This window comes from Cupressus sempervirens, chromosome 11 (assembly GCF_028749045.1).
Source record: "Cupressus sempervirens isolate cs-2001-9-10 chromosome 11, ASM2874904v1, whole genome shotgun sequence".
Taxonomy (NCBI): Eukaryota; Viridiplantae; Streptophyta; class Pinopsida; order Cupressales; family Cupressaceae; genus Cupressus; species Cupressus sempervirens.
In genome coordinates this window covers 31,746,729-31,876,938 of record NC_143128.1, presented here as the reverse complement: position 1 = coordinate 31,876,938, position 130,210 = coordinate 31,746,729, and the positions used below count along the sequence as shown (strand labels likewise).

The 130,210-nt window shown below is 34.2% G+C and overlaps 1 protein-coding gene and 3 pseudogenes across 1 annotated transcript; 3 read left to right on the top strand and 1 right to left on the bottom strand.

The window, feature by feature from the left end:
* Positions 1-9,526: 9,526 nt before the first annotated feature.
* On the top strand, positions 9,527-65,147 carry LOC149528093 (uncharacterized; annotated as a pseudogene).
* Positions 65,148-94,213: 29,066 nt separating this feature from the next.
* Positions 94,214-95,752, top strand: LOC149528092 (aquaporin NIP1-2-like; annotated as a pseudogene).
* Positions 95,753-111,172: 15,420 nt separating this feature from the next.
* Positions 111,173-112,645, top strand: LOC149528091 (aquaporin NIP1-2-like; annotated as a pseudogene).
* An 11,147-nt stretch (positions 112,646-123,792) lies between these two features.
* LOC149528090 (aquaporin NIP1-4-like) lies at positions 123,793-126,036 on the bottom strand. Its single transcript, XM_089808008.1, has 5 exons — positions 125,830-126,036; positions 125,356-125,577; positions 124,359-124,556; positions 124,209-124,270; positions 123,793-123,946 (listed from the first exon to the last, which is right to left on the bottom strand). Exons 1-5 carry the CDS (start codon positions 126,034-126,036, stop codon positions 123,793-123,795), a joined length of 843 nt encoding a protein of 280 aa, XP_089664134.1.
* Between the last annotated feature and the right edge of the window lie 4,174 nt (positions 126,037-130,210).

The following is a 130,210-nucleotide window of genomic DNA, read 5'->3' as shown; positions in this document are numbered from 1 at the left end:
AATTTATCATATCCTCCCTTGCTAAGAGGGAGTGTTAAAGTAATAACTTTGGTTGGATATGATATCAATATATGGAACATACATATATGTGTATGTTTGATTTACTTCAGCTACTTATACCTCATGCTATTTGATACTTTATGATAATGCCCTAATTAAGCTATATATACATGATGGCTCCTAATTTAATAGATATTTCAACTACTAGGTAGCCAAGACAAATATGCATCTAAGGGAAGCTATCTCCTATGATGAACATAGTTTGTTTAGAACCCAAGCCATCTATAAGGCTGAACTCCTTCTTTAGGCTCTACAAAACCTAGGTGTGTAGACTTCATATTTGTTTATATGGTGCAAGTTGCCAAAACATACATCTAAATCTAGACAAAGCAGATGAAATCCCAATCTTCTATGCTTATGCAAATGACAAAGGTATGATTCAAATTGTAACATGACCTATGATATTGACAAGCTAAGTGCATATTATCGTTTTCAACTCTACAACATGAAAGGGAAATGGATTTTGATTAATTGGTTGATATTAGTAAAACCTAAATATGAAACAACAATATACTTGCAGATCCTAAGAATTATTAGTGTCCTATCCATTGGGTATTCCACAAATCACAACATACATCAGGTATTGGTGATCTATCCATTTAATTTATAAATCAGACATCTATGTTCACTCTAAACCTCATACTCATCAAATATCCTTCTCATGAAATTTATAACCATTTCAAGATGTATCAAGAATTTACATGGTTCTTTGAACCAAAGGCAAAACACATCATGACATAGAACCCAAAATGAATTGTAACTAGATATATAATCTTTGATCACAAACCACAAAAAGGTTACAAACAATAGAGATAGGAGACAAGAATCAAAATCAAACAAAGGAACTTGTTGCTCTTTGTATTTATTTATTTGAAGAAAATACATTCAAAATGTGAGGAAATGGCTCATTAAACACAAAATAAATCATAACTATACACTATAGTTTATTATTTTATGTTCATAGAGATAGAAATTTTGAGAAAGTGGTGGAATCAAAGCTATGAAACTTCTCCAAAAGTCTGCAACCAACCCTGTACAATGAAAGAAGAAATACAAATATAAAAGGAAGGAATCCTAGATCTAATCTAGAATCAACGTGTGTCCACTTGAATCTCCCTCCATTTCTATTGCAAAGCCTCTTTATTGTCTTTAGAACTAAAAACCAGATCAAATCCCATCATTGTGCCTAGCAAACTCACAAATACCTTTCAAGAATTATGAGAAAATGCCCTTTCCTAATAAACTATTAGATTTGGTATAAAACTTCTACCAAGATCCACATTGAATTACTCTAGATGAAAAATAATATCACTACAAAGATCCTCTCCAAATTTGGTGGATACCCATCTAACTATTTGGCCACAAATTGATTCTGAACTTCCCATACCAAAATGTAGTTCAATAAGGAGAATCTCAGGGAAAAAAACTAGTATAGCTTTTACCAGTAATACCTATGTGAAAAATTAATGTCATGTCTAGAAAGTGGACTTCAAGAGCTTTCTAACAATATATAATAGTCCTATATTTTCTTCTCAAACATGCCCTAGACAAAAATTTTAATTTCTTGATCCAAATTGTTCAACAGACCCTTTATTTCTTGCAAATATTTTAATTTTACCATAAATTTGAAACTTTATAATAAAAATTGGTTTCATTTAAAATGATTTTCATGCTCATTCAAATGGAAAACCATATATTTTATTCTTACTTTTTACCACTTTGAAATTTCCCTCACTTTCAAATTCAAATCAAACTTGGTTGACCAACCTTGACACATGGTAGCATGCAATTAGTCTCTTCTATCCAATCACCAATCCTGTCACCATCCCTCTGAGTAGTTTTCCACTTCATTTCCATGTGTCACCACCTAATTGGCCCATGAATAGCCACCTCACCTCTAACACACTACCACATGTTAGCCTCCTATTCATCATAACATTATTGCATTAGTTAACTAGTGAGAAACTTTCCATAGTGAAATGACAATAGCTATTAATCCTTACCACATGGCACAATCTGGTGTGTCCATTTGAAATCCACTATGTTAGCATCATCCACCATGTGTCATATTGTCTCTTTTTTGCATACACAGTCAGCAATTTGCCACATCATCATGACATAGTGATGTTGTGACACATGGCACCTTGATCCACCATGTCATCATCCTCCACCATGTGTCATATTGTCTCTTTTTTGTATACATAGTAAGCAATCTTCCATGTCATCGTGATATAGTGACACTACAACACATGGCACCTTGATCCACCTCAACACCTTATTTTTGTACCACATCACCAATGCCACCTCAACACCCCTACCATGTGGTTGTGTGTCACTTTTTCGTGTGCTAACTCATCCTCTGCCACCTCACTTGTGACAATGCAACATCATGCCATGTATCATTGTTGCCCAGTCAACACCTCAGGATGTGTATCACTTGTCAAGATCTTATTGGATTGAATTTCCTCATCATTACTTGCATCATCAGCCACCTCAATCAAAATTTTCCTTTGACCTATTGAACAGGCCTAGGTCCCATGCCTAAGAGTTAGACCTTGATCATTAAGCATATTGCTTTAGACACTATAGTGTTGCACACTTTGGATTATAAACACATGAAAAGTTTACTCCACAAGGAATATAGGAAAAATGATAGTTAGATTCCTCACTAAATAATTATTTTTCATGCCATTCCAATCTATTCTCCTTCATTAATAGACAAGTGATTTTCTCCCAATTGATGATGACCTAAAAGTCTCATCAATGTTTGACAATAGGGAATGTATGTGTTGGGATATGAAGCCAAACAATCATATATCTTTTCATTATCCCTCTTGACTCTTTGTATTTGTAGTGTTCTACATAATGGTTGTGTTCAGCTCATGTAATGTATTGGTTCATTAATAGTAAGTCCCTACTAGAGTGTACATGTAGCCAAGTTTTGTCGAACCATGATAAATCTGTGTTATTTTGTATTTCATCTTCTTTGATTAAATTTATTTGCTTGTTATTATATTTACAATTAGTATCAAAGATGAGGTCAAGTTGAGCAAAGATGGAAGAAGATGAGATTGATTCTATCATCGATAAATTTCTTGGTGATCTAGAAAGATAAGTTGTGTATTTGAAAGTTGTAAAGAAATGTCATGTACACTGGTGGGATGGTTGGAAAAATGAGGAAGATTCACCTGAAGAAAAGGAGGATTATGTTGAAGAAGAAGACGATGGTAGGCTTATTCCTTTTCCTAGTATTGATACACAGCTATGACATATACTCTCTACAAGAAGAGATGGTCTTGTGGGATGAGTTACAAACTTATTGTCCCCAAGCAAAAGGTAAAAGTGACTTCTTTTTGGAACAAAGAAGGTTCACTAAATGTGTCTACTGTGGATTTTTCCTCCCCTATTGAGGGGGGTGAAATTTGAAAATTGGGATCAAGGAATTAATAATTGGTAGTGGATGGATGAACTTGACAAAGATGTAATTGAAGCATGTGATGCCAAGATTTGGACATATGAAAAAGAGGCTACCTCATCAAGTTCAATTATCAATCTGCAATCACAAAAACCAAATGTTAGAGCTATGTCCTTGCTAGTCAAGAAGTTTGAGGATCCTTCAATGGAAAACCATTACTTGGAAAAGAAGTGCCAGAAAAAGCCTCAAGATAAAGAGGTGATTAAATAGTCATTTAAGAAATCAAATGATAGAAATAATGTTATTAGATTTAAAAGTGAAATGAGGAATAATGATGAGTTGTTTAGCAGCAATACTGTGGAGGTCTTAGTGATGGTGAATTATTCTCCATCATACTAGAATAAAACTAAGGTGTTTGGGCTTCCAACATATTCTTCTCTTGATAAAGAGAGGGAAAAGTGTTGTGAAAAGTATTTGAAATGCCAAGTGCTAAATCAAGGCTTTTTTAAGTCACATGGTGATCTCAACTCTTGTAAGGCAAGACACAGTGGTCAAGGTTTTTTCCTAGACTATCATCACACCTGTAATCCTAAACCTCTGCATATTGAATATGTTCTAAGATAGCCAACTAAGAGCACAAATTTGACTCCTTTGGCAAGTCCTAATTCCCAACAAACTTTACCTATCACTACCAAGGAAGTGGTAACTGAGATAACTAGTTTTGGAAAAGGTTATGTCTGAGTTTTTTTGGAAGAGAATTCAAAGAATTTATGGGTGGTTAAGGAAGAAGCTTTTGTGGATGATAGTAGTAAGAAATTTAGGAGTTCCATTAATGTAGTTGAAAAAGTAGTACTAACACCCCAAGTAGTGGTTTGTGTGAAAGTGGATATGCGAGATGACTATTGGTGTGTGAGGGAATATTTTCTTTAGCCTAGTTTGTGTGAATCCATCCTTTAAAAAATAGAAATATTTGCATAGTCTAGTTTGGGTGCAATAATAGGTGGCTCAAACTTGTCGCACAGATTTCACAAATAATACATATATTATTTGGAACATGGTGTTGGGTGTTACCAGTAGATAACAAACCCCTTTGTAAGTTCTCAAGTCAAAGGTGGGTGATTTATATAGATAAGCATACAGTGGATGCAAGAAGATGTCCCAAGTGATCCTACTATCAATGCTAACACTTTAGAAGATGACAAAGTCCATATCAATGATGATGTTCAACCAAATCCTTGTGGTAGTGCAAAAACTAAAGGTTTTATTATGGGTGACTTAGTTTGGGATAAGTCTTATCTTTAAAATGGTTTGTCTAGAAAAATCATCAATGGCACATTGAGTAGTGCGGCTTCTTACCAATCGTAAGAGAAATGGATTTTTAAGTGAGTCATATCTTCAACCCAAGGGTTGATACCTTGACATCTCTAGACAAATTTAAAAGGGTTGTTCTTAGATATCTACAAATAAACTATGGATTTTTTGTTGGTGTAGCTGATGAGTATATACCCTTAGAAATAAAGGACTTTGGTCATGTAGAGAAAGAGAACCTGGATATATATTTGATTGGTCAAGGATTTATATCTCTTTCTTAGTGAAAGAGAGATCCAAAAAGTAGGTAAATAATTGTGAGAAAGGTCTACAACATAGAGATATGAGTAGTAAATTGTAGTATGGAAGAGAATATAATTCATGGATAGATTTTTTCAAGTTTGATAAAATATGGAGAAAAATCATTAGAAGTGTGCTGGAGAAAAGTCTAGCAACTTTGAGACCTTCTCAAGGTGTCATCATTCTCTGAGATTTGAAAGAAGCAGGGGATGCCATGGTGCATGGTTGTTCCAGTTGGACTTCATGGGGAAGATTGTTGGGATATGAAGCCCAACAGTCATATGTATTTTTGTTCTCCCTCTTGACTCTTTGTATTCGTAGAGTTCTATTTAATGGTTGTGTGTAGCCCATGTAATGTATTGGTTATTAATTTAGGAATTTCCTGCTAGAGTGTGGATGTAGGCAAGTTTTGTCAAACCACAATAAATCTGTGTTATTGTGTGTTTTGTCTTCTTTGATTCAATTTATTTCCTTTTTTTATATTTATAGTATGTGCATGTGTCCTTCACATTTTGTTCAACTTTGATTAATGAAGTTACTATAAAAGGCTAAAGGTTCATGGATTAGATTTGATGTCTTTTATCACTCCCCCATATGCAAGGACATGACTGATTTTGAAGAAGACTTGGCAAGGAAAACAAACAGCCATGGCATTGGAGGAATTTGATAATACATATTTTTTCATTGATCAACTCTCACTCATAACACCTCCTACAGGCCACTTATGAGGCCCCCATAAAGATCAGTTGCACATTGTATTTTAGGAGCATCAACTCAAAATTCTAGGATCAATAGTGCATACTCACAACACCTTGTTTATGAAACTAGAATGACAATCAAAGAGTTGAACAATCAAAGGCCCCACTAGCTATTTCAAGAATGTTGAAGAGCATGTGTAATCAAGAGCATCTTCATAAACAATCCCTTCAATTCTTTGCATGATTGTGATTCTTACCAAGCACACATGTTTTCTAACAAATTTGATCAAAACTTCAAAGGTTGAATAAGCATATTGACTAGAGTAGCTTGAACCACTTTGGAAAATGGTTCAAATATTGTATTTGCTTCATTGGTCTTTTGAGTTAAAACTAAAAAATTTACAACTTGGCAAATGTTTAACTTACAATTTCCATTTAGATTTGTAAACCATTTCAATATAAAAGAACTTATACAACATTGACCATGAGAAGGTTTAATAACAATACCAAAAAGAATGGAAATAATGAATTGATGATATGTCCATACTAAAATCATTATAATTATTCAAATCATTATAATTGCATTTGTTGAATATTTCAATTCCCCACTCTCCCATCAAGTTAATGAAATCAATTAGACTCTGAAGTAGGTCTGGATAAATCTCTTTTCTATTCACACAATTAATTCCTTAAATCCATTGAATGGACCCTCTAGACTAACTAAAATGGATCCGGGGCCCTAATTTTTCATCCAAAACACATTTTTAAAAAAAAAATCTACAAACTGACAAGTGTGTGCTAGGAGCTTCTAAAACTAGCTTTAAAACTAACAAAATCAAACAACCAGGCCTTTAGATCTTACAATCATGCTCTTTATCATCCATGCAAATTTATTACTCATGACAAAAAGCAAGTCAAAATTTATTAACTGACAAAATTTCTCTTTTCAAATTGCTCCTGCAAACATGTTAGAAACTAAAAGTCCATTCAGTTTTGTCTTTGAAAATAGGTCATATGGTTACTTGAGGACATGAAACTTAGGTCGTTGGTAAATTGTCATAGAGATAGTATAAGTCTATGATTTAGGCTCATGAGCAATAAATGGACAGATTTGGCAAGCCTTCAAAGTTGGGTACTTAGAATTACAAGACTAGGCCAACTATCAAAATAGAGATTCTTGTATATGGAATGGATATGGGAAAGTGTACAAATGGACTCATCAAGACTTGCAAGTTGGCACACCTAAAGTATAATCCATTTGGTATCATATATCATGGATTTAAAGTTGTAACATCTTGAACAAGGTTACTAGTCAATCTGCACTTTTAGTTACCAGTAAAATTCTTAAAATTACATTTGGAATCACATTTGAAAACTAGTCAAATGGATTTTCATAGGCTCAAATCTAGAGCATAGCATGTCTATGACCCATAAAATATAATGCAAAAATAATGTTCCAATTGGATCAACTTAGTCAAAGATATAACTAGTCAAACAGGGCTTCCCAAAATTCTAAATAATATGCATCAGCATGACATGAACAATAAACAACAAACTTTAAGGGATTTGAAATCTAGTCAAAACATATCAAAACAATTTTAAATATGAAACATAGGCTCTCTAATATGCATATTAAACACTCCCAAAGTGACGAGTCATGAAACTTAACCGGGTGCAAGATATTGAGTTACAAACTAGGCTTCTTGTCATTGTTTGACACTTAGGCACAAATGCAGATTTGATTCAAATACTCAAAATGACACTTCACAAGATGAATCAAAATGAAAATTTATCATCATAGGATGCATGTATATACTGAATGAAAGGTGTTAAACATATGAAACACTTCCTAGGTCTCAAAATGAACGTTAGGTACATACGCATGAAAAGTGTTCATATAGGGGCTTGATTAGACTTAGTTTTAGAATGGTACTCAAAACTAGTGCTTCTATTTTGAGCCCCAATAGAATGTATTCTGATAGACTACATTAAAGTTATGTCCCAGAGTGTGCAAGAGGTTTTGATACTTGTCTTAATGGACTACATTAAGTTGTTGTCCTGGTGTGTGTGTGTGTGTGTGTGTGTGTGTGTGTGTGTGTGTGCGTGTGTGCATCTGTGCATGCATGCGTATGTTATATAGTGTTAATAAATTATGATTATTAAGCATAGAGAAATGCTTCCTCTCATATTTAAAATTCTTTCAAATTTGCATATGGAACACACCAATATATGATGGTAGTGGTATTACATTTGTAGAAATGATTCTTCTTATTCATCACATTCTCTTTCTTAACATTTTTGCTTGCCTTCACGATTTAATAAATAAATAAAAATTACACAAATAAATTACCTAAATTATGGCTTCAATATCTCCTTTGAATTCATCATTGACTTCTTTGAAAATAACCTATCTTCTTTTCTTAACTTTTCAACACAACTTCCTTTCTTTCTTCAACGAAATCTACAAGACATCAATTTTCTTTTCCAAATTTCTCTCAAACACCTTTTCTCAAATCATACGTGCTCAAAATATGTTTTCATGCTTTCATCTTCTTCCAAAAAAATTAGGCATAATCTCATGAACCATCTTCACACCCCAATATCTTCATCCACTCTGATAATTTCTTGCCCTAGATATTTATATACACCTCTTATACCAATAGTAGAATCTGATAACACAAAGAAAACACAGAATTTTACACACTAAAATATTTTATTCATTGCCCTCAATACACATTGTGTTACATAGTCAATGCAGGTTGCATTTAAAAAAAACAAACTACATTCTTTTATAGCGCTTGTAGCTCTTTTACATCAATTTAATGCACCATTAATAATAATTGTAGTGATTGTTAACATGCATAACAATACTTATCTCAAACATTATATTAAAATCAAATTCCCACTTTGACTGCTCCACATGATATTTAAATGTTGAGTGACAAATTATAATTTGCATTTAAATGTAGTGGTGAGAACTAAACGATGAATAGGGCCAACTTATCAAAAATTTCAGCTCTTCGATCGTGAAGACATTGATGGAAATATCTATATAAAAGCTCTCCACATATTGATATCGTTCTATACATACAAGTAGACAACTATAAAGCTCTAAGATCTGAAGTTTCTTACTCCTAATAAGGAGTACTACATAGATTGTCACCATACAAAATCAATGGAGGTCACCCTTTTCACTGCCTATCTATGACCTCAAGAAGAATGGAGCCTTTCCTCAAACTAGGAAGACTACTGAAATGAACAATTTTTTCCGAGAGGCCACAATCTTCAAAAAATGTATAGCTAGTAAATATAAATATTTAGATTCATTTATATATGTTTTTCATAGTTGCCAAATGTAATCATACTATCATTTCTAGACAGGTTGTAGCTGAATTGGTGGCAACTTTTATCTCGCTATTAGTTGGGTGTGGAGGAATCAGGGTGGAAATATGGGATAATGTGTTAGGTCAACTTGGTGTTTATTTTGTGTTTGGACTGACTATAATGGCACTTGCCCACACTGTGGGACATGTCCCTCGTCCTCACATTAATCTTGCAGTTAGTATTGCTTTTTCATAAGGGAAAACTTTCTCTAAAGGAGGTGAAGTAATTCAACATAACATGTAATCAAAGTATTTAGATTGAATTGGATTTTAAATGACCCCTTATATGTTTAATTCATCATGTGACTAATGCCAATATCGATATTTTATTTTTATGCTTTTGGAATTGTCGGCTACTCATTTATGTTATATCTCAGGTTGTGAGTGCCACATTAGTTGCAACCGCTCTTGATATTATTATCACAAAAGTCTCGATTAACGTTTCTCTCAATGTTCCTGCTAGACATCCAATGGAATAATTGTCACCTTCATATTCTATTTTGTAAAATTTGGAATAGCCATAGACCCTAAAACCACTAAGTTCGACAATTTATCACAAATTTACTTATCTATATCGTATATGATTTAAAATTATATCATCTAGTAGCATATTTTAATTGTGATAAGACAAAGGAGTTAAGCATATGTTAATGATACATCAGTATTAATTATTGAACATTAAAGGATCTTTTAAATAGAAAACAATAATATGTGGCCATTGAATTGGATAGTAAATGGAGAAAATTTAGTTATTTATCATGTTTTACAAAATAAGCAGTTCATAATTAACTCATTAAAAGGGTTTCCTGTTACAATAACTAACAAGTGAGAGAGTATGTATGAAATTGGTAAACAAATGTTTTCATTTATATTTTGGCAAAGTTCATTAGTTATCTTGGGGCATGTGCTAGTAGCTCACAATTTTGAAGGTCTTTAGGTGTATATTCATGAGCCTATGTTTGGTGCAATTTGCAGACCTTGGTTCTATAAGGGGATTTGCATAGAAGAATAGATCAATGTTTCATAATTCTTCTATTGTAGAGGGTTGGTCATTATACGTCCAATATGGTACAATTTTTATTTCTACTTATATAAGAATAAATAAAGGTTTTAGTAGTTCTTCTCAAATTGGTCTTCATAACAAGGTGGTACCATAGGCTATTGTTCGTATTTCTATACAAGAATAGATAAAATCTTTCATAGTTCTTCTAATGAAAAGATGGTCATCATTGCAAGGTGATATGCTAGGTTACAATTTGTATTTCTATATAAGAACAAATAAAGAAAGTTTGATGATCATTATGTCAAGGTGGTGTGGTAGTTTGCAGACTCTATTTTACATTTGATATATTTTAAAAATAAAGTTATCAGTTGTGTAAGAATTTGGTATAGCTCTGATATCATGTAAGAATTTGCCTAAGGCAATAATTCAATGCCAAGATCAAGAAGCTCAGTAGATAGCACAAGAGAGACAAATAGTGATCAAATGAGAATGGATATCAAATGATTGAATGAATATATCATGGAAGTGTCATGTATATAAGGCAACTGATATGACTAGGAGTCAGCGAAGAGATAAACATCACAACTAAGCACATGTCCACCAAGAGTGGATTATCCTCCATTGAGCATAGGAGTTTGTGTGATGATGAGAGGATAAGTTTACATAGGTTTATCTCATAAAGAGATGTTGTAGATACCATGTGCTCAAATAAGTTGCTAACTCATGTGTTGTCAACAAGAAAACTCATATGTCTATGCATATTCCTAAGTAAACTTAAGTAAAGTGTAATAATAATTAATTATTTACACTAAAAAATTGTTTCCTTGGTATTTAGCAGACCTAAGTTTCAATATTTTTAATCAAAATGAGCAAAGGAATATCAAACTTCAAGCCCAAAAATGCCAAGGGTTTATGAAATTTTTTTGTTGGCCTCATGAGATTTTTTTGTTGGCCTCATAATTCCAAATCACCTAGCTCATCATAAACTCTTCATACACTTTGAATTTTTCAAATAAAAGTTTAGAGTCAAAGGTTATGATGTTTTGAAGTTTGTTTATTATTTGAGGATTATAAGATTTTAAAAATGCAAAAATTAAGATCATAACTTGTGGAAGAGCTCAGGTTAGAAAGTTAATGGTCATCCTTTTATTTGTATGATTAAACATTCCCTCTCTATCCCTAAACCTCTTTGCACTCTCTCTCTCTCTCCCTAAAACACAACTTTTAAATTAAAAAAAATGTTAGGAAGTTGGAGTTGGGAAATTATGAAATTTCTCAAAAATGCATACCCTAATCCTAACAATTCAAACTTCAACTCTTGGTTACCTTGGGGAACTACAGTTGTTAAATTACTTGGATAGAAATTTTGGAGAGTTGGTATAAATAAAAGATCTTGAATAGTGGATCCATAGTTTCATCCTCTGAACAGAAGGTAACACCCATTACAAGAATTCTTGGTCATATTAAATAATTGTGATAATGAGATATGTACAATGTACTTGTGAAAAGATTCATCAAAGTGGCAGATGTTAAGGTATCCCTATATTTCTCTCCCCTAATATACTGTCAAAGCAATGTGAAAGGAATATCATCAATATTCTTACACAATAGTTTGGGGATATGGTTTTAAAATGCATTGTTAGTTAGAATGAGATTGTCTAGAATGTTCTAGATGGGAGAAAATTAGTTCCTAAACTAATTCTCTACTATCCATATCTATAGTTGGACTGCATTAGTAGTTGTTGACTCCACTAAAATAGCTATTAGTTACAAACTAATTCCACACATTTCCTAATCAACTGATGGACTATATCTCCATCTTCTCATACAACCATCCATGTGTAGAGTCTGTTAGGATAGAATAAATAATTTAGTCTTATCACTTCACTTTCTAGAAGTTGTAAATGCCCTCTATAAATAGAGACAATTAATTTCTCACACAATTGAATACAAAAAAATTCTCTTCCAAGTAGAAATTATTCTTCTCTTATGTTTTTATGATATATTGTATTATATTTCATTTTTTTACATGGTATCAGAGAAAAGGTTCAACTATAAATAGATTCCTCAAGTTATTTGTTTATAGGGATTCTATATTGTTGGAGTAATAATTTTTTGCATTTTCTTTTTGGCTAACATGGGCTTTACAAATGAGGTGTTTCCTATATTTGATGGAAAGAGGTTTGCATTGGAAGATTAGAGTCACCAATGCTTTAAGGGAAAAGATTTTATGGAAGATTGCGAGTAAGGATATGAAAGAACCCCAAACTAATAGATAAAAAGAGTTTTGGAAGAGCCAATTAGATCAAGCTAGAGATATTATTGGTAAAGTTGTAAGCCACAATCTCAATAGAAGGTTTATTGATGTTGATGATCCTATAGAGTTGTGGGAGAATTTAGAAAAATATTATAAAGATGTAGATATTTCTAGTGCATTTAGTATAGAAGCAAGATTGGTGAGCCTACATCCATCTTGTTTTTGAAAAAATGACTGATTATTTCAATGAAGTTACTTTTTTAAATGCTCAATTGAAGAAAATAGGTGTTAAGTATGCAAAGAAATGTTTTCAGTTGATTGTAATGGTTGAAACTAATCTCCCTTAGCCATACAAGGTATTAAAGGAATCAAGGAAAAGAGTTATTCAACTAAATGCCAATGCTCCACAACAAATATTTGATCAATTTTGTAAGTCTATTTTAGATGGAGATCATCTTATTAAAAAAGGGTCACATATTAAGAAAAATTATGCCAAGGATATAGTAAATTTTAAAACAATGAAGGTTCTAACCATATTTTCTAGAAATGATTGTGTAGAACAAGAAGCTAGAAGAAAACCCAATATTTGTAGGTACTATGGTGGTAAAAATCACATGGAGAAATTTTATTTGAAAAGGAAGGACAATGAAAGACAACACTTCAAGTGTAATATTGAGGGGTTACTGAGCTTTAGATTCTATAAAAGAGTGCATTTTAGATTTAAGTGCATCATTTCAAATGAATGGAGGTAGATATTTGCTTATTAATTTTCATGAAGGAAATAATTCAAATCAATAAATTACTATTGGAAATAAAATGAAACTTTTGGTTCTAGGGATAGGAACTGTTAATGTAACAAATGGGTCTTTGAAAAATGTTTGATTGGTTGAAGGATTAGGGGTGAATCTTATTTCAGTATACAAATGAGTTCTAGCTGAATATGAATTTTTTGTTAGTGTTGATCAAGTTACTATTAAAGATAAACAAGACCCAAGCAATATAATTTCTATTGGTAGAGTTGATCATGAAGAGAGTCTATTAAAATTTGTGGGATTTGTTGATGATGAATTTATACACTCTCATGCTTATATTACTCAATATGATTACATGTCAAGAATTTGGCATGCTATGCTTGGACATATAAATTATAGAAAATTACAAGATATGGTTAAAATGGATATGGTTAGAGGACTAAGATAAAATTCACCATTAGGAGTTTGTGAATGATGTGTGCTAGGTAAACATCATAGAGATCCTTTTGACTTAGGTAAAGCATGGAAAGATAATCACCCATTACAATTCATTCATAGTGATTTATGTGAACTAGACCATCCTTCACTTTCAGGTTCTAGGTATCTTCTCACTTTTATTGATGATTATAGTAGGAGGGTATGGGTTAATCTCATTGAAAGAAAGACTAAAGTGCTACTTTTATCAAAAAATTAAGTCATCAATTGAGAATCAAAGTGGGAAAAGAATTAAAAGATTAAGAATTGATAATGGGGGTGAATATTGTAATTATGCATTTGAGTCTTTCTATAAAATTTGTGGCACTAAAGTACAAAGAACAAGTCCTTATAGTCCTCAACAAAATGGGGTGGCTAAAAGAATGAATAGAACTCTTTTAGAAATGGATTGTCATAAGTTGCACTTTACAAGTTTGCCTAATAAATTTTGGAGTTTGGCCATTTCTTGTTTTGTATATATTGTGAATAGAGTTCCCACCAAAGTGCTCACAAATATAACCCCCGAAGAAGCTTGGACTGGTAGAAAGTCCCACATTTGTTACATTAAAGTATTTGGATGTTTTTCTTAGGCACATATTCTTGATCAAAAGAGGAAAAAGGTTGAACCAAATATTTACAAGTGTTTTTGTATGGGTTATAGTGAAAAATCAAAGGCTTATAGATTATATGATTTCACAAAAAAAAAAAGGTATTTATTACTAGAGATGTAATGTTCGATGAATGTTTACAACTTACAACCACCACTCTCCTTTCACACCAATAAATCCTTCTTGGATTATAAAAAGAAGTGAAGACTACATTGATAAGGATGAAGAATGCATTGTTGATACTAATGAAACAGCTAATGCTTGTGATCAACCATTATCTAAAGGTAGTGATGATGAATAAGGTGTTATTACAGCTAGACAAAGGAAAAGGAGAGTTGAAGAAATATATGGGAAGGGCTCAAAGATACAAGGAATGAGTGGTTATGATCTCATGGAAAAAGAATTACAAGTAAATGACTAAAATCATACAAAGAAATTGGAGGAAAGAAAGAATGGGAGCAAGCCATGAATGAAGAATATATTGCATTAATGGAGAATAAAACTTGGGAACTTGTACCCCAACCAAAAGGTAAGAATGTTATTGGATGCAACTAGGTTTACAAAACAAAATTTAGATCAAATGGTGATATAGAAAAATTCAAGGCTTGATTGGTTGCTAAAGGATATAATAAAAAAGAGGACCTTGATCATGAAGAAATATTTTCTCATGTCATTAAAATGAATATAGTTAGATTTATTCTATCTTTGGCTGCAAGTTGTTGGAGGCATGTTTATCAAATGGATGTCAAAAATACTTTCTTAAATGGAGACCTAAATGAAGAAATATATATGGATCAATCGTTGGGTTTTGTAGATCAACAACATCCTAATCATGTTTGTAGATTAAAGAAGTCACTTTATGGACTTAAGAAAGCACCAAGAACATGGAATGAGAAGATTGATAGGTATTTTCAACTTCATAAGTCAAAAAGAAAAAAAATCAGACCCAAATCTTTATGTGAAGAAAATACAAAATGAAATTATTGTGGGTGCAGCTTATGTTAATGATCTACTCATAGTTGGACCAAATATTGGGCTAAGAAATGACTTAAAATCATATGTCAAAGGGACATTCTTTATGAGTGGTTTGGGCTAATGAGTTAGTAGGCTTCATGGTGGGCTATTTATCTCTTAAACAAAATATGCTTTGGATCTTTTAGAGAAATTTAAAATGTTAGAATGCAAGATAGCGCCTACTCCTTTCCAATTTGGAGTTAATCTTACTAAGGAATGTATCTCCACGAAAGGAGATCCTACATTATATAGATAACTTGTTGGTAGCTTAGTTTATCTAATTCATTCTAGAAAAGATATTTCTTTTGCGGTAAATATGGTATCTAGCTTTATGTAGGAACCCAAAAAAAGTCATTGGATGGCTACAAAGAGGATTTTGTGATATATTCATGGTAGTGTTTACTATGGCATACATTATAGCTAGAAGTCCACAACTTATTTTATTGGATTTACATATTCAAACTAGAGTGACGATATTGATGATAGAAAATCTATTGGGGCCTATGCTTTTCATCTTGGATCAGCTCAATTACATGGAGCAAAAAAAAGAAATCAACTACATCACTATCTTTATGTGGAGTGGAATATAGAACAACAAAGGAAGCAGGAAACGAGGTAGTTTAGATTCAACATCTTTTCTTTTAGATTGAGTTTGCACAAAGTTCAGCTACTACTTTGTATTGTGACAATAAAAATGCTACGTACATTACAAATAATCATATTTTCCATGCTAAAACAAAGCGCATTCAGATTGATGTTCACTATATCAAGGATCTTGTTCAAGAAAATATTGTTAACCTCCAAATTTCTCCAAGTGAAGATCAAACATGTGATATATTTACTAAGAGTATTCTTGATGCTAAATTTTTGAAGTTATGAGATATGTTGGGCATGATTGAGGACAAAATTAAGGGGTGATAGTAATATAATGGTCTCCTCCTTTTTTGTATTCTTCTAGCCAATCGTAGGGGGGATGTTAGAAAGAATAATATTGTCTAGAATGTTCTAGATGGAAGAAAATTAGTTCTTAAACTAATTCTCTACTATCCACATTTGTAGTAGTGGTTGTTTACTTCGCTAAAATAGCTATTAGTTACAAACTAATTCCACACATTTTCTAATAAATTGGTAGATTATATTTCCATCTTTTCATGCAACTTTCTGTGTAGAGTCAAAAGAATTTAATTTAGTCATATCACTTCATATTCTAGGAGTTGTAAATGCCCTCTATAAATAGAGGCAATTCCCCAATATAATTACTCACACATTTCAATAAAAATATTTTATCTTCCAATATATTGTACAAATAATTCTTCTCTTATGTTGATTTGATATATTATTTTATATTTCATTTTTCTACACGCATGGCCTTACAAAATGAGCAATCGACAACAATTGGAGAAGCTTTGTAAATGCCTCAATCCATACACTTCTCAAGTTTTTGTTTTCTTTTCGAGAAGTTATAAAGATATGGCACTTTCACCGGGTGATAGAATGCTTTGCAGAGTTAATTCGATGGAGTAAAATGATTGAACCATTCAAGTACTCAAAAACTTCATGAGATTTTGGATCATACAGATTGATGATTGCACTTTATAAGCCACATTACAAATGTGAATGATGTAAATGCTTGGTCCAGGAAGAATCTTTTGATAGTCACAATGCTATGATAATGAATTGTTTGATGAAATGCCTCATGCGATGTTACTAACTATAGAAATGAATTAGAAAGATTAGAATAAGGTACGTGCAGTTGGAAGAAAGACACAAAATAATGAACAGAGAGGTACAAAGAACTCTATTAGTTTTTTTGGAAGACACATACAACCACCTTGGCTACCGAGATATGTTATGGTACCAACAAGGCACGTGAGTTGGCAAGCCCTACCATCTATATAATCTACCATCAAATTTCAATCTCTATGTCTCAAAATCCTAAGAATGAAAGACTGCACAACTACGACATGTGCGAAGGCCATGGCAAGATGCTCAAGAGAATGGCATCTCAAAGAGTGCAATCATTTTAAGATGTGCATATGATAGTGAAACATTTGACAAAATACTTCTTCGGGATGTCATCTAATTAGTGATGATTGATAGGAATGTATAGTGGAAAATTGAATAGTTGACATATGATCATTAATCAGGGGCTCATGACCTGGATGATCATCTTGGTGTAGCTTTCCTATCATCTTATGTTGTTCTTAATTACAAAGTGGTTGCAGCAACCAAAACATCTTTTAATGAAGGGGCATCTCTATTCACAACTAATCGACGTCACTTTCCAATGGCATCAACCCCTCCTTTATGGAAGGAAAATGGTTCGTGTATACATATACATGTAAAGTGTAAAATTAGAGGAAAATGAAATGGGGTGTTGAAATAATATTGTAGTTGCAACAAGGTGCAAGAAGGAGAGCTGCCTAATGTGATCTAATTCTACAATATGCATGAGACATCAATTATCGAACCATGCTATAAATGGCGGAAGTTTTCTATTGCTTAATGTTTATTCATGCTGAATATGAAAGGATTAATAGATGTGCACCCTAATGATGTGTGGTATCATGCTTTACACTTTGTGGAAGGGAAGGACTTTTTGATTGAATGGAAGGTGCATAATATGGAATGGTGTCACAATTGTGGAAAGCAAGCTTCCAAGTATGTGCAGTCAAAGACTTGGATGTCGCATACTTGTGTTCTCAAGTAAATACGATTGGCTATAGTGAAGTCGACTTGGCCATCTTCTGAGGTCAATCTACATAAACTCCATACAAGACAACCAAATATTTGACTGAGTACTAAAGAATCTGCTTTGGGCCAAGTCGATCTTAGGAAGCTTTGATAGACGTTTGCACAATATGTGGGAACAAAGAAAGAATAGTGACTTGTTCGACAATATACCTCAGTATGGGATGTGTGTGATCTACACATAAAGTGTTCATAAAATTCTGAAATTCTCTAATAAATATGTGTGCAAGATGCTCGATAGCAATAGAAGATTGCATATGAAGTGTGACAAAATCTCATTGTTCCAAAGTTGCATCATCTCTTAAAAGTCAAGAAGAGATAGTTGGGTGTAATGACCAAAGGTTAAAAAAATATTGGTCGTTTTGAAGTGAAATTTGGTGGCAAAGCATGTAATGTGCTGGACAAAATGGCTTTATTGCAAGACTAATTTCCTCTTTTATTTGAATTCAATGGAAGACTCCCATCACATTCTGGTTGAAAGGCTCATAATATTATTTTACAACGGCTTTATTTTCAAAAACGGATAAAATAGAAAATTAAAAAAATATAAGAATTTTTTTTGTTCTTTTTCTATTGCAATTGATTTTTTTAATAAAATTGAAGCATTTATTCCATGAGAATTGTGAGAGAATTAACAAATAATATTCTTTGTAGAAGTTACACAATTAATATTAATGAAGAAAAGATGATCAAATAATTTTTTCTCATTCTATAAGTAAATTCACCACCATGTACCTTCTTTCTTTTTTTCTTAATTTTTAAACCAATATCTTATACTTTGATAATTTGCAACAACTCATATGTACGGAAGACACTGGAACTAATAAAACCATGTATTGTCAAGCAAATTAAAAACCAACGGTAATTTCACATTTCTCACTATCAATAACTTTGATAATGACATTACATTCGCACATAGTGTCATTAAAAAATTTAAGTTCATTCAGAGCAATCTGGACACTAAACAATCTCTAAAACTTGATTACAAATAAAATCTCATAATAATGTAGAAGAGATTTTATAAAAAGTGAAAAAAATGAACTATCTTTTCATAAGATTGCAAAGAAAAAACTAACAGTTATGACTTTGAGGTTAACTAAAACTCCTGAGAAGATGTTTAAGTATTATAATTTAAGATTAGAAAAGCCCATTGAGGAATATAATGTCCTCATAAAACTAAAACATACATACATACATACATACATACATACATACATATATATATATATATAATACTTTAGTACATTTGGCATTGTTGAAATATTTAATGTAGATAGTTGTTTGCTCTTGGAGCCAAATGCCTACCTACCACTCTGATGGCCTACAACAGTCAAAAATATTGAATGCAGTAGGTGAGTTCAACTTTGAAAAGAGAGGGGAAATATTTTTGCCAAGAGACAAAAGGAATGAATATGGTTCATTCAATCAATTAAGGAGGTGCAGAAGAGTAGAGAGAAGGATTGAATCAGTTGCAGAGTAGAGAAGGAAGTTGATCAGAAAATCAAGTTAGAAGTCAAAAGATAGAAGGAAGTTTCAGTTTCGTGTTTGCAGTTGCACATGTTGGATCCTTTTGGTTATTCTGTAAGTTTATATTGATTCGACCTGTGAAGCAGTGATTGCTCTAGGCATTGTTGTATATAGTCATTAGAGCTATAAGTTTTAAGTTTTAAGTTCTAAGTTTAATTAGTTTAAAGATTTTAGAGTTTTCTAGTTGAAGCCAATGCTCCTAGATTTTGTAATAGTTTTTATTGTATTTGAATAGAAAGAAAGCAAGCAAGCAGGCATACTTGGACATCTATTGTTCTTATTCTATTTATCATTGCATAGTATTTTGCATTTGAGAAGTTCATAGTTGAAATCTTCATCCTTTGGCTCTCTGTCTTTTAATGACAATCTAGTATATTGCTCACTTGATCTAGTCTTTGACCAAGTTTTATTTCTACAATTTGTGCCGAGCTCACTTGGCATACCTTATTGTCAATCATCATCTTGCAATGATGACTGAGCTCACTCAACATCCACATTTTCAAGCTCACTCAACATACATTATTGTTGAGTTTCCCTTTTGTGTTGAGTTCACTCAGTTTCTTCTTGTGCTGAGCTCACTCAGCACCTACTACCTATCACTTGGCATCCATTAGTGCCGAGTAAAACTGTCACCTGGCACCTTCTTGTGCCAAGAAATTTTTTTAGGGTTGTGATTTATTTTTCACATGGTATCAAAGCTTTGAGGCCTCGCATCCATAATGAGTTAGCGAAATTATTTTTCTAGGATATTTGACATGGCAGGAGATGCAGGAAAGATATGGTAGTAGCCACCATCCTTTAATGGAAAAAATTATGATACATGGGCAAAGAAAATAAAAACCATAATGGTAGCTAATGACTTGTGGGAGTTTTTGGTCAATGGCTTCAATGATGTGACAGACCCAACTCAGTATGCTATCCTTACCAACAATCAAAAGACTCAACTAAAAGAGTCAAGGAGAAAGGATACTAAGGCATTGAGTCTGATTATGGCATTAAGGATAGAAATAATTTTTTTCAAGATTGCAATAACAAATCATGCAAAGAGATCATGAGGCATCCTTGATAAGAACTTCAAGGGGATTGATAAAGTTAGAGTAGTGAAGCTATAGATGATCAAAAGAGAGTTTGAGAACCTTCAGATGAGGGACAATGAACCTATTGCAGAGTTTAGCTCATGAATCTCCACTTTGATAAACTAACTCAAATCAAATAAAGAAGATTATGATGAGCAAAGGATTGTAGAAAAGATATTGAGGAGTTTACCTTAGAAATATGACAACCTTGTGATGACCATAAAGGAAGCAAAGGACCTCACCACATTGACCATGGATGCTCAAGTTGATGGGAACTCTTCAAACCCATGACCATTAGATAAATAGATTAGCAACAACTTCCCAAGAGTAGTCCTTAAAGGCTCAATAGAATTCAAGAGGCAAGGGGAGAGGAGGAAATGGCTCTAATAGAGGCTTAAGAAGTAGAGGTCGTAAAAGGAATAGTCAAAGGAATGCTGGTGCATAAATTCCAGGATGAGTAAGCAATCAAGAGGGAGAAAGCACCTCTCAAAACAACTCTAGAGGAGGTAAGAAGAATTACAACTCCAACAAGAACAATGTTGAATGCTACTACTGTCATAAGTATGGTCATTGTGCAAGTGAATGCTGGAAGAAGTAGGGTGATCAGTCAAAATAGAATGGTAACGTGGCTGATGTGAATATGGAAAATGCAAACAATCCCACAACCTTCATCATGTGTAACATTAGTGAAGAAGGAAGCCCTGAGGTATGGTTCCTAAACAACGGTTGTAGCAACCACATGAGTGATAATAAAAGTTTATTCTCTTTCATTGATAAGACTTTTAAGTCTTAAATTAAGATGAGAAATAATGGAACCATTCCCATAGTGGGAAAAGGATCTATCATGGTTTGCACTAAGCAATGTGAGAAGAAAAATATACAAAATGTGTATTTTGCCCCTAGTATGAAGCATAGCTTGATGAGTGTTGGACAACTCATTCAAAATGGATACAAGGTGCTAATGCAAAATGACAAATGTGTCATTTATGAGAAGGATGGGAGTAATAGATTACTTATAGTAGTCCAAATGACAAAGAACTAGATGTACCTATTGAGGATAGAGACATTTTTCTCTTCTCAAGTTAGTGTTGCACCTTCTAAGCATGCATGTATGACAATACATCAACAATCAACTCTTAGGAGCATGATTGAAGACCCCTCTAAGCTTTGGCATCTCATGTATGGACATCTTGGCTTTGCTGGTTTAAATCTATTATCCAAAAAAAGAATGGTAGATGGTTTTCCAACCATAGTAGATTCTTATGACAAGTGTGAGGCTTGTATTTTGGGTAAGAAACATAGGCTTTGTTAGGATAAACCACGGACAGAAATAAAAAACTACATGTAAATATAACCAATAACTAAAAAATAATAGATCACATAGAAATGAACACAAGGCACCAAGATTTAACATGGTTCACCCAATCCCTGGGCTACGTCCACCAAACAACAAGTCCGATCTTATTACAATCCAGTGATTACAACCTGATTACAATCTGTAATCCTTTACAGCTCAATACCGCCACAAGAACCAATTTCGCATCACAACATAATGAAAATACCTAACCCTAAACCCTTTTATACAAGTATTAAACTAATTTAGGGTTATAACATGTCGTCCATATGTCAGTCATAATATGTCAGCTACCATGTCGGCCACGGCCCAAAAAAAAATTTTGGGCCGATGCCCCGAACCCCACTATTTATGAAGTACGTACAGTACTTTCCTAATCAATCACCATAATCTAACAATCTCCCATTTGGGGACTGATCAGGCTCCACACTAAACAACAATCTCCCACTTGGAGACTAATCATGTACCAATACCACTACCACATGGGGTTCCCACTGGATTAAACCACTCTGGACTCTGTTGTTCTTTTATTCATGGTCAGTCTAAAAGACCAACCGAAGCTGAAGAGGAGTTCAACTTCTCCCTTGTTACAACCTTTGTCAACATATTTGTTGGATTGTCATTGGTATGTATCTTCTCTAGCTTTAACTATCCATCCTCCAAAACTGACCGAATGAAATGGTACTGCAACTATATGTGTTTGGTCTTAGAATGCAGAGCTGAATTCTTAACAAGATGAATGACACTCTGACTATCTGTGAACAAATAATTATCCTTCTGAGGATGTCCCAATTCTTCCAAGAAGAACTGAAGCCATATCATCTCCTTGGCTGCCTCAGTATCAACAACATGCTCTGCCTCTGTAGTGGATAGAGCATTAATCTTCTATAACCTAGAAACCCAACTCACGACTGCCCCACCAACAGTAAAGACATAACCTATAGTACTCTGCCTAGTATCAATATCCCCAACCAAATCTGAGTCAACATAGCCCTGTAAATCAGTAGTAGAGCACCCAAAGTGTAAACACTTATTGGATGTTCCTCTCAAATAATGGAGAATCCACTTGACAGCATTCCAATGCTCAAATCCTGGATGACTCATATACCTGCTAACGATTCTCACTGCATGTGCAATATCTGGCCTAGTGCATACCATAGCATACATCAAGCTTCCTACAGCTAAAGCATAAGGTACCTTGGACATCTTATCCTCCTCTTCCTGTGTCTTGGGACACATTTCCTTAGTCAATTTCAAATGACTAGGTAAAGGTGTGCTGACAGCTTTAGCATTCTTCATAGAGAAACGTTGCAACACCTTCTCAACATAATCAGCTTGAGATAGCGTCAATGTTTTGTTCTTCCTATCTCTGCAAATCTTCATACCAAGGATTTTTTTTGCTGCCCCCAAATCCTTCATAGCAAATGCATTTGCTAACTAGCATTTGAGCCCCTTAATATGATCCATGTTAGACCCAGCTACAAGCATATTATCAACATATAGACATAAAATAATGTAGCTATCATCATCCAACCTCTTAAAATAAACACAATAATCTGAATGACACCTGTTATAGCCATGCTCATGCATAAAACTATCAAATTTCAGATACCATTTTCGAGGTGCTTGCTTTAAGCCATATAAACTTTTCTTCAATTTGCACACTAAGTTTTACCTTTGATCTCAAAACCCTGTGGCTGAGCCATATATATTTCTTCATCCAAATCACCATGGAGAAAGGTTGTTTTAACATCCATCTGCTCTAAATGAAAATCTTTAGTAGCCACAAGATTGAAAACAGTACGAATAGAAGTCATTTTAACAACAGGAGAAAATATCTCATCAAAATCAATTCCCTTTTTCTGTGCAAATCCTTTTACAACTAACCTAGCCTTAAATCTTTTCTTACCTCCTTCCTCTTCTTTCAAGTTGTAAACCCACTTATTCTGTAAAGCCTTTTTACCTACAAGCAACTTGCACAAATCTCATGTCTTATTTTTTAGCAAAGAGTCCATTTCATCTTTCATTGTAGACTCCCATTGAATCTTAGTATCCACCTACACAGGTTCATCATAACTTTCAGGTTCACCAACATCAGTAAGTAAAATAGAATACAAAGAGGGAAAAAACCTTTGTGGAGGTCTAATTTGCCTCATTGACCATCTAACATTCACTAGTGTGTGTGATATTTGTTGTTTCCATTGTTGTACATCATGAGGAATGGCTGAAACATCAGCTTTTGGAGTATCATCCAGCACTACATAATCATCTTCTTTCTTCTCATGTTGCTACAATAGATCTTTGTACAACACTTTCTCATTGAATATGACATCCTGACTTCTAACAATTTTAAGATTTTCAAAATTCCAAAGCCTATAACCAAATTCATTAATGCTATATCCAACAAAGACACATTGCTTTGATTTAGCTTCTAGCTTGGTTCTATTTTCAGAGTCTATATGAGAAAAAGCTTCACAATCGAAGATCTTGAGAAAAGAATAACTCACCTTCTTACCAGTCCATGCTTCCTCTGGAATACCACAACCCAAAGGAGTAGAGGGACCTCTATTAATCAAATATACCGCAGTATTAACAGCCTCCACCCACATGTGTAAAGGCAACCCAACATGCAACCTCATGCTCCTTGAGCGCTCCATTATAGTCTTGTTCATGTGTTCAACCACTCCATTTTCCTGTGGAGTCCTTGGAATAGTTTTCTATCTACGAATACCATAAGTGGAGCAATAATCTTCAAATTCATGACTGCAATACTCACCACCATTATTAGATCTGAGACATTTTAATTTCTTACCAGTCTCATTTTCAACCAAGCATTTCCATTTCTTAAAAGTTTGAAATACATCAGATTTCTGTCTAAGGAAATAAACCCATACTTTTCTAGTTGCATCATCAATAAATGTAACATAATAATGAGAGCCACCAAGGGAAGATACCTGAGCTGGTCTCCATACATCTATATGCACAAGCTCTAATTTCTCCTTTTTGTTTTCCTTCCCAATCTTTACAAAACTCACTCTCTTTTGTTTTCCATACACACAACTTTCACAGAAATCCATATTCACACATTTCAGACCTGGTAAAACTTTCTTTGAATGAAGTACTTTCATACCTTTCTCACTCATGTGCCCAAGTCTATTGTGCCATAGCGCTGTATCAAAATCTACAGCAACTATTTGTTCTCCCTACTCAACTGCAGTAATTGTTCCTGAACATTCATTTTTCTCTGAAATAATCAAAGTAGAAGGAACAATATGACTTGTACAAAGATATAAGGTGCCTACTTTCACACCTTTTGCTACTACAAGGGAACCTTTTGAAACCTTCCAATTTTTATCATTAAAAGTAACTACACAACCCTCATCACCGAGTTGCCCAGCTGAAATTAAATTTCTACTTAGGCTTGGAACATGTCTTACCTCATGTAGTAGCCAATGATTCCCATTCTGCAACTTAATCTTAATTTTTTCGTTTCCAACAATCTGACAGGGTTCATTATCCCCCAAATAAACAAGCCCAAAATCCCCTTGGACATAATCAATGAAATAACCTCTATGAGGTGTAGCATGAAATGAAGCACCAGAATCTAAAACCCATGAATGATCAACACTCTCTAAAGACAAAAGCAAAGCATCCTCTTCAGATTTGTTACTTACCACATTTGCCTCCTTGTCTCTATCTGATTTATCTCCTGCATTTTTCTTTTGATTCTAGCAATCTTTCTTTTTATGCCTTGATTTCCCATAGTACCAGCAATTATTTGGTCCTCTCGATTGAGACCTCCTCCCCTTTGACTTTCCTCTTGATTTCTCACGATTTCTAGAGTTATTTCCTCTCTCAGTTGTTTTGCCCTTGCTTTGTGCATTCAAAGCACTTCCTGATGTAGATCCACCTGAGGATTTTCTATGAGTTTCCTCACTTAAAATAACACTAATCACATCATCATATTTTAGGGTACTAGATCCAGGAACAGAATTACTCACAGCCATTACCAAGCCATTCCAGCTTTCAGGTAAAGAACACAAAATCAAGAGAGCCCTAATTTCTTCATCAAAATTGATACCCACAAAAGATAATTGACTAGTAATAGTATTAAACTCATTTAAATGATCTACAACAGATCCACCTTTTGCCATTTTCATATTAAATAAATGCTTCATGAGAAATACCTTGTTTGAAATAGAGGGCTTTTCATACAGTTTCACTAGAGTTTTCATCAAATCTTCTGTCGTCTTTGCTTTTGTAATATTAAATGCCACCAATGGTGCTAAGTATAAACGAATGCTTTCGAGTGCCTTTCTGTCCAAAAGATCCCATTCAGCCTCTGACATAGTTCCCTGATTCTTGGCTTTGCCTTCCAATGGCTTCCATAAATCCTTCTGATATAGATAGTCTTCCATTTGCATCTTCCATAACTGGAAGTTCTGCCCATTAAACCTGTCAACCCTCAGCTTACCCTCATCTGCCATCAATCCCACTCAACCATGAGACTTTCTTGCAAAGGATAACTAAAAGAAAACTTCTCTCTGATACCACTTGTTAGGATAAACCACAGACATAAATAAAAAACTACATGCAAATATAACCAATAACTAAAAAATAATAGATCACACAGAAATGAACACAAGGCACCAAGATTTAACGTGGTTCACCCAATCCTTGGGCTACATCCACCAAACAGCAAGTCCAATCTTATTACAATCTAGTGATTACAACCTGATTACAATCTGTAATCCATTACAGCTCAATATCACCACAAGAACCAATTTCGCATCGCAACATAATGAAAATACCTAACCCTAAACCCTTTTATACAAGTATTAAACTGCTTTAGAGTTATAACATGTTGGCCATATGTCGGCCATAATATGTTAGCTACCATCGTCTTTATAGTTTGTGCCAAGCTCACTTGGCATACCTTGTTGTTGAGCATCATCTTGCAGTGGTGACCTAGCTCACTCAGCATCCACACTACCAAGCTCACTCAACATACACGATTGCCGAGTTGACCTTGTTTGCCGAGTTCACTTGGTTTTTTTTTCTGCTGAGCTCACTCGGCATCCATTGGTATCGAGCAAAACTGTCACTCGACACCCTCTTGTGCGGAGCAAAATTTTTAGAGTTGTGATTTATTTTTCATAGACATCTGTAACTCTAACTATATTAAACTTAAATTGGTTATTACAAACAACTTTGTACTCTCAAATTTAATAATAATGTTTTTTTCCTTATACTCCTCCTATAAACCATTATGAATTATATATTGTTTAAGTGGACAAATAAATTGGCCAACTCCAACGTATTATAAAGCAAGAGAAATATTACAGTTTGACAAACAAGGGGATCAAGGGGAAAAAATGAATATTATTTAAATTTTAAGCAATAAATTGTTGCACATATTTGGGGTCATTACTATAAGATTGAAGAGCCTAAATGTATATAGACTATGTAATCATTCAACGATTTTTTGCTCTATGAATTGCTTTATATTAATAATAAAAATTATAATTAAAAACATAACCAAATAAATGCAGATGACAACGATGGGGTTTTGTGACTATTTGTGAGCTCCCTCGTTCTGCACAGGGCTATAAATTTCTAATTCATATATATTTTATATTTATTTTTATTGATCACATACCACTTAATGACATATTATAATTTATTTGGAATCTTCTTTGAAATAAGATATATGAAATTGGAAAAAAATATGAGTAGTTTGATCAATATTATTTAAACAGATACTATAAAATATGTATGAAATATGTGTGTCTTTATGTATGAAACAGCAATAAGAAATGAAGATAATTAAGTTAAAATTAAAATTATATAAGAATATTTCAAATAAATGTAAACCTTCGCAATAAATTATAATTAATATATTAATATTTTTATATATATTTCTGTGAATAATTATTTATATATATATATATATTTTAAATATATATCTTTAGTATTTTATTAATAAAAAAAGACTATTCATAAAAACGATATTATTAGAATAATAGAGCAGATTACAATATTTTTCACCAACAACAGATACACCTTACACCTTTGACGTTGTTTACAATAAAAACAAATATGGAAGCGGCATGTTCAATGATTGAATACTAGAAAATCAACGGATGGTCACTTGACTGTAGTGAAAGTAGAAGATCTCATATTCGCCAACGTATATAAACATTAAAAAACCTACTGTAGATCCCTATTCTTCTTAATCTTATTTTTCTCTACCCTATTTTGACGTTAATCTGCCATGATTATTCCTCTTACCCTGGTTAGAACTACTATTTCAAACTCAATTTATAGATTGTTATTTATCTCTTTTTGGATTGTCGTCCAGTTGATGTCTATTATAGCCATATCTATAATGGTGTTATTTCTAATGCCTAGGTAGCTTCAAACCCCTTGGAAATAATCAATATCAAGGAGATATCCAAAAGTAACGGTAATTCCAGTGTGAATACATCGATAGAAATATCTGACAGTGACCAACAAGAAAATACCACTAATGGGCATCCAATTGTATCGCTGGTGGTGGAAATCATTATCACCTTCATACTCTGGTTTGTTATATTTGGAACAGCCACAGATCCTAAAGCAGTAAGTCTGACAGTTTACCATGATAACATTTGATTGAATATTATATAATCTAGTTACATATTCTCACTGCGGGGAGAAACGTGTTGTTTAAAAAGAGGACTTGGGTGTATGTTGTAGCAATTTTTGGACATTAAAGTAGATTTTAAAAATAAAACCCAATTATATGTGACCATTGAATTGGATAGTAACATGGTGAAATTTTAATTATTCATCGTTTTATGTTCAAAATAAACCGTTCATAATTAGCTAGCTATAAGGGTTTTCCACCATAATAACAAATAACTAGCAAGTGATGTTTTACTCTGCAGCCGAGTGGGATGGTAGGGATTGCTGTGGGTGGTATAGTCGGTTGTAATGCTTTATTCGCAGGGTATGTATAAAACTGGTAAACAAGTGTTTTCAATTATATTTTGGTTGACTGCAGTGGTTTTAAATGAAATGAGTGGTAAGTTGAGTGTGTTTTCTATTCAGGCCGCTCTCAGGATGTTCCATGAACCCAGCAAGATCATTGGGGCCTGCACTGATAGCACTCAATTTGAAGGACTTTGGGTGTATATTCTTGGACCGGTGTTTGGTGCTGTTAGTGGAGCTTGGTTCTATGAGGGCATTTGCATACAAGAATTGATAAATATTTCCCAGTTCTTTTTTCGTGGAGGGTTGTGCACTATAGAAGTTTGTATTTCTATATATAAATAAATAAAGGTTTTCTTATTCTTTTCATTAAGGGTACGTTTAGTTCGTGGAATTTAAAAAATTCGGATTTCTACAAACCTTGGTTTAGCCAAATCAAGGTTTTGCATATCTTCATTCCGATTTTTGGGATTTAACTGAAACTGTTTGTTTCACTCGGAAGATGCGTGTGAAGTGCATAAGTGCATAAGCTTGGAGTTGAAGGCAAATTTCAAAAAGTAGTACAATCTATTGTTTTTACACTCCTTAAAAAAAGCCAATTCCTGTCATCTTCCACCAACCAAACGGTAATAGAATTAGGTTGCTCACTGTATCTTGTATATAATTATTAAAAATAAAATTATGAATAATGTAGATTTGAAGTCATTAATCTTGTTAGCACTTTTCCGTAGGGATTGCTAGCCTTAACACTGTTTTAACCAATCTTCATCAATTACATACTACTATCAACACCGTTTTTGAGCTTTTTTTCTTTCTTTTGTAAGGTTCTTCACTCTTTAAAATAATCACAATTTATACTTCAATTTATTTTTATTTAACATAGTAAAACTAAATTAATTCAAGATCAAAGATAATTCTCATTTATAGATATAAATTTTATATTTTAAACAATATTTTTGTTGTACAATTAATTTAATAAATAAAAATTACAATATAATGACTCTTATCAGACTACAATCAAGCATGTGATTTAAATGGTGATTGTAACTAACTAGAATATTAGAATTAGATTAACCATAAGTTTGAATTTAAAATGTTACTAAATAAATTTAATTATTTTGATCAATATAATGATCACAATTGAAACTAATGACAATTTATAATTATTTATATTTTTAAATTAAAAGTATAATTTCATAAGAAAAAATATTAAAACTATTCATTTCCTAAAATATATTTTATAACTATTATTAAAGTAAATTTATATAAACAATTAATTACACAATTAAAGATACATGTTTCTATTACAATATTGTGTGGCACTTGTTTTTTAATACAAGGTTGATCGTTTTGGTAATGCATATCATAAATTCTATGTAGTAGTTTTATAATTTTGTTGGTAAACAGATTTGTCACTTGAAAATGGCCCGACGGAGTGTATGTGGAAAACTATTCATAACAGTTGGATAAACCCTTGATATGCGACCTTCCTCTGCATTTAGAGGGGTAGCTCCCTCATATGATATAATTTTGAAATTTTTCAAATAAAGATGAACTTAAATTTTAAAAGATTAAGAGAAAGCCATTGATGACGAATGCACTAGATGACTTCAAAGCTTTCCTAGACTAACTTAAACTACTAATTACAAAATCAAGATCTACACTTGAGAATTATCACTAGCACAATATTGATCCAAAGATTCATAAACATCGGCACAATACCATGAAAATGCTCACTGCAAAGAGAATCAATATTTCTAACAATTTATATTCAAAATAAGAGAACTCAAATTGCAGGTTTCTTTATTTTCTTACACCTAGAACATGAGAGAAATTTTTTATTACAAAGACAAAATTTGTACACACTTTCCAAATATTATCTTTTGATCAAAATTTTAGCATAGTGTTCCCTTTTTCTAAAGTCCAAAAAGCCCCTTACAAAGCCAAAAATGACTTCTTATATAAGCATAGAGGTTAAGAACTACTCCTTTATAGTTAATAACTACCTCCAAAATACATAATTTTGGAGAGGTTAATTAACCTTGCAAAAATTAACCTATACAAGGAAAGCAGCAAAAACATAAGTTAAGCTAGAATTAATAAGAATGCATACATATCCAATCAATCGTCTTGTAGCTATGAATTATATCTATCTGGACATGATTGACTTATCCCAGAAAGTCCTATAAGCATTAAGGATGATCACCATTGAATCATAATTGGGAATGAACACATTCTCCATCTTGAGTGTTTTTATAAGGTATTTATCTTAGATCTCTTTTGACTCTTGTTGATAGGCTGAAATGTTGCAATCTTCTAGAGTGACTATGACCAAACTAAGCTTCATCATAGTTTCAATGTTTGATGCTCGATTCTCTATTTCTGCATGAATTTTGATACTGAAGGAATCAAGAAAAAATTGGCAATCGATGTGTTGAAGATCATTTACTACTGATCCACCTATGATAATAGAGACTAGTTCATCTGTAACTTTCATTTTTAATTGTTCATATGAGGTTGTTAGTATTTGAAATTTAGGGATCCCTTTGTTGATATTTATCATCTTCTAGTTAATACTTTTACTCCAGATACATGTCTGGTTCCCATTTGGATCAGCAATAATTCTCCTAAGAATCAGGATGTTTGTATCTAATTTAGACATTTCTTGTAGTTCATTAGCTACTTTTTTCCAGGTGACTTTCTACTCTTTTCTACTTTCTAACTCTTTAGACATCTCTTATATTTTTTTAGTGGATTTTTCATATATTTCCTTCACTCCAATTATGAGTTTTGAAGCATTTTCTATCATTCTATTTATCCAAAATTCAATCATCATACTATGTGACTTGTGTTTGTTTACTCTTTAAAAAACAACATGATCAAGGATACCATCAGGGCCTTCTAAGGCTAGTGAAGTAACTATTGCCTTTTTATTAGAAGAATTGCTAACTGAATTGATGTTAGACACCAGCATTTGAACTTGTTCTTTGAATTACTCCTTGGATCTTTTCTCTTTCTTTGCTCTTTGTAACATTTGGCCCGCTATCAATTAGAAATTCTAAAAATCTCTTTCCACAGTAGATGGAACAAGATCAACCTTATCTAGAATGAAATCTAACTTAGATGCTTCATAAACATTCTTCTCAATTATGGGCTTTTCTATTTCTATGCATAGATTGCCTAAATTTTTAACAACAGCCAACCTAGACACCACTTTAGTCTTTTTCACTTTAGGAGGCTTCTAGAGGATGCTAGAGATTACAACAAATGGAGGCAGGATCATGTTAGAAATTTTACAAACAAGGAAGGTGAACTTCTAGGGGGGGTGAATCAGTAGTTCAAACTTTGACTTATAAAAATTTCACCAATCATTCATCACATGCATTAATAAGTAAGATGAAATAATATGTAATGTAAATACATCTAGAAATATGTAAGCATTCACACACATAACATCAGATATTATTACCCAGAAACCCTCCAAGTGAGAAGGTAAAACTGGGGTGGGAATTACACCCACATATCTTCACTATTGTAGCAATAAAGTGTATCCAATTAAGGTTACAATGGTTTGACCATGAATCATGGTCTTCCCTATGAAAGGCCTACCCTATTAAAGGCTTAAAAAGACTTTTAGGTCTCACTTTGTTAGAGTATTTCAACACCCTATTAGAAGTGTGCCTAGTTAGAGGACTTCAACTTACAATTAAGTAAGCACCCTATTAAAGGATTTCATACAACCTATTAGGACTACTCTATTAAGAGATTTAACTGAAATCACCTATTAGAATGTCTTACCATAAATCATGTGATTGGTACTTGCTTGCCTAATAACATATCACCTCTACATAATGTACAATTGATCCTTCATGATCTAATGTATCAATTTTGTCTCCTTCTCTATCCTCTATTCTTCTCTAAATGATTTTACAATTCACTATTACTTCAAAGTCACCTTGAATGTTTTGTGCAAACTATCTGGTTCACTTTTACAAGTCACTCTTTGACTTCTCTTCTTAGCTCAGACTGATTTAAGAATCTATTCTCCTTAAGAAGACTCTGGTGGCTTAGGGTTAAGTATGAATCTATAGCTGAGATTCATCCATGTTGCCACTTAAACATTCCCAATTTCTAATTGGCTACATGTAATTGCATAGGAAATCCATATATAAATTTTTACTTATCTCCAAAAGATCACAATCTATCCTTAAGTTGGCATAAAAACGGTTTACATAGTTGTTTGTGCCATTACAAACAAATATGTCAAAAAATGTGTTACTTAGTATATGAAGTCACTGATGCTCAACATGCACTGTATTTCTACTTCTGACTTGGCACCTACACTACTCAGCATCCATTATTTACTTAGCTCCTAAATCACTTGGCATGGCCTATCTACTCAACACTTGAGTGACTTAACACATGAGTGACTCAGCACTCATTGTAACTTGACATGGTCTAATATTTACATGTTGTGCTCGACATGTATTACTAGTTTGGCATGAACTAAGTAAATGGTTTAAGTGTGTTGACACTCAATTGTCAAAACCAATCTAAGATCAACAATCACCCCCTTTGACATGAGTGTCAAAAATACTTGACTATCATGTTATTAATCTTAATCTTCTTGAGCATAACATATCCATGACTCGGCTTATATACAAAACTTCAAATTTTCAAAATTTTGCAATAACCTATATACCTCAAAATTGATAACTCCCCCTGAGTTAATATATCTATTTTGTATCCAAAATTTGTGCTCCTTTCTGAGTAAGTGTGTCTCTACTGACACTTTTTTACTTCAAATGCATTGTATCTAATACACTTTCATCTGATATGCCCTATCTTGGCTGAGTTACTAATGTATCAGTAACTCTTTTCTTTCTTTATTCTCCCTTTGTATTGCTCCCCCTTTGTTTATCTCTCCCACTTTTACTCATCTCTCCCCTTTGTTTACTCTTGCCCCTTTGTTTTCATCTCTCCCCTTTTTTTGACACTTAAGTCAAATGGGCTATACAAATATAGTATGTTTGTCCAAAAATGATTTGTGGACTTCCAGTATTATTTTGAGAGTTGCATCCTAGTTGTCACATGCAACATCCAATGACTTGATTTGGATTACAAGCTCAGCTGCAAGATGCACTAGGTCATCTAAAGTAGAAAGATTGGTGTCTTTCTTCAATAAAGTCTCGTCATAACCTAGCTCCTCATATAGCATCTCCATATGGGGGGTGAGGGACACCTATATACATGTCAATTTGGCTCTTATGCTAGCCTCTTTTTCTATTAATACAACTAATTGACTTTGTGACTAAAGTAATGTATTAGAATGCTTCTCACTCTGAGCTAGGTTCTAAGGTAGTTGAGTACTTGATATGTTTAGGTTTCTCTCCAGGCTCAGACTATAATGTCTTGTCTCTTGGGTAAAGAATGTAGGATCATATAATTTGGTGTACAATGAGAATATATTCTCAAATACCTTTTTCACATCCTCAACCTTTATTGCCAATGCAACTTGAGTGAGTGCTATATCACCGAATATTTTCTCATTTACCTTGCTCTGGAATTTATTTTAAGACCACTCTAAGAGTTAGCATTAGTATCAATGTCTTCATTATTGACCTTTTCCACTATATCTAATAGTTATTCTAGTAGTGGCTTGGTCTCTTTAGGAGTTGGCAGGCTAAATGCATCTAAAAAGATGTATTTTATGTCTTGGAGTTCTTTTTTCTGCTTGTGTTCTCTCCTAAGTATTTCTTGATTCTTTTTCTTCTCTAAGGCTTACTGCAATATTCCTATTTGGTCTATTGTCATTGTATCATAATCAAATTTGGGTATAACAATTTCTTCATCAAGAGAGATATCTCCATAATGAATTACTTTTTCAACTTTTGAAGAGCTAGAGCCTGGCATTAAGATTTTCAATGGTATAACTTATATGCTCATCTTCTAAAGAGTTTGTGTAGAAGGAGTTCTAGATTTTGGTAGGGTTACCAATGCTTGGATGGCCTCTTGTTCCTTCACTTTTGCTATTTTCTCACTCTCTTCAGATTTTCTCTTGTCTATCACAATGACATGGCTAGCACCTTGTCCTTGTGCTTTAGGTACAGATGAATCTATCTATCCTATTTTCTCTGTTGTTATCCCTATTTATTCTTTTGTAGTCTGCTTCTACTCAACTATTTCAATTTTGATACTTGTATCAACCTTAGTAGATGTATCTACTATTGTTTGAGTCAAAGGTTGTACTTGAGTAACTGAAGGGATGACATAAGGTGGTTCTTGTGGATTCACCTTTTCCTTGTAACATCAGTTACTAACTTTTGGAGTTCATCTATATTGACCAAAACAAGATTATCATATATCTTAGCTTGTAGTGTTGATTGGTCCAGTATCTTTTTCAAGTCTTCTATAGTGAGGGGATTGATGTTCTATGCTACGCTGAAAATAAGAGACATCCTTAACAACAATAGTTTCATATCACACTACATGATCCATCATCAGGATGAGAGAGCAAGAGATGTCAAACAAAGTAAGTAGCAGATTTAGCAAAGACTCACCAAATAAAGGAGAACAAGGAAAAAAGGAATGCACAAACCCCAAAGCTGAACCACATAATAATAAATATAAAAATAAAAACAAAACAAAACAATTGGGGTGAATGACTAAACAAAAGGACATCACACAAGAATAAGGTAAACATGAATATAAAAATAAAAATAAGATAACCAAGAATATAAATACCTATATAAGTTTTATATATATATATATATATATATATATATATATATATATATATATATATATATATATATATAAACTTATCCATGCATATATGTAATACACCTAATACCTCTAATACATATAAATAAGAAATTATTATATTTAAAATATATACTTTATATATATATATATATATATCACGTTAAAAAATATATGTCCATACCACATATATATATATAAATTCGTATATATTTGTAATATAGACATATATATGTTACGTAGATATATATATACATTCATATATATATGTAATATGTGTATTACATATATATATTAAATATATATTATAAATATAATATATGCTTATTTATATGTATTAGGTGTATTACATATATATATATATATTATATATTATAAATATAATATATGCTTATTTATATGTATTAGGTGTATTGCATATATAAGTATATATCATAAACATATCTTTATTTATTTGTTATATAGATAAGTAGATTAGTAGATAAGTACATATATTTATATATATAAAGTTAACATATAAGTCTATGCTACATATATATAATAAATTCTTATATATATATATGTAATATGAACATATATATATTACGTGTGTATATATATATATATATATATATATATATATATATATATAATATGCTTATTTATATGTAATACGTGTATTACGTATATATATTAAGTATATATTATAAATATAATAATTGCTTATTTATATGTATTAGAGGTATTAGGTGTATTACATATATGCATGGATAAGCTTTTATATATATATAAAACTTATATAGGTATTTATATTCTTGGTTATCTTATTTTTTATTTTTATATTCTTGTTTACCTTATTCTTGTGTGATGTCCTTCTGTTTAGTCATTCACCCTAATTGTTTTGTTTTATTTTTATTTTTATTTTTATTATTATGTGCTTCAGCTTCAGGGTTTGTGCATTCCTTTTTTTCCTATTCTCCTTTATTTGGTGAGTCTTTGCTAAATCTGCTACTTACTTTGTTTGACATCTCTTGCTCTCTCATCTTGATGATGGATCATGTAGTGTGATTCAAAACATTGATGGTAAAAATCTCCACACAATCTAATCTAGAAACTGATTTACATAACTATGATGGATTGTGGAAATCTGATCGCATTAACAATAGTTTCAGTAGACTTGACTGTGCCATGGGGAGGATAGACACTCGACACTTGTGTGTCCAGCACACTCTATTCATCTTGCTGCTACTCAGCTATTATCGTGTCAACATCTTGCTTTTTTGTCCCTTACCCAATTGCATTTTCTTCTTCCTTATCATCTTCTTTTTCATCTTCATCCTTATCATCATCCTTATCTTCTAGTGGGTCAACTTCTTCTGGTTTCATAGTGGTCAACCCATAGATAAGTTTCCATATTTGGGTTGATTTCTTGACCACATCTTCAATATTATTCTGAAGGATGCTAAAGGCTCTATATTTTGGTGTGAATTTGGCTACATGTTTCTTCATAGCCTTAGCAATCTATCCCTTTTTTAATTCGAGCATCCCTTGGGCTAATGTTGATTCCTTTTCTTTTTTTTTCTTCATAATTTAAACAGTAATGCCATTTTTTCTCAACAATATCATATAAACCTTTTGGTATTGTGTTGGAAAATTCTAGTAGAGTGTTCTTAAATTTAGACATCATGGCATATAAAGCCTCTTCCACTTGATTTCTCTCTTCTCTTCCAAGTTTATCAAAATCAATACTTTTCAAACTAGATAAATCTGTATTGCTTTTAACATTTTCACATACATTTTCAATATCAGATAGTGGATTGTGACTTATGACTTTGAATTGATTATTCTCATCTGATTTTGTCCTTTCTTCATCTAAATCTAGCTATGCCACATATTTTCTTCTTTGTCTTTTTGACTGCTATCCACCTTGTTCTATTTTCTTTGTCTTTTCCTTAGCCTTTGTGTGGTTTCTTGTGCATTGGCTTTAGTGGTAGGTGTGCTCAGCTTGGCTTGGCTTGATTTGATAGTCTTCTTTGACCTTGCCACTAGTTGTGCCTTAGCCTTTATCTTCTTTGGCTTGGTAGCAGTAGTTGCTTCCTTGGCTTCTTCTCCCTCAGCAACTTCAATTTCCTCCTCTTCCTTATCTTCTCCAATGACTTGGGTTAATGCAAGAGATGCTTTAGTTTTTTCTTGTTTTTCCTCTTCATCCTCTTCCTCATATGCATCTTCACCAAATTTAGCTTTAAGCTTCTTAACAAGCGTATCCTTCTTCTTGAGTGTGGAGAAATTTTTCAACTCCATGGTAATCTTTGATCTCATTATTTCATAGTTTCCAAAAATCTTAATAGTTTTATCAATTTCCTCTACTAGAAGTGTAGTGATGGTTGTTGAAGCTTCATCTACATTAACCTCATATCCAAGTGGCCTTAACCATCTTACCCTTGGTATAGCATCCTGCACATATGTGTAATCAGCATCAACAAGGAAACATATGTCATTATAATGTTTCTCAACTAAGGAAACATGTATCCTCATTCTTTCCTTCATTGATTTCTTAAAATCTTCAAAATAACTTGTCATCAATGTCTCAAAGTTTTCTCCCATATTTTCAATAAACTCATTTATCTGCACTGCGATTGACTATTTGTCTTCCATCCTACAGTACCAAAAGAGGGAAATGTACTCTGCACATAAAAGAATATGCAAACTAGAATTGAACCAAACTTGCATTGAGCACACTTGGTCTTTCTAATAGCTCCAAGATTTTCCATCAATTGTTGTAACTATAGCTCTGCCAAACCATAAGTAAGATCTTTCTTCACAATCTTATAGGGTGCTACAACATCCATAGCAATATAGGGTACACTATTCAATCAACTAGATTGATATAATTTATGAGAAATTATCCTTACAACAAAGTTTAATAGTGGATCAATGATGGTATCTATAGTCATACCTCTTTTATTCCAAACTGCTCTAGTGCTCTTCTCTATCACTTCCTTGGGGTCACTTTTAAGTGTCTTTGGCCGATCTGGGGTTGGATAACTAGTTACTCTATAAATTATTCTCTTGGTGATCTTAATAGGTCCTCCTTCTAGCCATAAAGAACCGTCATGTATTCTTATTAGAGCAATTATAATCCATTTAGTTTTGAATACACTAGGAAAATCTAGGGTATGCATTAAACCCCTTTTCTAAACAATTTTGTATTCCTCCTTCAGAACACCATTTTCACATAACCTATCATATGCTTCTTTGATTTCTATGTCCCCAATGCTACCAATTTTACAATTATAACATCTTGCACCATTATTACATTTGGTGGGATCATGGATAATGACCCAGAAGGATCTTGTTTATAAGCTATGTCAGGAATGACCTTAAATATGGGTTGCTTTAACTTGTTATTGACAAGATGAACATTCAAAACTTCCTTCCCTTCTACATTTTTTTAACTAGATGCCATTTGTCAAACCAAGGTTTATACAAAGTAAAATTGTGTAGCTTGGCTTGTGATAAATACTAATGAGGCTAATTATTGCCTATATTTCATGATACTTTAAAACACTTTGTTAATACTCTATTTTATTTTCATCCAAACATTTGTGAACTTATGGTTACTTAAACTAGTGACTAACGCATGGGTAGATAGTATTTCATCTTTTGCCAATATCATATATATAATGTATTATTTCATATAATCATCAGAATGTGTGTCCTAATATTAATTTAATTAGATAATGCTTATTTGCAAATATCTCTACATTATAACTAACCTATTAGTAATGAAGTTGAAGATGATTGGAAGAATTCAAAGATGAACATTGGAGATAGTCAATAGCATTCAAGGAGAAGGAAGTTGAGGTTTAGCCATGGTAGAAAATTCATAACGGTACCAAAGGACATGGCTGTGAGTATGGAGGATCCATGAAGACTTGCTATATTCTCTGTGTTTATTGCTATGTCAAAGTGGTTGTCTAGACTTTATTATTCCTGCCTTGAGCCATTATCTTATATTCCCACCTTGAGCTATTATCTTTCTGTCTTTCTCTCCTATAGATTTATAGCTAGGTTGTTTACTTTTCTATTTCAGAATAAATTTTGATCTTCTATTTATAGGGATTAGACCAAGTGTGTTAGTTTAGTTAGAAGGAGAAAGTTTATGACAAGAAACTGTTAACTTTTGTAGTGAGTTTTTTTTACAGTTCTATGTATGTTTCCATGTAATGAATTATTGAAACATAATGCAATAGTTCTTGGTTTATATTCTATGCTAGTATATTAGCAAAATCTAACCAAGGGGACCCACTTGGGAGGTGGATTAGATTAGAGTGGTGTAGATTTTTTTTTCCTTAACATCCTTAGTTTTGCAAAGTAGAAGTTGTAAGTTCCTTCCTATAGCATCATACTTTGTGAATGTTCCTGCAGCATCTATAAGCATAGTTATAGTAGATGAACTGAGTTGGAATAGATGTTAGCATTTCATTACATTTCCAATATTTGTTCCAATTAAGTGTGTTAGTTTCCTGCAACACTAGTGTAGATTCTTTCCTTGCATTTTAGTTTCGTGTAGCATAAGCATAATGACTCATTAAGAGACCAAGTGCACATACTGTGCTGACCATTTCAAGTATATGTCCCTGGGTTGACAAGATTAAATACACCTCATGGTGGGGAAAATAATCCTTAGATTGAATACACTATTCCTAAGTATGGAGTTGAGCATGATTATTATACACCTATTGTGAGGCAGACCATTTTTGGCATTGTTGATGAGGATGGTGTCAAGCTAGGAGCACTTTTGAGTCATAGTTCTTAGTTAAATTTTTTTAGAAATTTGTAGTCCTCAAAATTTCTTCACCAGCATGAAGAATTCAATTGCATGCATCGAAGAGGAAGACGCTGAGATGAATATGGAAAATTTCTTCCATGGGAGTTTGTTAATTTGAATGAAGAAATTGAAGAAGAATTTGAGTTACCTTTTGAAGATGCAAGCCCTATTTTTCCTACTGAATCATCCTCAAGAGCAGAACCTATAGATACAAGTGGTCTTCAACCTTTTGCTGAAATTTTGGTCAGTTTCCTTGATAACACTACTCTAAATCCACCAGTTGTTAATAACCCAGTACCCAATGTTCCTTTTCAACAACAACCTCAAAATCTAATACCTCTAGTAATGGCACAACCTACTTTTCCATTCCCTCTTCCAAGTCTTGTAACCAATGCTAGTCTCAAAAAAATACCTCCAACTACTCTCCCAAAGTTCTATGGCCTTTCAATTGAAGACCCTGATACTTTCTTGTTTAAGTTTAACAGACCCTATCATAGTTTTGACTACAACACAAATTCCCATAAGCTCAAATTATTTCTAGCAACATTAAAAATGTCAACTTTACAATGGTTCATGGGCTGAGGAGCCAATGAAATGGGAACTTGGGATTAAATGCAAACTCTATTTTTGGATAAATGTAAGGAGTATTGCAAACCATCTAGTTCAAGAGGAGATGATGTTTTCAAGATATCAAAAAAGGAGGAAGAAACATTGGAAGTCTATGTTTCACATTTCTTGTATACACTGTAGAAGAACCCTCAGCATGTGTTGTATGAGGATTCACATAATCTAGTCTTTGTGAGAGATGTGAATGATAATATCTAGAAGCATTGGACCTGATGGTTGGTGGTGATGTATATCAAGCTTCCTACGATTACCTCAAGAAGATCTATCAAAACTATTCAAGGTCAACTATTAAGAAAGCCCACGGGCCTCACTCCATAGTCACTAAAGGAATCAATCAAGGCATTTCAAAGCTTGATATATCTAACCTTTTATTTGATTTCAAGCAGGATATTATTAATGATATTGCTACACATCTTGACACAATGACTAGGAAGAAGAAGCATGCAGAAGCCAAATTACAACTAGTTGAATATTGCCCTCATTGTCGAAAGCAAAAGAAGTATTGCCAATGCAAACTGGTTGCAAGTATGGAGACCCAACATCTTCCAACTGAGTACCTTAAGATAGATGGAGATGATGAACAAGTATTTTTTGTTGGTCAATGATAGCCATAGGCCCAACATCAAGGTATGCCTCAGGACCCTTTGTAAAATTCAAATTCATATGGTAATCAAGGGTAAAACCATAATCCCCAGGGTCCTCTACAATATCATAAACCTAATTGGAATAATGTTGGACAAAACTATCTGCAACAACCCCAATGGCCTCAGAATTCCTAATCATCCTAGCCCAACCAACAAAATAACTAATGGAAAAACTAGTAGAACTATTGGTAAAACCAACAAAACCAATGGCAACCACCCCAAGGGAGTTGGCAGTCTACAAGCCAATGGAGGGGACCTCAATAGTAGTCTAACCAAAATACTAGTACTCCACAATTACCACCTCCAGTTCAACAACCTGCTCTAATGCCACCACTTGCAAATCCTGGACCTCAAAAGTAGACATAGTTACCTACACAACCTCAGCCAAATCCAAATAGTCAATAGCCACAACAACCCATGCATATTACTAATGCTCAACAATATCCTACTTATGCTCTAAGTGTTGCAGATATACATCTGAGATCTGGTAGAACTTTACCAACACCTAAACAACCTCTTATAACTGAAATACCAGATACTCCTATAGCATCAAAAACCCCAGTCTCTAAAGAGGTTGACCGAACTAATGTTACTATCTCAACCCAAGCTCAATCAACAGTGGAATCTCCCTTCCCAAAAAATCTTATACAAAGTAAAACTGTACAAACAAAGGAACAACCTTTTGATATTGTTGATCAGTTGAAGAACATGCATGTCCAAATACCCTTGTTCCAAGCTATTAAAGATGTTCTAATCCAGGTATTCCAGTTGTGGATGTGAGCATAAATGGTTAGTATGTTAAAAATACTTTAATACATCTTGGTGTTGCTATAAATGTCATGACCAACCACACCATGAAGAAGTTGAAAATAGAAGGATTAAGGGTTACTCCAAAAATTATGCAACTCATAGATAGTTCTACTATCACCCCTGATGGGATGATAGAAAACATAGTTGTAACCTTAGATTCTCTAGAGTATCCTACAAACTTCATGATTTTGTCCCCCAAAGTTAACCTATCCAGTTACCCTATCATTCTAGGTCGACCATGGTTAGCTACAGTAGATGCAAATATAAGTTGTAGGTTAGGGAATATGACCATATCCAATGGATAGGAAACAAAGAAATTTGACTTATATCCTCCAAGACAACCATTACTAGATCTAATCACATCTATTTGGCCAAATTTAGGAGATGAAGAAGAGTTAAATTCTATAGCACAGCTCATGATGTTACATAGACAATCCTTTCTAAAGATGCAAGAGGAAGATTTAGTACTTCAGAGTATTCTTACTAATAGTTGTGTGGTAGAAAAGGATGTATCTGAAAGTTTTGTGTTGGAATTAACCACATATGAGGACTGTGATGAGAATTGTACTCTTCTCAAAGAACCTGATATTCTTCATCAACTCTTACCATGTGAATTAGAAGCAAGTTCAATCTTTGAAGCTGCTATGATAGAGTCTACTACTACTGTTGAGTTGTCCAAAGGTCATAATCTTCATGTTAACCCCATATTAATGCCCACACAAATGGAACAGTTAACAAAGTTGATTCAAAGGCATGAGAAGGCCTTTGCATGGGACTATAGTGATATGAAAGGGTTGAGTCCTACATTGTACACTAATAGGATATACATCAATGAAGGGTGTCTACCACTCTGTCAAGCTGAGAGAAGGATAAATCCAAGTCTTAGAGAAATAGTTAAAACTAAATTACAAAAACTGCTTGATGTTGGTTTTATTTCACCTATATCTGATAGTAAATGGGTGTCACCCCTGGTCATAGTGCCCAAAAAGGGAGGAAAATGGAGAATTTGTGTAGATTATAGAGAATTAAACAAGGCCACAAAAAAGGATCACTTTTCTTTACCATTTATAAATCAAGTTCTAGACACTCTAGCTAGAAAGAAGTATTTATCTTTTCTAGATGGGTATAGTGATTACAATCAAATCAGTATTTCTCCTGAAGACCAAGAAAAAACCATGTTCACATGCCCATGGGGTACTTTTGCATACTCTATTTTACCATTTGGTCTATGTAATTCTCTTGCAAAATTCCAACGAGCTATTATTAGCATCTTTGCTAATATATCACATGATTGTATGGAAATATATATGGATGATTTGACAACATTTGGAGTCCCATTTGAGGAAGCAATGATGAATCTTGAAAAAGTGTTGATAAGGTGTCAAGAACATAATTTGGCACTTAATAGTGAAAAAAAATTTATGCTTATGCAGGAAGGTGTGGTGCTTGGTCATTTCATATTAGCTGCAGGAATACAAGTGGATCCAGCTAAGATAGAGGTAATTCAAACATTGCCCATACCTACAAAACTGAAAGATGTCAAATCTTTTCTAGGTCATGCTAGATATTATAGACATTTCATAAGATATTTCAGCAAAATAGATAGTCCCTTGTATAAATTACTAACCAAGGAAGCTAAATTTAGTTGGACAACCAAATGTAATGAAGTCTTCCTATAGCTTAAGGAACTTCTCACTATAGCCCCAGTTTTACAAGGCCTTGACTAGAATTTTCCTTTTCACTTATATACAGATGCTTCTGACTATGCCATAGGTGCAGTTCTAGGACAACAATCTCAAAATATTGAACATGCAATATATTATATTAGTAAGATCCTTCATGGACCAAAATTAAACTACACAGTGACTAAAAAAGAACTGTTAGTAGTAGTTTGTGCCTTGAACAAATTATGGCACTACATCACTAGCTATCCCATATTTGTTCGTATTGATAATGCAGCAATCAAATATCTCATTAACAAACCTGCTATATCAGGCAGGTTAGAAAGATGGTTACTATTATTGCAAGAATTTGATATAACCATCATTGATAAGCTTGGAAAAGCCAATGTGCTAGCTAAATATTTATCAATAATTCATCATGATGAGAGTGACACTACTCTAGTAGATGATACATTTCCAAATGAGAATTTATTTTATATTGTTGTTCAAACTCCATGGTATGCAGATATTGCTAATTAAATTGCAGCTAATAAAATGCCAAAACATTTTTCTTACAAGGAAAAGAAGTTTCTTGTAGAGAAAAGTTTCCATTTCTCCTAGATAGATAATCTCTTGTTTTATACTAGACTTGATCAAGTTATGAGAAGATGTATTAGAGAAGATGAGACATATGATATTCTACATGCATATCATAATGAACCATGTAGAGGGCACTTTTCAACCAAAAAAAACAGCCTTGAAATTTTTTTAAATGGGTTACTACTAGCTTACACTTCACAAAGATGCAGTTGTACACTTGATTTGTGTCACACTCTAAACCATTCTATCCAAACAATTCCATGAGTTGGAATGCTTAGATGCCGGCTTAGAGCTCCCTATCCACGGAGTGCAAGGAGTTAGTATTTTAGCATGAAAGGCTCTCAGCTAAGCCTTAGAAATGTACTTCTTGCTAGTAAACCATGCAACGGGAGGTTCTTTGAGACAAGAGCAAGAGTGCAAATAACTTCAAGGAATCCCTCAAGAACGCAATGCAAGTATGGAAACTAAGCTAAGATGATAATGCAAAATATAGCTATGCTAAGCATGTATGAGATTGTTACAAAACCAAATATTTAAACTATGTGAGATTATTGCAAGAAATCAAAGTTAAACTAAAATGCAACTATGCTAAGAATACCATATGATCTTATGCTAATATGATGGAATGAGAGAATGAGACAAGAAATGAGAAGTTTTCCACAAAGCTCCCAAGAAATCTATTAGAAAACCTCCAGCATGACAATATTCAAATGAGGGATTGATCATTTGAGGGGGAAAGCTCTCTCCCTTTTAAAGATGTACGGACGGTAGAGATCAAGATGAAGATGGTGGATGATCAACGGTTGAATTCAAAAATAGGAGTGATCCATGTGCACACACAAGTCAACCAATAGAATATAAGTTGACTTGTCACATAAGACAAAAGTCTCACAAGCCTTTTCTTTTAATTGTAAAATAGAAAAAGGACTTTATGTGTGCACTTTAAGTGGGTTAGAAGAATGGGGTGTTTTATTTAATTAAAAGGGGACATGTTCTTTTAATCAAATAATGAACTTAGGATAGCATAGTCAAACTATAGGTTATAATCAAATAAATTGATTATTAGCAATTTGGTCTAGGTAAATGATTAAATTAATTTAGCCAAAATACTAAGAAGGGGGCTAATAGTCTAGATGACCATTTTTAGGTGATTTCATTTGCCCCTCTTTGACTAATGCATGATCGATCTAGGAACACATTATGTCAAAGAAAATCAAAGCCAAGTAGGTGATGATAGATATAGATATCTGATTTCAAAAAATGAAATGCAAAAATAGATAGCAAGTCCTGAATGCATAGCCTAATATTAGTAGTACCGAACATTAGGAAGATGATGTTAGGATCCAAAAAGAATTCTAACATCTAGCAAAGCGAATAGATCAAGAGCAAGTGATAAGGTCAAATAAATTCTCCTAAGAAATAGATAGCTGTAACAATCAGCAATAGAGTATTTTTACCCCCTTGGGATTGAAATCGAAATGAGGTAAGAGGAAGCAAAAAGTAGCTAGACATGAGAAAATTGAGATATAGAAATGTCTGATATGATAGATAAATGATTTAGAACCCAAGAATGACTATAAGAAATTGATAAAATGCCTCAGTTTGACTAGAGTTGACCTTGAAGGATATAGCATAAAAATTAGGTCAAATCTAGTAGAGAGATGATTTAGATGTAAAAAGGTGAATATAAGGAGATATGAAGCATAGAAATGATGAAGTCATGAAGAAATGACAATGCCCCAGTGATGATTCAAAGATTAGACCTCAAACGGTCAGCTAACTGCTCAGAAGAAGGTAAAATTTTAAAATTCAATTTTGACCATCAAGATGAACTCGAATTTTGATTTCGATCCCAAAAATGGATCCAGGACATCGAAATTAGCTAGGGGTGCAATTTTTGTGCAATTTCGAGGAGTTTAAAAATTAGGTCAAAATGAGGTTGGAGGCTATAAAAGGGGTCCAAGTGTCATTTTCACTATTCATTTGTCTTTTTTTGATTTGAGAGATTTTGTGTGGCCCACATAACATCATGGCTCAAGCAAACATTCCTCTTCATCAACACCATTTCGAGCACAGTCGGTCGCACAACTGGCCAGAGCGATATGGGGTGCTGGTAAGTGACTACCTTTTTGTTGCTTTTTCAAAAATTTTGTGAGTTTTTCGCACATTTTTAAGTTTTTTTGAAAAAAAGTCATGCGATACTTTTAAAGTATCGCACGGGCTCAGAAATACTATTGTGCGACACTTTTTTTTGAAAAAAGTGTTGCACCATTCAAAAAAATGTGTCGCGCGGGCCATACCCAAATGTCGCACGACATAGTGCGAAATGTCACACGACATAAAAATGTCGCACTCCTGTTTAGAAAAGTGTCGCGCGACACTGTTTTAAAAAATGTGTAGCACTCTTTTTGTAAAAAATGTCGCACAACTAGTTTTGTTATTTTTCTGAATGCTTTGTTTCGTCATGTGACTATTACTAATGATTGCTTGTTTTACCTGGACAGGAGGTATTCTTGGCATTACAGATTAGAGCTCCCAAGGTGGTTGGTTTGCATGTTGTGCAGCATTTGAGCAATTTGGAGTAGATTGCGATAGTGGCTATGGGTTTGCGCTGGGTTGTACGGATGCCCCATATTTAGGCAAACCACAATTTGTTTTTTGCGCTGGCAGAGAGGTGGCATAGCGAGCATAACACCTTTCACTTATCGACTGGTGAGGCGTCGATTACTTTGGAGGACATATATCGCATTCTGTGAGTGCCATGCCACAGCGATCTGGTAAGTTACTTGGTTAGTATTTTGTTGATTTAGCCATTTCAATGGTGGATGCCAGGTGTACTAATGTTAAGTTTGGTGATGGCATAGGTGCACTATGATACGACCCCAACAGAGGGGAGAGCGCGAGTGCAGGAGCTTTTCCAGGATGTGACCATTCTAGACCGTCACCTAAGTTGGGAGAGATTGATGACTGAGTATGGATATTTTTATCCTTTGCCCAGCTTGTTATGCTCTTTGGTAGCCCAGGCCCTGGTGACAGACCAAGGTCAGAAGGGATTTCCACTAGGATGGGGTCGACTAGTATATGATCTGATCTCCCGACCACATAGGATGGCATGGGGGCCTGCGATACTAGCAAAGATGTACCATGAGATTCATGAGATAGTATACCATGAGGGTGGGTCATGGGTATGCGGAGCAGTGTTAGCACAGATATGGGCTTGGGAGCACATCGTTGTGATCCGACCACGGGTGCAGCCACGAGAGTGCAACCAGTTGTACATTTTTTGCTATAGAGGTTTCATCCCATAGAGGCATAGTGGAGATGTGACCTATTACCAATGCCTATTTGATGAGTTGACAGAATTCACATTGCGACCATACCGGGAGTGTCAGTGGTGGTCAGATTCATGGGAGTTAGACTACATGCATTATAGCAGACCGCTAGTGGGTCGGAGCATAGACATTGTGGAGCAGTTTGTGATCAGTCATGTATGGCAAAAGTTTGCAAAGTGACAGGTGGTGTCAATGGAGACCACTACCTATGCCCGGATGTGCATAGATGAGGGATTGGGATGGCTACCGATGCTGGACTATCATACAGTAGTTCGGGATACTGTAGCACTAGTGGCGACTCCCTAGGATTATCGCCCAGATGTGGTAGATGTAGGGGTTGATCCAGGGTATCTTTATGAGATGTAGAGACACTCGTTCCCCTAGTTCACACATCTAAATGCATCACCTGCAGGAGTGGGAGGTGGAGGTGGTGGAGGGGGAGGTGGAGGAGGAGGAGGCAGAGGGAGAGGGAGAGGGGGTAGGCAGATGGAGGGGGAGAGTTCCCGAGCAGGACGAAGAAGGATGCGAGTGTAGGCGATGCAGGCGCCAGAGGAGTCCTCAGAGTTTGATGGTGATGATGGTGGAGAGGAGGAGGTGCCCTTGAGGAGACAGCGAGCGGTGAGGGTAGAGGCACCTATAGAGCAGCCAATAGGAGGAGAGGAGCAGGGTGCGAGGATCCGTGCCTTGGAGGCAGAGATGCACGCAGCTCGGGTCACCATTGCAGTACGGGATCAGCAGCTGATGGATGAGCGAGCATGAGCAGATGAGCTACATCGAGAGCAGGATACTACGAGGCAAGAGGCAGGGCATCATGGTGCCCGAGCTGCATACTATTATGCTACCTATAGGAGTGTGGTACCACCATGACAGGGTCTTCCTGATTATTCAGAGCGAGCGAGCAGATTAGAGGGTGCAATGTAGGCACCGAATAGGAGACAAGCTCCTCCACCAGGGCCAGTACCAGCTATAGAGGGTGGCAGTCAGACATGACATTGTGTTTTGATTTGTACCTTATGTATTTTTGAGACATATATCTAGATTTTGGATCTCACATTTGTATATGTACCATGACACATTTGATATATATATGAGATACTGGGTTTATCGATATTCTTGTGTATTTGTCTTAAAATGTATGTTTCAGCTTTCATGTGATGTTTCATTTTTTTGTTTTCAGCTCATGTATGTGTAGATGCTTTCATATGGGTCATATAGACTTAAATGTTTTTGTGAAAATGTGACACTTGGATAGATCGTATGTGATGATTTTTGGATTAACCCCTTTTGATGACAGGTTAGCAAAGAAATGTAGTGAAAGATTAAGAAGGTGAAAAGACAAGTAGAAACGAAAGATAAAAGCAGCTAGTTGATATGTCCATAAAAAAATGAAAAGAGAGAGAGTTCTTCCCACATGTAGGAATGTGCAACTAGAAAAAATGACATGAACCTAAAATGCAAGCTACTATGCAAAGTGGTTTACCAGCAAGAAACTCATAACATTTAGACTCTTAATTTCATCATTGAATGTTTATTAGGGACATCATGAGATCATACAACCATCACTAGTATAACTATGAGGATATGAATATGATCAATATTAAATAGGTATGTGGAAATCCAATCTAAGCATCAGAGACATGTAAGTCAAGATAACTACGCGATTAGATTCCCTAAGTTTAATTTAGCAAGATTACACCTGTATCAAGACATAAGCACTAGGATAAACCCCAAGTGCAGTCTTGCAAAATAGTCAAGGATGATACATTTGTAAGTCAAAATGTTGAATAGGTCAAGCATAAATGCTTACAACACTTTAGACAAACAAAGTATACCCACAAGTAGAAATCAAGAAAACATGTCCCATGCCCCCAGTCTTCTAGTCAACGACATCCTCGAAAGACTATTAGGGAGGGAACACATGGCAAAGAAATCATCATAGACAGCACACAAATTAGATAAAGATCAGCATAGCTCAGTCGTTTAAGTGTTAAAGTGTGTGTGTGTAAGTCACTTGGCCATTTCTTCAAGACTTGATTTTGATAGTGAGAAATATCGCGACATCGGAGACCATAGGTACACTATCTGTAAAGTGTTGAAAAACACTTGATGTCACAGTGGGTAGGGGTAGTGTTGAGAAACACTTTTTTGTGAGTTGTCAAAGAAACCCTAATGCACAAGAATACCTCAATATGCTAAGTAGCTATGCCCCCAAGATGAGGACAAGAAACAATTCCAAGCTAGGAAATGTGTAGCGAAGTGGATGATTGAGTTTGATAGACATAGGTGCAAGGGTTTCAAGTAGCGCCTGTTTCTAGGTTTTCACCACTTTACAGATTTTTTCAGGACTTTTTTTTTTTTTTTTTTTTTTTGGACATTTTCTAATTTTTAGGAATTTTTTCAAGATCATAGATATATACAAGATAGTTGAGCAGAAAGCCTCTAAGTATAGAACTTCTTCAAGTGTAGGATGTTGATAGGCTCTGCAAGTTCTTCACCCTCTGATGTAGACAACTGGTAAGCACCAGACCCAAATGCTACTATGATAATGTAAGGACCCAACCAGTTAGGTTCAAATTTCCCTTTCTGCTCTCGATTTTTCTAATTTTTTGGATTCTCCCTAAGCACAAGTTCACCAACCTAGAACTCACGGGGGTGAACCTTCTTGTTATATTGTGTAGACATGTGTTTCTGATAAGCTCTCATGTGATCAAAAGCAGCCTTGTGACGTTCATCCAGAGTCTCTAATTCTTGTACTCACATAGCTCTATGATCTTCATTGATTATTAACCCATGTAAGGAGACGCATAAAGAAGGTATCTCGAATTCTAATGGGAGAACACCCTTAGAGCCATAGACTAGAGAAAAGGTTGTAGCCCATGTAGGAGTATGAATAGAGGTTCTATAGGCCCAAAGTGCAAGATTTATTTGCAAGTGCCAATCTTTCCAGACTTGTGAACTGTGCGGTGTAGGATTTTCAGCAGTGTTTTATTAGAGGCCTCGGCTTGGCCATTCCCTTGGGGATAGTAAATGGAGGACCAGTGTTGTTTAATTCGAAACATTTTGAATAGTTGTTTTAAGTCCTTATTCTTGAACTGCCCTCCATTATCCGTAACAATAGAGGATGGGATACCATATCGAAAAATGATGTGATTCACTATAAATAGGGCAACATGTTTGCATGTAGCAGCAGATAATGGTACAACTTCAACCCATTTAGTGAAATACTCTGTTGCTATGATGATGAATTTATGACCACTGGATGAGCTTGGATGAATCTTTCCTACCAAGTCAAAGGCCCATCGCTAAAATGGCCAATATGTCATAGAAGGGATTAACTCTCGTCCAGGAGCATGTATCAAGTTGCCATGGAGCTTAGATTTCTGACAGGACTTTGCATAGCATACAGCATCAGCTTGCATGGTGGGCTAGTAATAACCCATCCTAAGCAGTTTTCGAGCAAGTGCAAGGATATTAGAATGTGCCCCACAAATGCCATCGTGGACTTCAGCAAGTGCCTTCTCAGACTCTTCTAGCTCTAAACACCTAAGCAACATTCCATCTAGACCCTTCCTATACAAGTCACCAGAGACCAAAGTGTAGTGTGAGGCATTACGAAGGAGTTGGCATTTTTGGTTGCACGTGAGGGTTTCAGGAATAACCTGATCACATAGGTAGGAGAAAATAGCCACATAGCGGGAGGAATCGTGACCCACAATAGTGTAGATCACCTAGTTATCTAAGGAATCATAGCCTAGATGACGCAATTCTTCCACCAGGAACTCAAATCGCAATTCATGTTCTTGTAATTGGAGGATAGAAGCTAAGGTGGCCATAGCATCAGCAGCCTTGTTTTCTTCTCTAGGAATTTTCTGGAATGTTACAAAGGTAAAATAATTCCTTAGAGCATCTATCAACTTTTTATAAGGGATTAACTTGTCATCCTTTGTTTGATATTCATTATTCACTTGGTTCACAACTAGTTGAGAATCCCCATAGATGTATAGCTCAGTTATTCACCATTCAAGGGCCATTTTGATCCCATTTGTTAATGTTTCATACTTTGCAATATTGTTTGTACATGGGAACAATAATTTGTCAGACTTTGGGATCGTATAACCATGAGGGGAAACAAACAACACTCCTGCTCCTACTCCATTCTGTGTATGGGATCCATCAAAAAACATCTTCCATGTTCTGTCAGTAATGTTCATGATCGAGGCATCTGGAAACTCAATTTGCATAGGTGCTACATCTTCAACTGGGAAGTTAGCCAACTGGTTAGCTATGGCCTATCCTTTGATTGCCTTACGTTCAACATACTGAATGTCAAATTTGGAAAGAATCATCATACATTTAGCAAGGCAACCAGTAAGTGCAGCTTTACTTAATAAATATTTCAAAGGGTTTATCTTGGCAATCAAGTGAACTGTATGGGCCAACATATAATGCCGAAGTTTTTGGGAGGCAAAAACTACAGCAAGGCATGCCTTCTCTATACTTGTATAATTTAGTTCATAAGCCACCAAAGTTTGATTGATATAGTATATGGCTCTTTCTTTACCCATCTCATCACTTTGGGCTAAGAGTGCTCCTAGAGAAGAATCCGTAGCTGAAATGTATAGAATCAAAGGTTTTCCCTTAATGGGTGGCATCGAAACTGGCAGTTTTGCCAAGTAGCCTTTGATTTGATCTAAGCTTTGTTGACAGTCACTGTTCCAAATATGGGTAGATCCTTTATGTAGATTTTTATTGAAAGGTTGAGCCTTATCAGCTAATTGAGAGATAAATCTTCTTATGGATTGTAGCCATCCTTGTAGACCTCTAAGCTAATTGATAGTCTTTGGTGGAGGCATATCCATGATAGCTTGGACCTTTTCAGGGTCAACCTTAATGCCTTTTGCTGTAATGATATAACCTAGCAATTTTCCAGAAGTGACACCAAAGGCACATTTTTTTGGATTCAACCTAAGTTGGAATTGTTCCATACGGTCCAATATCAAACTAAGGTCTTTGAGATGTGTGTCTCGTTTCTTTGATTTTGCCAATGTGTCATCAACATAGTCTTCCATGTTTTTATGCATCATATCATGAAAGATGGTTGTCATTGCTCTTTGATATGTAGCGCCAGCATTTTTGAGCCCAAAAGGCATGACATTCCAGCAAAAGGTACCCCATGCACATGTAAAAGCTATCTTTTCTTGGTCTGCTAGAGCTATCTTTATTTGGTTGTACCCAGAAAATCCATCCATGAGTGAGTACATCTCATATCCCGCAGTCATGTCCACTATCATATCGATGTTTGGTAGTGGAAAATCATCCTTGGGGCATGCTTTATTGAGATCTCTAAAATTGGTACAAACTTGTATGGATTTGTCATGCTTGGAGATAGGTACAATGTTGGAAATCCACTCGGCATAATCAATGGCCCTAATGAAGTTTGCATTCAATAGTTTTTCTAACTCTGTCTTGACCAATAGGGCCACATGTGGATGCATTTTTCTCAACTTCTATTTGACAAGCTTGACATCTGGTGAGATTGATAAGTGATGCATGATGAGATCTATATCAAGCCCTGGTATGTCATAGTATGTCCATGCGAAGTTGACCTTCTTGTCTTGAAAGAATTGAGCAAACTGTGTCTTTTCTTCATCTGACAAAGATTGAGCTACATGGATGATCTGAGGACATTCTTCTGTTCCCAAGTTGATAGGCTATGTAGGTTCAAATAGAACCGAAGATCTATCTTAGAAATAGCTTGGCAGACTACCAAGTACCTCATCCGCAGGTGCCTCAGAGAGGTTTTCACCATTAGATACACCTTTATTTTTACTTTTATGAGGATCAGACACCGCCACAATGTGGTTTTTGCCATCTGATCGCTTATTTTTCCTTTTAATTTTTTGACTGAGGTACTTGATATCTGATTCCGTCATGTTAACTGCGAGTTCACTGGTGGAAGAACTGACAGGTTCAATCGCATTTAAATAACAAGCGATCTCATAGTCATTTTGGAAAGATCGTATTTTAGGTCTTTGATTTTGGATAGACCAATCTATGAGATCTAGGTGAATTAGCGAGAGTGAGGGAGAAGTTTCAATGTGATTGATATGGAAGGAGTCATCTCTAGTGACTTGTGAAGTTGAGCCTATAGAAAATGTCGCAAAGGAGTCCAACTCAGGAATAGTCCTAGAGGAACTAGCGTGATCCATTGAGACATGTTGTGAGTCAAACTCATCTGACCCCATACTAGACTGTTTGACTACATCGGGTTGGGTTGCATAGGCATTAATGACATCCACCCCTAGCTCGCAAGATAAATCAGAGAGGCTTTCCCACTCATACTCATGAGAATCTATACTTTGACCCCTAGCTATGAGATGAGCAATATTCTGCCTAATCTGCCCTCTATTTATGTCCTCAAAAGTAGACCTTTCTTGTTCCTGTTGTTGGGAGGTAGAAGTTTCTTCATTATTAGCAGTCACTATTTCTTCTCCCCAAAGGAGGGAAGTGAGAGGAACAAAGTCTTTGTCTTGTGCAGTAGTAGCAATTACGGGAGAGTCATCATCCTCTGATTCACTAGACATGAGCAATCTTCGATCACAGGTTGGTATATTATTGTTTAGCCCAAAGCCCAGACCAACGGTGTCTCGAGCATCACAACCTTGAATGTGACTTAAAGGTTCAACCAGAGCATTCTTACAACCAGTTAAGGACCCGTGGCCCTGGTAGCCCATTTTTGTCAAAAATTTATAGCCTTTTCCATTTTTTTTTGGAGAAATAGGAGTAGTCACTGTAACCTCCTCGTCTTCCTCTTCTTTTTAGATCCAGTCCCTAATGGCCTGTTCTTCCTTCTCTACTTCTAGTGGTATGGAAGATTGCACAAAAGCACCAAAAAGTGTCATAGCAGAAGCAGAAGACTTTTTTGCAATAGTTAGTTTCCCATAGGACTGAGGGGAAATTGGTAAGGCAGCAATAGAGTCCAAAGTGTACTCGCCCATACTAAGGCTCATCATTTTCAGTTTTTGTTCACATTCTGTGAAAGATGGTGTTAGCTCATGAGAAGAGCGATTGTGCGGGACTAGTGTTTCAACAGTAGATAATGTGTTGATAGACATAGAGTTGTCGTCGGGGATAACTACTTTAGTACCATTAAAAGGGAACTTAATGCACTGATGGTATGTAGAGGGTACTGCTTGCATATCATGAATCCATGGCCATCAAAACAACAAGTTGTATGCAAGTGGTATGTCTAAAACTTGGAAAATGACATTCTTCTCAACTAGACCAACTCTGATTGGAAGTACAATTAGACCTTTAGAAGGCCTTTCAACCTCATCATAGGCCTTTATAGTGATCTTGCACTTAGGATTGATGGAAAATTCAAACATGCCCAATTGTTGGATTACATTAAATGAAATGATATTTAACCCTGCACCATTGTCTATCAAGACTCGACCGACGAGGGTAAGAAAGATTTGAACTTTGACATGAAGAGAAAGATTATGGGGATGACTAAGAGCTTGATCATCTTCTTCAGAAAAGGTGAGATAGTGAGGCGAGGAGATGTGGTTCACCATAGCTTGGAATTGTTCCACATCAATATCTGTGGGAACATTGGCAGAACGTAAAGCTTTCTCAAGGATATCCCTGTGCAAAGGAGATAACTCTAGCAATTCAAAAATGGAGATTTGTGCTTGTGTGTGTTGCAGTTGGCTAAAAAGATCATAGTTGGATATCTTGGAAGTAATTGTTTGCTTAGATGATGAAGCATTTTTGGGATCATTAGCAACTTTTAGGACAACCTTAGATTGCCCCCTAGTGATAGCATTAAGTGGTTCACCTTGAGAAGATGAAGAGTCAGCCACTCAGAGTACCACCTTGGGTCTATTATCAATATGATCTTGAGGAGTAGATCATGTCCTTAAGACCACTCTTGGTCATTCATCTTCAGCATCATAATGTGGCCAGTTGTCATTTTTGGAGCTTGCCAGAAATATGTATTCAACAGGCTCAAGCATGCTTATAACATTATCAGTGTTAGCGTAAGCATAACTGATTTTGGTGTCATGATTCTTTTTGGCAGCTACCCTTGAGGTCTCACCCTTTTCGTATTCAGGTAATGGTTTTTGGAAAGCCTTATGATCAGTATTCTTAACAAGGCCATCTGTAACAACTTTTCCAGCTTCAATGAGGTCTTGAATTACATCTTTGAGTTTGAAGCAATTCTCTATGTTATGCCCCTTACTTCAGTGATAGCTGCAAGTATGATCTTCTCTCCACCATGGAGGTCTAACAGGTGGATCATAAGGACGTGATTTTTTTGGCAAGGTAACCAATTTGTTTGCAATTAAGGTTTTTAAAACCACTTCATAAGGTTCAACCATAGGTGTGTAAACACGTCGCTTCTTTGAAAATTTAGAGCCTTTGTCAAAGGTTTGTGGTTTTGAACCTTCCTGTTGCTTTGCTGCATAGATGGCATTGGAAAGGTTAAATGTAGGTTCCTTAGTCTTAGGAGTGTCTACTACTCCGCCATTGACAACATACTTGTTTTTGTTCCAAGGTTTGCCTTTTTCTTTACCGTTTCCATTGTTAACTCTATCCTTGTTTATGGCAATATCACCTCTTTTGATAGCAACATCCTCAATGTGATATGCACTTTCTACCATGGCATTGAAGGATGTGAATAACTGATTTCTTAGATCAAAGTATAATTCGGGTACAAGTGTATTGACAAAAATGTCAATTTGTTCAGCCTCGGGCACTTGCCGAGGATACCGAGAGTATAAAGATCTCCATCATTGGAGGTATATTGCAAAAGATTCTCTTGGTTTTTGTTTGATGTTGCATAAGTCTAGCACAGTCACAGGATGTTGAATGTTGTATGAATATTGCTGGATGAAGCGTTGCACAAGTTCGTCAAATGTTTTGAGAGGAGGACTCAATTTTGTGAACCATTCCATAGCTTGTCCTCATAGACTTCTAGGAAACAAATGCATAAGAAAGGTGTCTTATGCATAAAGTCCATGCTAATAGCATAGAAATGTCTCACATAGTCGTGAGAGTCACCATTTCCATCGTATTTTTCATACTTAGGAACCTCTATATCCTTAGGAAATGGCAGCATGTATAGACTCGTATTGAATGGAAGAGCACAAATTGATTCAACAAATGATGTCTTAGGTGGCTCTTTTGAAGTTTGCGATTGTGCAAATTGTTTCCTTAGTTCTTGTATTTCTTCCCTTAAGATTTCAGCCTCAGTGGGCTCTCATTTTGGAATAATATGTTCAACATTAAAACCTTCAGGGAGTTTCCATCCCCTAGCTGTCATGTATTGGAAGTATTGGTCTCCATTTTCCTCTAAAGCTCTGAGCATTAGTTTTTGGGAGAAGCCATCTTGTTGAAACTTGATCACGTCTTCACTAGTTACTTCTTTATCACTATCATGATAAGATGGTTTAGGTGAAGCACATGCGCCAGTGGCAGCTCTAGGAGTCCTTGGAGGCGTGTGATTACCATCATTTTTCTCAAAAGGATTTCAAGGACAAGTTCCTTTATATCCTTCATAGCATGCCTGATTGTTAGTTTCAGCTTGTTCATTTTCTCTCTCCATAGCATATATAGCCTCTAAAGTCTTTTGAGTTTCACGTGCTTGTTCTTCTAAGTGACATTTAATTTCATCAGGGTGCACCATAGTGAATATACCACTCGTATCCTCAGGTGTCTCAAAGGGTGTACCAAATGGATTTTCAGAACTATAAAGTGGGTTGTGCCGAACGTTAGCTGTTTGTGTTTGAGCAAATTTGAGATTCTTATCACAAGGTTGTTTGCGAGGATGTTTGGGTGGTGTTTCCAATTGCTTGAAAATGAAAGGCATGTGGCTACCATTACCAACTTGATATCTAGTTGTGACTGGCATGTAAAGAGATGTCTTTGTTTAGTAGGACAAGAAACGCAGGCCAAATTTGAAGCTTTTACAATCAGGACTAGTCACTTGTCAAAATGTGATAGATGGCTTGTCAAACAGTGCTCAAGATCTTACAGCACGGGTGATGCGAGCCAAGCAGATGAGCAAGGAGCTCAATAGCGGATAGCTAGAATAAAATAATAGCTGAATTTTGACAAGTGATTCATCAAGACGTTTCAAGACTTACATTTGATGGACTAAACCCATCTTTTCAACCTAGGACGAATTCTTCACACACCGATACGGAGCCAGGATCAAGGGTGACCAGCGTGACTCTCCTTAGACCAAACAAATCCAACAGAAAACTCTGTTTTTGACCCAAAATGACTCTAGGCGATACTTTCTCAAAAGGAGGGTGACATAAGTTCAGCAAACAATGTCGCATGATAGAATTTTAGGAATGGTGCAACACATTATTCTCAGGTGACAGATATTTGACCCAAGTGTGATAGAATCTCAGACACAGTGCGACATAATTTACCAAGACATGTGACAGAATTTTTTTTAAAAATGTTGCACGATATTTCTCCTGAAAGCGTGCGACAGAGTGTCAGTTTTGTGCAAAAAAAGTCAATTTTTTGGTTTGAAGTTCGTTTCAATTTGTCAATCAGACAGTCATTTTAATTAGACAGCATTTTGTTTCAGTTTGTATCAGTAAACAACAAGGTTTGCAAATAGTAAGTGTTGTAACATGTCTCAAAACAATTGATCAAGGGTAAAAACAACCTTGTCAATACGCATTTGGGATATCAGAATGTACTTTCTAACAACTTTTTATCAAAATGTTTATGTTGCAAGAACGTTAACACTGGTCAAAACATCAAAAAAAATAGCCAAGCAATCTACCTTAGAGTCATGGTTCATTACTCAACAACTTGGCCCACGCTTGATGCTCCTTCACCTCACACCAAGTGGTTTCCCACAAGAGATATTGGCTTTATCATGGAAGTGCCATAAGCACAACCAAGGAAACACATATGGTGAGTGTAAATCTTGGGGTGATCCGGGTAGTCCACTAGGATCGATCCTTGCACCAAGAAGTTGAGCGGCTAAAAAGGGTAGTTACTAACTTAGGATTTTTAGATCAAGCTTTTGTTCATAGTGTTCCTCTTGCTCCCAATTATGGGACACCTCACCTTGCGATCTCCCTATGGTCAAAATCCCATAAGCGATCACACTAGGAAAAGAAAAACACTACATCTACCAAAGTTTTGTGTCCTTGGTAGCCTTGAGTTTATAGTGGGTTGGAATAGCTAGGTAATCAGCTTGTCCCCACTTGGGTCATTCTTTTGCATTTGAAGCTTTGACATGCGTTCTTTTGTATGCAAGGTTTCAATTTTTTTCTTCATAAAGAGGGTAACCTGCAATCACAACTCGTTAGCCCACAAGTTAGCACAAAATAATCACAAAAACTATGAATTAAACCTCTGTCAAATAGCCTAAAACTCTGCTTAAAAACAACAGTCAGCTAGCTAAGAAGAAATTTGATCAAAACGCTCAAGGAACAAGCAAAGAAAATGTCACGCGATACTTTTTGCTGAACAAATGTCGCGTGATACTTCATAGTATAGTGGGGTGACAGTTTTTGTTCAGGTGATACATTTCCTTCAGCCGTGCAACAGACTTTTTCAAAGAGGGCAACAGTATGCAGGCTACAAGTGCAACACTATTTCCAAAAAATGTGTCGCACGACAGTACTGTGAATTGTCACGCGATACTGGAAAAATGTCGCCCAACACTGCGACTATAAAAAAAGAAAAAATGCAGAATAGTAAGGAAAATGCAAATGAAAATAAGAAAATGTAGGGTGAAACATACAGTCCGGCCCCATGATGGGCGCCAAAAATGTACACTTGATTTGTGTCACACTCTAAACCATTCTATCCAAACAATTCCATGAGTTGGAATGATTAGATGCCAGCTTAGAGCTCCCTATCCACGGAGTGCAAGGAGTTAGTATTTCAGCATGAAAGGCTCTCAGCCAAGCCTTAGAAATGTACTTCTTGCTAGTAAACCATGCAACAGGAGGTTCTTTGAGACAAGAGCAGGAGTGCAATTATCTTCAAGGAATCCCTCAAGAATGCAATGCAAGTATGGAAACTAAGCTAAGATGATAATGCAAAATGCATCTATGCTAAGCATGTATGAGATTGTTACAAAACCAAATATTTAAACTATGTGAGATTATTGCAAGAAATCAAAGTTAAACTAAAATGCAACTATGCTAAGAATGCCATATGATCTTATGCTAATATGATGGAATGAAAGAATGAGACAAGAAATGAGAAGTTCTCCACAAAGCTCCCAAGAAACCTATTAGAAAACATGTAGCATGACAATATTCAAATGAGGGATTGATCCTTTGAGGGGAAAAGCTCACTCCCTTTTAAAGATGTATGGACGATGGAGATCAAGATGAAGATGGTGGATGATCAATGGTTGAATTCAAAAATAGGAGTGATCCATGTGCACACACAAGTCAACCAATAGAATATAAGTTGACTTGTCATGTAAGACAAAAGTCTCACAAGCCTTTTCCTTTAATTTTAAAATAGAAAAAGGACTTTATGTGTGCACTTTAAGTGGGTTAGAAGAATGCAGTGTTTTATTTAATTAAAAGGGGACATGTTCTTTTAATCAAATAATGAACTTAGGATAGCATAGTCAAACTATAGGTTATAATCAAATAAATTGATTATTAGCAATTTGGTCTAGGTAAATGATTAAATTAATTTAGCCAAAATGCTGAGAAGGGGGCTGATAGTCTAGATGACCATTTTTAGGTGATTACAATAGCCAACTATACACAGAAGTGTGATAAGTGTCAAAGGATGGGTCACCCAACAAGAACAGATGAAATGCCTCTTAACCCACAAATGGCATTAACACCATTTGAAAAATGGGGCATGGACTTCATTGGTCCAATTGATCCTCCATCCAATAGGAAATCATATATTCTTGTGTGCACTAATTACCTAACAAAATGGGTTGAAGTCAAAGCCATGAAGCATTCTCGTGATCACAAAGTTGCAGAATTTCTATGTGAAGAAATGTTTACTTGTTATGGTGTATGCAAAGAACTAGTCATTGAACAAGGTGCACAATTTACTTCTCATCTAATCTTAGAACTAATGAAACAATATAACATTAGGCACTAGAAATCGAGTCCCTATCACCCCTAAGCTAATGGACAAGCAAAACTCACAAATTGGGACATAGAGAACATCCTAACAAAAATATTTCATTTGCACTATAAGGATTGGAATAGCAGATTACCAGAACTTGTTTGGGCCTATAGAACAACATGGAAGACTACTATAGAATTCACACCATTTGAACTACTATATGAAAAAGTAGCAATGCTCCCCATTGAATTTTAACATAAAACTTTAAGAACTACATTGGAGTTGGACATAGAACTTCCTACATCATAAAGAGAATATCTTCTACATCTTAACTCTTTGGATGAAATGCGTAAAGTTGCTCTGAAGTGCACTAAACTTGTACAAAAACAAAGAAAGTAATGGCATGAGTCCCACATAAGCAATAAACAATTTCAAGTTGGTGGCTGTGCACTCCTATATGATTCTCAATTTAAAGATATATCAAGGAAGCTGTAGACAAGATGGCTCAGTCCATATGAAATTAATCATGTCTTTAAAAATGGAGCCATCCAATTAACTACCATTGATCCAGTGCCTTTTAAATTATTAGTCAATGGTCATAGACTCAAGTTATACAAATGACCACAAACAAAAGAGGACTTCCCACAGTAGTTTCAATGACCAAATTTAAATATACACCAGGTAACTCTTCATGTAGCCGAATGTGCTAACCTTCTCGCTTGTATCTCTTCAACACTAATTTCTATATGCATGCCCATAATAAAAACTTTATGCCCACTTAAAGTTCCAAATTTCTCCATTCACTTTCTCATCTCATCTCATTTCATTATCATCCACCCATCCATCTCATCTCATTTCTTTACCTTCCACACATCCACCTTCTGCGTCATCAATTTCTATTGTTCTCAATAAACACCACAAGTTTGCTTATGGATACTCATGTCGCTACTGATGTATCTTCCATCACCTTTTGGTACATACAACGATCACTTATCAGGTATAAGCTTTTCAAATTATTATTCATTTATAGTACATAGATTTTGCTACTTATATCTAATACTACATTCTTTATATTATGGCAATGTTATGCTAGTTCTATACCTCGTACTTAGTCTAACAAGTGTGGACACTTGTCCAAATTTTGTAGGGGGGAGGGAGCTTACTAAAATCCAATGACATTCCTATTTATCTGTAAAGATTTTTCCAAATCTTCACACTTTCTTTATTGATGGAATTCAGTTGTCATAAGTACACAAGTGTCTAGGTGTCATACCTCTTATTCTTGAATGATTTTATTGTCAGGCTATGATGTGACTTGTATTTAAATTTCAAGTGATTTGAATCCTATTTTTGGACAATTTTCACATGTCCATGATTTATTGTCATTAAAGCCATATTATTGCTCATAATGAATCGTTATGACATTAATTTCCTGTTAAATAAAATGTGAAAATGGTTCTGTAAAACAATAACAAAAGAAGCCTAAATTCATAAGGGGGAAATAGTGCAAGTAGTGTAGACAGTGAAAGTGCTAAGAAACAATGGGTGGAGAATTGTAGTGATGAGAACTAGTGGAACATACTATTTTTCTCTCAGATGTAGAGGCAGTGAGGAGATTTAATGCATGTGGCTGGTTAGGGTATTCCTTAAGTTTAACTGCATTGGATGAAGAAGTAGCCACAAAATTCACAAGGACATTTGATGAGGGAGAAGCTTCTATATGGGGTTTAACAGTGATTTCTATAGAAGAGTGTATAGCAAAAGTAACTAGGTTACCAGCAATAGGAGAACATTATCCCAATACACATGATGCAAGATCAGTTAGGGCTTAGTTTGATATTACCAAGCAAGGTTGCTAAAGGATGTCCCTTGTGCTGCCATACAATGAGTTGGCCATGCACATTATTAGGTACCTTACATGTGAAGGAAGATTTTTCTATTTACATGCACATCATTTTAAATTGCTCAGTTTTATAAGGCATAGTTATCTAGTAAATGTTCCCAATTTCTTATACAATATGCTATGTATTAGTTCTGAAGAAACCCAAAAGGGGAAGGACAATTTTGGCACCCAACATGCCCTAATTAAATTACTCATAGAAAGATCACTTAGGGATGTCTCTCCCATGTCATGGGCAGAATTTTTCCAAGCTAAAACCATACAACCCCTTGCAGCCCTTAATGAACAGCCTAGTGAAGAGAGTGTAGTTCCCATTGATGAACCTATTGATCAAAGCACTCAAAATGTTGAAATTGAGAATGTGCAAGAAAATGTGTCTTTACCTATTCAAGAAACTCAGAAACCTACCTCTAGCCAAACAAAGAGAAAATAGAAATTGCAAGAAGAAATCTTTGTTCTGGTAAAAGAAGAGCCAAACCCTACAGTCATGAGGCAAAAGAGAACTAAGAAGGGTCCTATAGCAGTCACTCTTGCAATAGAGACACCAAAAGGAAGAAGTAGGCAAAAGGCCATGATACCAAAAGAAACCCTCGTAAGAAGAAGCTCTAGAATGAGAGGGAAATTTTCTAAAGAATCCACTTCATCCATGCTATCTACTAGAGAATCCCCAATACAAATTATTCCTGATAACTCTCCTCCTCACCTTGAAACTGCAAACATTCCTAAAAAACCTAATGAGGAATGTAGTGTTAAAGTCAATGAAAATCAAAGTGACACCCCAGCAGGCCAACCAAGTACTTCAAGAAGTACAAATGAAATAGTTCATGAGAAACTTTATCCAAACACTAGCCTAGTTCCCTATAAATTAGCATGGCTTATTGATTTTTTAGAATAGTTATGGAGGGAACAGCTCGAAAGAGGAAAAGAAATTATGAAGAGGATAGTAGTTCCATTACCTTGTAGAAACTCCCTTTCCAGTTGTTTGGACAACATATGTTTGTTGATGCCTTATGGGAAGAGGAGAGGAAAAAGATGAAGAAAGTCATAGCATTCCAAGGTGAAGAAATTGCAAATTTGAAGGAGCAATTAGAAAATTAAAAACAAAAAATGGATCGTGCCCTCAAATTGGTTGATCAAACACTTGCTTGTAGGATGCCACCTAGGATTTATGCTATGTGTTTAAAGGAATAGTTTCTTTTATTCCAACTTATGTTAACCCTTAAGAATATAAATGTAGAATTTAAATCAGCCCAGGAATTTTATGCTTTATATCATACTCTGCCATCTTGGTAGTAGAATTTTCTCTGTGAATTATATGTACATAATTTTAGTATCCCTTCAGAAACCCAATGAAGTCCTTTACTCTATATAAGGGATATAAATTTAAGAACTTTAATGTCTTGGATGTCTAATGAAGCAAACTATGATAGGAAACTAAATAATTACAAAGGTGAGGAAAGGACAGAGCCCTTGCCATTAAGAGCTGAGAGCATTAAACCAGAACAAGTTCTTAGGGACTAGTTTAAATTAACTTATGGGGATAAGAATAAGGGAGTATGGGAATGAATCTTTGTTGCTAGAACAAAGGCCTATGCTGATAATGAGAACTTACCCTACTTTTCATTCCAAAGAGCCATGGCTAGTGTTAGAAGTAGATGGGCCAGATTACTTGAGTCACTTAAAATGTCAGAGCCACATAGTCCCATCAATTTGGAGGCCGCCCTTCACCAAGCTTCAAAGTATATAGAGTTAGGGAAATAGGCTAGACTAGAATTATGGTGCCCACTCACTATGCAACCTCTAATGCTCATGTGGCCTTTATATGACATTAATGCTAATAGGCTTGAAAAGCTACAGGAAGATAGCAAAAGGGAAGTTTGGGAAAGAACAAGAAGATTCTACTATACCTTCAGGAGCAGCAGGAAAGGAAGGATTGAAGCTGGGGAATTCAAGTCATTGACTAGGAAATACAATGCTTGAAGACAAGCATTAATTTACCAAGGGGTAGATGATGAGGCTAATTATTGCCTCTATTTCATGATAGTTTTAAACACTTTGTTAATACTCTATTTTATTTTCATCAAAACATTTGTGAACTTATGGTTACGTAAACCAATGGTGAACCTATGAGTAGATGGTATGTCATCTTTTGCCAATAGCATATATATAATGCAATATTTCATATAATCATCAGAATGTGTGTCCTAATATTTGAATTTAATTTGATAATGCTTATTTGCAAATATCTCTACATTATAACTAACATGTTAGTAATGAAGTTGAAGATGATTGGAAGAATTCAAAGATGAACATTGAAGACAATCAATAGCATTCAAGGGGAAGGATGTTGAAGTTTAGCCAGAGTGGAAAATTCATAACGGTACCGAAGGACACGGCTGCAAGTATGGAGGAGCCATGAAGACTTGTTGTATTCTCTACATTTATTGCTATGTCAAAGCGGTTGTCTAGACTTTATTATTCCCACCTTGAATCGTTATCTTTTATTCTTGCCTTGAGTTGTTATCTTTTCTTCTTTCTCTCCTATGGATTTATATCTAGGTTGTTTACTTTTCTATTTCGGAATAAATGTTGATCTTCTATTTATAGGGATCAAACCAAGTGTGTTAGTTTAGTTAGAAGGAGAAAGTTTATGACAAGAAATTGTTAAGTTTTGGAGTGAGTTGTTTTTATAGTTCTATGTATTGTTCCATATAATGAATTTCTAAAACATAATGGAATAGTTCTTGGTTTATATTCTGTGCTAGTAGATTAGTAGAAGCCAACCAAGGGGGCCCACTTGGGAGGTGGATTAGATTAGAGTAGTGTAGATTTTTTTTCCCTTAGCATCCTTAGTTTTGCAAAGTAGAAGTTGTAAGTTCCTTCCTATAGCATCATACTTTGTGAATGTTCCTCCAGCATTTGTAAGAACAGTTATAGTAGATGAATTGAGTTGGAATAGATGTTAGCATTTCATTACATTTCCAGTATTTGTTCCAGTTAAGAGTCTTAGTTTCCTGCAGCACTAGTGTAGATTATTTTCTTGCATTTTACTTTCCTACAACATAAGCATAATGACTCATTAAGAGACCTAGTGCACATACTGTGCTGACCATTTGAAGTATACATCCCTGGGTTGACAAGATTAAATGCACCTCATGGTGGGGAAAAATAATCCTTAGATTGAATACACTATTCCTAAGTATGGTCTTGAGCATGATTATTATTGTGAGGCGGACGAAATATCATGTGGAATTCGAAGAACTGATGTGAGATTGCTATCAAAATCTCTGCAAATCCTTTGAACAGGTTTCTGAATAACCTTTTGCTCTGTTCGCTCCTTCTCAAATCCAAAATGATGAATAATGAGCAAAAATTGATCATATACCCTTTGAAAACCTTGCATTTAATGCTTAGTGCCTACACAGAAGTAAGCTTGGCATCAACCATTTTTAGAATCACTTGGCATCCATTGATATTTCCATTGCTCAATAGCTACGAAGAGTTCAAAATCCATTAGATGGTCTTGACAACTCGGCATCAACTAGTTTTCCACTCAGCAAACACAAGAAACATTTCATACTCAACAACAACATGGAAAACTTGAAGATTTATCTTGAAATTACAAAAAAATCTTTAATCTTTAATCATGCTAATGCAATCTTTTTAGTACTATCTTCTTTTCAAATTGATGCATGATATAATACTCGAATATCAGTCCCACTTACCTCTTATTTTCTTAGTTTGATGAGGTGTGACCACTTGACCTATTAGGTGAAATGATCCCTACCCTATTTAATGTGTTGCAAACATATTTATTTTTCCATGTCTTGTTCATCTCATCTCTAATGTTTTCAACATTCATTTTGTATTTTCCTTTGTCTGCTTCACAATTTGGTGCCTTTAACTTTGTTGGACAATGCCTACTGATGTGACCAGTCTTTAAAAAGCTGAAATGTGTAGTTTGACTCAACCACCTTTTGTAGTTACCACTGAAGTGTGTCCTAATACAATTCTCAAGAACATGTACATATTCTTGGCAATAATGATAGTTATATCTTGTATTATAATCCCAATTGTAGGAATTGCCATAGTTTCTGACCTTTAGCTTGTTAGATGACCAGATAGTTTTGGATCTGCATTCAAAAGCTTTATGTCCATACTTCTGACAATTGTAGAAATATCTTTCAAATCTTTGTGTATGCATGGTCTTGGTTCTTCATTCATGTTTTTGATGTCCTTTCTTTTTGCTCTTATGAAAATGAGTCATGTTCTTAGGTTTGACATTCTAGTTTGTAAATTTGCTCCTGCACACATTAGCAGTATGTCCTTTCTTACCACAATTATGAAAAATAGTTTTGGATTTCTTACCTTTGATGTTCCTTTCTTCTTCAAATTTGGACGATTCTCCTTCTTTAGTGCTTCTATAGCCCAATCCTAATGTATCATTATTGGATCTAGGGGTTCTCAATAATTTCTCAAAGTACTTGATGGCTTCATTTGGCTTGTTGAAGCTTTTAGCAATTTCTTTTTCTCTTTTCAAGTCACTCTGCAATTGTTCATTTTGCAACTTTAATGTAGTTATCTCAATGTCTTTGACATTAGCATTCATCATTTGTCTTAGAGTATCCAATTGCATGTTGGAGATTCTGGTTAGCTATGTTGACTTCTCTGCTAGTCTATTGGCCATAATTCTTTCATCTTCTTCAACCATGGCCTTGTCTTCCATAGCTTTCTTCTTTTCTTCAGTTACTTCACATAGCATCATGGCTTGAGATTCTTGCTTTAGCTTGAGATTTATGATTTTCTTAGCTTATACTCTATTCTTTTCTATCAGATGTGCAATTGCTACATCAAATTCATTTGAGTCATCATTGGCAAATAGCTTGGTAGTGTCGATCTCTTTATATTGTGTGCCATTCTCTACAATAGCAATTTATTTCCTTCTCTTTAAGGATTTCCTTAATTCCTCTCTGTCCTCATCTAGTTGATGTAGAATGAGTTATATCTCAATTCCTTGATTCTCAATAACCTTTCCCAATTTGTAGACTTCCATTTCAATATCTTTCCCTCAAATTTGAAAAGATTTTCCTTTTGATAACTTAGCTCCGATACCAATTGTTAGAATTACAAATAGGGAAGGTGAATATCTAAGAGTGGGGGTGAGGGGGGTGAATTAGTAGTTCAAACATTGACTTATAAAACTTTCACCAATCATTCATCACATGCATTAATAAGCAAGCTGAAATAACATGTAAAGTAAATGCATCTAAAAACATCTAAGCATTCACACACATAACATCAAATATGATTACCCAGAAACCCTCCAAGTGAGAAGGTAAAACTGGGGTGGGAATGACACCCACAAATATTCACTACTACAGCAATAAAGTGTATCTAATTAAGGTTACAATGGTTTAACCATGAATCATGGTCTGCCCTGTTAAAGGTTTACAAAGACTATTAAGTCTCACCTTGTTAGAGGATTTCAACACCCTATTAGAAGTGTTCCTGGTTAGAGGAATTCAACTTACAATTAAGTAAGCACCCTGTTAAAGGATTTCATATAGTTTGTTAGGGCTACTCTATTAAGACATTTAACTGAAATCACCTATTAGAATGTCTCAGCATAGATAGTGTGATTGGAACTTTCTTGCTTGATAATAGATCACCTCTACACAACATCCAATTGATCCTTCATGATCTGATGTATCAATGTTGTATCCTTATCTATTCTCTATTCTTCTCTAACTAATTCTACAATTCACTCTTACTTCCAAGTCACCTTGAATGCTCTACAAACTATCTTGTTCGCTTCTCCAATTTTCTCACTAACTTCTCTTCTAAGATCGCATTGATTTAGGAATTCATCCTCCTTAAGAAGACTCTGGTGGCTTAGGGTTAGGTATGAATCTACGGTTGAGATTCATCCATTTTTTGGCTTAAACCTTCCCAATTTCTAATTGATTCCATGTAATTGCATAGGGAATATGCATATAGATTTGTCCTTATCTCCAAAAGATCATAATCTATCCTTAAGTCGGCATAAAATGGTTTACATAGTTGCTTGTGCCATTACAAACAAATATGTCAGAAACTATGATACTGGGCATATGAAGTCATTGATGCTAGGCATGCATTGTATTTCTGCTTCTGACTTGGCACCTGCACTACTCGGCATCAATTGTTTACTATGTTCCTAAATCACTCAGCATGGTCTATCTACTCATCACTTGAGTGACTCGACACATGAGTGACTCGACACTCATTGTAAGTCGACATGGTCTAATATTTACATGTTGTGCTTGACATGTATTACTATTTCAACATGAACTTTGTAAATGGTTTAAGTGTGTTGACACTCAATTATCAAAACCAATCTGAGATCAATAGATTATCGGAATGACTTTCTTCTTCTTTTGAAGACCGGTCTAGAGCCATGAATGTGTAGTAGCTGGAAGTGAAACTTGCATGTCACCTATTGTATTTTTAGAAATCATCATCAAATCTTCTAAATTGGATAATTGATTACCTAATTACGTGATGTATATTAATGATATCTTAGGGAGAGAGAGACTCAAAGGAGAAATTACTATGTCATGTGAGGATGTGACTAGAATGTGTTGTTTCACGGTTTGAGGGGTTCTTTGATCATTCTTATTAGATTCATTTCCTTCTTGATTCACTCTATCAAATTTTCCTTTCAATTTTGTCCTCCTTCTTTTGATTGTAAACTTAGCCAGATGATTTAGATATTCATCTTTATCTAGATCATTAGTATCTAATTGCTACATTTTCTCATTAGAAGTTATCTCCAATGCCATTCAAGATGATTCTCCTTGATTACTTCTCCTCTCTTTACTTTGGAATTCATCAATCACTTTTCATGCTCTCATTCTATTGACCCATTCCCTTGTTCTTTTAAGGACATAGGCAGTTCATTCCTTTAGGCTTTTTAACTCTTGAACTGACCAATCAATAGGGGGAAGATATAGTAATTCAATTTTCTCATAGTAGAAGGTATCAACCAAGGAAAATTCATCATCATTTATACCTATCACATCAATATCCACCTCGAAGTCTATTACCTTCCTTACAACAAGCCGCATCCAATCTCTCTTCCTGACTTTGAAATCACTTTCGCAATCTTCCCAAAAGTATCCTAGAGCTATAAAGTGACCAAGATTAGGGGTTAGCTTTAACTCATTAATTGCATAGCCTTTACTATCATAAGGGAAAAACATAGTATAAGGATGCAAATTAATTTTGGCAATAGATCTCTCTATGTTCTTCGCATCTGATGCAGTATCACAACTATAATGTCCAATGTTGATAGGGAAAGGTATCTCATCTATCCTCTTGCTCTTACAAAGCTTATTAATTTGACTAATCTGTCTACATATTTCTATCAAGACCAATTTATCATCGACAAATCTAGCTAGCATAAGGGGATACCCATCATAGGTGGCTAACCTGATGTAAGTGAACTTTGAGAACTATATGAAAAAACTTCCATACTTTCATGCTTTCATCACTTATTTTGGTGAAATTTTGAGCCCATGTTTCCCTAAATTTTTCTTATAGTCAACATTGTGAATGCATCATTCACTCTTCTAAAATGGTTCAGGCTACTATCATATTGTATCTGATGAAGATGGTTGTAAATAATAGTCGTATCATCATATATACCTTTCCAGTTAAGGCCTAGCCAAATTTGGGTGCTTGCAATAGCGTAGAAAAGATAAGAAGTCATGTAGAAAAAATCATTTTCTTGGAGTTCTATGAGTTGCTTATGTAGTGAATCACTAATAATTTCAGCCCAATCAATTTTTTGCTTCCCTTCACAAACCATGTTAATAAATAAGAACATCCAACCTTCAAACTCATGCGAATCCCGAAGTCCTATTATCATACTTAATAGAGTTACCATATTTTCTATATATTCTTTTAACGATGATCTATGGATGGACTTGGATAGTTGAGATTTCCCTTTCCTTGGTTGCAGGAGCCATGATTTGGCAATAATGATTAAACACTAAGTTTTCTTTTCTATATAGTACTCCTTCACAGTTCTTAAATTGATGTTGGCATATTGCACTCTAGTAGGTAATAAAAAAGAAATGTTAATAGAAATGGGATTCAAATGGACAATCATTTTATTATTTGATGAAATGACTTCCTTGGTATTTGGATGATAGGATTTCATGCATTCCAACACTAGATCAGGGAACTATGCTGAGATGGGGTGTCCTCCTGCTCAAGCTATGTCACTTTCCAATATTTTTCTGGCTAAAAGGGTCATGTCCTCACTCTTAAGAGATGAACAAAAATCTTGAAGTCATACACTTCCTAAGATGGTATCGCCAATGTTAGTAAGTGTACTTTTTAAAATGGGAGCATAATCTGACCTTTGATATTTGTATTTCATGGTTTGACTATTGATCCTTCCTATTGATTACTTTAAATGATTTTGGGTTAAATTTATATTAAACTGCCATTTTATTTCAAAGCATTCATGTCTACTTTACAATCAATCCTTCAAAATTGTTGTCTGCATTTACGTACACATTTTGGCAAACAATTTGAGTTTTTTTTCTATGCTATGCATTGGCATTTATCTCATGTCTTTAAGAGCCTTCAAGGCCAAGCCACCAAGTGTTGCAGGTTGAGAGAAGAAGAAAAGTTGTGGCTGAGAGTAGAGATCTTCCTCCAAATAGTTCATGTGCTTTGTCATGGCCCAATGGAGGATGAAAAACTCAGGTCACATGGCTCTCGTGCCTTACCACTCATGCCTTGAAGTTTGGGGAACTCTGTCAAATAGTTTGCATTCTTTTTCCTATCTATACTTCCCAATTACTTGTGGTCAAATACAAAGAGATTGCAGATAATTGGCTTCATACAAAAACCCATCCTTCTCAAATATAACTAGTAATACCTTCACCATATCGACAATCATGTCAGTATCATGTGATAGACAAAGGACTCTGAATGAGTCTTCAAATACTATGGTGTTGGTGTCATACTAAGATTAGGCATAAATGTGGGTTAAAATTTTGGAAGCATTGGATCAAACATATTGTGAGCATGCTTATTCTGTTAAACATCAATTAAGAGTATAGCAACATAATATTTTCAGAGAGAGCCAGATGTTATTTTTGAATCATGGGAGATTATCATGTGGTGCTCTACCAAACATGACTACCATGTTTGTATGGAGATGATAAATTTTCATTACAAATATACATAAAATAAGATTTCCCCTCTATCAAATGGTTAGTGCATGTGCTTGGTCTATGATCGGGTTGATCATAGAAACATGGGATTGGCAACTCATTGCAAGCATGGATAATGTTCCCATATCATTTTCATATACTCTAATCAAACTGGTGCATCTAAATTTGAGCTTACAAGCTTCTTGTTTGAAACTGATGATATATCATTACATAAAACAACTCCACAATCTTTTCAAACAATTTCCAACCTTTATTTGAACTTATCATTTATCTTTGTTTCTTACTGAGGAACTTGCAGGCTTGGATACTGATAGAAAATATTTCCATCAAAACAAAGGAAATAACTACCATAATGTTTGGATAGTTTCAAGTTTCAATTTGTCAATGTCTAAGTCGAAAGCTATCATTCCCTTGCTTTCATCAAAAATCAAAATTGTCTTTGTGAACAGTCATCCTTATGTGACTTTCTTCAAACCATTGATCACATCCTTTTGTTTTTGATATGAAATCTATCTTATGCCTACCTTTGACATGATTCATCTCTCACTTGTTATTCTTTATGACTCAAAGAAGGAGGTTAATAACTATATTCAAAATACATTTTTTGAGCCTCTAACCTTAACCTTTTTGAATGAGAGGTTAAGGTTAATGGTCTGGAATACATGTTTTTAGAATTTATCTTAACCTCTTTTTATTAGAGAGGTTAACATTTCAAAGTGAAACACGTATTTTGGACCCCAAACCTTAACCTCTTTAAAGGTTAATGGTTAAGGTTAATGGTTCGTAATATGTGTTTTGAGAATTTATCTTAACCTCTTTTTGATGGAGAGGTTAAGATTTCAAAGTGAAACACGTGTTTTGGACCCCAAACCTTAACCTCTTTAAAGGTTAATGGTTCATAACACGTATTATGACCTCTAAACCTTAACCTTTTAAAAGGTTAATGGTTAATGATTTGGTTGAAAATACATATTTTTGGTTCCTTCATTAACCTGTCATAACTTGAGACTCGGATGGTGGAATTTGGAAATTCAAAGTGCAAAGTGGAGCTAGTGATTAGTCGGAGGATTTGAAATCATGAAACTACCAAGAATTGGATAAGTCTTCAAACACTTAAAAGATTTGATTTTTATGTCCTCTTGCACATTTTGATTGAAAGTTTTAAAATTTAGGTATGATAAATACTAGGGCAACAAATTTTAAAAATACATTTTGAATAAATAAAGATTTAAAAATTTTAAGTTTTGGAGAATATTAAATTAAAGCCTTAACATGATGGAATCATTCAAAAATATTACTCAAAGAATCTTTCAAAATAATTCTTGGTTTTGACAATTGTCACCAAGCGATACAATGTTTGATCAATAGCCTTTATCTTGTACAACTAATAAATGTAGTATTCTTTTAATATAAAAAGAAAAAAGGTAAAGGCACATTTTTTATTTTTTGTTGAGATATTAACTTGGCTATTTTTCACCTAACAATCTATAAAAAAATTATTTCCATTTATTTCACATTATCTTAAAGTTTATAATCTGTTTCTTTTAAAATTGAGTATAAGATTTTAATATTGAAAAAATAATTAATTCTATAGTGTTTTAACATGTTTGATTTGATTTTTCTTAAATTAGAATATGCAACTTCTACACAACTTGACTATTCATTTTGTACATTTTCTTAATAAGTTCAATATAAAGCTCAGTCTAAATTAGAATAGTACAATATAAGGAAATTAGTTTTGAAAATAAATTGTTCATTTTACATTTTTCCTTATCATTAATAAGTTAAGTATTTTTGAGCGGTATCTTTATGTTGGTAAACAGATTTGTTCTTTCCAGTTTTGTCCTAATTTATGAGCAAATTCTGATTACAACAATTTGGAAAGTGGATTCTTGAAGATTTACTTTCCTTTGAATTATTAGGTACAACTCCCTATTATAGAATTTGAAATGAATTTTGTTTATTTCTAAATCTAAATAGGGTATGTTCTTAACCAGAGAATAGGAAAGGAAAACTAAGTTAAACCTACACAGAATTTAATTTAGGCAAGAGGTAACATTTTGAGGATTAGTCAAACCTAATGAACTCACACATCTTATGAATTTACACTGAACTTAATTGATATATCTAAGAACTAATTGAGGAAAAGGAAGGCTATTTAATAAGAATATCTAAAGAATCTCTTTGAGTTTTAAGTGACAATTCCTATCACATTCAACTTTTTGTATTAAAATAGGGGAAACAAAACTCTATTTATTCCTTTCTTTAATTCCAGATAAAGAGAAACAATAAACTAAAAACAACTATTTCAAATGGAATAGAAAATGATTGATACAAAAATACCATTCAATTAACTCTACAATATCTAGTCTTTCATACCAAACAGTTGTTGACCTCTCATTAATCTTTCATTATCATACATATATGATTCTGAGATGACTATTACAAAAGAAGCTTAATCGGTTCATCTCCTCAAAACTGACAAATGGCAAAGATTCGGTTTGTCTATTACAAATATTACAAAATAAAAATGGAAAGGGAAAAATATGAATCACTTCACTTTCTTCCCTTTCTCTGCTTTTTCCGTATAGGCTTTAGTGGCAACAATGATTGGAATCAACTCTTCATGTTTATGTACATGCACATTTGTGTATCTCAAGAGCTACCTGGAGTCCTCCCAAGCTAGATATTTGGCAATGCCCAATCAATCTTGTAATTCCTCCATGGCTATGTGCACACATCCACCAAGATTTTGAAGCTTGAAAACTTTTCCTTGGCAACTAGGAGTCATCACTGTCAACTCATCTATGTAATTGGTAAAGTTTCATTGCATGATAGTTACCCCAATTATCACTTTCTTCTATCCACTAGACTATGAATTCATATGCAAGCCTCTCATCAATTCATAATCCTGATCTTTCTCCTTCTTTTCTTTTCCTTTAGTTTCTTTTAGTCCTTCTTCTACTGCCATAATCATTTCAGATTTGAATTGCATACTCTGAAACCACTCAACTATGGGCTCATCTCCCTTAGGAAAATTTTTTGCTTCAACAACCTCCTTTATTTTCATTTGGATGATCATTTTCAATAGAGACACACAATCATCACTCTTAGCTTTCACTGCAGCTAAGGTGGCCCTATTTGATGTTATATTATCCTTCTATGTTTCCAATCTTAAAATGGTATTACCAATCTAATCTATAACAAAGAGTTCTTCCACCTTGACCTTCTCAATCCACTCTCTGTCTATTTGTCCAAAAAAATTATCTTCTTGAAGCTAGGAGATAAGTACCTAGACATCTAAAATAGTGGGATCTTTAGTAATGGACACCTCAAAAATACTTTCCAAAGGGGTGGCTAACTATCTTATGAAACTATTTAATTCTTGAATTTTTGCTTTCATCTAGACCTTTGAAAACTTCATACTTTTCAGTTGTCCTTCGATCACTTTGTTAGTAGACTTCCATAAGCTAACTTTAGTGTCATGCTTGGCCTCCCTGAGATCTACTAAATGCATGGTGAAATCATCCATAGTCATATCCTTGATTCTTCCTTCCTTGTTAGGCTTTTCTATCTCCATTATTAAATACCCTATTTTTGGATCCTAGCCAAGTATAGACAAGGTCTTATGCTTCTTCACCTTAGTTAATGTAAATCCAGAATGAATGGCAAGGGATACAGTATATTTTGTGGGAGCACCTTCATCTTTCCTCTTTCTCTTGCTCTCTAGAGTTTCCTCCAACTAGGAATCAGTACCTATCACCTTGGAAGCCATTTCGAGTGAATCTATGCTAAACATCTTCCTCTTGACCAGAGTGATTGCCTTCATGATCAAAGAGAAAACATTATTTTGAGCTTGTGAGACAAGCTTAGAGGACTCCTAACCTTCCTTAGTCTCTATAGTCTTCTTAGCTACTTTTTCTGATTTAGTAGATTCATTGTCGCTACTTCCTCCATCTCCTAAGTCCACCAACTACACATGAGGACAACTTTGAAGCAAAAGTGCAAGGCTTGTAGAAGGAACTGGGCTACTAGTAGGTGAAGGAACTAGGGTAGTAGCACTATCTTTCAACTCTTCTCCCTTCTTAGCTTCTAATTGAGCAACAACCACTAGAGGAGAACCATCTTGACAAGTCTTGGTCAAAGGAATGTTCTTTTTAGGGGGTTTGTCACATCCACCCACCGCTTGAGTTGGTCCTTCAGTGATAGCTAGTCTTACACCCGGTGTGCCATTTTGGGAGGAAGAAGGAGTTGTATTTGTTGGAGAAGCTTGAGTGAATGTGCCCTTACTTCGGCTTCTTTTTTTTGTCCATTCGACCCACATCCTAGTCTTTTTAAAAATTCAAAACATAATGATGTCTAGCTCTTCTGCAACATCTTCATATGGTTCAGAGTTGATAGGAAGGCCTCTTAACTTTGTCAAATATGTATTACTATACATATTTTGTCTGTCGTCTTTTATTCCTTTGACATCAATATCAATTTGATACAATTTCACTTGGCCCACTATGAACCTGGCAAATGCACAGTCTCAACTCTCAAATTCATCTTTGCAATCTACCCAGTAGTCTTCGATCATGGTGATGTGCTTAATCACATTCCCAATCTGCAACACTTCCCTTGCATACCCATTCAACTCAAACATAGGCCTTAAGACCTCATACATTTCTAATCTATATTTCATCTTGAAGGCCTTAAGCATGTTCTTTGCATTAGAAAGGGGCTTCTTTTTGTTGTCCATTCGACCCACATCCTAGTCTTTTTAAAAATTCAAAACACAATGATGTCTAGCTCTTCTACAACATCTTCATATGGTTCAAAGTTGACAGGAAGGCCTCTTAACTTTGTCAAATATGTATTACTATACATATTTTGTCTGTCGTCTTTTATTCCTTTGACATCAATATCAATTTGATACAATTTCACTTGGCCCACTATGAACTTGGCAAATGCACAGTCTCAACTCTCAAATTCATCTTTGCAATCTACCCAGTAGTCTTCGACCATGGTGATGTGCTTAATCACATTCCCAATCCGCAACACTTCCCTTGCATACCCATTTGACTCAAACATAGGCCTTAAGACCTCGTACATTTCTAATCTATATTTCATCTTGAAGGCCTTAAGCATGTTCTTTGCATTAGAATGGGACTCATAGCTAAAAGCTCCCACCTTCATAGGGAATTCATATCCCTTCTTCTTCAAGATCTCGCTCAGCACGTTCACTTGGATCACTTGCCTCACTATCATGATCAGCACAATTATGTCACCAGGATACCTCAATAGCTTCAAGGGGAATCCATCGAAGGCTATAAGATGCAAATATGAGAAAGATGAGAACTGGATAAAATAGCTTCCAAACTAACTAATGGCTGCCATTGCCTCTTGACCGAATCTCCTCTCTAGGCATCCTTGGAGCTCTCTACAAATTCTCATTGTAAATGCATCATTAACTCTTATATATTCTGCATAACTATTTTCCAGTTGCAAACATGGGTAGAACTCATAAGGCTTTACATCATCAAGAAAATTTTCTACTCTTGGGAGACCCAGCCTTAATTATAGAGAAGCTAACATGTAAATTAGAAAAGAGGACTAAAACACTAAGAGCATTGGATAAGTTATTGCTTACCTCATGAACCCAATCAATGTATTATGTATTTGAGTATATAACTTGTACCAAAAAGAAATATCACTCTATGAAATTTAAAGCTTCTACCTCACCTTTCAGCCTATGTAAGAGAACTAGGATGTCTATAATCTCAAGCTTGAGATTAGTGCCAAAGGGAGTCCTAGGGACCTTACTCTTGGTGCTCCATGGCTTTTGCAACCGTGACTACAAAATATCCTTTATTGAGACCATATTCTATGTAGAAAACTTAGAGATGACTACACCAACTATCAAATCTAAAAACTCTTCCCACTCTAGGATTCTGAGGCAATTTACCATAGTTTTCCTATCAATGGAGATCAAGACTATCATCTGGTAATACAATTTGTCTAGTGTCTAGGTTATAATGATTTATACATTCGTATATTGATTTTGAAGCTTGAACTACAACTAAAAAACTTGCTGCTTCAACTAACCCACACCCTCAAAGCTTCTCAATTATAGGATGAATTGGCTCTAATTTCACTCTCTTCTAAAAATCTTGCATATCATAGAAACAAAGAGAAGTGTCTGTGAAATTCTGCAGTGTGGACTTGATTCCATTTAGTCCTTCAAAACCCACAAATCTAGTTGCCATTCTGTCTGAGAATGAATTGAATTTTAAAATCTAGAAGAAGAATAGAAAAAGAACAAGCACAAATATAGGTTATTTGAAAAATTACTATGAATTAATAGAATAACAGTTCAAGGAGAGTGGTATTTTGTATAACTGTTTATGTTTCCATCTATATAGGAGTTTCAACTCACCCATTGATCTTCAGGATTCATGCCACATGAATGAATTAAAGGATAAATCCGTTGAGGTAGTAAATGTAGGGGTCTTAACAGATAACTCAATGTCTTTTCACTATTTAGTTGGCTCAATGGTAACTTTCCATCCTTTCACACTTACTTTACTATTTCCCATTAAGATTCAAGAAATTATGAATAGAGTACTCCATAAGGAAATATCTGCCAAATAAAATTCTACTTAATAGATCTTTCTCACAATCATTAGATTGTCCCCTTTATCATCTTAAGATATTTTGCATGTGAAATGTGGGTTTGATTCTCTTATAAACTTGATTTTCTTTTAGATGCAAAAAATCATCTTCAAGGGTGGAAAACCTACCGAGGAGAAGATGATTTTCATTTCTCTACCCAAGCTTTCTTTTAATTTTAACCTTTTGACTTATTATTTCCTTGAGTTATGAGATATCCATAAAAAGTGTGAAGCTTAGTTAGGGACCCACCTCTACATTTATTTCCTTCAGAATTGCCTTATGTAGAAACTTGTCTTCATGGGTGGAAAACCTGCCAAGGAGAAGACAATTTTCATTTCTCCGCCTAAGATGATTTTGAGAGTTGTGATGGATCTTTAATACTTCTTGAGGAAAATAATCATAGAACAAATAGAAATTTATCATAAGGTACTCTAGCATCTTCTTTTTATGGCTCATATGCATCATTTGGTGCTCTTCACGAGAAATCGCCTTCATGGGTTGAAAACCTGCCAAGGAGAAGGAAAAGTTCAAATTTCTACAAGCTTCTTCTTTTCATGGAGAGTATGATGGGTTGCAAGTAGATATAATCCTTGTGAATGACTATTGCATGTTACGGGAATCCCCATCAGATTAGCTACTAGGCTTACCATGAAAACTCACGACATGAAGGAAGGCCACTTGGTTATGAAATGTGGAGAAGGGGGAGATGAAAATCCTAATGAAGACTCCCTTAACCTAAGAGGACTTAGACTTAGGCTTGGACACACCTACAACTTAATTAAGACACAAAATGTTTCACTTTGCAAAAATGGTTATGGGGTGAAAATTGGGGCAACAGCTGGCTTTGACTGGGGACTTTGGTAGATTATACCCAAGTGAGGAATCCAAAATCTTTGGTTTCACAAAATAAAAAGGAGCACACAACAAAACCTAAAGCAAGGAAAGCAAGGGGAAAAAATAGGAAAACCAAAAGAATAGGAACTAAACCTAACTAATGTACAACACGTGTGTTAGTTTCAATTTGAAATTTGATAAAGCTTCAGATTGTGACCTTATAGGTTAGAGGTAAAAATTCACCATCTTGATATGCCAATTTAAATGAATTATTTTTTAACACCTGATGAATAGTGAGTGCGCCTTTCCACAAGGTATCAAATTTCTAGTGAATACCTTTTGGAGCTCTTTGCTTATCCCATATTAACACACTATCACCTACCATGAATTTATGTGGTCTCACCTTTTTATCAAATAGGTTCTTTATGTGCATTTGGTGTTGTGTTATATGATCTACAATTTCTTCTCTTTCTTCTTCAAGTTTTCTCAAGTAGAGAATTCTCTTTTCCAAACCATCCCTATAGATATCTTCTTCAATTACTTTCCCAATATATTCATAGCTAGTTCTAGATGTAATGGGAGATTGGCCTTGGTCCTATAGACCAATTTGAAAGGAGATATACCAATAGCCCTTTTAGGTGTCATCCTGTCCACCCACAATGCCTCATGAACTTTCCTATGCCAAGTCTTCTGATTGTTAGATACTAGTTTCTTAACAATATTCACCAAATTTTTGTTACTACACTTTGCTTGACCATTTCCTTGCAGGAAATAATCAGATGAATGACTGACTGTGATTCCATGCTCGAAGAAAAAATTGGTGATCTCTATTGAAGAGAAATATGCTACATTATCCATTACCAATTTGATGGGGACACCAAATCTAACCAATATGTTTCTTTAATGAATTCACATACTACTTCAGCAATAGTCTTCTTGGTTGCCTTTGCAGCTTCCACCCACTTAGTGAAATAATTAGTTGTAGTTATCACATATTGGTGACCAGCACTAAATCTTGGGTTGATAGGTCCAATGAAATCAAGATCCCATTGTTGAAAAGGCCCTTAATTGATGATAGGCCTGAGAGGCAAAGAAGCTAACTGGGGACATCCAAAAAACATCTTACATTTCTCACATTTTGACACCCAAGATTAGGCATCTTTAAACATTCCCAACCAATAGTAAGATTGTCTTAATATCTTGAAAGCCATCACTAAGGATGAGAAATGTCCCCCACAGGCTTCATCATGAAATTTTCTCATTTTTCTTGCTATTGTTTGTCCACACACCTGAGAAAAGTACCATCTATAGCCTTTTAAAACAATTTGTCATCCCAAATTACATATTTAGCTACTTTCAGTTTGAGGTCTCTTCTTTGTCTTGTTGTTAAGCGTTCTAGACATTCTTCGTAGGTCAATAAGTAAGCAATATTCTTGAACTAGGAATCTTGCATGCCTATTGCTAATACCAGTTGCTTTCCTCCTGATTCTTTAGTTTCTTCAACAATTCTATTTTTTGCAATTTCTTTGCATAAGACATTGCCTCTCACTAGCTTAGTGAGCTTAATTTCAATATCATATTCTTGTGTCTTTGCTATCCATGTTCCTCTAGAATTACACCCTACATCCTATTGTGTTAACACAATTTTTACTGCTACATCTAGGACATAGACCATGGAGTGCAAGTGCAAGATGCAGAATCAAAAAAATTTAAGTGCTTTGACTACTATGAAGGCACATTTCACGATTTGAGTACTTTAGCTCATGATTCTTTAGAGGGATGCTCATAAAAGCTATTGGGGCTTGTATCCCTTTGTCATTATCTTGCATAAGTATTGTTGATAAAGTGTGTTCGAAGGCATAACAATAAATGACAAAATTGCGTTTATAATCTAGGTGACATAATACTGGGGCATTAGCAATGGCAGTCTTAATGTTCTAGAAAGCCTGTTTCCTAGCTTCATTCCATTTAAAACTTGAATTCCCTTTCATCATGTCTACAATACATTTAGTGGTTTCTAAAAAATCTGGAATAAATCTTCTAAGGAAATTTACCTATCCAAAGAAGGACTTAACTCCTAATTTGTTTACTAGCAAGCTTAACCTTCAGATGGCCTCTACCCACTTTGGATCAATTCTAATACCTTCTTGAGAAACTATATGACCTAGAATTTTCCCTTCCATAACATAGAAGATGGGAATTTTTGGATTGAGTGAGATTCCATGTTCTCAACATTTTTTTAAGACTTTCTTCAAATCTTTTATGTGATTTTTCTTTCCTTTGGAAACATGGTGAGGTCATCCAAGTATATGACTATAATCCGATCCTTAAGATCTACAAATATTTTGGTCATGCATCTTTGGAATGTAGCACTAGAATTAATAAGTCTCAAAGGCATTCTATAGTATGCAAATGCACCCCATGGATTAGTGAAGGTTGTTTTGTGTTGATCCTTTTCCTCTACTTCTATTTGATTGTACCTTAAAAAATGGTTGAGCATGGACATCACTTTAGCCCCTGCTACTATTTGCAAAAGATGATCCATATTAGGAAGGGAAAAATTGTCTTTCAAAGATGCTTGATTCAAATTCCAGAAATCAACACAGATTCTTATTTCTCCATTCTTCTTCCTAACTAGAACTATATTAGCTGCCCATGTGGAATGATGAATGGGATAGATAATCCTTGCTTTCAACATCTTGTCTACTTCCCAAAATATGGCATCAGCTACTTGAGGGTTATAATTCTTCTATTTCTATTGAAAGGGGACTGCTTTAGGTTTTAGAGGAATTTGATGTTTCACTTTCCCATCCATGTAGCTTTTCAAGTCTTCATAACTCCAGGAAAATACATCCTAGTATTGTATGAAAAGCTATCTAGTAGCTTCTTTCTCCTCTAGTGAACAACACTTACCAATATTGATCATTTTAGGATTATGGACATCACCAATATTCACTCCTTCATACTCACCAGTAGTAGGCCCCTTTTCTGCCCTCTTTTTCTTTATGTAGGCATCATGTCTATTAAACAATTTCTCCAAAGATACAAAGTCTGGGGGAATGATATTACCTCGTAATTGGACTTCACCCATTTGATTTTCGTTTGGCTCGTGATATGAATCTTCATTATTTCCTTCATGTGGAATGATGAATGGGATAGATAATCCTTTCTTTCAACATCTTGTCTACTTCCCAGAATATGGCATCAACTACTTGAGGGTTATAATTCTTCTGTTTCTATTGAAAGGGGACCGCTTCAGGTTTTAGAGGAATTTGATGTTTCACTTTCCCATCCATGTAGCTTTTCAAGTCTTCATAACTCCAGGAAAATACATCCTAGTATTGTATGAAAAGCTATCTAGTAGCTTCTTTCTCCTCTAGTGAACAACACTTACCAATATTGATCATTTTAGGATTATGGACATCACCAATATTCACTCCTTCATACTCACCAGTAGTAGGCCCCTTTTCCGCCCTCTTTTTCTTTATGTAGGCATCATGTCTATTAAACAATTTCTCCAAAGATACAAAGTCTGGGGGAATGATATTACCTCGTAATTGGACTTCACCCATTTGATTTTCTTTTGGCTCATGATATGAATCTTCATTATTTCCTTCATGTGGAATGATGAATGGGATAGATAATCCTTGCTTTCAACATCTTGTCTACTTCCCAGAATATGGCATCAGCTACTTGAGGGTTATAATTCTTCTGTTTCTATTGAAAGGGGACCGCTTCAGGTTTTAGAGGAATTTGATGTTTCACTTTCCCATCCATGTAGCTTTTCAAGTCTTCATAACTCCAGGAAAATACATCCTAGTATTGTATGAAAAGCTATCTAGTAGCTTCTTTCTCCTCTAGTGAACAACACTTACCAATATTGATCATTTTAGGATTATGGACATCACCAATATTCACTCCTTCATACTCACCAGTAGTAGGCCCCTTTTCCGCCCTCTTTTTCTTTATGTAGGCATCATGTCTATTAAACAATTTCTCCAAAGATACAAAGTCTGGGGGAATGATATTACCTCGTAATTGGACTTCACCCATTTGATTTTCTTTTGGCTCGTGATATGAATCTTCATTATTTCCTTCATTACCTCGTAATTGAACTTCGCCCATTTGATTTTCTTTTGGCTCGTGATATGAATCTTCATTATTTCCTTCATTAAACTATTTTTTAGAAGTAGCCTTGTCATTTTCTAAAAACAACTACAAGCTCTTGTCATCCTTAAAAACTTGCCAAGATTCTATATTATGTAGAATAGAGGCTCTATTCATAATCTCGAACTGATATTTCCTGTCTTTGAATTCCAGATGGGGTAACAATAGAGAAGTAAAAACCACTAAGGAATCAGCTTTGGTGTTCATCTCCCTTGGTACTGCTTCAATAGCGAAAACATATAGGCTTTCTATTTTGTCCCAAACTCTATTTCTATAGTTTTTCAACTTGTGATTCTTTATGAAGTATTGACATTTAATTTATCTTACAATGAGTTTTGCATCACCTTGGGCCTTCATGATCTTTATTCCTTTCTCCTTTGCTACCATTATCCCTAGTAGTGAGGCCTCATACTGTGCAATGTTATTTGTATTTCCAACTTGAATTTGAAGGCCATGGGTTCAAGTTCTCCCTCAGCTGGTATTAACACCACACCTCCACTAGATTCTGAAGAGGAACAACTTCCATCAAATTCTAATGCCCATATGTTAGTTAAATATTCTTTCTTATTGGGAATTCCCTTTCTTATATTTTCATTTACTTGTTTATCTAGAGCCTCTTCAGTAAACAACATGTAATTACCAAACTTTAACTCCTGGTAGAGGATCTAAGCTTTAGGATCATCTAATTTCAAGATAGTAAATTTTGCCTTTTCTTTAGGTTCCAATCTAACTTTCTTGTTCCCTATGGGTATGACTGCTTGGGACCAGTCTAACTTTATTTCTCCTCCTATTCTCGGCAAAAACTCCTGCTCAAAAGAAGCCCATAACTTGCTATAATACCTGCCACTAGGATAGTCAATAATAGTTTCTTCTCTAGATGTGAAGCCAATGCTACCTGGGCATTTTTAATCTATCTAAGCAAGGGGACTTGTTTGTCATCCATAGAGTAACACCTTCCATGGACTTTAGTGAGATTGAAACTCAGGGCTTTAGTTATATAATAAGGCATCACATTGTTTGATGCACCTAAATCTATTATGCAATTACTCAATTTGCATCCATTGATATATAGTGAAATATAGAATGGATCAAATTTTTTCCTAGGGAAGGTTGCTAAGATAGTGGAATCCTCTTGATTAAATAGGTTAGATGTAAAAGTTTCATCTCCTTCTTTAATGGTTACATTGTGATTTAAATCTAAAGTATTTTCTTTACAACGATCTACTAATCTTTTTAATTTAGAGGGATGAGACTTCAAGTAATCTATAGGGAAGATATGGATTTTTGACTCTTCATAGAATTGGATGAAATCAAAGGGAATTTTGTCCTTACCTATTTGAGATGTCGATGCTCCTTGATCAATGTGAATATTATTTGCTAAAGGATTGGGATTGTTTCTTAGAGCATGACTAGAGGATTGATTCTTAAGCCTTTGACCTCGAGTTAACATTGTGTATGAAGTTCCATCAATGGTCACATAACATTCACCTTTAGGTTCAAAATCTAACTCATACTCTAAAAACAAATTTCTTGAGTCACCATTTGAGTATGAATTTGACTCTGAATAAGGAATTGTAGTATTCAATTCATTGGCGGATAACAACTGCATCATACGAGTAGTTTCTGGGAAGCTCTCACTATCATGATCTATTGTCAAATAAAAAACACACTTTTTTCCTTTCTTTGGTGTGGCCTCAATCACCATCCTTGGTTGTAAACCCTGCAAAAATTTCCCATCATTATTCCTTCTTGGTGGATTTTGATAATTCTGTTGGTAAGACTAATTAAGCCCAAGTAATTGTATTTTAACTACTACTAGCTCATTTGACAATTTCTGAATCATCTCATTTGATGATGTGGTATTACTAGAACTACCTTTAGTTTGAAGTTACCACTTCCATTTTCCTATAGATATCAAGTCATCTTCAAATTCCACTACTTTCTTTTGCGCATCTACCAAATCTTTGAGATGTGCTTGTCTTAAGTCATAATTGATATTTGGGGGCATCAAACTGATGAAGAATGTTTTCAAATTACCAACAGTGGGTTTGTTAGCAGTAAGAATTCTACTAGTGATTTTATTGAAAGTAGCAACAAAATCCCTCATACTCATGGTGGGTTATTTTTTGATGGATGTCAGCTGTGTTAATAAGACATGTTCATCTTCTACAGTCTTGAACCTAGTCTCGAAGGCCATTCTCATTGTATCCCAATTGGTAATTGAGCCATCATCCAAATTATAAAACCAATCTACTACAAGTTTTGTCAAAGTTTCAAGAAATAGCCTTACAGCTATGTCTTCATGAGCAACTCCTAAGATGCGAGTAGTTGCGAAGAAGGCCTAAATGTATTCATCTGTGGTAACCTTCCCATCACCCAAAAATTTAGGGAAATTTTTCCTTGAACCACCTAGTTGTGGGTGATAGCTTGTCAGTGCCAAAGGGTCTATCACTATAGCCCAAGGGGCAGCCATAATTGTTCTAGCAAGGTATGGCATAAAATTGATAATTGGGGGAGCAATAATCCTATGCAAGGATAATACCTGGTAGGTAGTAGATGAAGTGCTTTGATTTTTAATGGAAGAAGGTGGTCTACTCCAACTTTTCTTTTCACCTTTCCACTTAGGAATATCTAGGATGGGAAAACCAAGTTCTATGAGTTTATCAAAAATAAGGTCTTGCCCACCCTGGTCTTTGGTACTTCTAAGGAACCTTGTTTTTTCCAGGGTGCTAGGTTAGTTTTTTATTTGAGCATCACATCTCAACTATCTTTTCACCCTTCGGATGTTTCTCCTCTAAATAGCTTTTTCTAATGCTTCAGCTTTAGATTCTTCTTCTTCCAATATTTGGCTAGTGTTTCTGTAGTGTTTAGTGTTCCTCCTATTTCTCCAAATGAATGTATTGAGGGATGAAATTATGTCTTCTTGGTCATATTGGAAACTAAGATTAGGTTGGAGCACTGGGACAATATTCTCATGAGGTAGTACCCTTTTCCCTCATGTTATAAGATCTATCATATTCGATTCCCTAGTAGAGTTGCCAAAAATCTATCGGTAAATAAATTTATTCTTTCTAGTTTTGACTTACATATGTTCTAATTTATGAACAAATTATGATGACAACAATTTGGAAAGTGGATTCTTGAAGATTTACTTTACTCTGAATGGTTAGGTACAACTCCCTATTATAGAATTTGTAATGAATTTTATTTATTTATAAATCAAACTAGGGTATGTTCTTAACCAGAGAACAGGAGAGGAAAACTAAGTTAAACCTACACAGAATTTAACTTAGGCAAGAGGTAACATTTTGAGGATTAGTCAAACCTAATGAACTCACACATTTTATGAATTCATACTGAAGTTAATTGATATATCTAAGAACTAATTGCAGAAAAGGAAGGCTATTGAATGACAATATCTAAAGAATCTCTTTGAATTTTAAGTGACAATTCCTATCACATTCAACTTGATGTATTAAAATAGGGGAAACAAAACTCTATTTATTCATTGCTTTAATTCTAGATAAAGAGAAAAAATAAACTAAAAACAACTATTTCAAATGGAACGGAAAATTATTGATACAAAAATACCATTCAATTGACTTTGCAATATCAAGTCTTTTAGACCAAAAATTTGTTGACCTCTCATCAATCTTTCATTATCATATATATAGGATTTTGAGATGATCATTACAAAGGAAGCTTAATCAGTTCATCTCCTCAAAATTGACAAATGACAAAGATCCAATTTCTCTATTACAAATATAATAAAATAAAAATGGAAAGGTCATAATATCAATCACTTCACTTCCTTCCCTTTCTCTATTTTTTCCCTATAGGCTTTAGCATCAACAATGATTAGAATTAGCTCTTCATGTTTATGTACATGGACATTGGTGTATCTCAAGAGCCACTTGGAGTACTCCTGGGCCAGATCTTTGATAGTGCCCAATCGATCTTATAATTCCTCAGTGGCTATGTGCACACATCCACCAAGCTTTTGAAGCTTAGAAACTCTGTCCTGGTGACTAGAATTCATCACTGTTAGCTCATCTATGTAATTGGTAAATTTTTCTTGCATGATAGTTACCCCAATTATTGCTTTCCCTTGTCCACTAGATAGTTACATGAGGACTGCTTGGGAGCAAAAGTGCAAGGCTTGTAGAAGGAACTAGGCTACTAGTAGGTGAAGGAATTGGGGTAGTAGCACTATCTTTGAGCTCTTTTGCCTTCTTATTAGCTTTTGATTGAGCACCAACCACTAGAGGAGAGCCATCTTGACAAGTCTTGGTCAGAGGAATGTTCAAGGGTTTGGTCACCTCCACCCATTACTTGAGCTGGTCCTTGAGTGATAGCTAGTGTTACACCTAGTGTACCACTTTGGGAGGAAGAAGGAGTTGTAGTTGCTGGAGAAGCTTGAGTGGATGTGCCCTTGCTTCGACTTCTTTTTGCTATCCATTTGACCCACTTCCTAGTCCTTTTAACAATTCAAGACACGATGATTTCTAGCTCTTCTGCATCATCTTCATATGGTTTAGAGCTGATAGGAAGGCCTCTTAACTTCATTAATATGTATTACTATACCTATTTTTTTGTCATCTTCTATTCCTTTGATGTCAATATCAATTTGATACAATTTCACTTGGCCCATTGTGAACTTGGCAAATGTAGATTCTTGACTCTCAAATTCATCTTTACAATCTGCCTAGTGGTCTTTGACCATGGTGATGTGCTTAATCATACTCCCAATATGCAACACTTCCCTTGCATACCCATTCAAGTCAAACATAGGCCTAAAGACCTCGTACATTTCCAATTTGTATTTCATCTTGAAGGCCTTTAGCATGTTCTTTGCATTAGAATGGGACTCATAGCTGAAAGCTCCCACCTTCAAAGGGAATTCATATCCCTTCTTCAAGCTCTCGCTCAGCATGTTCACTTGGATTTCTTGCCTCACTATCTCTATCAACACAATCATGTTGCTAGGATACCTCAGCAGCTTCAAGGGGAATCCATCGAAAGCTGCAAGACGTAAATATGGGAAAGATGAGAATTGGATAAAATAGCTTCTAAAATAACTAATAGTCATCATTGCCTTTTGACTGAATCTCCTCTCTGGGCATCCTTGGAGCTCCTTACAAATTCTCATTGTGAATGCATCATTAACTCTTATATATTATGCAAAACTATTTTTCAGTTGCAAACATGGGTAGAACTCATAAGGCTTTACATCATCAGGAAAATTTTCTACTCTCGAGAGACCCGGACATAACTATAGAGAAGCTAACATGTAAATTAGAAAAGAGGATATGTAGAAAGTGTTGTGCAATTTAAAGCTTCTACCTCACCTTTCAGCATGTGCAAGAGAATGGAGATGTCTACAATCTCAGGCTTGAGATTAGTGCCAAAGAGAGTCTTAGGGACTTTACTCTTAGCACTCCATGGCTTTTGGAACCATGACTGAATAATCTCCTTTCTCTAGACCATCTTCTTCACAAAAAACTTAGAGATGGCTTTTCCAATTATCAAATCTAAAAACTCTTCCTACTCTATGATTCTATGGCAATTTACCACAGTTTTCCTATCAATGGAGATCAAGACTGTGCCGTCTGATAATACAATCTATCTAGTGTCTAGGTTATAATGATTTATACATTCGTATATTAATTCTAGAGCTTGAACTGCAACTGGAAAACCCATTGCTTCAACTAACTCACACCCTCAAAGCTTCTCAATTATAGGATGAATTGGCTTTGATCTCACTCTCTTCTAAAAATCTTGCATGTCATAGAAATGGAGAGAAGTGTCTATGAAATTCTACTGTGTGAACTTGATTCCATTCAGTTTGTCAAAACCCGTAAATCTAGTTGTCATTCTATCTGAGAATGAATTGAATTTTGAAATCTAGAAGAAGAATAGAATAGTGAAAGCACAAATGCAAGTTATCTAAAAAAGTTGTGTGAATTAACAGAATAATAGTTCAAGGAGAGTTGTAGTTTGTATAACTATTTATGGTTTCATCTATATAGGAGTTTCAATTCACTCGTTGATCTTTAGGATTCGTGCACCATGAACAAATTAAAGGATAAATCCATTGAGGTAGTAAATGTAAGGGTCTTAATGGATAAGTCGGTGTCTTTTCATTGTTCTAATGGCTCAATGGTAACTTTCCATCCTTTTGCACTTGCTTTACCATTTCCCATTAAGATTCAAGAAATTATGAATAAATTACTCCATAAGGAAATATCTACCAAATCAAATCCCACTTAATAGATCTTTCTTGCAATGGTTAGATTGTTTCTTTATCATCTTAAGATGTTTTTCATGCAAAATATGGGTTCAATTCTCTTATAAACTTGATTTTCTTTTAGATGCAAAAAATCATCTTCAAGGATGGAAAACCCACTAAGGAGAAGACAATTTTCAAAAAATCATCTTCAAGGATGGAAAACCCACTAAGGAGAAGACAATTTTCATTTCTCCTCCTAAACCTTCTTTTAACTTTAGCCTATTGACTTATTGTTTCCTTGAGTTTGGAGATATATATAAAATGTGTGAATCTTAGTTAGGGCCCCGCCTCTACTTTCATTTGCTTTGAAATTTCCTTATGCAAAAAATTGTCTTCATGGGTGGAAAACCCGCCAAGAAGAAGACAATTTTCATTTCTCTAGCTAAGATGATTTTGAGAGCTGTGATGGATCTTTAATACTTCCTAAAGCAAATAATCATAGAAGAAATAGGAATTCATCATAACGTACTCTATCATCTTCTTTTTATGGCTCATATGCATCATTTGGTGCTCTTTGCGGGAAATCACCTTCATAGGTTGAAAACTCATTGAGGAGAAGGTGAAGTCTAGATTTTTGCAAGCTTCTTCTTTTCATGGAGAGTATGATGGGATGCAAGTAGATATAATCCTTGTGAATTATTATTGCATGTTACGGGAATCCCCATTGGATTAGGTGCTAGGCTACCTGTGAAAACTCACGACATGAAGGAAGGCCACCTAGCTATGAAATGTGGAGAAGGGGGAGATGAAAAATCTGATGAAGACTCCCTTCACCTAAGAGGACTTATACTTAGACATGACACACCTAGGACTTAATTAAGACACAAAATTTTTCACTTTGCAAAAATGGTTATGGGGTGAAAATTGGGGCAACACTTTAATTATAAGAATTATTATTTATAGTATCATCTTAATAGAAGTTTAAGTTCATCACATTCTCTATCATAATATGGTTTCTAATGGAATAATAAATGTTGGATAGTGTATGAGTGCAAAAGACAACAATGAGTAAATGAATAGCCAAATGTACATATGCTTATGTTTGTGCTTGACTGGATCCTGTTACACCACTACTAGAGGTGATAAGAAAATATGTGAATTTTATGCAAATCATGTTCTAGAAATAGTTCATGATTCATGTAATTGAATCTTAATAATTTTGATCTCTTAAGCATGTAGTAAATAAACCACAATCTAGATGTTTCAGAGACACATACAATCATTTTTTAAACAAAATCTAGATTTAAGGAACCCAAATATGTTAGGGGGAGGGAGAAACATTTTTTAAAGGGAAATGGATACCTTAAAAGAAGGTAAATAAAAAAGGATCTTGGCTTAAGGTGATATGTCAAAATTTAAATATTCTTCTATTTAGCTACCTACATAATGTAATTTATATTTTGACTAATTAATTTAGAGAGATTTTAAAATGAAAGATGCACTATTCAAAATCCCAAGTTATAACTAAACATTGACAATAAAGAATATCAAATTAAGGGAATAGAAAAAAAAAAATCTAGAAGGATTAAGCACAAAGTGTCATAAACTACTTACTTTTGTGGGGAGAATAAGTTACAAAATCCCAACATGACATATTTTGAAATAGTTAGACTCCTCCACAAGAAACCATGACTATTAGGACATGGAAAATGATGTTATTGTTCTCTTGAAAAAAATTGAAATGGTATTCAACCCTTACTACACCGTATACATCAATTTTATTAAAATAATTTTGTAGTCATGGTTATAATCTTGGATGCAATTGAACATTTTAGGGCACTTCTATTATATTATTTTGTTTTTTTTGAATTAAAATGATAGACATTCAACTTTCGCCACCAATGAAGCTACAATTTACTTCACTTCCTATGGTGGCATGCATTGAGTTGAAGTTGGGATGACAAACTCTAATATCACAACTTGGAAAAATCTCTCCCCTCATTTGTTGCTAACAAGTGTTGTGATACCATGCACCCTACATGATAGGATACACATCCTCTCTCCCTCCTCCCACTTACTCTTAGAAGATGCATAACACAAATAATTATATGTAGATACTAATAATATAATAATATTTTAATAGTATATAATTTAAACATTAAACCAAGATTAAAAAAATTCTATCATGACATTACAAAGGGGGAAAAAACAAGCTTAATGAACGACATACCAAGCATACACAAATGATGAAGAGGGATTTGGTCAGGTTTTTCCAACAATCCAAATTAGTTACTTGAGGCATATTCACCCTAAAATAGAATGTTGGTAGGACACTGTGTGTGTTTGTGTGTGTATCCTATCAAACAATGATAAGAAATGAAGAGACATAGATGGATCTCACAGGTGATTAACAAGGACTTTTTCCCTCATCTTACAAACATGTCAAAAGGAACAATGTAGTAATAAATGGGGTTACTACATCAATAAATCATAAGCTTATAAATTATCATCAACATATGAAATCCAAAAAAATAAGCATTGATCTCATAACATCTTTGTACCAATATGATATCAAATGTCAACAAATATCACAAAAATTGTATGTGGGCTGAAAAACAAAACATCTATTACATCATACAATATCCATGTCATTGTACAAAGAAAAACTGAATTAGAAAACCACAAGTAATCTAGAAACAATTTACCAATATATCATGACACACTTTAACATAAAAATCAGCCATAGGTTTTGAGTGCAAGATATACATTTAGTAGCACACAACTCATTAATAAGGCAGCGAAAAAAATAAACTCTCATTGATAATTTCTAACATAACTGCACAATATCATGATCCTTAAAACAACACCACATAAAAACAAAGAATTTTTTAAATTAATTCTTATTTAAAAACATCAAATCTTATCAATTGACTTTTATATATTGAATCACAATGTCAAATATTAAAAAACTAATTTCACCTATGTAATACAAACATAAAACAAAAGGTATGTACTACAAATATAAAACAAAAGGTAAACTATTTTAAGACAAAAATAAGAGAATAAGAGAATATTCAATAAAATGCCTAAGGGGTGTATCAATTTCCTAGTGTATAACTTTTTCATGAATAATTTATACCTTTACTATTAAAAGCCTTAAGGCACCAGACGTCTCTATGGATATTTCAGTTTGATTTCTATAATTAAAGCCAACCTTTAACCAATTATATTCAATACTTTGAACTAACGTAATTAAAAATTTTTTTTTTTAAAACTATGTGAATAATGATTTCAGAATGCGATATTATTCACCAACTGATACAACTTCTGACTTTTGCTTCTCTCTTAGTTTTGCTTCACAATAAAAACAAATATGGAAGCGGGTTCTTCAATGATTGAAGACAGTTTACTCGAAAATCAACGGATGGTCACTTGACTGTAAAGAAAGTGGTAGATCTCATATTCGCCGGCGTATATAAACATTAAAAAACCTATGTAGATCCCTATTCTTTTTAATCTTGTTTATCTCTTCCCTAGTTTGACCTCAATCCACCATGATTATTTATGTCTTCATCCCTCTTACCTTGGTTAAAACTACTATTTCAAACTCAATTTATAGATTATTATTGATCTTTTTTTTGGTTTTTAATGCCTAAGTAGCTTCAAGACCCTTAATCACTATCAAGGAGATATCCAAAATTAACGCTAATTCCAGAGTGAAGACATCGATGGAAATACAAAAAATTCACTAACTTCTGACAGTGACCACCAAGAAAATCTTTAACACCTCTATGTAAGATTATCAGCTCTATATCAAGGCTCTCCACATATAGAAATAATGCTATAGATACAGCTTAATACCTCCAAAAGTAGAAGAGCTGAAGTTTCTGAAGCACTAGAAAGATTTTCACCATGACAAAGCAAGGAAACTCACCTAATTTTGCTCTGACCGTCTATGATCCTGATCAGAAGAATGGATCTTCTCCTCAAACCAACAAGGCTACTGATACCAAGAATATTTTCCTAGAGGCCACAATCTACAAAAAGGTGTAGCTAATAAATATAAAAATATAGATGCAATTTATGTGTTTTTCATAATTGCCAAATGCAATAATCATACAATCTTTTTCTATACAGGCTGCAGCTGAATTGGTGGCAACTTTTATCTTGGTGTTTGCTGGATGTGGAGGAATCATGGTGGAAACAAGGGATAAAGTGTTAGGTCAAGTTGGGGTTTCTGCTGTGTTTGGGCTTGGCTATAATGGTGCTAACCTACACAGTGGGTCATGTCTCTGGTGCTCACATTAATCCTGCAGTTAGTATTGCCTTCGCATCTGTGGGAAAACTTTCTCTTATTGAGGTGAAGTAATCCATGAGTATAACAAGTGCGATTTGTGAATGAAAATATACAGATTGAATTAGATATTTTTAAATACCTCCTTAATATGTTTATTTTATTATGTGAATAATACCGATATTGATATTTTGTTTTCTATGTTTTTGGAATTATCAGCTGCCCGTTTATGTTATATCTCAGATTGTGGGTGCCACGGCAGCTGCAGCTGCAATCGATATAATTATTACAAAGGTCTCCATTAAGGTTGCTGTAAATACAACTAATGGACATCCAATGGAATCACTGGCGGTGGAAATAATTGTCACCTTCATACTCTGCTTTGTTATATTTGGAACAGCCACAGATCCTAAAGCAGTAAGTCTGACAGTTTACCATGATAACATTTGATTGAACATTATATAATCTAGTTACATATTCTCAATGCGAGGAGAAACATTTTTTTGACAAAAAGAGGGCTTGGGTATATGTTAAGGGTACATGAGTAGCAATTTTTGGACATTGAAGGAGTTTCCAAATAAAAGCTAATTATATGTGACCATTCTTTTATAGTGGAGGGCTTAAACATCATACTGTTAAGTTTCATTCCAATGTTAAAAATGTTAAATAATAAAAGTTGACTTATTTTTTCTAAGCTTAATTTGTTTAAGAATAGAATAATTTAATGAAATTTTAATTATTCTATCATTTTATGTTCAAAATAAACCGTTCATAATTAGCTCGCTAGAAAGGTTTTCCACTGTAATATCTCACTAGCAAGTGATGTTTTACTGTGCAGCCGAGTGGAATGGTAGGGATTGCTGTGGGTGGTATAGTCGGTTGTAATGCTTTATTCGCAGGGTATGTATAAAACTGGTAAACAAGTGTTTTTATTTAGATTTTGGAGGAGTGTTTTTCTTTTATATTAAATAACTAGTAAATTGAGTATGTAATATGCATTCAGGCCACTGTCGGGATGTTCCATGAACCCAGCAAGATCATTGGGGCCTGCATTGATAGCACTCAATTTTGAAGGGTTGTGGGTGTATATTCTTGGACCTGTGTTTGGTGCAGTTTGTGGAGCTTGGTTCTATAAGAGCATTTCAATAAAAGAATAGATAAATATTTCCCACTTCTTTTCTGCTGGAGGGTTGGTCACTATAGCAGTCTGTATTTCTATATAAAAATAAATAAAGGTTTCTTTGTTCTTTTCTATTAATAGAATTAGGTTGGTCATTAGGGTAAGGTGGTACAATTTGTATTTGTATATATGTTTTAATGGAGGTTTGGTGATTATCATAGAAAGGTGGTGTATCTTGTTTATTATTATTAAAAATAAAGTTATGACTAATGTAGATTTCAAGTCTTTCATCTTGTTGTAGTTAGTACTATTGCATTCCCTAGTGAATTAACTTATGAAGTTTGTATATCAATTTATTTATATAATTTATTATTATAATTATTTCTTCAACAATGATTGGTTCATTTAATTTGGGCTTATAAGACCCTTTTTGTCTAGACCTCTCCACATTCATTTATTTTTGGCTTACATTTTTAATCATAATATACTATATTAAAATTTATTTTTTATTTTTAACTATAGTGTTATTTTTAATGTAATTTTATTCACTTATTGTACTATTGCATTCACTTTCTTTGAAAACTATATTAGTTTCCAGCAATCACAAGTACATATTATTGAATAATAATAAAACTTTTAAAGTTTCATTAATCATTTATAAATTTTATATGTTATTAAAATTGTATGATCGGTTCCCACTAAGAGAAGGTGCTCTATTTGAACCTACCCAACACCTATTATAGGTGTCAGTCGACCAAACACAAGATCAAGTATTGCCCTTTGGCAATACATAGAGTTAAAACCCCACCCAGGGATGCTCCTGCTAAACCAACAGCAGTTTCACCGGAGTCAAATTCGATAATTTCACAAGTTTTACATTATTGTTTCACACGGGATCAAGGCGATTGTAAGGGCTACCACTCCTATAGTGGTTTGCACTCTGCTTACCACGTCTTCCATTGTGACATTGAATGTGCGGTGTTCTCCTAGCCCTCTTGCACGTGCTGAGAAACCAAAAGAGAAGCAATAGGCTATCATTCTAGGAGAGTTTCCTTCTAGTTTTACCCCAGTTTCTACATTTTTACAAAATAGCTACTCCTCTCTTGAGGATGAAGAAGATATGGAGGAGTTGTTTTGAATTTTTTATCATGGAATGTGTGATGTCTCACATACCTCTCCAGAAAGTACTATGTCAGGGATACCCATCATAGACTTGGCAATTTAGATTTCCTTAGCAATCAAGAGGTTAAAATCTCTGGTTTCATGCTTTTCTCTACATATCACATCATTTGGCTAGACGACATTATGTATTGGGAAGAACAAGTGATGCAAGCTATTTGAGCTTTTAGTATATTTCAAGACTTATTAAAAGTTTGTTTCTTGTAGTAACTTCTAATTTATGTTTCTAATTTTAAAGATTCGTTTAGAGGTCAAAGGAGTAGACTTGACCTTTCAAATTGTTAGGAATAAGGTATCTCAACCTTGGAAAAATCCTATTCTTATTATTTGTTTTATAAATGCATTTTTTGCAAATAATGTAATCAAGTATGAGTGTACATGTCAAGTTGGCATGTTGATGTGTCACTCCACTTGCATGTGTTGGCATCTTGAATTGTATGTAAGGAGATCATGACTGAAATAGTTATGATGGATTCCTATGATATGTAAGAGCTATCTTTGGAAGATATGATGATGGGCAAAGATGTGAAGACATGTAGCAATTGATCATTGAGTACTATACACTCAAGTCTCCATCTAGTGCAAAAAAAATTAGGTCCCTACTTTTCCAAAGAATGGTAAAACCCTAATATGGTTCTTCTTTAGAAATTGCCCTAAAATGGAAAGCATGTAATATAAGGGACTTTAGGATTGCAGATAGTAGATAGTGAAAAGAGTATTCTTGGTAGTTTTTTGTTGCAACTAGATTTTTCTTCCATTTCCTAAAAGAACTTGCATTGCAAGTGTGTTGTAAACTTTGTGTTGAAGATAATACATTGTGCAAGTTTTGGAGGGGTGGGGTTGTTAAAACCAAAAGGTTTTTCCCCACTGACATATCTTTGTATTTGTGTTTTCTTTCTCTATCTATTTTTTGTATTCATGGTTGACTACATAATATCAAATTTGAAAGTATTAAGGATTTAAATATAATTTACACAATACTTTCCTTAAGGGATTAGTGTAGGAAGTTGTTTCCACACCTAAGTTTCCTTACAAGTGGTATCAAAGCTTGATCAACTTTTGATCCTAGTTGTTTGTAGTGTTTTTTGAGCTAATCTCAAGTTGAGTGGGAGTTTTGTGCAAAGCATTCTGAATCTTATTTGCAGATTGAGATGGCTAGTTCATCATACAAAAAAATGGAGGTGGAAAACTTTAATGGTAGTAATTTCAAATTGTGGAAACTCAAAATAGAAGACTTTCTTGAAGATCGTAATCTATGGGAGGTGGCTTCACTTGATGTGAGACCCACATCAATATCTCAAGTAGATTGGGATCTCAAGAATTACAAAGCTAAAGGTCTCATTAGACTCTATCTAGCTGATTCAGTTCTCCTGAATGTTCTTGATGAGAAGACCGCAAACAGTTTGTGGACATGGCTTGGGTCTGTGTTTCAAGCCAAATCTCTAGTGAACAAGTTGTTCCTCAGGAAGAATTTTTATTCTCTAAGAATAGAGGAAGGAATATCTGTCATAGATCATCTAAATGCTTTTAATTTATTGATTGCACAGTTGATATCATCTGGTGTCAAGATGGAGGAGGAGGATCGATGTATGACCCTATTATTTTCCTTGCCAAATTCATGGGACCATCTTGTGATGGCTCTTGGAAGTACTTTAGTCACTTTCAAAATGGATGATGTGGTGTCTTCGCTTCTATCTAAGGAGATGTGAAGAAAGTCTTCATATTCAGCTAAGGAAGCTCCTACTATTTGTGGTAGATCCAATGACAGAGGGAAGCAAAATGACAACAAATCTGGAAAGGGTAGATCCAAATCCTGTGGAAAATCAAAGACTCTTGGAAAGTCCAAGGCAAAATGTTGGAACTATGATAAGACTAGGCACTTTCGTGAAGAATGTAAAGAGCCAAAGAAGAAGAAGAAGGCCTTAGATTCAGGTTTAGAAAAATCTCAAGAAGATGGCAATTCTTTCATTACAACTGTGGCAGCCCATACATCTAATGATCTATGGTTGATAGACTTGGGTGCTTCATTCCTCATGACCTCTCATTGAAGTTGGTTCTCAAAGTATGAAGTTTTTTATTGTGGAAAGGCGTACTTGGGTAATGATTCTCACCTAAAGATAGGTAGACAAGGACGGATTAGTATCAGATTCCCTAATAGACAAGTAAAGGGGATCAACAAGATAATGCACATCCCTAGTTTGGCATGAAACCTACTATCTGTAAGTATGCTAAATGATGTAGGTGTGCAACTTTTTTTTTCTAAAGATGGATGTAAGATGATGAGAGGTGCTATGGTGCATGCTAAGGGTACTAGGAGAGGTACTCTATTTTAGCTTGATGCATGCATTTCTCAGTGCAATAGTTCTTCTATTTCAAAGAAGAGAGTAGCTATTGTAGATGCCTAAAAACCTTTAGAAAATAAAGTATTTTTATTTTTTGAAAAAGTTCTGATGACATCATCATTTATTAATTAATTAATTATTTAATTTATTTATTTATTTTTATGCCATTAAATCCCTTTATCTTAATTAAAAATATTTAATTAAGGAATCCCTCCCAAAAATGTTTAAATCTTATTTAAACATTATCTCCTTATTTATTAATTATTTAATTAATAAATTGACCAAAAAACCCAAAATAAATTAAAAATTTATTTTTTGCCCAAAACTTAGCCAATTTCCTTAAGACCACTAACCTCTTCCAAAATCTTCTAATCCTTCTTTAATTTTGATTAAAGGCTAATCCCATCATTTCCTACCCCTAATCCCAACTCAAAATATTTAATTAAGATTAAATATTAATCCCCATGTTTATTAAAAAAGTTTTAATAAATATCTCCTCAACCCAAACCCTTGAAATAAATAAAACTTTATTTATTTCCTAAAAATCTAATTTATCCTCATCCTAAGAAGTTCTAGACTCTTCTAGAAAGTCTTCATCCTCATCCTAGGAAGTTCTAGACTATTTAGAAAGTTTTTATCCTCATCCAAAGTCTAGACTCTTCTAGAAGATGTCTTTAAACCTAATCCTAATCCCCTCCTAACCTTGTCACATTCCCTAAAAATGGGTTAAGACTTACTAACCCAAGCCAAAAGTTAACAAATATCTCCTCCTTCACCCACCCTCATTAAATGCCATCCACTTGCCTATCCCTAAGCTAATCCTAAACCATCCTAATCCATCCTCTAATCATTTGCACAAGCCTAAGCAAGCTTAAAACCCTCCTAATCAAGCCCAAGTCGAAATTGCTCTCATCTCCCTCAAAATATCTCAACCATAAAATTTTATGAAGCCCACTAGGCCATAAATGACTCTTCCAAGCCCTTTTATTGCTCTTACAAGTCATTATGAGGGTCTTTATAAAGATTTTATCCCTCGAGCCTCCTTTGTTGACTCATCCTTCCCCTTTCCTCCATCCTCTCACCATGTGACATGTGTCACTCTTTGATTGGCTGTAAGGAAGCATAATCCATGTGCTCTCCTATCATGCAATCTGAGCCCTCCATGAGCTTTTTCCCATCCTTGCATCTTAGCCCTCAATCCCTCAAGCCTCTTGCCTATAAATTGGATCCTTCCCCTTTGCAAAATAACACAATCCATGAAGTAAAGTCATAATGCCATTTTAAGAAGCCATTTTACATCAAAACCATACACTCACACCCAAATTCCAACTCCATTTGAAGCCCTTTTTGAAGCATAAAGCTTGAGCATACATCCTATCTATTTAGAAAAAGCTACTCAACAAGAGAGCTTCTCATTGAGAGAGCCCATTAATGGCTCATATTCTCAATTGAGAGCTCATCTTAGTCTATCTTAAAATTTATGAATTGTGTTTAGTTTGTAGAAGCTTTATTTAAATTTGGTTTCTATTAGCATACTAACATTGCTCATATACATTTTGGCACGCCTGGTGGGACCCCACATGGTTCATCTTCATTAGCTTTTTTAGTCAAGTTTTGTATGTCATTTGCTAATTTTGGCTAATTTTGCTTGTTTTTGTGATTGGTAGGATTCTATAAATTGGTTTTGTAGGTCCACATGAGCATGAAGAAGACAAAGGAGCTCATAGTCAATCTCATAGTGTTTGCAGATTTTTCAAGCTTATAGGTGGACAAAGCACTTGGAATTCTTCTTCCTCTTCTTGTCTATATTCTTTTTATTCCATCTACTTCTTCTTCTTCTTCTTGTGGGAGATCTTGGCCATTTTTTTTTTAAGGAAGCAAAATCATACACACTTCTTTTTAGTGCTTAAAATGAACCCCTAAATCATACTTAAATCCATTAAAAAATTGAAAATTTGCAAAAAAAAGAAAAAAGGCATTTTAACAAGTGAAACTAAACCAATCCAATCATTTGCATCCTTGCAACATCAAGGTTTTAGATGCATTCATGCAAAGTTAGGAACACTTCATTTTCGAGAATTTAAAAAGAACTTCAAGTTTCCATTTCAAAAAGTTCAAAATCAACACTAAGTGCACACTAAAATCTAAGTCAAACTCAAAGCATCAATCAAGGATAAAATGAACCTCATTTGCAAATATTTTAAAGTTCTTTTAAAAATCTCATGAAAACTAAGGATCCTAAATGGTTTCCAAAAATTGTCCTAAAAGCTTTGTTATTTGTTCCAAACAAATGTCTTGTTGCAAAATCTTGAATGTTTCTTAGGCTTTTCATGCATCAAAACAATCTAGGAATATAATTTTTGGGCTTAAAATATGCAAACTAGAACACAAAATCTTGAATGAAAACCAAAGTCCAAAGAGTCATTTTCACTTTTGAGTCCAAAACAATCTTGAATGATCTAAGGTTAAAACAAAGCACTTCAAAGTTCTTAAAACAACACACAAAATTTCAATCTTGAATGCTCAAAGGTAAAAAACTTGAATGTTTAATCACTTGTCTTTGAATGCATGTTGCTAAACACACTCTTGAATGCCATGGATTAAAATCAAATTTTTTTTGAATGCATGATTAAAACAACAAATCCAATCTTGAATGCCAAGGATCAATTAACCATTGCACTATCAAACACTTCATTTGGAGCTTCTAAAATTGAACAAAACAAATCTCTTTTCCACATGCAATCTAGGTAAAGTTTGATTTTTGGACATTTAAGAAACTTTGTTAAGTTAAATACAAATTTGCAAAAATCAATTTGAGTAGTTCCTTGGACTCACCTCTTTTCTAATCACCCATCAATTCAACCATTGGTTGCAATCTCAGCGCCATTTATGGGGATGGGTCTACTTGAAAAAGGTGTTAAATGTTCCACAATCTAACTCACTCACTTGATCTTTGAACGTTTGCTTTAACTTTATCAAAATTCTTAAATGATCAAAACTCTAGATTAGATCGATCACACTTCAAGTTTGGGCAATAAAATTGAACAACTATTGACGTGGAGGGCCTCCAGGCGCGCGCTTGACAAATCGAGTCTCACACATCTTTGCTTTGGGCTTTAAAACAAAATCACACCAACTCTTGAATGCTCTAAAAGGAAATTAATCGATACTTGACGTGGAGGGCCTCCAGGTGCGCGGGTTTACTTTTTTGTTGACCCTAACTCTTCTTCTTATATTCATTCTTCGCTTGATTTTGTTTTGTTGGCGCTTCAAGTTGAAATTGAACATTGTCTCTTAAACATGAGTGCTTGCAAAGTCTAGATCAGCACACATAAGAGTCAGTTGGTAAAAGAACAAGCATGTTTTTTAGCCCAAGGTCATCCAAGTCTTCTCTCCCCTTGTCGTCTTTCGAGGCCATCTTGGGTGCATAAGATTAGGATCCAAAACCTTGTTTCTTTTTAGGAGGCCTGCTTGGGGATTTCATCACCCCTTGGGACGACCTCAACTCCAGCGTTTTTGCGGAGTATAAAGATCGGGAGGTGAATCCAAAGACACCTCTCTTGGAATCGAGATTTTTGTCACTTGGGCTAAGCCTCAAGGAACTTTATACCCTTGAGAAGTGAAAGAGAAGAAGTGGGTTACCGCTCCTCTCGGTTGTGTGACATATTTTTGGTTTCATCTACGGACTTGGGCCTCATGTACCTTTGGGTATATCGAGGACTCCCTAGCAAAACCAACTGTCATCCTTGTAGACAACCATCTAGGATGTTAATGTGTTTGAAGTGACTGATCGAAACATTTGTAGAACACACACACTCCTTGGCGCCAGTATCACATTTTGGGAATCAAAACGTCTATCTGGTTGTTTCTATCTATTGCTTGGTCTTTTACTTATTGAATGCATGTTTTCCAAACTTGGTCAATCCTAGCTTAGGGCACACTTAGCGTAGTCACTGCCTATCCCAGAAGTTGAACAAGTTGAAGCAAAATAACTGAGGTCTCTCAAAGCCAAGCAGATTCAAGAATTGATGTTAGAGCAACCCAAACCCAAACAAAAGTTTCACAAAGTTAAACTCAAACCATCTCAGGCATACCAAGAACTTTCAGCCAAGAGAAGGGAACTAACACCAAGTCCTCGAATTGTCAAACTCCACAAAGTAGAGGACAAAGCTGCCAACAAAGCACTTCAAGAGGCCTGGTTAGAGCACACCATCAAATTTAGCCAAAATCCAGGAGTTAATCCTGCTTATGCCTTACCAACTAGGCATGATTTCTATGATTACTAACACTGGTGAGCCTAGATCTGTGAAAGAGGCTTTGGATATGGAAGATGTAGTTTCTTGGATTGAGGCCATGGATGATGAGATGGCTTCATTAGATAAAAGCGAAACTTGGGACCTTGTACCTTAGCCTAAAGGATGGAAACCTGTTGGTAGAAAATGGGTGTTCATGAAGAAGTTCAGTGCAAATGGCAATGTTTAAAGGTACAAAGCTAGATTGGTCATGAATGGGTACTCATAGGTAGAGGGAATAGATTATGGTGAAATATTATCTCTTGTTGCAAAGTTGACATCGATTAGATTTCTTTTATATCTTGTTGCATCATATTGTTTAGAGATAGAATAGATGGATGTGAAGATAGCCTTCCTTCATTATGATTTGGAGGAAGAGATTTATGTCATAGCCTGAGCACTACATTTTTAAAGGTAAAGAATCTTTGGTTTATAGATTAAAGAAGTCTCTGTATGGTTTGAAACAATCTCCTAGGATGTGGTACCTTAAGTTTGATGCCTTTGTGTTGACAATTGGATTTGTAAGATTGAAATCAGATCATTGTGTTTATTTTAGAGTTGAAAATGATCGCCTTCTTATTGTTTCATTATATGTTGATGATATGTTGCTATTGGGAAGGGAAAGGGTATGATTTTTTATTTTATATCTCAGTTGTCAGCATAGTTTGAGATGAAAGATCTTGGGGCAGCAAGATACATCTTAGGTATGGAAGTCAATAGAGATAGGTCTAATAGAAAACTTTGGATGAGTCAGAGTAAGTTTGTGAAGTCTGTGTTGAACAGGTTTAGCATGGTAGATTGTAGACCATTGTGTGTTCCTATTTCTATGGGAAGAAAGTTATTTGTAGATGATTGTCTAAAATATCCTAGTGAGGTGTAGGACATGAGTAGATTACCTTATGCTAGTGTAGTTGGTAGCCTTATGTATACTATGGTTTGTACTAGACCAAGCATTGCCCAAGTAGTGGGAGTTCTGAGCTAGTTTATGGCTAATCCTGAATGGGTACATTGGGTTGCAGTTAAGCGAGTATTCAGATATTTGAGGAGTACCTTAGATTACTCCATTTTTTATCACGGTAACTCTTCTAGAGCTCTGCATTCAGTTTCTATTCATGGGTTTGTGGATTCAGATTGGGCAGGTGATATTGACAGCAGGTGATCTACCAGTGCTTATGTGTTCACTATGTTTGGTGGTGCCATCAGTTGGATGAGTAAGTGAAAACCTATGGTTTCTCTATCCAATAGAGAAGATGAGTACATGGCTGCTACTCATGCTTGTAAGGAAGCCATTTGGATTAGGATATTGTGTTCTAATATTAATGTTTATGTAGGACATATTACTATTTGGTGTGATAGTCAAAGTGCTATTTTCCTTGCAAAGAATCCAACTTTTCATGCCAGAACATAGCACATTGATGTGCAGTTTCACTTTGTTAGAGATATGGTGGAAGATGCAAAGGTAAATTTGGAGAAGGTAGATACTATAAAGAATGTTGCAAATGCATTGACAAAACTAGTGGACACAGAGAAGTTCTGATGGTGTTCAGAGTCTATGGGTCTTTCGGCCTATAGCAGTTAGTTCTTGTTATATTCATGTTATTCTTACAAGGTGTTTGACAAGTGGGAGAATGTTACCTAGAATAAGGTGTCTCAACCTTGGATAATTCCTATTCTTATTATTTGTTTTGTAAATGTATTTTTTACAAATAATGCAATTAAGTGTGAGTGTACATGTCTAGTTGGCATGTTGATGTGTCACTCCACTTGCATGTGTCGGCATCTTGAATTTTGTGTAAGGAGATCATGACTGAAATGGTTATGAAGGATTCCTATGACGCATAAGAGCTATCTTTGGAAGATATGATGATGGGTGAAGACATGAAGATATGTGGCAATTGATCATTGAGTACTATACACTCGAGTCTCCATCTAGTTCAAATTTTTTTGGGTTCCTACTATTTTAGAGAATAGTAAAACCCTAATACGGTTCTTCTTTGTAAGTTGCCCTAAAATAGAAAGTGTGTGATATAAGTGACTTTAGGGTTACAGATAGTAGATAGTGAAAAGTGTATTGTTGGTAGTTTTTTGTTGTGATTGGATTTGTCCTTTGTGTCCTGAAAGAACTTGCATTCCAAGCGTATTTAACCTTTGTGTTGAAGATAATACATTGTGCAAGTTTTGGAGGCCTGGGGTTGTTTTACCAAAAGGTTTTTCCCCACTGGCATATCTTTGTGTTTGTGTTTTCTTTCTCTATCTATTTTCTATAATCATGGTGATTGCAATATTGTTGTTCACATAATATCGAATCTAAAATTGTAAGGATTTAAATAGAATTTGCACAATACTTTCCTTAAGGGATTAGTGTAGGAAGTTGTTTCTGCACCTGAGTTTCCTTACACAAATAAGAGATTCATAATTTACCATTCTATTGTAGGCTCTTTCTATCAACAGGTTGTTTTTAATCTTAGTCTAGGTCAACTTTGGGGGAAAAAAATCAACTTTTTAGGAATTTTTAAGAAATTACCAAAAAAATAAATAAATCAAGAATTATGAAATCTACCAAAAATGGTTAATTGTCTATTAATTGAGTGTAGAGAATTTTTTCCCCTTTCATTAAGGATTTTTTCAACATTGTAAAAGGAGGATGGTGAATGCAAATTTATTGAAGTCTCAAATCTATATTTTTGATGTAGGAGAGTCTTACATGGCCCAAAAGTATTTTTTATTTATCTTTAAATCTGGGTTATCGTATTCTATAGCTACTATTTACGGAGGCATACTACCTTCATTAAGTTAGTCATTTGAGCTCAAAATGTTTTGATTTCATCTTTGAAGGTTCATTTTAGATATATAATCAACATGCAAGTAAAGTTTCAATGCAGTATCAAGTCAATTTGTGAAGATATTTAAAAAATGTTGGTATTGGGAGCAAGTTATAAAAACTTTGAATTTAGTTTTGAAGACTTTAGAGGCCCAAAAAAGGGATTAAACCTTAGTGAAGGGGTGTAGATCAAGTTGTGGAATTTCTGAAATGGATTCATAATAGTCAATCAAAGAAACTGGGGATAAGTTACGGTCTTCAGAAGTCGTGCAACCTAAAATGGACAAAAATAAAATTTCTTTTGGGTTTCAAAATTTTTTGGATCCTACTCTAATATGAAAAAATATGAAAATTAATAAAAATTTAGGGTTGGTTGGCCTCAAGGTCTAGGGTTAACTTTGTATAACCTACTTGGTTGGTGAAAATTTATTTATATAAAGAATGCTCATAGGGTTGTCTATGATAGTTATAGGATATTGGTGGTGGATTTGGCTTACAAAATATAGAGAGGAATACATCCATATGAATTCACATGTTTTTTTTTTGAAATTTGTAATTCCATTCTCTTAGAGATAATAAGAAGCCAACCTTTTATTTTTACAACTTTTTGTTATTTCTCTTATTGCAATGTGTTTGTGTTATTAATGGGAGTTCCAATCATAAAGTCATATCAAGTGTGTAGACATATCACCAATTGTGAGGTAGTTTACACCAGGACCATGGTTGTAGGTTTGAGCAACAAACACAAAAATGTCTCCACAAAGTAATCATGGCAAAAGAGTTGGAGGTGTGATAGATGAGGGTTTTAGAGCCCTTTAGAGTTATATGCAAGCATTGAAAGAGGAGACTCATAGGGGAATGAATATTGTAGTGAGAGATTATAGTGAGGATTAATTGAAAGGAGAAGTGCATGTTGAACATGAAGGGGAAAAGTGATTAGGGATCTTGGGGAGTATAGGTTTCTTAGAGCTAGTTCTAGGATTGGAAAAAGCCCCAAGATTTAATTCCCCACTTTTTTTGGGAAATATTAACCTAGAGGAGCTCATCAACTGGATCAATGATCTATAAGTATTGAGTATGAAGAAATTGAAGATCTTGAAAGGGTCAAGATTGCAAAGACCAAACTAACATGGGCATGCAAAAGCTTGGTGCATGAGATTCATTTAGAATGAAGCATAAGAGGAAAGGAGAAAATTACAAAATATGATTGAGTGGTAGAGGAGTTGAAGAGATAATTCACTCCTATCAATTATGAGCTCTATATTCTAAAGAAATTTTAAGAGTTGAAACAAGTGAGAAGATTAGTTTAGGAGTATACAAAAGAGTTCTATTGAGTTCTCATCAAAATGGGTCATGCAGAAGCTAACAAGGAGGAAACTCTATATTACCTTAATGGGTTAAGACCAAGTATTCAGAAGGAGTTCATTTTGATTCAAATAAAGGCCACTCATTATATTCATGGACCTATATGAAGACCTCACTTCTCATTTGTAAGAGAGCATTTTTGAGATTGTTAGATAATAAGGTTTTAATTAAAGTTTGGTGAATACTTGATGTATTTTAGATCTCTTAATTCCCTCTTTTAGATTAAGTTTAGTTTAGATCAAGTGTGGTGATTTCAATGGAGAAGATGACAATGTTTTGATGAACCCATTTGGTTCATACTTTTGAAATTTTAGTGATTCTAAATCATTGTGCAAAGATAGCCTAGATCATTTCATGTGTATGCTTAACTTATATTATTTGTATACATTGTTTTCTATAATGGTGTATGTGGTGGTATAAAAACATTTGGCATAACCCTTGAAGATTGCACAACTCAGATGTAGTTGTAGTATAACTTAGCGAGGCAAAGCTTAATGATTGAGGAATTTGTCCTCTAGATTAGCATCTATTTTTTGTCATTACTCTTAGGAGAATAATAGAATTCTTGAACCCTAATCCCCTTTCATTTCTTCATATTTTGTGAAAATCCCAAAAATTACCTCATTGCAAAACCTTTTGATAGCTCCCACATCTATCATAACTTGAAATGAATCTATGGAAATATATGTAAGGCCTCTTGTGATCATCAGAAAATTACATCAACCACTAAGCTTATCCATAGTCAAGACCTCACATTAAAGGAATCTTAGAGTCATCATATGATCTTCTTACAATCTTAGCATGCATGAGACTTTTTTCAAAAGAGGATAAGATACCATAATATTTTGTTCTACTATTTGATAGGTTGTAAAACACACATCAACAAGAACCAAAATATCTCATGAATCGACTCTACCATTAAGTAATACACATTATATTTTTATATGTAAATATAAACATGTGTAAAAGAATGAAAGTACCAATAAATCTCTTCGAACTATCAATGTAAACATATGTCTGAAGGAAGCCGCTCTAGTACGAGGTTGTCTAGAACAAAATAAAATAGATGCTGGTTAATGGGAGTGATCAGTGAGCCATGGAAGCCTCTTCGCTTGGAATTTTTTTCACTACGTCTGAGCCCAACAAAGGAAATAAACTTTCATGTCTCCAGAAAATAAATGTTTTGTGACGTATGAAGAGAGATTAAAGAAAGTTTCAGAGAGATCGATAAATTTCAAGAAAATAGTAAGGGTCATCGCAAAGGTAAATGTTGAGATGATATGCCCATATCCTGTGGATGATGAGCACATGCCACAGCCTAAGATGACGTAGATAACTGATAGAACCTCTGCGAATTTTAAGACCATTTACATTCCTTGCATATATCCCTAGCCACAAGAAACCGTATCACTTCTTTTGACAGACACAAAATAAATAATAATAAAATTGCGTTATATTAACGATAGGATAGACATTAATGCTGACCATAAATTAATACCTTAAGATTATTCCAACTTGTTTTATTTTGACTAAAGATTGTGTCTCCCGTATGTTACCAATGATCTTACAGGGATCATCCAGAGGATACTGTTAAATCTTATCTCTTGTCAAATCTCTTCATTTTCCATTCAATGCAAAGAGGAGATATGGAAACTATTCAATTCATTTTCCATCCAAGGAGGAAGGAATGAACAATTAAAAGACAATATCCATTCAATAATTTAACAATATGACTATAAGAACAACATTATTAATATTGTATTAAATTAATTATTAATACAATCTGTATATCATTACTTAACAAACAAGTATCTTTAAATTAATTAAATCTAATTTTGAACATCATATCATGATAAGACATGCTAAATTGAAACATTGTAGATATTCCAAACACACTACAAGAATTACTGTAATAATTTAACTTACAAATAATAGAGATTCATAAGTCAGAATGGTTACTACATGGATAAATCATAAGAACTCAAATATTCATTAAAATAAAACATAAAGAAATGTAAACATTAATTTCATAACGTCAATGTATCAATATGATAACAAATGTTAGCATTTATAACAAGGAAATGCATATGTACTGAAAACAAAGCATTTATTCATCATACAATATCTTTATCATTGTACAAAGAAAAATCAAAATAGTAATCTACAAACAATTATCAAGGCATCTTTGGACACTCCACATAAAAATCAACCATAGGTTTTGAAACTAGATACATGTATAGACACGCAAGCCATTAATGAGATGGCAAGAAACTCATCCATAATTTCCTAATATAATTGCACAATATCATGATCCTTCAGCACATAAAAAGAAAGAAGAAGGAAATTTTAATTTGTAAAATTTTAGCTAAACCCTACTAATTAACTTTTACAATTTCCTCTTAAACAAACACTAATGCATAATAAAAAAGGAACACACCTTAATCATATCTATGTTTACTATGATGCAAACATGATGTCAAAGGTAAGAAAGATTCTTTCATTTATGTGCCACAAACATACAACAAAGGGTTAACCATCTTAAGACAAAAACAAGAGAGCAAGAGTGTACTCTATGAGACACTGAAAAGGTGCATCAAATTTCTAGTGTAATTTATTTTTCTTCTGAATAATATTATAAATTTACTATTAAAAAGCTGAACATCCTATTCACTAAAAAACGAAAAATTGGAAATACATTTCTTAAATATGTCAAATTTAAAATTATATAAGAGTATTCCCATTAAGACCTTTCCCCAAAAAGATCCATAGTCTATTTATTTTTAAATAAACTATGAATAATAGTTCAGAATACAATATTATTCACCAACAACTGATTCAACTTCACGTTTGCTTCTCTCTTAGTTTTGCTTTACAATTAAAACAAATATGAAAGGGGTTTGTTCAATGATTGAAGACTCTTTACTAGAAAATCAACGGATGGTCACTTGACTGTAATGAAAGTGGCGGATCTCATATTCGCCGGCGTCTATAAACATTAAAAACATACGTAGATCCCTATTTTTCTTAATCTTGTTTTTCTCTACCCTATTTTGACCATAATTAATTCGCCATGATTATTCATGTCCTCGTCCCTCTTGCCTTGGTTAGAACTAGTATTTCAAACTCAATTTATATATTGATATTTATATTTTTAGGTTTGTTGTCCAGTTGATTTCCAATGCCTAGGTAGCTTCAACACCCTTGGAAATAATCACCGTGAAGGAGCTATCCAAAATTAACGCTAATTCCAGTGTAAAGACCCGGATAGAAATATAAAAAATTCACTTAGTTCTGACAGTGACCAACAAGAAAATCTTAGCCCCTCCAAGTAAGATGAGCTCTATATAAAAATTCTCTAGTAAATATAGATATCATGCTATACACAAAGGTAAATACCTGCAAAACTAAAAGAGCTGAAGTTTCTGCAACCTAATAAGGAGTAGAAACAATTTTTCACCATGAAAAGCCAAGGCAACTCACCATTTTCTTCGATTATCTTTGATCCTGAGAAGAATGGAGCCTCTCCTCAAACCAACAATATTTTCCTAGAAGCCACAATTTACAAAAAGGTATAGTTAATAGATTGAAAGATATAGATGCACTTTATATATATGTTATTTTCATTGTCGCCAAATGTAATCATACATTTTTTTCTATATAGGCTTCAGCAGAATTTATGGCAACTTTTATCTTGGTATTTGCTGGGTGTGGAGGAATCATGGTGGAAACAAGAGATAAGGTGATGGGTCAAGTTGGGGTTTCTGCTGTGTTTGGTCTGGCTATAATGGTGCTAATATACACTGTGGGTCATGTCTCTGGTGCTCACATCAATCGTGCTGTTAGTATTGCCTTCTCATCTGTGGGAAAACTTACTCTTATTGAGGTGAAGTAATCCAGCATAAGATGTGCAATTTGTGAATGAAAATATACGAAGATTAAAATTGGATTTTAAATGACTTCTTAATATGTTTATTTCATTATTTGAATCATGCCAATATTGATATTTTGTTTTCTATGCTTTTGGGATTGTCAGCTGCCCGTTTATGTTATATCTCAGACTGTAGATGCCACATTAGCTGCAGCTGCAATCGATATAATTATTACAAAGGTCTCCATTAAGGCTGCTGTAAATACCACTAATGGACATCCAATAGGAATCACTGGTGGTTGAAATAATTATCACCTTCATACTCTCCTTTGTTATATTTGGAACAGCCACAGATCCTAAAGCAGTAAGTCTGATAATTTACCACAAGTCTACTCATAACATTTGATTGAATATTATATGATCATCTAGAAACATATTCTCACTTCCAAAAAACAAAAGGAATTGGGTGTATGTTAGTGGCATAGTAGTAGTAACTTTTGGACATTAAATGAGTTTTGAGGTTAAAAACAGCTATACGTAATCATTGAATTGGATAGTAACAAAGTCGATTTTTAATTATTCATCATTTTATGTTTCAACACTAAAGTTCATAAGTAGCTCGCTAGAAAATTATTCCATTATAATATCTAACTTGCGAGTGATGTTTTACTCTGCAGACGAGTGGAAGTGTAGGGATTGCTGTGGGTGGTATAGTCGGTTGCAATGCCTTGTTCGCAGGGTATGTATAAAAATGGTATACAAGAGTTTTCATTTATATTTTAGTGGACTGCTTTGCTTTTATATTAAATGACAAGTAAATTGAGTGTGGTTTACATTGACTAAGCCGCTCTCGGGATGTTCCATGAACCCAGCAAGATCATTGGGGCCTGCACTGGTAGCCCACAATTTTGAAGGGCTTTGGGTGTATATTCTTGGACCGGTGTTTGGTGCCGTTTGTGGCGCTTGGTTCTACAAGGGCATTTGCATAGAAGAATGGATAAATACTCCGCAGTTCTTCTTTGGTGGAGGGTTCGTCATTATAGCACTTTCTATTTCTATATAAAAGTAAATAAAGGTTTCCTCCTCCATCTCTAATAGAATTAGGTTGGTCATTAAAGCAAGGTGGTACTATAGTTTATAGTCATCATGGTAAGGTGGTATGATAGTTTGCGGTTTGTATTTTTATATCTTTTTCAATGGAGGTTTGGTGATCATATGGAATGGTGGTGTAATAGATTATCTTTTTAATTTTGTATTTGGTATATTATTTTAAATCTATAGTTATGAGTAAATGTGGATTTGAAGTCATCAATCTTGTTTTTTAGTAAAGGTTGATCATATTGTTAAGTGGGTATCATAGTTTCTGTATGGTAGTTGTATATTCTTAAAAAGATAATTATGAATAAATAAAAATTTGAAAATATTTAGGTTCTAGTTTCATTCTTTCTATTTTCAAGAAAGGGAATTTTGCATTTAACTAGACTTAATCTAATGAACTCATTACAAATATTTCAATTTTTTTGAAAGATCAAAGTCTTTTCAACATAGAGAAAAGAGGGGTAAAAATTTATTAAGACAGAAAGGAATACAACAAGGAGAGCTCAACAAGGAGCTCGATCCTAAGCAACAAGATCATCAAATTCTTGCACCATCTCAAAGGACAGTTGCCTCCTATCCCTAATATTCCAACCCGGATCATGACTAGAAGCCCATTTGGCTAAACAATCAGCAGCTCTGTTCCATTCAAGAGAAATATAGGTGAACCTAATGAACTGAAAAGAGGTAGAGAAAAGAATAATTTGCTTAACAACAGTGGCCAGCTGCCAACTAACATCCTCAAGCTCCTGCGAAGAAAGCATGTTCACCACCACTTGGGAATCAAACTCATAGATTTTCTTACTCCATCCCCACAAGCAACACTGTTGCACAGCATATAAAATACCTTGAGCTTCCATGAAATTGTTAGTGTAATCACCCTTATGAACTGAGAAGAAAAATTTAACATCCCCAGAACATAACTAACTCTTACTTTAAACATTTTTAATAGACTGATATAACGAAATGGCTATCCAGCCGACTGGAATGCTATATATTATTAATTTATTAATATTTTTAAAATTCTAAAACCACTGTTTTCTAATTTCAGTTTAATATTAAATAAGAAATTAATGTATGTTTGGTCAGCTGGGTAGAGGTTGCCCTGATATAATAGCATTTATGTTACAAAATTAGTAATTTATATATTTCTCATCTTTATGCCATGTAAATGAAGAGGTTAAGTATAATTTAGTACCCAAAAAATTAAAAAACTTTAAAGATAAAGACATATATTTTTAATCTTTATTGAAATATTAATTTGGCATAATAGATTTTTTACCTAAGAATGTATTAAAAAATTCATTAATTCTATATTATGTTAAGGGTTATAATTTAATTTCTTTCAAAATTGAATTTTAGATTTTTACATAAAAAAGGTTAGTTTTATAATATGTTGATATACATAGTTGGGTTTCTCTCAAATCAATATGTGACTTCTATATAATTTAACTCTTCATTATAGAAAAATAGTACAATATAAACTATCTTTAAACTGTCCACTTTACATTCTAATTATAATTTAAAAATTATGTATTTTCTAATATACTTTCTATTATAGAAATTATTGTTAATAGTGTCATCTCAATGGAAATCTTATGTTTTACTCATTTTATATTACTATGATTTCTAGTTTATATCAAATGAAAAAATGGTGTATGAATACAGAATATCTAAAGGGAGCACTTAAAATAGTCACATGTGTCTTTGCTTGTGTTTGTGCTCCGCTACATCTAGCTGCTCTTTTTTCTGGTTATTTGTTCTCCACTAGATCTAGTTGCTCCTTTGAAGTTACCACTACAAGAAGTCATAACAAAATATGTTTATTTTATGTAATTTTAATCTAGTAATAGTTAATTGATTCACGCAACTTGAATCCTAATGAAAAGTAAAATGTGGATCTCTAAACCATTCATTTTTCTTTTGTTTTTTTGTTTTTTTAATGATTAATCACAAAGTTTCATAGACTATTCCTTTTTTGGGGTAGGGAGAACAAGTGATGCAAGAACTTTGGTGGCCATTTTGACATTTTTTGGGAGGTAAAAAACTTATTTAGACCTCTAATTTTAGCTTTTAGTGTTTTTCAAAATTTTCAAAGTTTTGTTTCTTGTAAAAACTTCAAAATTATGTTTCTACTTTTGAATATTAATTGGGAGTTTTTAAATTGGTAAGAGGCTAAAGGAGTAGAATCAAACTCAAGACCTCTTAGATAAGAGACTCACAATTTACCATTCTGTTCTAGGCTCTTGTCTATCAATGGGCAGTATTTTTATCTTAGTCTAGGACAACTTTAGGAAAAAAATCAACTTTCTAAGACTCTTTTAGAAATTACCAAAAATATAAAAAATTTAACAATAATGAAATTCTACCAAAAAGGGGTGATTGTCTATTTATTGAGTGTAGAGAATTTATTTTCCTTTGATCAAGGATTTGTTCAACATTGTAGAAGGAGATTGGTGAATGAAATTTTATTGAAGTTTCAATTGTTAATGTAGGAGCATTTAGGTATAAGGGAAGTCTTGCATCACCCAAAAATATTTTTTATAATTTATCTTAAAATAATGGTTATCTTAGTGTGGAGTTAATATTTATGGAGGCATACTACTTTCATTAAGTTATTCGTTTGAGCTAAAAAATGTTTTGATTTCATTGTTGAAGGTTTATTTTAGATATATCAACATTCCAGGAAAGTTTCAATGTAATATCAAGTCAATTTGTGAAATTATTTTTTTAAAAATGACATTGGTGGTAGGAAATAAAAACTTTGAATTTAGTTTTGAAGGCTTTAGAGGTCCCAACAAGGGGTCAAACCTTAGTTGATTAGAGCTTGCATGAGGTAAGTGATGTAGATCAAGTTGTGGAATTCATGAAATGGGGTCATAATAGTCAATCAAAGAAACTAACAATGAGTTATGGCCTTCGGAAGTCACACAACCTAAAATGGACAAAATGAAATTTCTTCAAAATTTCTTTTGGGTTCCAAATCTTTTTGGAGCCTACTCTAATATGAAAGAAAATGATAAATTATAAAAATTTAGGGTTGGTTGGCCTTAAGGTCTGGGGTTTGAATAACCTACTTGGGTGGTGAAAATTTTCTTATATAAAGAAGGTTTGTAGAGTTGTCTAGGATAGTTACAAGTTATTGGTGGTGGCTCTTGCTTGCAAATACAGAAACAAATACCTCCATATGAATTTGCATGATTTTTTTAAAAAAAATTTAATTTCATTCTCTTAGAGATAGTAAGAAGTGAACCTTTTTTTTTAAAACTTGTTTTTATTTATCTTATTGTTATGTGTTTTTGTAATTAAGGGGAGTGACATTCATCAAGTGGTATTAGAGTAGGAGTTATTGAGTGTGTAGACAGATCACCAACTGTGAGGTAGTTTACACCAACCATAGTTGTAGATTTCAATAAAAAAGACAAAATGTCTCCACAAAGGAATCATGGCAGAAGAATTGGAGATGTGATAGACAAGGGTTTTAGAGCCCTTTATAGTTGTGTGCAAGCATTGAAAGAGGAAATTTGTAGGGGAATGAATATTATAGTGAGAGATTATAGCGAGGATGAATTCACAGAATTGCATGTTGAATGGGAAGGAGCAAAAGCAATTAGGGATCCTAGGGAGGATATGTTTCTTAAAGCCATTTCTAGGATTGGAAAAAGACCCAAGATTGAAGTCCCACTTTTTTAGGGAAATCTTGACCTATAAGAGCTTATCAGCTGGATCAATGATCTATAAGAATATTTTGAGTATGAATAAATTGAAGATCTTGAAAGGTTCAAGTTTGCAAAGGACAAACTAAAAGGACATGCAAAAACTTTGTGGCAAGAGATTCATTTAGAATAAAGAAGAAGAGGAATGAGAAAATCACAAAATGTGATGGAATGATAGAGAAGTTGAAGATACAATTCAATCCTATCAATTATGGTCTTAATCTTCTAAATAAAATGTAAGAGTTGAAAAAAGTGGGAAGATTAGTTTAGGAGTATACAAAATATTTCTATTGATATTCATTAGAATGGGCCATGCAGAAGTTGACAAGGAGAAAATTCCATGTTACCTTATTCGTTCAAGGCCAAGTATTTAGAAGGAGTTCTATCTAATTAGAATATGCACTATTGAAGAAGCATACCAATTTTCCTTAAGGGCGGGAGAAAAATTGAAAAAGAAGTTTGAAAGCAAGAAAGGTGGAAGAGGTTGTGGTAGAAGATCTAGTTGACAATCTTATGAAGGCCAGAATGAAGATTAAAAGACAATGATAAGGCAAGTAGTAGTTAAAATCATAGAGGAAATAATTTCAATCATTTTCATTATTATTATAATAGGGATTGAAGAGGAAGAGGGAAAATTCCAAGAAGGGGAGGTTTTTGTGGAACATATTTTCATTGTGTTGAAGAAGGGCATCAAGCCTATGAATATTCCTGATACCAAGGAAGGATAGATAATAGAGCTAAAAGCAAGGACATAATTGCACATACAAAAGAAGAATCCTAGTTTGTACACTTAGATAATGTTGAGAGGGGAGAACCCTCATTGTTAGGAGAACCCTAATAAATAAAGAGAAAGAGTTAGATTAGAGAAAAAGTTTTTTTCACACTAGGTGTAAGTGTGAGGATAAGTGTAGTGATGTGATTATCATTAGTGGAAGAACTAAAAATCTAGTGTTAGAGGAGATGGTCAAAAAATTTAAATCTCTAGAGAGAGGGAGAGAGACCCATGTCAATACCAAATTTCCTAGGTGTAGGCTGACCATAAGATCATGGTCAATAAATAGTCCTTAGTGAAGTTTAAGATTGGGAGGTAAGGTGATGAGGTATTATGTGACATCATACTCATGGAAGCATGTGACATGATGTTGGGAAACACATGAAAATTTGATATGCAAGCTATACATGATGGTCATACAAATAACTATTCCCTAATAAAGAAAGTTTGACACAAGTTGAAGCCATTGAAGGAAATAAAATAAAAGGTATGTAGTAATGCCAAGATTTTTTTAGTGAATAGAAGAATGTTTCTAAAAGATACGAGGCATTAGAACATACATATTTTTATATAATTCCAATTTATCTAGTAAAGAGGAAGTAGAAGATGTACCTGCAATAGTTGTAGAACTATTAGATAAGTTTAAGGATATTGTATCTAAAATATGCCTAATGGGTTGCCACGTGTGATAAATACTAGTCTGGTATCTAATTTCAAGAGTTAATTTTCTAATTGAGGCCTCTCATAGAATGACTCTAGTATAAACAAAACAATTGACTAGACATGTACAAGAGTTATTGCAAAATGGGTTGGTTCATGAGATTTTGAGTCCATGTGTTGTACTAATAGTATTAGCATCAAAGAAAAATAGTGAATGGGGGATGTGTATATATTCTTGATCCATTAACAAGATCATTATAAAGTATAAATTGCCTTTCCAAAGATGGATGATATTATGTACTTTTTTAAGTGGATCAATGTATTTCACAAAGATAAATATGGAAGGTGGGTATCACCAAATTCAAGGATTAGAGAAGGAGATGAATGGAGAACATTCAAGATAAAAGAAGGCTTATATGAGTGGTCAATCATGCCTTTTGGGCTAACCAATGCACCAAGAACATTCATGTGGCTCATGAATTGGGTAGTGATAAAAGTTCTGCGTAGTTTTGTTCTTATTCACCTAGATAATATTTTGATCTTCGATAAAATATTGGAAGAGCATATCATGCATATTGGCAAGGTCTTTGAGAGGCTAAGGGAAGATAAATTATTCATTAATCTAAAGGAGTACAATTTTTTGAAGGAGTTAGTATACCTAGGATTTTTTATTTAGCAGAAGGTCTTAAAGTAGACCTAGAGAAGGTGGAGGCTATCCTAGAATGGCCTACTTTAAGAAGTCTATGTGAGATAATGTTTTTTCATGGTTTGGCTAGCTTTTAGAGAAATTGTATAAGAGTGTTAGCAATGTCTTTGGACCCTTGATTGAAATAATTAGAGGTGATAGGAAGGATTTAATGTGGACTACAAGATCAAACAAGAGAAAAAAAAATGAAATAGAAAATTAGAGAATAACTTGTTTTAGCACTTTCAAATTTTAATAAGGTAGTTCAAGTAGACTGTGATGCTAGTGGTAATGCAATTGAAACTATTTCGAGATAAGAAGAAACATATGTTTCTTACTTTACTTAAAAGTTAAGTAATGTCAAAAAAAAAATTCTATTTATGATTAGGAGTTTTATGCTATAGTTCAAATATTCAAAGTGGAGAAATTATCTTTTCTCTAAGGAGTTTGTTTTATATATTAGTCATCATGCTTTGAAAAAATTGAGCAATCAAGAAAAATTGAATTAGCGGCATTTGAAATAGCTTTTTGTAGATTTATACTCTTTTTTTTGAAACACATGAGTAGGAAGTCTAACATAGCTACAAATGCTCTTGCCAAGAGACATTTTTTTCTAGTAGAGATTTAGATTGAGGTTATTGGGTTTAAAGAGGACCCTAATTTTGGTGAAGCTTGGAATGTTTTCACAAAACTTGTTACTCTAGAAAGAACCAAGTGGTTGGATTATATCATTCACAATGGTATGCTATTCAAAGGATTTCAATTGTATATTCTAAGGAGTTATATGGGAGAGAATGCCATTAATGAGGAGTATAGTGGAGGGATAGCTTGACAGTTTGGTCAAAATAATATCATTCCTCAATTTGAGATGCACTTCTAGAATAGATTATGTGTTATATTTTTTTCATCAAACTTTTAAGTCACACTTAATGATCTATCATCAAGATGAGAAATATTCTCCAACTCTTCTTATCCCAATGATGGATCACTGAGTGTGATTCAAAAAACATAACTCACAATCCAATCTAGAAGTGTATCTCAAATATAATAATGGATTATGGAAATTGGTTCACATTAATTATTCCTCTTGTTAGGGAGAATTAATACTAGCCACAGTTGAAGAAAGATGTTAATAAATTTGTATAGAGTTGGAAAGCATGTCAGAAAGAAAATGGAGCAACATAGAATATAGGGTTATATCAACCATTACATGTACCACTGAAGCCATGGGAGGATATCAATATGGACTTTGTTCACGGTTTACTGATTATTTAGTGAGAGCATTATTCAATTTTTAGTGGTTGATAGGTTTTCAAAGATGTGATATTTCATTCCTTACAAGGAGACTAATGATGTTTTTCATTGGTAGAATTGTTTTTTAGAGAAGTGGTGAGATTACATGGACTACCGAATAGCATAGTTTTAGATCACTAGAGAAACCAAGTTTGTTGGGTACTTTTTGAGAATATTGTGGAAGAATTTATATACATATTTGAATTTCACCTCATCACATCATCCACAAACTAATGGAAAGATAAAGTGGACAATAGGATTTTGGGAAATTCTTTGCGATACTTGGTTGGAGATAAACCAAAGGGATGGGATTTTTTTAACCACAACAAGAATTTTCATATAATAATATTTTCAATGGGAGCATTGTTAAATCACCATTCTAGATAATATATGGAGTAGTCCTTGAAATGCTTCTAAATTTAAGAAGTTGGAAAAAGGTGAGACAAGTTGTACTAAAGATGAAGATTTTATGGAATACTTGAAGAATATTCATGAGGAGGTAAGGAAATACATAACCAAAATGAATACATAGTACAAGGCTAAGAAAAATGAGAAAAGGAGGCATAAGGAATTTCATGTTGGAGAGATGAAGTCATGGTTCATTTGAGAAAGGAGTAATTTCTAGAGAGAACATATAATAAGTTAAATTTGAAGAAGTTTGGACCATGCAAGATATTGAAGAAGCACGATTTAGAAAATGTCTATGAAGTAGAGTTATCCATTGAACTAGATATTTCACCAATGTCTAACATTTATGATATGAAAGAATATCATGAAGAAGGTGTTGAAGATGAGGTTGCAGAAGCATTGTGGAGTATTTTAGAAACTACTTAAGTATAGAGGAGATTGAAGCAATCTTAGATGCTTATGTTTTACAAGCACAAGAAATAGGAGGAAGGAATGAAATGTTGAAGATTTGTCATGGCTATCAGGGGAGAAAGTTAATTGGATTTCTTTTTCTTTGAACACATGAGATGTGACAAGGTCACTTCTCAAACTACCTATAATTTCTATTGAAGGAGCATCTTGTGTATAAAGGAAATCTTGCGTCACCCAAAAACATTTCTAATTTGTCTTTTAATTAGGGCTATCTCAATGAAAAGTTACTAAATTTTGAGGCTCACTGATTTTAGTAACTTAGTCATTTGATATTAGAATGTTCTTATTTCATCCCTAGGGGTTCATTTTATATATATCGGCATGCTAGTAAATTTTCATTGCAATGTCAAGTCTATTTGTGAAGTTACTAAAAAAAAAATTGGTATTGGTAGCAAGGTATAAAAACTTTGAACTTAGTTTTGAAGGATTTATAGGCTTCAAAAAGGCATCAAACCTTAGTTATCTAAAGATTAAACGAGTTAAGTATTGAATATTGGATTGTGGCATTTTGAAATGAGGTCATAATAGTCAATCAGGCAATTGTGAATGAGTTATGGTCTTTGGAAGTCATGCCATCTAAAATGGGCGAAAATAAAATTTCTTCAAGATTTATTTAGGGTTCTAAAGTTGTTGGATCTTACTTCAATGTAATAAAATATTTTTTAAAAAAACATAGGGTTGGTCAACCGCATGGTCTAGGTTTAACTTTCTAGAACCTTCTTGAGTGGTGGAAAATTAACTATATAAATAAAGCATGTAGTGTTGTCTAGGACAATTCTGGGATATTTGTTGTGGCTTTGGCCTACAAAATATTGTAAGGAACATGTCTATATAGCTATGCATGTTTTGTTTCAAACATTTGTAATTCCATAATCTTAGAGATAATAAGAAGCCAACTTTGTGATTTTGCAACTTCTTTTTATTTCTCTATATTTGTTATCTATTTTTGTTATTAAGGGTAGTACCCTTCATCAACTATTGTATGGTTATTCTTATTCAATAATAGATGAAATACTTTGAATGCATATGTGTATTGCATCAACAAGCTATAGAATGTCATCATGGCATAGTTTAAAATATTCAAATGCTTCCACAAGAAGTGACAATTATAGATCATTGTAAACGATGTTACTATTATCTTGAAAACAATTTTAAAAATACTATTGAACCCTAATTACATCATATGTACATCCATTTTATTGCAAGGAATTTTTTTCATCGTGGTTATAATATTGGATGCAATTGAACCTTTCTTAGGAATTCTATTTTATTTTTTTATTCTATTTGATTGAAAATGATAGACTTGTAATGTTCACCACTAATGAAGCTACTATTAACTTCTCCTCTAATGGTGGCATGCATGGAGTTAAATTTTTGATGAAAATGGGATAATGGTGATGTAATGAAGTTATTCTTGACAAGCCAACTTGATGAATCTAGTGAATCTTCCATATTGTGTTTCATTTCTCTAAGTTTTTTTGTACATTTTTATGTAGCTCTTACTACAAGGTTAAACATCTTCATTGGAGATTCTCAGGTATTGATTGTGTCAACTTTGCATGTGTATTTATTTGGTGTCATGTACTTTGATATTTTGATCACTTTATATTTACATTCACCTCAATGTGAGGTAAAAATATAAAAATATAATGATGAAATTTATTTTTTGATTCTATTATTTATTTCTTTTTGTGCTCATTTTGAAAAAATACAGATTGGTGGATGCAATGGTACAATCATATGTGAACTTTAGTCCATTCTCCTACTAATTTAATTCTCTATATAAATGCACATTTGAATTCTCTTAGCTCCCAAATTTTCTCCATTTACATGTATTCCAATGCATACAGCTACCTATTTATCACATTAACCCGTGTGCCCAACTTCTTGAAGTGATTATCCAGATCTAGATAGGACTTTCTACTATCTTAGGGAAATCATGTGGATGTTTATATTGACTCCTTTATTCCCTTTATTTCTTAGATTTCAAATTCTGTTTTTGATTAAGAAAACATATTCATCTCCTTGCTTTCAAGTAATAAAATGCATGAATTCGGTGTAATTATCACTATTAGAAAAGTAAGCAATAATAAATGTTTCTATTTGGTGCATTAAAAGGAGCAACAATTTGACATTATAGGGCTCTTTTCTTATCTTTGATATCTATACGCATCTAGAAATCAGTCTAGGAGAATTAATGTCCTCATTGAGAATTGATAGCACTTAAAAGTTGTTTTTAAAATGTCATCTCCAAATATTCAAGAAGAGTGTAGAAAGTTATTATTCCTTAGGCAAGTAAAAGACTACAACTCAACTATGTAGGGATAAACACAATCCTAAATGACTAGAGTGCTAGCATAATTTTATTTTAAGTTGTTGAACTTGTCTCTTAACTAAATGTTTTGAGATGTGCTTCCTTGACAAGGGATCATTGTAACACTTGGTTGAAATTTATCTTTTTTTTTATTGAACAAATATCCTAATTGTTACCTTTACACTTACTAAATAGTAAACTCAAATTTATTAAATTATTAACTTAACTATAATCAATCAACTTAACCTAATTTATATCTATTTAATTATTTTTATTTAATTAAGTTATATTAATCTTATACTTTCTATTTCTTATAAACGAAAAAACTTCTATAATCGAAATCTCTTTTATATACATTTCAAACTTATTATATACATAAATTTCATTACAAATTTTAATTCTATATAAATAAAAGAATACTTATCTAAAAACTAATTGTATTTTAAGGAGTCCTCTCAAAAAAAATTGTGATGATACAATTTGTACTTAAAACTAATTATTAATTACTTAGGAAAAAATTAAAACCTAAAATTCACCATTAAAAGTTCTTTTAACCATTCCTCAACCCTTCACTTTCAAGAAAAACACATTGATTGGGCACCTTTTCCGTTTGCAAAGAACTTTAATTCATAGAGGCTGCGGTCAGGAGCCAGCCCAAGCTACAAATATAAAACAAGGCTCCATGGATAAGCATGGATTAGCCCAATACTGGAACTTGCTAGGAACAGTAAACCGAGCCTATATAGCTAAGGATCAATTAGCTCCATAATGGATCTTCCTAATAGTTGAAGTTTTTTTAATTGTTCATCCTAATACCTCTATAAGTCCAAGCTCCGCAAAAGGCACCAACAAAAGGTCCAACAACATACACCCAAAGATCTTTATATTTGCCAGCTATCAGTGCAGGTCCCAAAGATCTTGCTGGGTTCATGGAGGCTCCTGAAATTGGCCTGCATGTTTAACACTATTCCTTCATTAATGCTAATTAGATTTCAAATCTTAAGAGAAAAAACAAAATAAAAACAATACAGCATATTTATGCTTAGTTCTTATTGATCTTGGATCTAACTTCTAGACCACTTGGGAACTTTACAATGCATGCAATGAGGATTAGAATATAAATCCAAATTATTGGAAGTTAGAGGATAAAACAAAATTGATTTTAGATATTATCTTTTTGTTATTTCGGCATCTGAAGGTTTTGGCACATACCCTCCAAATAAAGCACAAAACCCTACTGTTCCACCCATGGCAACCCCTATCATATGACCAGGCTGCACAAATGAATCATTAACACATTGATTAGTACTGAAAAGTTGTGATAGGCATTGAGTAGTGAGTTGGTAATGTTGTGTCACTTACTGCTTTAGGATCTGTGACCATTGCAGACAAAACAAACATGAGTATAAAGGTAAGCATGAATTCGAAAAGAAGTGCTTCAATATCATTTCCATTGGCAGCATTTACAGCAACATCAATGGATACATTTTTTATTGTCGCTTTTAGTGCAGCAGCAGCCAGTGTAGCGCCCATTATCTGAGCTGCTACATAAATGGGTAACTGAAATAATCACAAGACATGTGAACCATTAGTACATTATCTTACAGCATCATAAACAAATCTTTATTTTAAGTTAGAAACATAAACAATATCTAGGGGTTAATCATGCTACATGCAAAGCTATGAAAAGGCTTATGCTTTAATGGTAACTAGAGTAATCTCTCACTGTAACAAAGAATCTCACAACTGCCTCTAGCAAACATGTGGCTTGTGAAGGGAGATGAAATTGACTGTTTCTTTTAAATATTTTATTTTTAAGGAAATCATTATCAATCTAGTAAAGGATCTCACAAAAGAATGTTAAAGCATGTCATGAATTTAGTAGAAATTAGTTTCCACTGTAATTAGTGGAGGCATTTGAACTTAGAGCTCACTCTATTGTCATTCAAAGAGAATTAACAAGCTTTTTAAAAAAAACAATGCACCTTTTCTAGAAAAGCGCTACCATCCCATTTAAAAATCTCAGAAAATCTCATAAAAGACTGTTAAACTATGTCACAAATCCTAAAGAGAAACACTGAACACATTCCAACAGCTAGGTTGCAAATTAATTGAAAGGGCCATACTGCGATCATGGTATAAGGATCACTAGATCATTGAAATAACATATACAAGACAGCCATAATCATATGAGAATTTATTAGATAATGGATTATAGTGTAATAAGGAAGACTATAGCTACTACTCGTAGATTTAAAGATCAGTTTAACCAATTAGAATTTGGGTGTTGGTGATTTTCATTTGAAAATAAGTCACACCCAAACCGACAACTATACAAAAGTCCAATGATTTAAATTACCTGCTTGAAAGGAAGATTTCCAACAGTGGAGAAAGCAAGACTAACAGCAGGATTCATGTGAGCACCAGAAATATGTCCCACGGTATATAGCATTGCCATAACTGTTAGTCCAAAAACAGCAGCAACTCCAATATGAGTTAACACCTTGTCCCTTTCATCCACCATTATTCCTCCACACCCAGCTAACACTAGAATAAAAGTTGATAGAAGCTCTGCTGCAGTCTACACATATTGCATCAACTTCATCAGTAACATCCAGCAAGCAATCATCCATAACAAAATATAAATTCTAATGAAACAATGTGACCCCAAAGACTTATATGATTTGTATTCTAATTATAGAATATGATCCCAAAAGCTTATATGAATTGTATACCATCCCAAAAACTTGATTGATATAATCATTTACATGAGTATTTTAAAAAAAATTAAAAAATTGTGACAACATCCATGGAATTTAACTGATTATGATACCTTTTTATAGATTGGTGGTTCTAGAGACACGTTCACTTTGGTAGGATCCATTTTTGAAGCCTTGGGATCTTCAATGTCATGAACTTTGACACGGCGAGATGGTTCGTAAGTTGAAGAAACATAATCATGTTCATCAAGGCTATGAACCCTACTGTGACTTTGAGAGGAAAAATCATTCCCAGCCACACCGTGTCTTTGCAATTCCATGACAAAAATTCCTCTTAACTTTTGCCTGGATGATGATTATGATGATAAGAGAGAGCGGTGCAGGTGGCCTTCTTATAGGATGTTAGATTGATGATGATATTGATGTTTTCAATATTCTATTGTTTTTGTCTATTCACTTGATCTTTAAAAATTGGAGAATCTGTTTTTTGAATTGAATCCATAAGCGTGGATTCAGATGAAGTATAGTTCCACCATTTTTATTCAATAAAATTTCGCTGTTGTTTACATACTCCAACTTTAATGCTGTGCTACTCTTAAACAGTTCTAAACAAAACTGAATGGTCAAGAATAATAGTAAAACCATCGGCCGGAAAAAGAATAATAGTACAACCAAGGGAAAAATGTTTTGGCATATGAGACCGCCATGTGGAATGCAGAGGACAAATCCTAGTTATATATATTTTAAAATATTACAGATATCTATATTTTTGAAGTTTTTATATTATATCTTCTATTATGATAGATATGTATAATCAGAGTGCATTTGTCTATATTTTGTAATAGATGAATTCAATATTTGAAAATATGGAAAACTATTTTTAATTTACTTGAAGAATTTATCTATTATATTTTGAATTTATATTATTTATTATATTTTTTTTTAAATAGTGTCTATATTTAAATTATAATTAATGGAAAAGTCTATTCATAAAAAAATATAGAAAACTATTTTTAATTTACTTGAAAAATTTATCTGTTATATTCTGGAATTATATTATTTATTATATATTTTTTAAAATAGTATCTATATTTTTTTGTTTCATATAGAAATGTTTTATTACTTTATATTTAAATATTATAGAGTGTTGTACTTTAGTTTAGAATTGGATTGTCTATATTTAAACAATCAAATTTTATTCAAACAATAATTTAAAAAATAATTAATATTAAAAGAATTTTTGTATTGAAAGTGATTATTTGGAGCTTAAAATAAGATATTATTAGTTTAGGAGAAAATAATTATATGTAACATGTTAATATTAAGAACAGTAATTGTAATGGTGAAACTTGTGAACTTATATTTTTTTTTTACTTAGTTTTCCATTTATTTGAAAGATATATTTGGATACATATTTTTATATGTTTCAATATACATATATTTCATTTACATATTTATTATACATATCAGCAAGCCTATTCTAATATATATAACTATTAGTCACACAAGTCAAACTATTTATTGAATTGGGTGCATTCTTATAATGAGAGATCTAATAAAAAAAAAAATTCAAATTTGCATTGGAATTTTGGCTAAATGGCAATGGCCTTTCTTTTCCCACATTAAGCCAACTAAGTTTATATTGTTGCTAAATTTATGACATATCCACATAAGTCAATAAGGGATACATCATCTCTTACCATCTAGTTAGACGAAAATATGAACAATCAAATGTAACCATATGTCAAAATTAGATGCACCACTAAGAATTATTTGATTGCACAAGACCTTGTCCCAATGATATATTAGATAAAGCATCTCCACTTAATCAAAAGATACATGGTTTGTTGTATGTCCTCCAATGTTGCAATTAGCTCTTCTAAAGGAAAAATTAAATATCTTAGTGTTTCAATCCCACTTGCTAGGAAGAGCGATGAACATTAAAGAGACATTAATGAAATTTAATTATCATAACATGTGTTCCACCTTGACTACCTCCATGATAGACCAATTAGCATATATGGGTTGCAAACTCCTCTTATGCTTGTCAATTCGACTCTATAGTCCCTTACCTTATAGATCTCTAGCTCCATTTGCACATTAATATGAGGAATAAAATGATATAATAAATCCACATATATTCCTAAATTATCAAATATGTGTGCAAATGTGAAAAACTATTGATTGACTAGCAAGGGGAGTCTTATGGATGAAATCAAACACTAAGGTTGATCGCATTCTACATAATCAACCCTTTGAATTAAACATGTGTCATGTGTTGAGAAACATGTGTCTCAACCTTGCAATCCTTTCTTGGAAAATTCCATAATTTGTTTGTGGAAGTTTTCCACTTGTTAATGCATTGGAAAATGGTTAGTGAGTTGTTAAAATAAGTCTTGTCCATAGTAGAATATAGGTAGGTCATTTTTAGAGCCTTGATGACTCATTTTGTGACTTTTATGGGGGTCTAGACTAAGAGACAAAATTGTGGACGGGATTACTATTTTAACCTGGTTATTTTTCCATATTGGAAATGTAAATGTCAAAAATGGGTAACATGTGGCATGGTAGTTTTGCCCATGGTTTTGTAAAACCATAAGTGGTTTCCAGGTTGTAAAATCACTATAAAAGGAGGGCTTGGGGAGGTGTTTTTGTAATTGAGTTTAGTTTGCAAGACTGGTGCTAGAAGGAGTCTCTCCAAGTTCGAGTTGTGGTGATGCGCTCCTATAAGAACTTGCATTGCAAGTGTATTGTAATCATCTTGGTTTGATAATACATTATGCGAGTTTTGGAGGGTGGGGTTTTTCTCCCAGAAGGCTTTCCCCACGGTAATCACTGTGTTGGTAATCTTTGCAATAGTTACTTTGATTTGCATAATCATCCTCTCAAAGATTAGCATAGGAAGTGATTCCATGCATCTTTGCTTCCTTACAAGTGGTATCAGAGCCTGGCCAGTTTTGGTTCTATTTGTTGGGTACAGGGTTTTCTGAGCTAATCAAGGTTTGAGTGGGAGCTTGTGCAGACCATTTCATTTCTGTGTTGCAAGATTGAAAAGATGGAAAGCATGTCAGGGAGAATTGATGTTGAAAAGTTTTCTGGCACAAACTTTGAGATGTGGAAGCTGAAGATGCAAGATCTGTTGTCTGATCAAGATTTATGGGATGCAATTATTGAGAACAAGCTGAGACCCACAGATCTGACATTAGTCGCACAATATGATGTGACTGATAGAAAAACTAAAGGTCTCTTTAGATTGTGTCTTGCAAACTCGATTCTGATTAATGTCCATGAAGAACCTACTACGAAGAAGCTTTGGAAAAAGCTTAGTGAGATCTATCAAGCGAAATCACTTGTGAATAAGATTTTCTTGAGGAAGAAGTTGTATTCCTTGAGAATGGAAAAAGGTGGACAAATTTCTAAGCATCTGGAAAGGTTTAATATGTTGGTGACTCAATTGACCTCAGTAGGGGTGCCAATGGATGAAGAAGAAAGGTTTCAAATCTTGTTATGTTCATTGCCAGACTCATGGGATAGTCTTGTGATGGCTATAGGGAGCACTTCAGTTGTCTTGAAGATGGAGGACGTTGTTGGTTCTCTACTTTTTGAGGAGATGAGAAGGAAGGTCTCTCTGAATGCCAAAGAGGCTTTGAGTGTTCACGAAAGACCAAAAGAAAGAGGCAAGAACGAAAAGCAACATGGCCATTCTAAGTCCAAAAATAAGGGGAGATCAAAATCCCCTAGTAAGTCCAAGGCAATCTGCTAGAATTGCGGCAAACCTGGACACTTCTGAAAGGATTGCAAAGAGGAGAAGAAAAAGAAGAAGAAGAAGCAAGATTCTGATTCTGAGTCGGAGAAGGAAGATGGAGATGCTTTCATTGCAGCCTTGGCCACTCATGCAGGTGAAAATGCATGGTTAATAGATTCAGGTGCATCTTTCCACATGACTCCTAATAGGAACTGGTTTAGTAAGTATGAAATTTTTGATGGTGGTAAGGTGTATTTGGGTTATAATTCAGTACTTGATATTGTTGGTCGTGGAAGTATTCGTGTGAAATTTTCTGATGGTAGAATTAGAAGATTTGATGGTGTCTTGCATATCCTTGGACTAGCAAGGAATTTGTTATCTGTTAGTAAGCTAATAGATGCGGGTGTGCATGTACAGTTTTATGAAGCAGGTGTAAAAATGGTGAGAGGTGCTACAGTAATAGCAAGAGGAAGTATATTGGGTACATTGTACCAACTTGATGCACACATAGTCGAGTGCAATAGTACTTCTAATAAGATTGTGAAAAAGACTACTCAGTTGGAGAAGGAGAGAGTTTCTCTTTCAACAGATGGTTGTGGTTTTTGGGTACCCAAGGGTGCTCTGTCTACCGAATCAAAGTTGCCTGCAGAGAAGACTATGTTATGGCACCAGAGACTTGGCCACATAGGTGAGAAGGGCCTACGGACCTTGAAAAATAAGAACCTTGTTGATGGGTTGAATGACTGCAA

What these genes read in the sequence shown, in the direction of transcription:
- LOC149528090 (XM_089808008.1), bottom strand. Translation starts at nt 126,036, where the DNA reads ATGGAATTGCAAAGACACGGTGTGGCTGGGAATGATTTTTCCTCTCAA. An exon ending in TGGTCACAGATCCTAAAGCA is followed by an intron (nt 124,271 to 124,358) that starts GTAAGTGACACA and finishes TCATTTGTGCAG; the next exon opens with CCTGGTCATATGATAGGGGT. An exon ending in TTTTGTGCTTTATTTGGAGG is followed by an intron (nt 123,947 to 124,208) that starts GTATGTGCCAAA and finishes TTAAACATGCAG; the next exon opens with GCCAATTTCAGGAGCCTCCA.